Source organism: Leopardus geoffroyi, chromosome B2 (genome assembly GCF_018350155.1).
Source record: "Leopardus geoffroyi isolate Oge1 chromosome B2, O.geoffroyi_Oge1_pat1.0, whole genome shotgun sequence".
NCBI lineage: Eukaryota > Metazoa > Chordata > Mammalia > Carnivora > Felidae > Leopardus > Leopardus geoffroyi.
The window spans coordinates 47,073,012-47,217,190 of record NC_059332.1 but is presented as its reverse complement, the minus strand read 5'-3'; the positions used below and the strand labels follow the sequence as shown (position 1 = coordinate 47,217,190).

Genomic DNA, 144,179 nt, shown 5'->3' with positions numbered 1-144,179 from the left:
TTTTAAGTAAGGGCTGGATTTATTCATCTGAGGGTCTTAAAAGAGACTGCCCTAGTTTGAGCAGCTGAGAGAAGTTTGGTTTGTTAACTAAAACTAGACTAAAGGGAAGCCTCAATTTAATGAAGCCTGAGATGCCAGAAATTACTAATATAATGTAGAGGAAGGAATCCAAATGTTTAGGAAGGGAAGGCTCAGAAGACTTTTTCTTTACCAAAACATCAAGAACTACATTGATAAGGAGGACACCATCTTGCCTGAAGAGTTCTGTTGTGGTTGTCTTGGACCTGGGAAGAGGAAAAAAGGTAGGAGATGCTGCCAATAAAAAAAAGTCACCTGATTTAAAGAACCCTTCATTTCTACTGACTAGGTGGGCATAGTTATCCAGATAGGGCATAATCTGAGGAATCAAATGGCTTGAATTTTACCGACTTCTGCAGTATTGAGGACTGAAAAAGAGGGACCGTGCACACAATTCCTCTCTTGGTCTGTTTAAAAGTTTATTTATTTTTATTTATTCATTTAATTAATTAATTAACTAACTAACTAATTTATTTACTGAGGGAGATAGAATCTCAAGCAGATTCCACGCTGTCCGTGCAGGGCCCTACGTGGGGCTCAAACTCATGAGCCACAAGATCATGATCTGAGCCGAAATCAATAGTTGGATGCTTAACTGACTGAGCCACCTGGGCACCCTTCTTGGTCTGTTTAAAAAAAAAAAAAGCTAACTTGAATTATGGTCTCTCCTCAAACTAAAATGAGAGCCAGTTCACTCCCTCCACTGTTTAATGGGAGAGTGGCCAGGTACATTTGGGGAGGGCCCATTATATATACATATTTCAAATCTTCCTTTTGTATTCTCACAGACCTGTAGCCATTTACTAAAGCAGTATTGGACTTGATAAGGTGATATACTCAGACCTTTACAGATTTTTAAAAACATTTTTCTCCAAAGTAACAGATTCAGAATTCTATTGAGTACTACCAGTCAGAGCAGGGAAATTAAGGCAGTCAAGTAAATGGAGTTTTGACCCAAATCCATACCTCATGGTGGGCCTAGTGTCTGGGAAAACTTTCTGTGGCTATTTTATCAGTTTCTGATTTAATAATAGGAATGAGTATATTCAGCAACTTACAGAATCACCTCACTAACTAGTGAAGGCACTTACGGTAAAGAAGGTGATGTGGGAGGTCTAGAAATTTCCCACTATTACCAAAATATTAAAACAAAGTCACTAGCTGATCCCTGGGGGATTTAAGTTAGTGACACCATCATAGTCTTAAAAGATGGATACAAGGATGAGGATCTTTTTATACACCTATTTACATTGACAACTTGGACTTTACAGAAGACAAATTCTGTAGGAGAGCAGATCATCAAGGGACGAAAGCAATTGCAGATGCTAGCTAGTCCACATGTTATGTGCTTAGTGAGGCAAATCAATATAACCAGTGGTGGCTATGTGACTTGATCTGGTGGAAACATTTTTTTAAAAAAAAATCTAAGTGAATAAGCAGTTTGCTTTCACCTTATTGACATGGAAGTATGTCTTCATTTTGCCTTAAAGTTAGAACAACTTTCCAGCTCTCTGCTATATGATTAATTATATTGATGATATTGTATTGATCGTTCCCTGATGAGGAGGATATAGCAAGATGAATTGATGAAATGAAAATGTAAATGTTTGTTTATTTATTTTTGAGAGAGAGAGAGAGAGGTGTGGAGGGGAGGAAGAGAGAGAGAGAGAGAGAGAAGGAGGCACAGAATCCAAAGCAGGCTCCAGGCTCTGAGCTGTCAGTGTGGGCTCAAACCCACAAACCGTGAGATCATGACCTGGGCCAAAGTCAGATGCTTAACTGACTGAGCCACCCAGGTGCCTCAATGAAATAAATATGTAAAAGGAGATGTGAGTAAACTCTATGTAGGCTATGTTGGGTATGGTTAATTTTATAATTTGTTCTAAGATTTGGCAATGTTTCTTTATAAAGGACCAGATAGTAAAATATTTTAGGCTTTTTAGGACGAGACCAAATAAAGAGTATTAGATACGTACTTATAAAATAAGAGAGAAGATAGACTTCCATATTATCTCAATTGGTCAAATTAAAATATAATAATAATTAAGTAAATTTTTTTTGGAATTTATTTATTAATAAATTTTTTAAAATATTGTAGTATAGTTGACATACAATATTAATTTCAGGTATACAGCATAGAGATTTGACAGTTCTATACATTATGTAATATTATGGTACGTGTAATTACCATCTGTCACCATACAACGTTATTGACTATATTCCCTATGATGTACTTTTCATCTCCATGACTTATTTATTTTATAACTGGAAGTTTGTACCTCTTAGTCTCCTTCATCTGTTTTGCTCATCCTCACATGCCTCTCCCTCTGGTGACCAGTAGTTTGTTCTCTGTATTTATGGGTCTGTTTCAGGTTATGTTTTTTATTTGTTTTATTTTTCAGATTCCACATATAAGTGAAATCATATAGCATTTGTCTTTCTCTGACTTATTTCACTTAGCATAATACCTTCTAGGTCCATCCATGTGGTTGCAAATATCAAGATCTCATTCTTTCTTTATGACTGAACAATATTCCTTTTTCTATATATACAGTATCTTCTTTATCCATTCCAATTGATGGACACTTATGTTCCTTCCATATCCTGGCTATTGCAAATACTGGTGCAATAAACGTAGGGGTGCATATATGTTTTTGAATTAGTGTTTTCGTCTCCTTTGGATAAATACTCCGTAGTATTTATACTGTAGTAGTATTTTATACTGTAGTAGTATTTATACTGTATCATATAGTATTTCTATTTTTAATTTTTAAAGAAACTTCCATACTGTTTTCCACACTGGTCTCATCAATTTCCATTCCCATCAATAGTGCACAAGCCTTGTCTTTTCTCCACATCCTTGACAACATTTGTAATTTCTTCTCTTTTTTATTCTAGCCATTATGGCAGGTATAAGGTGACATCTATTGTGGTTTTGATTTGCTCAACTGTACTGTGATTTTATAAAATAAACTAACCATAACTTTGTATGGAGATGGATATCTTACTTTTTGTTTTAAATTTTGACAGCATGGGAAGTGTCTAAAACAACTTGACACTATATGTGATTCCAAAACATTAGCTGTCATTATAATAATTTTATCATAGCATAGGTTTTTCATATAAATATTGCTGGCCTTGTAATTTTAGGTTGAATTCATGAAGAGAAAGATCAGCCAAAAATTAGCAAAAGCGAATTTCCAAATCTATCAGTGTTCAATAATAATGGTTGAGGGTAGTTCCCATTTAGGAAAGAGATTAATCTTGGCCTGAATTTTTAAAAAAATTGCAATAAACTTTAGGCCATCAAATTACTGTATAATGGGTGCAGGTTAGGATATTCAGCTTGTATTTCTGATAAAAATTTATAGAACTGATGACCATTAGGTTCACGAAAGTGAGTAAAGTTTACTGTTGACTTATTGGTTCAGTAACATGACTAATCCAGATGTTTTCTGCAAAGTACTTGCTGATCAGTAATACAATGAATAGTTATAGATTTTAAACACTGCATTTTTACAGGCTTTGTACATTTGTCCAACTAAACACTTTTGTTTTTGGCTCCAAGCATATTTTTACTACCACCAATTGCAACACATCTTAGCAGATGCCATTTCACTTTGTCCTGAGTTAGTGTTTTCTCAACTTCTTTTAAAATATTCTCTTTGGCTGTTGTTCCACTCTGTTTATTCACAGAAGCTATTATTTTTCAGCCACTTCAAACTCAGCATTGACATCTTAAACAACTGAGTAGTATTGGCAACATGTCTCCTTTTTAAGAAATTGACTATTTGATTCTTCTCCTAACGTCTTTCACTCTTTGAACTACTGTTCTTACCGAAAGGCTAATAGTCACAAAGAAGTTTATTTTCTCTTGACACATTTCTTCTGCTGCAATCAATATTGTGTAAGTAATTAGCTTATTTCAACACATATTGTTCTTTTAGCACAGCTACAGTGCCATTGCATAATAAATACAATTCTTGATGATCTGAAGCACTGCACACTTGATCTGTGCTTTAAAAGTGTAAACCCAACTTTTGTTTTGTTTTTCCAGGAAGAATATGCAGTGGTGATTACAAAATAAAAGTTCCAACATGGTGATATATGACATATAAAAAGCTGCCAAGTTATAACTATATTATTGTGATTTGTGCACTGAACTGCAGTGAAAAGTAACACAAGTACCCCATATACTCTCTGTTGCATCCACTCAGCTCTGCTGTTATAGTACAAAGGGAGCCATAGATAATGCAAGTGAGCATGGCTGTGCTTCAATAAAAATTTGTTTGTGGACATTGAAGTTTGAATTTCATGTAATTTTTATCTTGTGACTTTTGTCAGGAATGCAAAATTATACCCTAAATACATGGACAAGGGTGCCTGGGTGGCTCAGTCCCTTAAGTATCTGACTTTGGCTCAGGTCATGATCTTGCAGTTTGTGAGTTTGAGCCCCGCCTCCGGTTCTGTGCTGACAGCTCAGAGCCTGGAGGCTGCTTCAGATTCTGTGTCTCCCCCTCTCTCTCTCTGCCCCTCCCCTGCTTGCACTCTGTCTCTCTGTCTCTGTCTCTGTCTCTGTCTTTCTCTCCCAAAAATAAATAAACATTAAAAAATTTAAAAAAAATACATGAAGGTATTCAATTTAAGTAATGAAAACCCAGAGCACAATCATCAGTTGGTTTAAAAGAATCATAGAGTGTGTACCTGTATATTAAAGGATGTTGAATCTAACTCAGTTAACTTATTAAAAAATAAATTGAGACTCTGAAATGTTAAGTTACTCATACAGGTCCTGCAGTTAATGACAGTAGTGGCTAGAAACATTGATTTCAAATTTCCTACGTAAACCATTTCCCTAGGTACAACATGAACTTTATAAATACATTTAATGAATACTCATTTTTATTTGCTTTAAAGTATTTTTTTACTTTTTAAGCTAAAATATAAGCATAAAAGTGTTCAAAATATAATGAATACATTATTAGTAATAATAATAATAATAATAAGGCAAACACCAACGTACTTATTAAGCTTAAAAAAGGCACATGATGATATCCATAAACCTGAATTTTTAAACATTAATGCCTTTAATGTTTCATAATTTTCTATGATACTTGCTGTAACTACTTTTTCTTTTTAAACATAGATTCCCTTTCTCAAGTTAAGGAAGTTCCCTTAGTTTCCTAAAAGTTTCTCTAGTACCTTTCTGCCTTCTGGCCTAGAGCTAGGGGTTTATTTATCCTTCTCTGTTGCCTCTTCTGGTCACTGTGCCTATGTGTGGGGCCAAGTATTATAGGGAAGGCAGAGAAAGGAGAAAAGCAAGGAGGCTTGCCTGCTCTATCATCTTAGGACCATCATCACTCCTTCTAAAGGAGAGAAAAGTTCTCATTCTTCACATTTTAGGCACCCATGCATGGGCCCTGGCTGTTGCCAATGGCACTCTTGTTTATCCCAATGCAAGGTTTATACCCAGCTTAGGGGCTGGGACATGAGTGAACAGAGAATGGGAGAGTTCCCCCTCCCCAACTTTCTCTGAGTATTAGGAGACTCTTTTCCCATTCTTCAAGACAGAACTTGAGGGTTTCTTGAACTATCTGTTTCTCCTGTGTGCCTGTCCTTTGGTGTGTTGGGCTGCCTTGCATCAAGGTTGGATGATACCTTAGGACAAAAAGGAGAAATTCATCATCAATTTTGTGGTATTTCAAATTCTGGTCTTCTTTTCCAGTCCACCTGCTAATTATTTATTCTTCAGACACCATGCATTCTGTCCAAGCACTCAGTGGGGAAGATGGGATACAGTGTGCCTACTCCTCCTTATCCAGAATTAGAACCTACAGGCTAAACTCATTTTTCCAGCTCTCCCCAGAATGAAGGTCTAGACAGGCAACTACATTTACCTTCTTCTTCCATGGGCCAATTTTTAGCCAGCAGACCTTGTAGAAGTTTTGCTCTTCCCTTCAGGGATCTTTCTTTCTTTTTTTTCACCTCTATTTTATTTTTTAAAATTTACATCCAAAGACAAAATCATATGACTTCACTTATGAGGACTTTAAGGGATCTTTCTTTTATGTGGAGGAATTCACTATGATCTTTTGCCCTGCTTTGTCTCTAGGCTTTGTTTCTTGCCTCTGTACTTAAACACAGGGAAAATGGTTGCTTCAATGCTCTTGTTGGGTTGAAACCTTCTTGGGAGCTTCCTGAGTGTAATCTAAAACTGATTCCCATATGTGGAGGGTAGGGAGAGACTAAAGAAATAAGCAGGCCATTCCAGATTGGTAGGTGGCAGGTTTAATAAACAAGGGAAATTATGAGGCTAATCTTGGATGGCAGCAAGATGAGTAGACCTCAGCACCTTCCTACCAGAATGTTAAAAGTTTATACAGAGGTCTTAACTGGACTCAGTCACATACACCAGCCAAATGATCTCAACACATTACTGTGTCAAGTCTATGTCCTTGGGACAGCCTAAGAGTGGGTAAGAGAAGCAGAATGCACATTCCCAAACAAGGGAGGGGATGAGGAGCCTCTGATTGTCCAAGATCCAGCTCACAGGTCAACAAGGAGTGACATCTTCTTGATGACTTCCCCTAACACTCCACTCCTCCTGACAAGCTCTTATAATTTCACACACACCCCTGTTCCACACTGTGCCCTGAGCAGTCAACAGGGGGTTTCACTGGCATGGAGGTAGCTCCTTTGGTGGCTTTTTGGTTGCCTTGGAGGCAGATGCCACAGTAACAATACATACAAGAGAAAACAGATTAAGACAATGGTTCCCAAAGTCAGTGACAATTTTTTTCAACCAAGAGCCCCATTATTCAAACCATTGATTTACTAAGCCCTCTAGGCTGGTGGTAAATTCATTCAAGGCATTAAACTGTGTCCTTATGTGATCTAATGAAAATAATCATTAGCAGGTTTATCAGGTATGAATATAAAACATTCTGTTTGGATAATCGCATAGGTGCCTTTTTGAGAGGCAATAATAATGTTCAAGGACATCCTATTTTGGAGGATTGCTTTTCTCATTAGAGACATTAGCGTTCAGTAAGGGCAGGCTGTGTTGGCTATTGTTTGAAGCCCGCTTTGTGAATTTAGTAAGGGTTTCTATGTGTGCTATGATGTTCTCTAGGCCAACGGAGGGAACAAATATGGTGGCCAAATGATCATACCAGTGGAAAACAGAACATGCCCACCTGGCCTTGGGGAGAGGGAGGTTGGCAGTTATGGGAACTTGACCTAGTTATGCATACGATACATATCATCTGGAAGAGGCAGCCCCAACTGGCATAAGGAGATGAACTGGTGGCGGGCTATGCCAGACAGAGACCCCCACCTTCTCCCCTCTTTCAGGGGTATGTGTTCTATTCCAGGCATAGTGTGTTTTTCAACAAGTCCAGCTTGCAAGAGGACAGTGGGATCCCAGGGGAGATTGAGTAGTTCCCCCTCACCTGGAGGGGGGGTGATGTAACTCACCCACTCCCATGGAACATCCCATTGCAAATTCCAGTAGATAATTCCCTTCTCAAGCCTGATGGCTTGTGTTCTCAGCAGCATAGCACATTGATTCATAGTGAGAGTTGGGGGCAAAGCACATTAGAGTATTGGGTGCCTTGGCAAGGTTTCCTGGTCTGGCATTTATGGCAACAAGCCCTACTGGATGGTCATTCAAATGTATTAAAACAATGCATAGTACTTTAATCCACTTGGCCAAGGTGGTTTTACCTGTTCACAAATTAATCTGCGGCTTTAATATTCTGTTTTTCCTTTCTATCAACGCTGCTGCTTGCAGGTTATAGATGACATGGAGCCTCCATTCAATGTCATGTTCTTTTGCCCAGTATTACAGACCATGGCCTTTGAAATGTGACCTCTATTTATTGTCTAGTCAGTGAGGGCACATGCCACTCAACTTCTCCAATTCCATAATGTCGGCAGCCTGGTTTGCACATTGGCAGAATAAATCTTGAGTTAGGCAAAAAATGGTGTCCATATAAAACAAGGCATATTTAGAACAGTCACTTAGAGTCAGTTTGATGTTCCCTAACTGGTTGGAAACGCCAGTGGATTGCTCTAGACTCCTTTTGCAGTTTCCTTGGGTATGGTTTTAAACACGTAAGACCTATTGTTGCATTAACCAAGTCATTATATTTCAAGGGCAATCCACATCCTTGGCAATTTGTCATCCCACCTGGGATAAACAGTGGCTGTTTTTTCTATGCACCCACTCTATTGTGTTTATTGAAGGGTCAATTGTTAGATTTATACCTAAGCGAGGGCATCAGCTTCCTGACTGAAGGGTGTCAGTGCTTTATGAGTTTGGATGTGGCAAATAGTGGAGACTGCTTCAGACTCTTGTGGGTAGACCCAAAAATCTTTGACCCCACATATCCTGACCCCACAAGGGCTTCATTCATGTTCATTCATGTTCATCTACCCTTTGGCTTCCCATAGGCTTAATCTCTTTAGAATGGCCTGTCAGTGCAAAAGTTTAACTGCTCATAAGTGATTATGAGCAATCTGAATTCGGCCCACTGGCTGCTGTGGTTTACTCCTTCCTGAGAGGCTCTACCTGGAGGAGTGCTGTCTATACTGCTGGAAGCTGTTTCTCCATGAGGGTATATGGAGTCTCTTTCTCCTTCCAGAGTTATCTCTTTTTGTTGTCTTTGCCACAGTGCCTGACCCATATCTTCCAGAGTCACAGGCACATCTAACTCAAATGGTAGCCTGCTTGGAAGATGCTCAGAATTTTAATCTGATTCACTAGTATTTTTGCCTTCCCAAGATGCCTCACTACTCTGATCCCCAATTCTACATATGCCCTTTCTTTACCAGGAGACATAATGGACAGAGGCACATGCCAAGTCCTCCCCAAACCCTATATCCCTACAAAGGCTTGCACTTCTTTTAGACTATTAGATGTTGAATAAGCTTCTCTGTTATCAATCACAGCTTTGGGGGCAATATGTGTCTTACTCAACCAAATGACTCCCCAAACCTTTCGGTGGTGCCTGTGCCTTGAATTTTCTGTGGGTTCAGCACCTATCCTCTTTCCATGCAGATGTTCCAGCAAAGCCTGCAGAATGTCCTGCAGCAGGGGCAAGTCACATGTTAACAGTATATTATCAGTGTTATGAACCCATTTTACTGATGTGGAGAAGAACAGAGACAGAGCTTGGGCTACCATCCCACAACGTAGTGGGGCTGTGCAGGTAACCTTGGGGAAGCACGTGGAAGGTCCATTGTTGACCCTTCCATGTGAAAGCAAATTGCTCTTTTGACTCAGTAGCCAGGGGTATAATGAAAAAAGCATTTGCTAAGTCCAGCACAGCATGGTACACTCCTAGGATTGTGGCTAAGGTATCTAAGATGGTGACAATATTGGGCACAGCTATATAAATGGAGGCAGTGTTTTCTTCAACTTTTGGTAGTCCATCATTATTTGCCATATGCCATCTGGCTTTTTTGCTGGTTATACTGAAAGCATTATGGCCAGGGAGTATAATACCCACTTGGTGAAGTTCTTGGATAATTTCCCTTATCTCCTTATATTCCCCAAGAAATTTATGTTTTTGACAGTTACCACTTTTTTTTAAGTTTATTTATTTATTTTGAGAGAAAGAGAGCATAGGGGTGGAGAAGAGAGAAAGAGTGAGAGAGAATCCTTAGCAGGCTCTGTGCTATCAGCACAGAGCCTGACATGGGGCTTGATCTCAAGAACCATGAGACCATGATCTGAGCCAAAATCAAGAGTCAGAGGCTTAAACAGCTGAGCAACCCAGGCACCTAAGACTTACCAATTTTCAAGGGGTGGCAGGCTTATCAATTCCCAGTTGGTGTTTCCACTCAGCACTATTTGATTACTCTAACCCAGAGGAGGAATTTTCTGATAGAGGCTTGCAGAGTTTGACTTTATAGAATATCAGTGTCCAATATGTTCTCTGGTGTTGGAGAGATAAAAACTTCATATTCTTGGAGGCAGAATGCCCAATTTGCAGTGTCAAAAAGACCTTCCTGTCTATAACTGCTTGCCCACCATTATAATCAATGGTGCTGGGGGTGGGGTGGGCAGAAAACTTCTGGGAGTTACCATTTTTAGAGTATGTTTAGCTCCAGCATCCACCAGAGCTGTCATCTCTTATTTATTTCTGAAGGATCAGTGAATAGTGATCTTGACATGATGTCTCTAGTTACCTTCAATGGCCCTCATCTGGAAGCAGTATTGGCTTGTATCCTATACCTGGGGTGTGGGAAGTACCCACCAGAAATAAGACTGTATCCCTGAAGGCCTCTGTTGAAGAAGATGGGCCATCAGGGATGGTAGGACCAAATGGGGCAGGTCTGAACTCTTGTTCAGGTTTTGTCTTTCCACACGTTGACCAACACAGGCTTAGGTTGTCAATCTATCTGTTTAGATGTGGTTCTCACAGCAATGAAGTCAAATTACCTTTACTTCCAGGTTACATTTACTGGACACTTTATAGCCTTTTGGGATACCATTTTTGCTCTCCAAGTTCCTCTCTCAGGTCTTTCCGACAGCCTGTCCCTGCCCCTGGGATTTGTCAGTTTCTCCCATATAATCAATGACTTGCCCAACACATAAATATCTTGTCTCACCATTGGGCTCAGCATGGATCTCAGCGTCCCATACTCAGAGTGAGGGCACACTGGAATATCTTGCTTTCATTTCTGCAGTGAATGTGGCCTGATCAGGAACTTTAAAGACAGGGGCATAGATTCTGTCTCAATTCCAATTCCCTAATAATTTGTCTTTACTTTTCTGTAGATTTTAAGGGTTCCACGTGTTGAGAAAGTTCTCTCTCATTGAAAGCTAGAATGTTTCAGTATATAAGAGAATGAGTACTTGAACTGATCCCCTATCCCTGAGCAACATGCAGGTACTACTCTGCCTCTTGCCCTTGCTCAGTCAGGGAAATGGCATCACCCCCTGTGTCCCATGGCCATATTAATCTGGATGCTTTTTCTGGCCTTCTGTTAGAGCTTGGCAGTTACATCAATAAGCTCAGTGGGAGTATATCCTCTCATCATTTACATTTTCTGAGCTAAGGTTGCTATTGTCGTGCTTTGTTTTTTGCTTTTCTTAGTATTTTATTATTATTATTATTATTTTACTTGAGTATAGTTGACACATAATGTTATATTAGTTTCAGGTGTACAACTCAGTGATTTGACAAGTTTATACATTATTTTATGTTTAACACAAGTGTAGGTAGCTATCATCTCGCCCCTTACATTGCTATTACAATATCATTGACTGTATTCCTCATGCTGTGCCTTTTATTTCTGTGACTTATTTATTCCATAACTGGAAGCCTGTATTTCCCTCATCCCTTCACCCATTTCTCCCAACCCCCCACCTCTCCCCTCTGACAGCCATCAGTTTGTTCTCTGTATTTATAGATCTGATTCTACTTTATGTTTGTGTGTTCATTTTTTTAGATTCCTGTTATGAGTGGAATCATAAAATACTTGTCTTTCTCAGTCTGAGTTATTTCACTTAGCATAATACCCTCTAGGTCTATCTATGTTGTCTCAAATGGCACCATATTACCCTTATCCTGTGTAATATTGCATTATATGTACAACATATATATATATATATATATATATATATATATATATATATTATATGTATATATATAGTATTATATATATAACATTTTCTTTATCTATTTGTCTATGATGGACACTTAGGTCACTTCCATGTCTTAGTGTAAATAATGCTGTAATAAACATAGTGGTGCATTTATCTTTTTGAATTAGTGTTTTTGTTTTCTTTGGGTAAATATTAGTAGTGGAATTATTGGATCATATAGTATTACTATTTTTATACTGCCTGTAATCTCTTGTAGGATTTTTATGGTATCAGGTCTCACAATTAGGTCTTTAATTGATTTTCAGTTTATTTTTGCATGTGATGGTAGAGAGTGATCCTATTTCATTCCTTCACAAGTAGCTGTCTGATTTTCTCAGCATCATTTATTGCAAAGACTGTCTTCCCTGTTGTATATTCTTTCCTCCTTTGCCAAAGATTATTGACCACATAATTGTGTGTTTATTTCTAGGGTCTCTATTCTATTATATTGATTTACATTTCTATTTTTGTGCCAGTATTGTGCTGTTTCAATTATGCAGCTTTGCAGCACATCTTGAAATGTAGGATTGTGATATCTCCAGCTTTGTTTTCCTTTCTCAAGATTGCTTTGGCTATTGAGGGTATATTGTGATTCCATATAAATTTTAGTATTATTTGTTCTAGTTTTGTGAAAACTGCTGTTGGTATTTTGATAGGGATTACATTGAATATGTAGATTACTTTGAATAGTACGGATACTTTAACAATATTAAGTCTTCCAATCCATAAGCCTATATATGTATGTATATTTATAGTCTATCTATTTATTTTGAGAGAGAGAGAGAGAGAGAGAGAGAGAGAGAGAGAGAGAGAAAGTGGGGGAAGGACAGAGAGAAGGAGAGACAAAATCCCAACCAGGCTCCAAGCCATCAGTGCAGAGCCCGATGTGGGACTTGAACCCATGAACCATGGGATCATGGCCGTGAGCCGAGATCAAGAGTCTGACACTTAACTGACTGAACCACCCAGGTGCCCCCATGAGCATGGAATATATTTCTATTAGTTTGTGTTATCTTAAATCTCTTTCATCAGTGTTTTATAGTTTTCAAAGTATAGATCTTTCTCCTCTTTGATCAAATTTATTCCTAGGTATTCTATTCTTTTTGGTGCAATTATACATGGTGTTGTTTTGTTTTTTAATTTCTCTTTCAGCTACTTTGTTATTAACGTATAAAAAATGCTACCAATTTCTGTGTATTAATTTTGTATCCTGCCACTTTACTGACTTTGTTTATTACTTCTAGTAGTTTTTCTTTTAAAGTTATTTATTTTGAGAGAGAGAGAGAGAGAGAGAGAGCAGGGGAGGGGCAGAGAGAGTGGGGGGAGAGAGAATCCTAATCAGGCTCTGCACTCTCAGCACAGAGTCCAATGTGGGGCTTGATTTAATGAACCATGAAATCATGATCTGAGCCAAGATCAAGAGTCAGATGCTTCACCAGCTGAGACATCCAGGTGCCCCTACTTCTAGTAGTTTTTGATGGAGTCTTTAAGATTTTCTATATATAGTATCATGGAATTTGCAAATAGTGATAGTTTTAACTTCTTTACCAATGTGGATGAATCTTATTTCTTTTTCTTGTCTGATTGTCTACAACTTCCAATGCTATATTGAATAAAGGTAGCAAGAGTAGACATCTTGTCTTATTCCTGATATTAAAGGGAAAGTTCAGTTTTTCACCAATGTGTATGATGTTAGTTGTGGATTTTTCATATATGACCTTTATTATGTTGAGTTATGTACCTTAACCCCACTTTGTTGAGGATTTTTATCATAAATGGATATTGCATCTTTCCAAATGTTTTTTAATGAATCTACTGAGATGATCATATAATTTTTATCCTTTTTGTTGTTGTTGATGTGGTGTATGATGTGGACTGATTTGTGAATATTAAACTATCCTTGCATCCTTGGAATAAATACCACGTGACCATTGTGAATGATCTTTTTAATATATTGTTCTATGTGGTTTGCTAATATTTTGTTGAGAATTTTTGCATTTATGTGCATCAGGGATATTGGCATGGAGTGTTTTGTTTTGTTTGGTGTCTTGGTCTTGTTTTGGTATCAGGGTAATGCTGACCTCACAGAATGTATTTGGAAGCTTTCCTTCCTCTTCTATGTTCTGGAATAGCTTGAGGAGAATAGGTACTAACTTTTTAAATATCTGGGAGAATTCCTCTGTGAATCCATTTGGTAAGTACTTTTTAAAAAATATTTAATCACAACTGTATCTATTTTTTAATGTTTATTTATTTATCGAGGGAGAGAGAGAGAGAGAGAGAGACAGAGAGAGAGAGAGAGGGCTTGTGTGTGATGGGCAGAGAGAGAAAGGAAGAGAGAGAATTCCAAGGAGGCTCCATGCTGTCATCAGGAAGCCTGACACGGGGCTTGAACTCATAAACTGTGAGATCATGACCTGAGCTGAAATCAACAGTTGGACATTTAACTGAGTGAACCACATAGGTGCCCCCATCTGGTAAGGACTTTTATTTTTTGATTACCAATTCAATTCCATTACTTGTATTGGTCTGTTCAGATTTTCTATTTCTTCCTTGGTTCAGTTTTGGAAGGTTTCATGTATCCAGGAATTTTTCTATTTCTTCTAGGTTGTCCAGTTTGTTGGCATATAATTTTTGATAACATTCTCATAAATCTTTGTATTTTTGTAGTTTCCGCTTTTACTTCTCTCTCATTTCTGACTTTACTTATTTGGGTCCTTTCTCTTTTTTCCTTGATGAGTCTGGTTAAGGGTTTGTCAATTTTTTAAAAATCTTTAAAAAAAAGATTTTTTTAATGAAAGAGAGAATGAATCAATGAAATGAAGAGCTTGTTTTTTAAAAAAATATTTTTATCTTTAAAATAAAGGTCTTCATTTTATTGATTCATTCTCCATCTCTGTCTTTAGTTTTTATGTCATTTATGTCTGCTCTGATCTTTATTATTGATTCATTCTCCATCTCTGTCTTTAGTTTTTATGTCATTTATGTCTGCTCTGATCTTTATTATTTCCTTTCTTCTACTCTTCTTGGGCTTTCTTTTGATTGTTCCTTTAGGTGTAAGGTTAGATTGTTTACTTGGGCTTTTACTTGTTCTTGAGGTAACCATATATTGCTGTATACTTCCCTTTTTGAACTGCTTTTGCTATGTCCCAAAGATTTTGGACAATTGTGTTTTAATTTTCACTTGTCTCCATGTATCTATTTATTTATTCTTTGATTGCTTTGTTGACCCTTTGGTTCTTTAGTACCATGTTGTTTAGTCTCCATGTTTTGTGTTTTTTCCATTTTTTTCCTTGTGATGTATTTCTAGTTTCATACCATTGTGATTGGAAAGATGCATGGTATGATTTCAATTTTCTTAAATTTACTGAAGCTTGTTTTATGGTCTACTATGTGATCTATTCTGGACAATGTTCCATGTGCACTTGAAACGAATGTGTATTCTGTTGTTTTTGAGTGGGATGTTCTGTATATATCTGTTATGTCCATCTGGTCTAATATGTCATTGAAATATAGCTTTACTTATTGATTTTCAGTATGGATGATCTATCTACTGTTGTAAGTGGGGGTATTAAAGTCCCTTACTATTATTACCATAAATTTCTCTCTTTATGTCTGCTAAATTTGCTCTATGTATTAAGGTGTTCCAGTGTTGGGTGCATAGATATTTCCAATTATTATATTCTCTTATTGGATTGATCCTTTTATTGTTATGTGATGTCCTTCTTTGTCTCTTGTTTCAATTTGTTTTAAAATCTATTTTGTCTGATATAAGTATGGCTACTTCAGTATTTTTTTTTGCCTCCATTTGCGTGGTGAATATTTTCCCATCCCTTCACTATCCATCTGTGTGTGTCTTATGTCTGAGGTGAGTCTCTTGTAGGCAACTTACAGATGGATCTTACTTTTCTGTCCTTTCTGTCACCCTATGTCATTTGATTGGAACATTTAGGCCATTTACATTTTTAATTTATTTTTGTTTCCTTTTTTTTTTAAAATTTAAACTTTAGTTAAAATACAGTGCAAATTGGTTTCAGGAGTGGAATTCAGTGATTCATCACTTACATACAATACCCAGTGCTCAACACAACTGCACTCCTTAGTATCCATCACCCATCTAATCCATCTCCCACCTACCTCCCTCCATCAACCCATAGTTTGTTCTCTATCCCTAAGAGTCTCTTGTGGTTTGTTTCCTTCTCTTCTATTTTTTCCTCCTTTCCATATGTTCATTTCCTTTTTTGTTAAATTCTACATATGAGTGAAATCATATGGTATTTGTCTTTCTCTGATTGACTTAGTTTGCCTAGCATAATGCGTTTTAGCTCCATCCATGTCATTGGAAATGGTAAGATTTTATTCTTTGCGATGGCTGAGTAATATATCATGTCTTTATCAATTCATCAGTTGATGGACATTTGGGCTCTCTCCATAGTTTGGCTATTGTTGATAATGCTGCTATAAACATTAGGATACCCTTTGAATCTGTATTTTTGTATCCTTTGAGTAAATATGTAATAATGCAATTGATGGATCATAGGATAGTTCTACTTTTAATTTTTTGAGGACCTCCAACATTGTTCTCCAGAGTGGCTGCACCAGTTTGCATTCCCACCAACAGTGGGAGAGGGTTCTTCTTTCTCCGCATCCTTGCCAACACCTGTTGTTTCTTGTGTTTTTAATTTTAGCCATTCTGAAATGTGTGAGGTGGTATCTCCTTGTGGTTTTGAAATGTATTTCCCTGATGATGAGTGATATTGAGCATCTTTTCATGTGTCTGTTAGCCATTGGGTTGTATTCTTTAGAAATGTGTCTATTCATGTTTTCTGCCCATTTCTTAACTGGGTTATTTGCTCTTTGGTATTGTTTGATGAGTTCTTTACATTTTGGATATAAGCCTTTATCAGATATGTTGTTTTTCAAATATCTTCTCCCATTCTATAAACTGCCTTTTACTTTTGTTGATTGTTTCCTTTGCTGTGCAGAAGCTTTTTATCTTGATAAAATCCAATAGTTCATTTTTGCTTTTGTTTCACTTGCCTTTGGTGATGTGTCTAATAAAAAAATGCTCCAGTTGAGGTTAAAGAGGTTACTGTGTTCTCCTCTAGGGTTTTGATGGGTTCCTGTCTCACATTTAGACCTTTCATCTATTTTGAATTTATTTTTGTGTATGGTGTAAGCAAGTGGTCCAGTTTCTTTCTTCTGCATGTTGCCATCCTGTTTTCCCAACACCATTTGTTGAAAAGACTTTCTTTTTTTCAGTTTGATATTCTTTCCTGCTTTGTTGAAGATGAGTTGATCACATAGTTGTGGGTCCATTTCTGGGTTTTCTATTCTGTTCCATTGATCTATGTATCTGTTTTCATGCCTGTACCATCCTATCTTTATGACTGCAGCTTTTTAATATAGCTTGATTTTAGAATTGTGATGCCTCCAGTTTTATTTTTCTTTTTCAGGATTGCTTTGGCTGTTTGGGGTTTTTGTGGTTCCATATAAATTTTAGAATTATTTAGTCTGGCTCTGTGAAAAATGCTGGTGTTATTTTGATAGGGATTGCATTAAATGCATAGATTGCTTTGAGTAGTATAGACATTTTAGCCCAATCTATGAGCATGGAATGCTTTTCCATTTCTTTGTGTCCTCTTCAATTTATTTCAAGTGTTCTATAGTTTTCAGAGTATAGATCCAACTCTTTAGGTCCCTTATTGTTTCTGGTGCAATTGCAAGTGGGATTTATGCCTTGATTTATTTTCCTGCTTCTTCATTATTGGTGTATAGAATGCAATGTATTTCTGCACATTGATTTTATATCCTGCAATTTTGCTGAATTCGTGTATTCATTCCAACAATTTTTAGTGGAGTCTTTTAGGTTTTCCATATGGAGTATCATGTCATCTGGAAATAGTGAAAGTTTGACTTCTTCTTTGTTAATCTGGATGCCTTTTATTTCTTTGTCACAGACCCTAGGTTTGCTGGGGTCACAAGTCTCCTGTGATAACCATACCTGCCAGTTATGGCATCCAGACCAGCCTGTTATGGTGCCCAGACTCTGCTCCAGTCTGTGCTTTTAAGGTGGAGTGGGAATATTAACTGTGTCATTTTCCAGTCCCTCTGACCTGGAGAGTATTCTTGCAGCTCTGGCAGAGTTCTGCCACTTGGCAGATTTCTAGTGTTGTCTTTTTTATATGCTAGTTGTTCTCTTAAACTGTGGCTTTTTTTCTATACCCAAGGACAGAATAATTTGTTCCTGGTCCCTTGGTAGTATCCCTCTCCATTGCCATTTGCAGCATAGGGGGTTGGGGTTCCTTTTATTACTGTGTCTTCAGCACTCCTGCTGTTGTCTTGCCATTCTCTCTATTTTTGGTTGTTCAGCAATTGTTCAGTCAGCCCTCAGTGCTTCTTCAGGAGGGATTTTATTATTAATAGTTGTAATTTGGTACATTCCAGGGAGTGGGTGAGTTCAGGGTATTCCTACGTCACCATCTTGGACCAGAACTCACTGTGCTGTGCTTTTGCTCTCCTTTGCATTAGGGATTGGATGTCAGAGTGTTTTGTCCATTTCATGGACAGTCACCACAACAGCCTCCTCTTTGCTCTCCTCAATTTTCCAAGGATTCTTTTAGTCATAGTGCACTATGCACAGTTTTGCAAAGAAGCACATAGCTGCAGCTAGCATTTCTGAGGTGCCCCCTTACTCATGGAGTGGTCCATAAACATAGAGAATATGGGCCATCCCTCTCCACACAGAGGTTACTGGCTAAATGGGCTTTCCCTAAAGATGACCCTAAGACCCTAAGACCCATTTCTTTTAGTCTCCTGGCTGCCTCACCGCTGTTTGCTTACAACATCCTGGGGAGCTTCCCGGGTGCAATCTGAAACCAGCCCTCATGAAGAAAGCTGGTACATACTGAAGAAAAATCAGGACACTCAGACTGGTAGGTGGTAGGTTTTATAAGCAAGGGAACTTACACACAAGCCTTGCCTTGGGTGGCCACAAGATAAGTAGATCTTGACACTGCCCACCAGTACCTTAACAGTTTTTACAGAGGCTGCAACTGGATTTAGTCATGTGTACCCATGGTGGTAACACCACAACATTGTTTCAAGTCTGTGTCCTCAGAGCAGCTTCTGGGTACTGGGAAGGCAAATAAAATACACATTCCAATGATAGGGGCAGGGGTGAGAAGCCACAGATTACCAGTGTCCAGCTCATGGGTCAACCAGTGTCATGTCCTCTTGATGACTAGCCTCTAACAGTTTATCATAGCTCTCTGGATTCAACTTTTACCTTGCTGTTTCTCACCTGAGGATATTCCTTATTTTAAGGTAAACTCAGCCATGCATTGAGAAAAGGTAGACTGTTTTTAATGTTTTATGTAGCTTTATACATGTTCTCCATTTGGAGATTTGTTTTTAGCACTGATATCATACTTGCTTGTTATAGAAGTTTTGATTAATTAAAAAAATAAAATTGGTGGTTTTTGATGTGACATAGATATGATTCTAGGGAACTGCTCTAGAATGTTAACCTCCAGTTATAGTACCTTAGTAAATTAAGGACTCACCAGCTCTATCTCTATATGTAATATTTCTGTCTTTTTCCTTCTCTCTCTGTCATATTTTTCTAGGAAATTTTGTAAACACTTAAGACAAAGCAAAGTCAAACTGACTTGACTTCAGGTATTCATTTTATTACATGGATATACTCCCCACTAGATTAGAATTCATTCCCAGTGCTTGGATAGTGCCTGATTCTAAGCACTTAAGGAATATACTTAATGTAATGTAAATATCAATGACTATGGTTAATATAAGCTTTCTGAAATTTGTCACATCCATCCCTAAATATATTTAAGAAGTAACAACTTTTATGAAAATAGCTTTCTTTTCCTATACCCTATATCCTCATATTCTCTTCTTGCATTGACTTTCAGAATCTTCTCTCTGCTCCTACAAGACAAAACCAATAAATAAATAAATAAATAAATAAATAAAGTATTAGAATAAAGTGTTTCTTCTCCTAGGGATATTTACATTTTACCATGCTTAAAGGCTCGAGTTATGTACCTATGATAAACAAATTTCAGGAATTGGAGAGGATTTGGAGAGAAAATTCACCTTAAAATTCAGTGTATGATTGTGGCATAATACAAAAAGAATGGCTTCCAGATTTTTATATCTTGGATTGATTTGTTGTAGGATTTTAGATGGAAAAGGTGGTTATTTTCTATTATGCCTGGAGGTTAGCAGTACATTTCAGTTCCCTAATAAAAGCCAGTGATGTTCAGTGAGATTTACAACAAGAGTATTTCAGGAATGGTGAAATACATAAAGACAGCATATTTTAGGACAACTCCATCATAGCAGTATGACTCCCTATGGCAAAATTTCTTTCAAAGGCTTATGAGCCTGATAAATTCTTTAGTAAGAGGATTCTACCGGACAGGGGATTAGGTATATCTAGAAGGCCCAAAGGGGAAAGTGCTGAATAAGATGTAATTTTAGGATTTTAAATTAGGTTTAACAAAGCCTATAGGGAAATTGAGTCCAGTATTCTGTGAACACAGCAAACTTGATGTTTGTGGCCTTAAAAATATCTGTGTAGAGATTAGTCTCTCCTCAGTGTAGAAGTCATTGCAACACTGGAGAGAGGAATTGAAGTTTATGGATGTGTTGCAGTCCAATAGGTAGTTTAGAGTTATTGCAGTAACACCTCTAGCTTATGTACTCCATGTGGAAGACTTGGAACCCCCTGATACATTTGGCTTCCTAAGTAACATGTCTGATCCTGATGAATGCCAACTCTTGCTATACTTGCAGAGTAAATAAAACCATCTGAGTTGTTGAAAGTGAATGTCAACAGCACCTCTGCTGTGTGAATCAGAGATATATGTCAGAGCAAAGAAAAAATATGCATATGGAACAAATGAGTGTCCTTACATCTAAAATAAGGATCAGGCCTAGGCTGGATGTGTCACATAGTCATCGACCCAATTTTGTTTGGTCTGGGGATGCAGCCAGCCTTGGGCTCCCATGAATCTTTGCTGTGCATTTTATTTATTTTTTTTTTTTTAATTTTTTTTTCAACGTTTATTTATTTTTGGGGGGACAGAGAGAGACAGAGCATGAACGGGGGAGGGGCAGAGAGAGAGGGAGACACAGAATCGGAAACAGGCTCCAGGCTCTGAGCCATCAGCCCAGAGCCCGACGCGGGGCTCGGACTCACGGACCGCGAGATCGTGACCTGGCTGAAGTCGGACGCTTAACCGACTGCGCCACCCAGGCGCCCATTTTGCTGTGCATTTTAGAATGAAAGTCCATGGGTTACCATGAAACAACACTTTCAGATTGTGAGTATAGTGGCTCATTGGTTTGTTTGGCTTCCCTTAAGCTGTAGTAATAAACATGCACTGAGCCAGTGAATGTTGGAAAATCCCCTCTAGGCTTCCTCATTAGTCAAACCAGAGATTTAAGTATTGAACAAAGCAGATGAGCTTCATATGACTCAATTGTCCATTACATGCATTTTTCCCCTGAATCAAGCAACCTTTACAAACTTCTCTCCCATAGGCCCCTACTAAAACAAGATACTTAGAGAATGGCTCACTTGTTATCTCTCCTAGTAGATGTAGGGAGTTCAGACTGATTTCTACCATTACTGTTTCTGCATTCCACCTTGCGTTTTAACTACAGGTGTTTCTAACGATGCTCGATTAATATGCTACTACAGTAGCATGACCAGAGCTTCATAAAATGCTGTCTGGTATCTCTTAGTGCCCAAGTCTCATGTTTAAAAATTAAAACACAGTTATCACCTGTGGGATGTCAGTTAAGTGTCTGACTTGATTGCAGTTCAGATCTTAATCTCAGAACTGTGAGTTCAAACCCCGCATTGGGCTCTGTGCTGGGTGTGAAGCCTGCTTAAAACACACACACACACACACACACACACACACACACAGAGTTATCACCTGACATCTGCTGTTAACAAATATTCATTTTCTGTCATTCCTACTCTCAAGCTAGAGGTTCACAAAGGAAGGGTTATGGACTCAAAGTTTACACTAACTTGACAAAGGCTATGCCTTCAAAATTTGACACCTAAAATGCTTCCCTCTCTCATACCTACTCTCTAGCTAGAGGTTCATAGGCAGGGCTTATGCACCCCCAAATTACCCTTAATTGCTCTTCTTCCTGTATTTAATCTAACAAGAAACACACCCAATGTTTTGTAGACAGGTGTGGCAGACAGACCTTAAGGTGACCCTGCATTACCACTGCTTTCTGGTATGCATGTCCTTTTATAATCTGTGGGCAGGAAGTGAGACTTGCTGCTAATCCATAAAATATGGCAAAAATGGAGGAATGCTATCCCTTGATTCAATTATGTTCTGTGACAAAGGTGCAGAACATGCATTGTGATTAAGATCCTAAATCAGTGACTTTGAAATAATCAGCAGGGAGATTATCAGGTAAAATCAAGTGAAAGCCCTTGAAAAAAGACTGGGACTTCTCTGAGTAACAAATCTCCTCTGGTCTTGAAGAAGCATGCAGCTAAGATGTGAAGTGCCAGGGCCACATGGAGGGGAACTGAAAGTCGCCCTCTGGGAGCTGAGGGCCTCAGTATTATAATCATAAGGAACTGAATTCTGCCAACAACTTCATGTGCTTGGAAGAGGACCCCTCACCTCAGTGAAAATAAGGCTCTGGCTGACACCTTGATTGCAGCTGATGAGACCTTCAGCAGAAGACACATAGTTAAGCCATCCCCCAGGTCCCGGCTCACAGAAACTATGAGATAATAAATGTATGTTTAAAGCTGCTTATTTTGTGGTACTGTGTTATATGTCCTGACAAACAAACAAAGAAAAAACCTAATATAGATGTAATATGTGAGGTTTAGGATTTTATTTGATTGTAGATCTATACCCAAATGAGAGGTGAGCACACACTTGATGCTCACACAAAACCTGTAAAGGAGGACTCCTTTCTTAACATTTGCACCTGTGATGGAGAATTAGTGGCCTGACTGGCTCAAATGATAAATCTGCCATTTACTAGCCAAATGAATTCAAGCAAGTTCTTTAACTTTTAAAAATTTGCGCCCGCATTATAAAATGAGGATAATAATAGTAACAATGATTTTGTAGTATGGTTTGGGGGTAAAGTAATGTATGCAAAGTGCCTAACCCATAGATGATGCACAACAAACTACTATCCACCAAACTGTTCTTTGCACTTGCAATGCTCTGCTCTCTTTTGTGTATATATTTAAATCTCACATCTACTTTTAGACTCAGCTCTCATTGTTTTTGGTTACATTTTGCGGGTCCATGGGCTGGAGTGGAAGCTTCTGGAAGATAGGAACATGTATTCTTCTTGTATTCCTAGCATAGAGTGCAAAGCTTGGCACCACTCAGATGCTTCTGTAACACTGTAGCTCAGATGGGTCTCCTCCCTTGAACTCAAATGTGTTTGTTTCTATGCCATTTATTTGGCAATTAAGGACTACCTTTCCTACTTTTCAAATGCTAATTCTACTTTTGATATTTGATTGTCACATGCAGGTCTCAGCCCACAAACAGATTGTAAACCCCTTTAGTGTGGCAATCAAACATATTATTTCTTTATATCCTATACTTTGCTTATAACCCTGAAAACACACAGAGCACATGTTAAAAGAATACAAAATTGAGGGACTTGGATGGGAATATTAAAAACAGAACATGGACCTTAATTAAATGTTTATGGGTTAAAATAATCGGAGCTTTTACTTAGGGTCCAAATACTTTGAAGTTCTGATATTTGCTATTATTAAGTAGAGTTATTATTGCCCCACTTTTTTTTTTTTTTTGTACACTGAAATATGGTTTTACTTTACTGTCATGAATAAGACCATTGATAGTATTATAAGGTGTGAAATCTGGCCTGGGGATTGTGATGAAAAATTAGTGTTGGAGAACTTGTTAAATTTGCTTTTTAATTAGAACTCATCTTATTTGCATTTTATTGCAGATTAATTTTGAACTATTTTAGGATTTAAATAAATGAGAACATTCTTGAAATCAAGAAACCAATGTAACCATAAGAAATAGCTATTTCTTAATATGAAATGAGAAACAAAACATTAATTTTATCTGTCACTCTGTTAGCTAAAAAAAATTGACAAAAGGCATTTTATATTAAAGCTAAGAAAAAGAACATATGTTAATTTAACTATTGATAAAGAAAGTTTGTAGCTTAGTTTTACTAGCTGAAGAGAAGGATCAGAAATCTGGAAATTGAAGGTAAGATTTATCTTCATGATTTATCTCCAATTATTGCCCAATCTATTTTTATGTTTTCTAACTATTATAACATTTAGAATTCTCTACATAGTATATTACTTATTCATAAGTTTTGTTAGAGAGCTATTAAGATTTAATTGTTTTCTCTTTGCTAATTTTATATGATAATTTCCTTTCATAGCTATGTTATTTGTCTAAATCTGTTTCTTTTGACTTATCAACTGTCCGCCTTGTTTTCATTTCCCTTCTTTACTACTGTCATAATCTATATGAACTACATTTCTTTCTTTTCCTCCACTTTATGCACTGCATTTCTATAAAAATTCTACAGCCTAAGTATAACATATCTGTTTTATCACAATCAGTAGATTGAAGGTATAAGACATCCCATTTCCCAGTTTTACATCATGCAGATTGTTCAGTTGCTTTTTTCAGCAGCAGTGCCATGACTAAAGGTGCCTTTAAATACACACACACACACACACACACACACACACACACACACACACACAGAAACATGCACCAAGCTAACAAAACTAACAAAAGTTAGCAGATAAAAACACACTATGGGATTGAATACAGTTAAGTAATTACATGATGTGAAAAATAATGTTCGTCCCTGTACTATCTCAGTGAAGTTCTTTATAACACATAGCTTTATATTTTGTTTCTTAGTTTTAACTCTGTAAACATTAATGTCCATAAAAGGGGATAAAAACTAAAGTATAATAGCAGAAATTATTTTATCCAGAATTATTAGGGAGTGAATGTATGCTTTTCTCCTCCTTGTTCTATAGTAATTTCATACATAATGATTATTCCATTCAACCCATTTCAATACGATAATGCCCTTTTTGGAGGCCATTTTAATTTTTCTTCCTCTGAAGAAGTCCATTTTCTCTGCTAAAATGGATATTAGGTAACATTTTTTTTCTTAAAGTTTTTTTTTTTTAACATTTATTTATTTTTGAGACACAGAGAGACAGAGCATGAACGGGGGAGGGTCAGAGAGAGAGGGAGACACAGAATCGGAAACAGGCTCCAGGCTCTGAGCGGTCAGCACAGAGCCCGACGCGGGGCTCAAACTCACGGACTGCGAGATCATGACCTGAGCTGAAGTCGGACGCTCAACCGACTGAGCCATCCAGGCGCCCTGGTAACATTTTTAGAGAAAACAAAGCCCATATCCATTCAGCATATTGGTACATTTTAAAATAAATCGTTTTCTTACAGTAGAGTACAGACTGACTCTCTTTACATTATAGGAAAGTCAGTTTCAACTTCTTCAATATGACCATATAAGTATCCTAAATCTACATTTGATTCTAAAAACCTACAAATGTATTTAAAATTTACTAAATGATTTGGATCTTATAACATTCTTGGATTGCTTATAGTTTTAGATCGATTTTGCAGACATAAACCTTGGGCGTAGACAGCATGACCATGCACAGAAATTGGCAAAAGGGGGACTCCAGAATAGGAGTTCATATTCACTCCATCATGTCTTGCTACATTTTTTTTTAACATTTATTTAATTTTTTTTTTTTGAGAGAGAGAGACAGAGTGCGAGTGGGGGAGGGGCAGAGAGAGAGGGAGACACAGAATCTGAAGTAGGCTCCAGGCTCAGAGCTGTCAGCACAGAGGGGTTCTAACTCACCAACTCAGACATCATGACCTGAGCCTAAATCAGATGCTTAACAGACTGAGCCACCCAGGCACCCCTATACATCTTAATAATGACTTGTGACTATTTGTGAGTTTTTAGTTTCTCAGTTTTCCTTATATTTTCCTTTTTTTTCTCTTTCACGATTCATGTAGGTAAGAAATTCTAAACTTCCGTGTTTAACTTCATAAGAAACTGCCAACTTTTTCAAAGTGGATGTTCCATTCTTTATTACTCCTACCAGCCATGTCTGAGAGTTCCAGTTACCCGTCATTTTTCCCAGAACTTGGTATTATGTATTATTCTTCTGTTTAATTTTAGGCATTCTAATATATGTATAGCAGTATCTCATTTTGATTTTAATTTCCATTTCGTTAAACATCTTTTTATGTGCTTATTGACATTCAATATATCTTCCTTTTTGAAGTGACTTTTTGCTATTGCTCATTTAAAAAAATGGATTTTTTTCTTGAGTTTTGAAAGTTCTTTATGTTTTCTGGATACAAGTACTTTGTCAGATAAATGATCTGCATGTATTTCTCTATGAATCTATAGTTTGTCTTTTCCTGCTCTTGACAGGATTTTTCATAGAACAAAAGGTTTTTATTTTTTTACTAACTTGGACTTAGCAATTTTTCTTTTGTGGATTGTGAATTTTTATATTTAAGAATACCTTGCTTAAACAAAGGTCATAAGAAATTTTTATATTTTTTTTTCTAAAAGTTCTATTTTTCTCTCTCAAAATTAAATAAACTTTGAAAAAAAAATTTTAAAAAATGGGTGCCTGGGTGGCTCAGTCAATTGAGTGTCTGACTTTGGCTCAGGGCATGGCCTCACCGTTCATGAGTTTGAGCCCCGCCTCAGGTTCTGTGCTGACAGCTTGGAGCCTGGAGCCTGCTTTGGATTCTGTGTCTCCCTCTTTTTCTGCCCCTCCCCCACTCAGGCTCTGTCTGTCTCTCTCTCAAAATTAAATAAACTTGGAAAAAAATTTTTAAGAATTAAAAAAATAAAAGTTCTGTATTTCTATATTTTATACTTAAGCCTATGATTAAAGTTAATTTTTGTACTAGTTTAATTTTGTACTAAATTTGTACTAGTTAACTAGTTAAAGTTAATTTTTTACTGGTAAGCATTTGCCTACCAGGTATAAGCTGAGGTCTTTCTCTTTTTTTCTTTTTATGCTTAAGGATGTCCATTGTTTCCATATCATTTGTTGAAAAGATTATCCTTTCTCTATTGAATTGCTTTTGTAACTCTGTCAGAAGTAAAATCATATGGTCTATTTCTGGACTGTCCATTTGGTTCCATTTGCCTATGTCTGCCTTTCCACAATACCACACTGTCTCAATCACTGCAGCTGTATAGTACGTATTGAAATCAGGTAGGATAAGTCTTCCAACTGCATTCTTCTCTAAAAGAATTGTTTTGGCTTTCTAGTTCCTTTGTTTGTCCATATTTTAGAATCAGCTTATAGATATTTTGTAGAATCCTATTAGGGTATTGATTGAGATTATATTGAACTATAGAGCAATTTGGCAATACTTAACATCATAAGAATATTGATATTTCCAATCAACGAATATTATATATATCTTTATTTATTTAGATCTACTTTGATTTCTTTCTTTAGTGTTTTATAATTTTTCAGCATAGAGAACCTTCAAATATATTGTTAGATTTTTACCTACTTACGTTTTGAGTGCTTTTATAAATAGCTTTTGGAGGATCTTCTTTTAAGATCACTTATAGTTCTTTACAACATGGGCCTCTCCATTGGGCCCTTCATGACATGAAATCTTGCTTCCTCCAGAGCAAATGATCCAGGCTATAGAAGAACTTAGATGGAAGCCATAATATCTTCTATAACCTAATATCAGAAGTGGCATATCACCACTTTTTCCATATGCTATTGATCATACAGAACAACAATGGGAGAATGTGGACAGGGCTTATACAAAGATATGGATATAAGGAGGCAGGCATTATTTGGGTCCATCTTGGAGGAGGTTATTGCGTAGGTGTTGGATTAAGATGATTAGTTTTTAAGTTTCCATTTATTAGTTATATATATGTTTTTTTGTATGTATGCCCTTAAAGAGTTCATTTTTACCTCTTTCCTTCCTTCTCAGCCATGAATTCTAGCTATGTACTTTCTAAAGCATTTGCCTACCAGTCTTTGCCAACCCTTCTTTGACTCTTTTGTCCTTGGCCTAATAACAGTTACATTATGGCAACAGTGGCAGCATCTGAGTAGGGAACAGGACAACCAACACTTAGAAACATAAGGCATTTGAAACCTAAAATGAGTTATGAGGGAAAACTGCATACATTTCCAAGTAGTAGTCATGAATCTTCAATAAGGCCTTTGTCCTATAGCTGAGTTTCAGCCTCAGATATTTGTAAGTTATCCAGGTGTATAAATTTTGTTCATTAACTCAAGTGTTACTCATTGAACGTGTTTTTCTGCGTTTAGATTTCTTTTGAAAATAGTCCTCATATTTACCAAAGGGCAGAACATCCTAGTTATAAGTGGCAATTAATAGTTAATGAAGTTAAAATAAGAAAAAAATTGTTTTTAAATTTTTCATTGTGTTTTATTATCTTTTGTGCATGATTGAGTGCATTTTCTGGCAAATTTTGATATAAATATCTGCTCAGCCTGTTATTTTTCCCAAGGAAGCAATTCTCAAAGCATGCCTCCTTCAGTGAGGCCCAAGAGATTTTATTTAATGGACAAATGGAGGAGCCATTGAGCTCTTAATTATAATCACTTAGTTTCTTGAAAATTTGAGATAATAAATTTTGAGGTGGTTTTTTATGGGTAATAATAGCAAGTGGGCAGAAATTACAGGATATTCTATGCCTTATTGATATTCTCTTGTTAATTGTATTTATCACTCTGAAGTCTTATTGTTACAACATATGTATGAACTAAATTCACTCAATTAATTTGTACATCTTTTAGGAACTGCATTTATTAAGCAAAACAATGCCAAGATTCTCTGGTACAATTAAATGGCTGTGCTTAGGAGATAACAACATTCCTTTAATTATAATTATTCCTGAAGCTTAAAAGTGTTGTATATATGGGACAACTGTTCTCCCTCTCTATACTGTCTTTATGTGGACAAAGATTAGTCTGGTTAAGAAGTAAAATAATGAAAATGCTACTTGGTTTTTGTTTATGATCATTTTATGCCAATTTTGATGCTGAAATAACAAAGGAAATTTAAATGTAAAATTAAGTTTGGTGCCATCAAGTGTAGTGAATATTGAAAAAAAGGAAATAATAAAATATGTAGAAAATAAACCCTGGGTTCTTGGCCTATTTCTCTTAAGAAATTTGTAATCTAGGGGTGCCTGGTGGTTCAGTTGGTTAAGCATCCAACTCTTGATTTCGGCTCAGATCATGATTTCACAGTTCATGGGTTCGAGTCCAGCGTTGGGCTCTGTGCTGATGGTGCAGAGCCTGCTTGGGATTCTCTCTCTCCCCTTCTCTCTCTGCCCCTTCCCTGCTTGCATGCTCTCTCTCTCTCTCTCTCTCTCTCTCTCTCTCCCTCTCTCTCTCTCTCTTTCTCTCTCTCTCTCTCAAAATAAATAAACTTAAACAAAATTTGTAATCCAGCATTGGCATTTTATCTATGCATATGTCTATTTTCTCTAGTAGATTTTGAACCCTCTGAGCAAGGACTGAGCTCTGTTTATATTTTATCTACCATACTGTATACAATATATTGACCATATTAAGTGACTTATAAAATAATGATGAATTTGTTATGATCCTGGGTCAAGATACACTGAGAAAAATTGCCTATAAGTAGTAAATAATTAAAATATATAGTATTAATATTAGAAGGGTGAAGAATTGAATCCAACTAAGGGTTGTAAAAATGTGTTTCAGATACAGGGCTCTTCCATTCAGCCTCAGGAGAAAAAAAAGATGTGGTCACAATTAGAACTATGTTTCTATCTATAGGAGGTAGCTGAGTGTGTTTGGAAAGTGGATGGCACCAGGTCAGTGTCTTGCTAGCTTCTTCTAAGCCCCAAATAGAGTTGTCCTAGTAATATTAAACATGTCTAGCCCTTTATATTGGGAAGAAGTCATCTAGGCCCTCCTGGTGTGCATGAAGGATTAGTAAAACCAAATATGTTTGGTAAGGTTTCACTAACTTTTTTCCAAAATGGCCGAGATACTCTCAACCCTCAAAGCTATACCATACAGGTTGATTGGCATTTCATAAGGTAAAACTAAGAATTCATGTTTACTAATCATGCATTTTAAAATCCAGATTTAGTATATGGTGCTGAGAATGACAAAGTAAGAGTAGGAACTCCACAAGAGGTATGAAATGCAACATAGTAAGATGAAAATCACACAGATTTTGGATTAAGGTTACTAGCATCAAGTCCTAGCATTTTAATTTACTGGTTGTATGAACTTAGGAGAGGTCATTTTTACCCCTTTGCTCCTTAATATCTTCATTTGCAAAATGGAGATTTTATTGGTTGCTATGAAGAACTAGGAATAGGGCTTTTGAGTATTTGAAATGTCAACAAATGTTAAATATAGGAGGAGAAAAGGACCTTTCTGGAGGAGGAAAGGATACGATCTGTGAAGAAGAATCCTCGATCCCTCTGGTGGTAGGAAGATGGAGAGAGAAAGACAGATATACAGAGAGACAGAGATGTCACAGAATTAAATTTTAAAATGTTTCATAGTAATTCAATGGGCTAAAGTGAAATTGTCTTTATTATCTAAGAAAGTTTAGGCTCATTTCTCCAAGGAGGAAGAGAAGTAATATGTTGTATAATAAACTGGTGAATTTGATTTTTATTATAAATTAAACATGTACAGGGGCACCTGGGTGGCTCAGTTGGTTACGCATCTGAATTCAGCTCAGGTCATAATCTCACAGTTCATGGGTTTGAGCCATGCTCTGTGCTGACAGCTTGGAGCCTGGATTCTGCTACGGATTTCGTGTCTCCCTCTCTCTCTGCCCCTCCCCTGCGCTCTCTCTCAAAAAGCAAATAAACATTAAAAAAATGTACCATTTCCACCTATCTGATTTAATTTTATTTTTTTTAAGTTTTAACATTATTCGCTCTATTACCAATTTCATTTTTCCTTCTTTTCTTCCCATCACTTAACTTGTCTCCAGTACTTTGGGCCTATGGACTGGTGTAGCTGGTTATGGATACGCAATCTCTGTCATAAGCAGTCTGGGAAGTTCCTACTAACTTTCAGCTCTCTGATTCTTTCCTTTGCTGTGTCCAATCTACTGATGAGTGAATCAAGGCATTCTTCATTTCTGTTAGTGTCTTTGATTTCTAGCATTCCCTTCTGTCCTTTCATAAAGTTTCTATCTCTCTGCTCTATTATTCAGCTGTTCTTGGGTGTTGTTTACTTTTTCCATGAGAGACCTAACATATGAGTCATAGTGATTATAAAGTCCCTATCCGATAATTCCCTAACATATCTCATATTTGAGTTTGATTCTAATGTTTGTTTTTTGTTTGTTTGTTTGCTTGTTTTTCAGACTGTGCTTTTTCTTGCCTTTCGGTATGCTTCCAACACCTCTCTTCCATTCCCTGCTGCCAGGGCATAGCCCCCCAGGAACTCCAACTGATAATCTGTAAGTGCCCATTTCCCTAGGAGGTTTTATCTTAGTACCATGAGATTGTGGAAAATTCCATTCTGCTTTTCAGAGTTTTTCCTGTTTGAACTCATTTCTTTAAACCCTTGTTTTGCATAGCTGAGTAATTCAGCAACTTTCTTGAGAAGGCTGCCACATGTTAAGATCTCTCAATTCTACAGTTATGTCATTCTGACTTCACAAGATCATCAACATTTTATTGGTTTTTATGTCCCTTAGAGGCAGTCCAGTTCCCAAGGGAAGTCTGAGTTTTCAGATGCTAGCCCATTTTCAGAACTGGAAATTGCTCACAGGGAAAAGGTGGTTGTCCATTTGATAGTTGCTCTGAGGTTCTTAGTTTTTGTAATGTTAGCTCCTCTGTTCCTCATCACTTTTGCAGATCCATGGTGCCTTGAAACTGATGACTTCTTTTTTTTTTTTTTTTTAATTTTTTTTTTTCAACGTTTATTTATTTTTGGGACAGAGAGAGACAGAGCATGAACGGGGGAGGGGCAGAGAGAGAGGGAGACACAGAATCGGAAACAGGCTCCAGGCTCTGAGCCATCAGCCCAGAGCCCGATGCGGGGCTCGAACTCACAGACCGCGAGATCGTGACCTGGCTGAAGTCGGACGCTTAACCGACTGCGCCACCCAGGCGCCCCAAAACTGATGACTTCTTTAAGTTCTATCTGGAATTTTTAGTTGTCCTTGGCAGGAGTGCTGGTTTGCTACAAACTACTCAATCTCACTTTGAAATGGAAATTCTCCAAATCATACTATTATTATTTTTTAAGTCTATTTAATTATTTTTTTGGGGGGAGAGAGTGCAGGAGGGGCAGAGAGAGAGGGAGAGAGAGAGAGAGAATCCAAAGCAGGCTTCATACTGTCAGTGCAGAGCCCCATGTAAGGCTCAAACTCTCGAACCTTGAGACCATGACCTGAGCCAAAATCAAGAATTGTGTGCTAAACCAGCTGAGCCACCCAGGTGCCTTTCCAAATCATATTATTTAAACTGACACCCTTATAAAAATTGTTCTCAATATTATCTATTCTGCAGCAATAACACTGTGGATGTGGAATAAAATTAATATATAGTGTAATAAATTTCTTTAGGTTGAATAAAACATAGATTTTGATCAAATTGAAACATTTATCTCTTTAAATAAAAATTATTTATGGATAGTGATGTCATAGAGTTTTCTAAATGATCGTTATCCATAATTTTCTAATTTTATAAATGCAAGTTTTGAGATGTACAGTAATGCATTTTGTTCATTCACTTATTTTTCTACTAATGATTGGGACTGATTATCTGCTGAAAGCAGCACCAGTTGCTGAGATTAGAAGTAAAATACCTGCCCTTGAGTGAAAACTTTAACTGTGGTAGGGATATAAACAATAAATAAGCAATTCTGGAATCATGTACTTATAAAATATAAGTAAGTATGGACTCTATATGAACATATTAGAAGTAGTAACTAATTAGGGAATTCTGAGATTCACAGAGTATTTTAACTGAGTCTTTAAAACTAAGAATTTATTTTGAAAAGGGCATGTGGATGGCATGTGAAGGGTAACAAATATGAAACAGCAAATATTTTACAGTTTAGAGTGTGAGATGGGTTGTTGGTGGTATGTCACAGTGATAAGAAAGTAGAAAGTCAAGGTTTATACTGTTAAGGGCCTTATACACCTTGTGTAGGAATTTGAACTTCATTGTGCTGGAAGGGGAGTGCTATTAAAGTGCTCATGCAGGTGAAGTTTGACTAGAGTCAGGGTGACCAAACTGAGGTTCAGTGACCTGTATATCATTTCACAGGGAGTAGAGTTAAAATCTTGATTGAAAACCAATGTTCTTGTCCTTATGATAGGCTGACTGTTCACAATGAGTGTAATAAAATATAATAACATCAATAATATTTATTATACATTTACTATGTGTTAGGTTCCAAGTGCTTTATTTTTTTTTCCTAGTTAATCATCACAAGGCTATGTAATAGAGAAGAGTTCTGCCCAGAATGACTTGCTGATTATAAGTCGAAAATGATGCCTTTGAGTGAGATATTGTGATTTATTCTTTGCCCTAACTCTTGTGGATCTGGGAACTGGAGTTTCTTTTTGGAAACTAGAAGAGTGAGTAAAAAAAAAAAAAAAAATGGTACCTGTATCACTTCAAGAACTGAGAGACCATTTTGTGAACTTTCAGATAAATCCATTATATTATCAAGACAGCTCAGCTAGAATAAAGTACATGGCAAGGGGGAGAATGGCATATGGCAAGGTAAAGACATTGAAGAGATAACATGAATACCTTGGATAAGTTACTACATAGACCAAAAGTGTGCCAATGCCAGTTCACACCATACTAGAGCCATCACAGAGAAACAGGGCTCAGGGTACAGGGATGTAGGTAGAGGATGTCACTCTATGTCACAAAGTGAAAGATTTTATTGTTCAACCAGGAGATTAGATTAATCATCTTGATATGCTGCCAGGAGTAGGGGGGCTTTTGCAGCAGCATAAAATGAAGAAAACCTTGCTTCTATTAATTTGTCTAGTGGGTGTCCAAAATCTCAAAGTAATTTTAATAAGATCCAGACATACAGTTTGGGTTGTATTCTCCAAGGTTGCAGGACAAATTAGAAAGACATAAAACAGTCGAGTTGGGTTAGATGAGAGGATTATAAATTATACTCAGAAAATAGGAAGCAGCGTGAGAGCATTAGTTAAATACTATGAATATGACTTCCTTTAGTTGAGTCTCTATTTCATTTATTATTTAAAAAAAGTTTCCTTTGAAATCTCAGGATAAAAATCACTTAGAAGTAAAAATCATTTTTTTTTTTAAACAGAGTCGATGATTAAGGTTGAGGGTATAGCAAAGCCTTTTGTTACAAATAGTCTGGTATGTAAGATGATATCCTCTGGAGTATATTTATCTTCCATGGTTTTAACAGAGTAATCATTTCAGCAAAGACTTGAACTCTAAAGCACTAGAATTTGTTTTGATCATATACTGCATTACTGTAAAATGCCCAGGCAGTAAAAGCAAACCCATTCTGTCTTCCTGGAATATTAAATTGACAGAATTTTGAGTTTTGGTAGAATGCTCATTCGTTTGATGTTACGTTCTCAGATGTGTGACCCTCGTGCACGCACATTATGGATAGTGCCCAGTAATATATAAAAAAGTCTTTCTCCTTAGAGGAAAAGATGATGTCTCTAAATGCTCCCAGTCTTTCTCCAGGTTTCTCCTGTTTTTCTGGGAGCAGAGGTCAGTGCATTGGACTAACCTAATTCTGGTCTTTCAACATTTTCCTACTGACGGGTTATGATCAGAGTCAACCTGCCTGTGTCTCCAAAAACGGCTGATTATCCTCACCTCCCAAAGGAACAGAAACTAATCATTCCAGGGTAGTAAGGATTGTATGCAATTGTTTTATTAGGATTCTATTGATAGGGCTACTATCTACCTAGTGAACAAGGCTTTGAGGTGCTGCCTTTTTAGAACACTGGATGGCTAAGATAAATTAGCCCAGAAAAATTGTCCCTAACACATAACTTTATGGACAGACTAAATACTTGTCCCATTAATAGTCAAAAGGAGATAAGACAATGGGGAGAGTAAGATTAGAGAAAGAATGAGGGAAGAAGCAGAGGGAGACAGAGGGGAAGTTTAAATCAGGTTGATTTATGGGAGGGATGGATTTCAATCCACAGATGATAAGGGTCCTGACAGCAGACTAGAGATAAATTATTTCTCAAAAAGAAATGACACTGAAGATTTCCTGAGAAAGAGAAATGAACAACCTAAAGAATAAAAAATTGAGGGAGTTGCCTAGAAGAAATAAAACCCCACAGAAAATAGCTTTGGTGTCCACAGTTGCTATGCAAACATACTCATCTTTCAGAGATAAAATGAGAGTACTGTAAACATCAGGAGACTATTTTACTATTTTATCTTTTAGTTAAACAGACTTCAAATAAAAGAGGTTAAGAAACACTATGCTATTGAAGTTTGTATGAAAAGTCAAAAGAATATCAATCACGGTATGCAGCTGAGTACTTGCGTATTCAGGAATGGATGGTAATTTCTGAATTATTTATGCTTCTCTGTTAGTAAAACCCCTGCCTTTCAACACACATTATCTTTGTATTTTTGAAGATTGGCTGCCAGCCTCAGTTTATTAGGGGGGTACATGATTGCATTTGCATTTGTCTAAGAATTAAGTTTGGAATTTACAGGTGATGGATCATTCAGGCCTCCAACAGAAAACAGATGGTACACTCAATTACCTAAAAATAATTTAATACAAAGCTTTGTACAAAGGTGTATTCCGAGTGATGGGAACCTACAATGGTTCATAAGGCAGCCAGACACTACCAGGAGCAGAGTCTGTTAGAATTCTAAGGCAGGAAGCAGTTAGAGCTACAACCCCAGTGCCAGAATTAAGCTGGAGGTGTGATGGGATTGGGGTCAGTAAATATTCCAACCCCACTTCTTCCTTTTCCCACTTTGATCTTTCAGAGACTCCCAGACATTAAACCCAACAGGAAGTCAGAGGCAAGAAAGCCATTGTAATGCAGTCTGTAGAGGTTTAAGCCTCTGAAATAGAGCATGTAGGAAGGTGATTCATTTGGTACATAAGAAGATTAATTAAGTTTGGGAAATAATTTACTTGATGCACCTACAGAAATCCAGATGGATGTTTTTAGTCGGAGCTGAAGAAAAAATAGTTAAACCTAGGGAAATAGATTTAGAAGTAATCAAATATTGGGGTGCTTGGGTGGCTCAGTCGATTAAGCACCCAACTTTGGCTCAGGTCATGATCTCACGGTCCGTGAGTTCTAGCCTCAGGTTGGGCTCTGTGTTGACAGCTTGGATTCTGAGTCTCCCTCTCTCTCTGCCCCTCCCCTGCTTGCACTCTGTCTCTCTCTGTCAAAAAAAAAAAAAAAAAAAAAAAAAAGAAAAGAAGTAATCAAATATTTGCCCTTACATTTAGTCTCATACTCAGGATTCTGTCTAAAACTTTCTTTCTTTCTTTTTTTCTTTCTATCTCTCTATAAATTGGATGAGTCTCTTCACTTCCATGGCTTACATTTGCATTATTATATGTTATTATGTGGTCATTTTATGTTTGCTTGATATAAATGTATATTCTATTATATTTGGGCGTGATGCTTATATGTTTAATAGCAACATATTCATATCAATTGCTTCAAGGTTTTCTAATTTTTGCAGTTCAATTCTTTGAGATTATTTCTGTTTTTTTTAAATGATGACTGTATCAATTGCTGATACGTATTTTAAAAATCCTCCAATGGATTGTAAATTGCTAATTTATTCTTATGAGGTTTTTTTTCCTATTTTTCCTTTATATGTTTAGAAGTTATGTTACAGGGGCATAGACCTTTAGATTATTATATCATCATGTTGAATTAAACCTTTTTTTCATTGTGGAAACTTCATAATGTTTAACTTTTTTTTTTTCCTTTTATTTTAAAGTTCCCTTTGTTTGGTCCTAATATATTTTCTTTCAATCAGATTTGTCTGATCTCATTTTCTATATTTTCAGTGTCAATTTTTTTCTTTCTTTATATTTTAGGTATGTTTTAGGTATGTTTCCTATAATCTATATATTATTGGGGTTTTTAGAAACTTGCTCTGGTTATCTTTTTCTATTAACTATAGAGTTTTAGCCCATTTATTTTCATCAGGTTACTGATGTATTTGGATTTCTTACAACTATTGTACTTCTATTTGACCCACCCATCTGCCCTCCTCCCTTTCTCCCTTTTCCCTCCCTTCCTCCTTCCCTTCCCTTCCCTTCCCTTCCCTTCCCTTTCCTTCCTTCTTTCCTTCCTTCCTTCCTTCCTTCCTTCCTTCCTTCCTTCCTTCCTTCCTTCCTTCATCTGTTCTATTTTTTTCCTTCTCTGTTTCCATTCTTTTAATAGTTTCTATGAATTTAACATACACACTCAACTTTACAAAGTATAAACATTAATCAGTGTATTTACCTTCATCCCCAACAATAAAAGTATAGGACAATTTAATTACAATTACCCCAGTGCCAATGCATATACCACTCTTATCTTTCAATTCTGCATCTTTAGCATCATGAGCTGGACACTGTAGCAGACAGACCCTGGAATGGTCCCTGATTTGGTATCTATGCCTTTGTATAATCCCCTCCCCTTGAGTGTGGGTGGGACCAGTGTCCCGCTTTTAGTCAATAGAATATGACAAAGATAATGAGATGTCACTTCTGTGACTACTTTATGACTCATAGAAACTGTGTGATAATAAATGTATGTTGTTTGAAGACCATGTTTGTAGTACTTTGTTACACAGTCATATAAAATGAATATAGATACTAATATTGTTTTAATTTTATTTATCAGTGTCTACTGATGAGCCCATCAAAGTTGTTCTTCATTTTACTTACAATGTTATTTTTATTTGTAGCATTTCACTTTGATTTCTTCTTAAAATTTTCATTTCTCTGCTTTTCATTATCTCTACATTACCTGTCTATTCTTGCATGCTGTCCATGTGTCTATTGGAGTCCTTAGCACATTAATCATAGTTATTTTATATTCGGGTTTGATAGTTCAGAGTCTCTGCCATATCTGAGTCAGGCTCTGATGCTTGATTTGTCTGTTCATACTGTATTTTTGCCTTTTATCATGCCTTAAAAAGGTTTTTTGTTGAAAACTGTATATGGTATATCAGGTATAGGGAATTGAGGTAAATAGGCCTTTAGTGTAAGGTTTTATGTTCATCTGGCTAGCAGTGAGGCTGTGCTTACTGTTTGCTCTAGCTGTAGATATCAGAGGCTAAAATTTCCTCTAGTGTCTTTCTTTTTATATCTCCCATTTTCTTTGGTTTTCTCTACAGGTTTAAAAAAAAATGGGTTTGAGCCTTGTACTTCTTTTCGCTGTAATTCTCTGTTTTATATATATATATATATATATATATATATATATTTATATATGAGCTTGAATGATACAATGATGGGAAGGTGTGTGGAGAAAGGAAGTGTTATATAATCCCATGATTAGGTCTCAGTTTTGTGGTGGGCCTGGGCTTCTGGACTGTGACCTTCACAAGAGCTTCTTAGATTATTTTTTTTCCCTCTCAGTTGAGACCAGAGGACTAGATCAACATGGGGTTAGGCATTTCTCTTCCTCCTGGTTGGCTAGTTAGGCTCTAATGAAATTCTAGTTCAGCTAGGCTCTGGTAAAATAGTCTCCCTTTGAGAGCAGGCCTTTGTTAAGGCATGAAGACAGATTGTTCTTTGATCGTTACCCTGAGAATGTGGTGGGGCCACTAGAGGTAAAACTCAGAAAAGTGTGGGGCCCCTAAGGTTGGGAGCTCAGGAGCTTTTAAGTTCATCCACACTCTCCCTCCAGCAATTAGTCAGTGATCCTTAAAGTGTTCCTACCGATTGCTGGCTCCAGTAGAAGTTTCTGTTCCCTTTACCTGATAAACTGGGATTCTCTTTCTGCCTGTGCTCTTCAGGTAGCAGTTTGCCCTGTGACCTTGATTCTCTGATGGATCTAAGAACGGTTGACTTTCAGTCTGTTCAGATTTTTGCTGGTTGTGAGGCAAGAGTGGCAACTTCCGATCTTTATACATATCGAACCAGAAATGAGAAGCTTCAGGTTTTTTGCTCAACATTCATTCTGGAATTTGAGAGTGCAGATTGTATCACTTTCCTCTAGTCTGCAGAATGTCATTGTCCTTTTAGCTTGCCAAAGCCTTTTTTTCTCTCCACAAAGTTTTACTTCATCCTAATTCTTAAAGAATACTTTTGCTGGATATAGAATTATAGATCAGATTTTAAAAATTTATCCGACTTGTAATTTTTTAAATATTTATTTATTTTTGAGAGAGAGAGAGAGAGAGAGCATGAGTAGGGGAGGGGCTGAGAGAGAGACTGAGTCTGAAGCAGGCTCCAGGCTGAGCTGTCAGCACAGAGTCTGTCTCAGGGGCTCGAACTCACCAAACATGAGATCATGATAGGAGCCAAAGTTGGATGCTTAGCTGACTGAGCCACCCAGGCACCCCTATCTGACTTGCAATTTAATAGCTTCAAAAATCTGTGCTTTAATTGCCAGCTACTATCTGGTCAGATTCTGCATCTCCACATTTCGCTATTGTTACCCTCTGATACTCCCATTTCACATGTATTGGAACATTTTATGTTATTTCCCTGTTTCATAGCTTCTCATATATGCCCCTTGCCTTTTTCTGTGCCTCATGTTTGATCATCTCGTCAGGTCTAACTTCCTATTCGTTAATACCTTTCCATTTTTTCTCCCAACTGGAATTTATCCATTGTGTTTTCAAGTTCAGTATTAATTTTTAGTAATTATATTTGTTTCTTTTTGAATATGTTTGGTAATTTTTATAGTTTGTATTTCTCACTTATATTTATAGTTCTCTCTTTTGTTTCTTTAAATATATTTGACACATTTATTTTATGTTTGAGTGGTAATGTGACTATCTGAAAATTTGCAGATCTAATTCTGTTGTCTGTTATTTTCAGAAGTTCTTTTTCATGATATCCTGCTTCCTTATGTTTTATGATTTTTTAAAAATTTTGGATCCTTAGAATTTTATCAGGATAATTTTTGAAGCTTTTTTGAAGATGAATTCCGTTAGAGGACATTGATTCTTTTTGGTATGTGCCTATAGGTACTTCAATTCAGCATCCCTTCAGATGAACAAAAATTATGGCTTTTGGTGGGGGGGGGTGTGGAGGGCTTGAGGGAGCAAAGCAGCACTATCATTCTGAGCTACTTTATGATAAATTCTGACTGAGGTTCATAGGACTACACAAGTAGTATAAATAACTTTTGGCCACAAATATGCATAGGCTCAAGGGAGAACCTATCTCTTACTACTCAATGCTGGCAAAATTTAAACATAATTTGGGACACCTGGGTGGCTCAGTAGGTTAAGCAGCTGGCTCTTGGTTCCGGCTCAGGTCATGATCTCAGGTTGTGAGTTTGAGCCCAATGTCGGGTTTCACACTGACAGTGAGAAGCCTCCTTGGAAAATCTCTCCATCTCTCCCTCTTTCTCTGCTCCTCCCCCACCTCAAAATAAATAAATAAACTTAAAAAAATAAAAAAAAAATAGCAACTTAATTTATGGATTTCCAATTGGGTCTCACCATATTGGACACACACAGGTTTTACATATGGTTTTCCGTGTCATATGTGACTATCAAAAGAGAAGCTTCAGCTTGCTTGTTTTCTAACCCTCTGGACTCCATATTCATTATTTGCACTTTTAGTTAGTTTCATGAGGAAGGTGTTCAAAGAATCTCAACTTCTGCTCAGAATACAGTTCTCTCAATTTTTTGTATTAAAAAATTTTTTTATGTTTATTTAGTTTTTGAGAGAGACAGACAGAGCCCAATGGCTGAGGGGCAGAGAGAGAGGGAGACACAGAATCGGAAGCAGGATCCAGACTCTGAGCTGTCAGCACAGAGCCCAACGCGATTCTCAAACCCACGGACTGCGAGATCATGACCTGAGCCGAAGTTGGATGCTCAACCGACTGAGCCACCCAGGTGCCCCTAGTTCTCTCAATTTTTTAACAGGCGTTTTGTAAAAGGAGTACTTTCTAAAGTCACAGAACTACTTTCTAAAATGAGAAAAATGTTTTAAAGTAGACTTCCATTTTTGTAAATTGTCAGTCTGATGGCACAGAAAAGAGAAATTTTCAATAAGAATATTAATGAACATTCTTTACAAAACATTTCTTTTTCCTGCTCTCTCTCTCTTTTCCTCATGGAAAAGAATCTAAAGAAACAAAGGCAGAAAGAACAGCAAAATCAGTTAGGAGACTACTGCATTTATCCAGGCAGAGGTGTTAGAGGCATGGGCCAGAGTAGGAATGGTTGGCTGGAAGAAATGTTGCAAACAGGATATATTTTTAAAATAGAGCCAACAAGATTTTCTGTGTATTAGATTCACTAGATGTGAAAAAGAGAAGATTCAGAGGTGACTCCAAGATTATATGTAAGAGAAAAAGAACATGTTTGTTATACAACAAAGCTGCAGGTAATCCTATGACCCTCCTACTAAACTGGCTCTAACCCCCCCTTTTTTTTTTTTTAAGATTTTATTTTTAAGTAATCTCTACTCCCCAGGTGGGGCTTAAACTCACAACTCCAAGATCAAGATTTGGCACACTCCTCTGAGTAAGCCAGCCAGATGCTCCAAAAGTGACTCTAAATCTTTTAACTTGAAGAGCAAATATATTCATATTTGTTCACAATCATAATAATTTTCAGAGATACAGGGAAATTTTCTTCAAAAGTTCTCTGAAGAGGCCCCTGGCTGACTCAGTTGGTTAAGCATCCAGCTTCGGCTCAGGTCATGATCTCCTGGTTCGTGAGTTCCAGCCCCATGTTGGGCTCTGTGCTGACAGCCTGGAGGCCTGGAGCCTGTTCAGATTCTGTGTCTCCCTTTCTGCCCCTCCCCTGCTTGCGCATACACCCTCTCTCTCTTTCAAAAATAAATAAACATTAAAAAAAAAAAAAAAAGAAATTTGTTAGGGTAAAGGGTCTGCTTTCTGCTTCAAGTTCCCTTTTCCTGAACCTGGGACTAAGTAGAAAGTTAAAAGAAAATATCCTGGTGCTGGTACATTTTCACATTATAAGTCCAGTAAAATTCTCACCCTCAGGTTTCTCTGTTCTGTGATCTGCTTCCTTTAGGTCTTGCCACTTGAAGTGCTATTTATCCTCTTACTGGTTTAAACCACATCATTGTAATGCTTTACAGTCTATTTCACAGTGAACCCATCTCCTTGTACAAAATGTTTTCTCTCCCACTTTTGACCAAGACAGACAGACTTTTAAATACAGCTACATTTATTAGAAAAAGTGAGTGCTGAGCACTCACTATATGCATTGAGCTTGATGGGGTTAAAAAGCAATATCTGACTTCAGAATGAGGGGAATGATTTCATATAAACATTGTAAGTATAGGAAAATGCAAAAATTGGCACAGAGAAATGAACTGTGGTTAATACTAATGGTTAAATTTTATAAAAAGCAGTTGCTATGCATTAGTCACTGTTCCAATTTAATCCTCAGGACCCTCTGAGATAAATTAATTATTATATTTATTTAACATTATAAAGGAACTCAGGAAGAGAAAGGTTAAATTCACAATTTTATAGATGAGAGTTTCTAGAGCCAGAATGTAATCCCAGGGATTCTGTTCCCATGTCTGTGTTTTCCACTGCATTTCTGCCTCTGAAAGATAGGAAAAAATGGGTACTATGATTTATCAAAAAGGAATGAGTCACAACAGACCTTGGAATATTTAGTCATACCTGTCTGTTGAAGTTGGGGTTTGAGGCCTCATTATGAGATGAATAATTCTAAATGATTGTTTTCCTAAAATCTGATGTCTTAGACACTTTCTGACAAGAAAATGGTTATAATGATATCTTAAGGTTTTAAATTCTGTAGTTCTATGATCTTTCCCTTTGAAGTAGGAAGCAATTTTCCCTTTGTCATTCACATGCCAGAGACATAATGGTTTTTTTTTTTTCTTCCTAGAATATCTCATGCATCTGCATAACCACAGGATTCTCTGACAGTATTAAATATTCCTTTCTGCAGCACATGAAATGCAGTAAAGTTTATTCTTCACATTTTTAGCCAAACAAAAATAAAGGATACCAAGGCATAGAGAGTTATACATTCTAGATGGTAATGGCTAATTAATGGCTCTCCCTGTTCTAATTCTACAATGCACAACAAAGACATCAATTGTATATTACACATGTTTTATCTTAATTGTTCCTCAGAGGGTTTTAATAAAAATTGGAGCCTATCTTAAAACAATCAGTTTGCTCTCTGAAAGCTCTTTGTTGAGAATAATAAATTAATAGCACCTGGTATGCCGGCTTTTCAGCAAACACAGGAAATGGTAGCCTTTAATGTTTTCCAATTTAATTTATTTTTGTACCGCAGAAATAAAAAGGCTTGGTTAATGATTGTGCTTATAAGTTTATAATATATTTGATTCCATCCAGTGTTAAAGGAAGAACACTTAATCTTTCATCAACATTGTTATGATAGCTTTGTTTCTATTTCCTGAAACTTTTCTGCCAAGATTTCATCATGTGTACACAATATTTTAATCTCCTATTTCATATGCAGTTGGAAGAGAAAACATTTGGATAGAAGTGAAAAGTAAGCCTAAACTGTCACCAAACTTACAAACTACCTCCATCTGTAATCATCTTTTCTTATTATTAGGTGGGAGGAAGAATCCTCTTCTTAACCATGGCTAACTCCCCTTTCTCTGCTCTGGATCCCAAACAGTAGCAGACCTTCAATAAATTAAGTTGGATGTATGTATGTATGAATGAATGCAATCTTTATTGCCCTTGAAAAAGGAGGCTTATTTGGGACTGTGTAATTTCAGCCAAGACCCCACATACCAAGAACCACACAACAGATGTCAAAAATTCTCACATTCAAAGCAAGGTGCAAAACTACTTAAACTTATTTACCAAGGAAGTGGCTTAAGACCAAGGTTGGAAGTTTCTTTGGGAGAATACAAAACAGTGTGGTTAAAGAGATCCGAGCATTAAGGCAGCCCTGGAGCCATTTTAAAGAAGCTTTGTACAGGAAGGCTGCCTTGGGGGGCAGTGAGGTCCTGATGCAGTGTCTGTGCAGAAATGAGCCACCAAGAATCCGGGGCTGAAGTAGGCACTATAAATGTTCACTTGGAGAATGAGCCAACTCTTTTGTTTATTTGCAGTGAGAGGGCACCAGCAATAGAATGGAAGATATTTCTGAAAGGGTCTCACAGACTGATAGGAGAAATTATACAGGAGTCTAAGCTCAGCCTTTTAGTTAACACCCCGTAACATGTCTAGCAATCATTTCCCATTATGAAATAATTTCTTTATATGTGGGAGATAGTTCACTACTATGGTTGCAGTTGATGCAATGTTTGAAAATTATCTATACTTTCCTGATGTAGTGATTCACTTTTTCAAGCACTTTTTTTTAATAAAGGCACATTTTTTTTTCCTGTAAGGATTCTGTAAGAATTGTATACTATCTTAATGTAAATGAAAGTTAGTAGTTCTGTAGATCTGGTCATAAATTGATATTTAATACGTATAATGTTTATAAATCTTTAACATTTGATATTAAAATGTATAAGCCTAAATGACATTTAAGTTTAGAGTAAGAATTTAAAAATTTGTTTTAAATGTTTATTTGCTTTTGAGAGAGAGACAGTGTGAGCAGGGGAGGGGCAGAGAGAGGGGGAGACACAGAATTCAAAGCAGGCTCCAGGGTCTGAGCTGTTAGCACAGAGCCCGACCCAGGGCTGGTACTCATGAACCATGAGATCATGACCTGAGCCTGAGCCGAAGTCTGGTGCTTAACGGACTGAGCCACCCAGGCGCCCCTAGAGTAGGAATTTTATCATTGGGCTTTTCTCATTGAAATACAGCAAGTACTATGTGGAATCATATAATTTGTTCAGTTGCCCCTCAATAGTCTGTGATTTAGGTCCCTTCAAAATTCATCTGTTAGAATTCCTACCAAAATTAGTAATCCAAGAATCATCTATATGAAGAGATAACTTAATGATATTATACTTACTTTCTAATCTAATTTAGCTTTCTTAGAGACAGAGAAAATAAGAATCAAGTAGTTATCTGTACAATTACTAGGTCAGCACTCATTTCTGTGTCACTATGATATCAAAATTGACAAAAACTGAGCATTTCAAGTGACTATTATACTCATAAAATGAAACATAGTGTTTCAAATTCTGCTTTTTAATAATTATATAAAAATGATGATATCAAAGATAAACAATATCAGGAAGGGAATGGTGAGATTTCTACTCTCCCTTCTTTGACATATTGTCAGTTTATAATCCATTATTATTATGCATAGAGTGCATTAAAAATACATTCACTGTTGAATATTCAGGCTTTTGTTTTTACAGATGACACTGGGTCTCAAAATAGCTCAGTAGTTGTTACTGTGCAAATAAGCCAAAAGATATTATTACTTTTAATCTGACAGAATTTGCAATACAGCATTAATCTCTTGCAGTTAAAAAAAACAAACAAACTTGAAGAACTGCAATGTATGCAAAAAAAAATAGATAAGGAGAAGAAATTATTGAAATTTTATTTCAAGGGCGTGACGTTTAAAGGACCTGTAAATTGCTCTACTTTATTTTACTTTATTTCACATCTGAGCCTATTTACATCTTGAGACTTGGTGACTTTGCTCATGCACTGCCACATTTAAATCTCACAATAATCCTGCAAGGTAGAAACTGTTATTAACCGTATGTACCAAGGAGGAAGTTGTAGCTCAAGAGAGGTTAAATAACGTGTACAACATTGCACAACCACAAATTGACTAAAATGGAACAAATTCAGGCTTGTCTTCTGCAGAATCCTTGTTTTACCCACTGGATTTAACGGAAAAACAATATACGAATACCACAGATTCGTACTGGACCACAGATTTTCAATCAATACATGTAGTTCTTTCCTTCTTGCCCCAGGCGCTGATCTTAAGCATTTTCTAAGTTCATAATCAATATCCAACAGAAAGTTTTTGATATATTTTTCAATATGATGGTGAATAGGACACATATATATGGACTGATACTTACATTCTCTGCTTTTCACTCTCTTCTCCATTCTGCTTTGGAAATAGGTCCCCCAAATTAACCTCATCATGCGCATGTAAATAGTAATAAAACAGGGTCGCCTGGGTGGCTCGGTTGGTTAAGCGGCCGCCTTCGGCTCAGGTCATGATATCACAGTCTGTGAGTTCAAGCCCTGCGTTGGGCTCTGTGCTGACAGCTCAGAGCCTGGAGCCTGCTTCGGATTCTGTGTCTCCCTCTCTCTCTGCCCCTCCCCTGCTCATGCTCTGTCTCTGTCTCAAAAATAAAATAAAAACATTAAAAAAAAATAAAAAAATAGTAATAAAACATAATTTATTTCTTAATTCCCAGGAAAGTCATCTCCAAGGAAGGCAATTTCTAATTCTGTTACAACAGTGGTTCTCAATCAAGGGTGATTTTGCACACACTTCTCCCTCAGAAGACATTTGGCAGTATCTGAAGAGATTTTTGGTTGTGAAAATTGGGGGTGTAGGTGTGCTATTGGTATCTGGTGGGCAGAGGACAGAAAGGTGCTAAATCTTCTATATGGCACAGGGCAATCTCCAATAACAGAGATATATCCTGCCCAAAATGTCAACAGTGCCTACATTGAGAGCCCTGTGTAGGGAAATGAATGGAGAACAAATAGAGAGTCTTAGTCTCTAAACTAGTCACACAATACATTTTCTGTTCATCAAAAACACCTTGGCCATAAATATAATATTGTGTCACTTTATTAGAACTTCCACTCATTAAAGAAAATGTTTTAGAATGGCTTATGTCAACGATGCGTGTGTGCACAAGTATAATTTTATTCAGTATCATTATTAAAATATAAGTAGAAACCCTGTTATGAATAATTAGGCCAGGTCTAGGCTTTCTAGAGTCAGGGCAGATGGGGAAGCAAATGTTGCCCTTTCCCATGGCAATCTTAATGCAAATCTTTATGGGGGCACATTTTACTTATGTATTCTTTTTATGTTCACATTATCCCTGTGAAAGTTTGACAGAGGTGATAAAACTGAGACACGGAAACACAATTACATTCAATCCAGCAGCTGTTGCTACACAAGGGCAGAAATAAACTTTGTGACTTCCATTGTGTTTTCCATCCCCTTACACTGAGATAGATACTGACTTTGTATGCACATTGTATCTTATAAATCAGAGTTGACAGCTCTATAATTTTGAACTTGAAGAAAAGAATGAAAAGCATCCATAAAGTAAGCACACTTTAGAACTTAGAAAAACCCAAACCAACAAATTATAATTTTGTATTTAATGTATGACTGTTGCAGCAACACCACCACCCCTCCTATCACCTGACAACACCCCAAACAACCTGGAAACAAAGTGAATACCCATTAAATAGTGAATAGAATAAAATAAAGAGATATGTGTGTTGATATATTTGGAGAGTTTTAAAATGAGTGGCATGCAGTATTCTCTGGTGTGAACTCAGACCCTCTCCTTCATTCTACGTTCCAGAATAAGCAGGGTGGCCATGGCCATCTGGCCTGCATATTCTTAGATAAAGCTTTATTTGAAGCATCACTAACATATTGAAGTATCAACAATAGATATTACAGTGAATAAGCCTATGATGAGACAAATGGACTTTCTTTCTCCACTTCATGTGATATTCCTTGAAATCCTCATTTATTGAATCTTAATCATGTCATGGTAGTAGTATTGAGAAGGTTTATATTGGAGGACTGGCCTGGAAAAGAGACCCAATAAATTAGCCTGATTTTTATCTAAACTAATGCCTGCTGCTAGTTTGGTCAAAAACTGTCTATGAACCCTTGTACAGTCTAGTCCAATTAGCCAGGTCCCTACAGGACAATTAAGTTGCATGAAAAACAAAACAAAACAAAAAACAAAACAAGAATAATTTCTGCATATCTGGCTTAAAATATTGCATGTAAGGCAATAGTATTTATTGAGAAGGATAGATTAGTTGTTGGTGATGGAGGATAGTTCTCTTTTTAAGCTGGAAATAGGAAGTTTTATAATGATTATAACATAGTGAAACATTTATGCTAGAGAGAATAATTTAGGGTTCATTGATGTGTAGTTAGAACTTAAAATCAGAGAAATAGATAAGCTTCCTTGGATGGGTAATATATAGAGAGAAGAGAAAGAGACCTGGGACAGCTTTGGACACATCCCAATATTAATATGTCAAGCAGAGGGAAGGGAAAGGTAGAAAAGGAGTCAAAATAGGTAGCATGAAAACCAGCAGAGATGGTCGTAAATCTGCCATAAAAAGAGTATTTTTCAGTCATGTTCATTCGCTAGCTATTTTGAAGAATTGAGAGGGAAGCTGAATGTGATATGAAAAGAATGACTTTTTTTTTTGTATTTTTTTGTTTGTTTTTCTTTAAGGTAGTAAGTATTATGCAGTGATGGAGAAGGATGCACTAGCGACATAGAAATTGGTATGGTAGAATGTAAGAAGGAAATTGATAGAAGCTCCCTGCCAGAGGAATAGGATTCTAATCAGAGAAGATGCGTGAGCCTTTCGGGGGGGAGCAGGCACTGCACTGGAAGCAGAACTGTTACAGATGAAAAGACAGATAGATGGGGCTCCTAGGTGTGTGATTACTAGCTGTGGTGCTTCTCTTTTTCTAATGAAAAGAGAGACAAAGCCATCCGCTGGGGCGGGGGAGGGGGAAATGTGTGGCCCTCTTGTCAACAGAAGAGTTTGAAATGGTCTTTTTGGACAGTGGAAAATCAAGCATCCCAGGAAAATGTGCAGGGTTGCTAGGCAATGTTGTGATCCTTAGTGATCCGTGGACATTGCTGAGTGGAAGAGCATTTCGTAGGTGGTGATGACATCATGGAATCAGGGACCCTACTCTGTGTTTCCTAAGAGAGATGAATAGATCCAAGTAAATATCTATGGCGGTGCTTCTTTCCTCACTTGCCCTTCTGCTCTGCATTTTAACTGAATCTGTGTTTCCACTTCGGTGTTTGCCTATTTTTGGATCTGAATCTACCATACATTTTCTACATTTAGGATTTATTGTAAGAAATCTGTTACATTATGGGATGTGAATAAAGATCAAGGACATATCTGATGGTATGGTTAGATAGATACAAAGACCCCTAGAAGAAATATACCAGGCCCATCATGAGATACTATTTCAGCTATCTATTGAAAGAAGAAATCTGTGAGATAACAAAACTGGGAGTTCATTGCAATAATCTAAACACCACAAACAAAGCAAAATAATTTTTAAAAAAGTCACCAACATTAAACAAATAAACTCTACATGTCATATTTTGACCCAATTATTTTACAGAATTGTCTATGAAAGATTTAAAAGAGAATCATAAAAAAAAGTTCTAGGAGCTTTTGATTTTGTCTCCTATTATATATAAATGCTTTTTTTTTTTCCTTAGAGAACAAATCTGTTTAAAGGAATCTCTAGCGGAGGGTCTTGGGAAAGTTGGGAATTCCTTTATTTGGAGATCTTGGATTTTTCCTATTGTCCGTAACAGAAGTAAATGTGCCAAATTCTCACTGCAGCTTTGTCTTCAAGATTTATAAAATTAAAAACTCTGCAAAAAGTATCCTATTCCTCCAACTCTAATCAAGCATATCTGAGACATCACTGCTTCAACTCGTCACAAAATAAGCTAATTTTATTGTTGCTGTTTTTTTCTCACTCTGTGACTTGTTACTATTTGTGTTTAGACTTTCTATATTGTTTGTGAAAAACTCAATCTCTGTAAAAACATGAAACTTGTCTGAGGAAGAGAATAACAATTCAGGAAAGAGGCATTACCACTAAACACTACATTAATATATAATATAATATAACATAACCATATATAACAATATATTATATAATATGTAAATATATTTATAATATATAATGTATATTAAATAATATGTAATTACTTAATATATATTATAATATGTAAAATATATCTAATAATTAGATAATATTATAATATGTAAAATATATCCGATAATTATATAAGTATAAATCTCCATTAAAATTTCTCTTCTAGCTCCCGGTGTTTCCAGAAATGAGGTCCCTCTCTGTGTCTTCTCAGTTGTTTCATTAAAAAATTTTTTTTAATCTTTATTCAGTTTTGAAAGACAGAGAGACAGCACAAGCAGGGTGAGGCAGAGAGATAGGGGGACACAGAATCTGAAGCAGACTCCAGGTTCTGAGCTGTCAGCACAGAGCCCAATGCAGGGCTCAAACTCACAAACCCTGAGAACTCACAAACCTGAGCGGAAGTTGGACACTTAACCAACTGAACCACCCAGGCGCTCCTAAATTGTTTCATTTTATAAGGATGATCTTAGGAATATAGGAGACCAGCAAACTTTTTTGTAAAATACACGTTTGCCCTGCTTTCTGCATGGGCTGCAACTCTATTGATAATCTATCTTTATATCTAAGTCTTCTCCACATATTTCTATGGACTCTGTTTTGCCCTAAAAATAGGACAGTACACAAATTCCTTTTTAGGGATAACAAAACAAATAAGTAAGGTGAATAGCTATATCATCTACCTTTCCTGGTTCATAGCACCTAAAATCATGGCCCAATTTTCACCCATATGCTGACAACCATCTAGGAAAAATGTGCTAGGCTTTTGGCTGAATAGTACCTTTAAGAATCTGGGGAATTTCATAAGTCACTTGTGATGGGAGTCAGAAACACATTGCTGCTTCCTTAGCAGCTAGGGCATAAATGTGTACAGCCTAGCGGATAGCCATTAAACATAGTCGTGTGAGACTTAGCTTCAGAAATAAGTGTGAAGGGGCACCTGGTGGCTCAGTGGGTTAGACATCTGACTTCAGCTCAGGTCATGATCTCGCGGTTTGTCAGTTCAAGCCCTGCGTTGGTTTCTGTGCTGACAGCTTAGAGCCTGGCTCCTGTTTCAGATTCTGTGTCTACCTATCTTTCTGCCCCTCCCCCACTTGTGCTCTCTCTCTCTCTCTCTCCAAAATAAATAAATATTAAAAAAATAGAAAAAAAGAAAAGAAATGAGTGTGAAGAGGCAGATGCCTTGGAATCCGTTCTTGTTGGACTGGCTTCAGAACCATTCGGAGGCAACCTAAATTATGTTAGTATATAGTGACCAACATCAATGGTGCAAGTCATTGTGTTTTGAAATTTAAAATAACTTCAGCACCGCTGGGGAGAAACAATACTCTCAAAGAGCAAGTAGCTTTTGTGTTTGTAAAATATAAAAACAGAAGGAATAATGTCGATGTAGCCAAAACCAAAGTCACTCCAAGGTTAGTTCATATAATTAAAAAAAAAAAAATACCAGGAGAGTAGTGTCTAAAGTCATTAGGGGGTGAAATGGTGTAAGAGACTAGTTGCATCAGGGCAAATATTAAAAAATACAAATGAGAATTTATGAACCATACTGTGAGTGTTGTGTCAAGGATAGGAGTCTCAGCAATTTGGCAGATATCAGATCCACGAGTAATTGTTATCACCATTATTATTATCATTCACATCCAATAGGAAGTAAATTGGAGTGTTAAGTATTTCAAGTCAAGCATGGGCTTTGGTACAAGACATATGTTTAAAAGAAATAGTGTGCAAAATACTTAGTACAGTGCTTGTCACAGATTAGACATTAATAAATGTGATTTTCCTATATGCTAGCAAATATGATTTTATGCTTTGAACATTCTATATGTTAAAAAGACTGAAACTGGTGGACCATGAAATAGCTGTGAGAACTAGAAGAACAACTTGAGAGATTTAAGATAGATTTAAGATTTAAGTACAGCATCTTGGCTAACAAAATTTTTGAAAGGAAAAGATAAGGGTTATTTTGTGATCTTGATTTTTTTTATATGAAACTTTCTCTAGATTTAAACATTGGAATTTCACATACTTGGAATTTGAGAGAAAAGAAATGAGCAAAGTGAATAAAAAGAGAGAGAGAGGCAAACCAAGAAACAGACCCTTAACCATAGAGAACAAACTGATGGTTACGAGAGGGGAGGTGCGTGGGAAGATGGGTGAAGTAGGTGATGGGGACTAAGGAGGGCACTTGTGATCATGAGCACCTGGTGATGTATGGAAGTGTTGAATCACTATATTGTACACCTGAAACTAATATTACACTGTCTGTTAACCAACTGGAATTCATATACAAACTTAAGGAAAAAATACACATGCAAATAAACATTGGAAAAAAAGAAAAAAAACATATTGGAGTTTCAGCTGCTTATAATGGCAGAATAGCTTGGTACTTTCTACTTTTCCTAGAGATAACAATTATAAAACCCAACTATTTCTGGGCACTGGAGAGCAATAAGAAGCTAACAGAAACTGTATAATTTATCCTTGAAAGAGTAATTGGAATGTGAAGGTTTTGTGACTTTGTGAACCTCTGCCTGAGAGAACACCCTGATTCACAAATAAACTTGAAATTCAGAAAATCACAAGTGTATAAGCTTGAGGTGTCAAAAGATAGAGTTAAGGGCTAGAGAACTAAGAAGTTTAAATAAAATATTCTGAAAGAGAGAGGATCAGAGGGAAGCTGAGTCCCCAAATCTGCCCAAATAATTAGCTAACTCTTAAATTACACACAATTCAAAATGAAAAAAAAATATATTATTATACATAGACACCAAGGGGCCCATGAAAAAGTAGCATCAAGAAGCTAAACAAACAAACAAACAAACAAACAAAAAACTAAGCAGAAATGTCAACTGTTGTCCACTATAAAGAAGAAAAGCTTTAGAGTTTTAGTTTATCTGGGTTAAATGTACCAAAATCAAAACCACTATTCAGAGACTATAGAGTAGTCTTCTTTATTCATCCAAAAGTTATAGACATGAAAAAAGAGAAAAAAATATGAACCATATCTAAGAATGAAGCAGTCAATAAAGGCCAACCCTGAGATAACTAAGATGTTACAGTTATTTAAATCGGGCATATAAATAAGTTCAAGGTTTATAGGAAAACTTCCTTAATGAACGAACAGATGGGTAGAAGTCAGCAAATAAGTAAAAATTATAATAGTGACCCAAATGAAAATTCTAGAACTACAAAGTACAATAGATTTAATGAAAAATTCACTGAATGGGTTTAATAATCAGCTGGAGCTAGCAAAAGAGAGAGTCAGTGAACTTGAATCCAACCTGAAATATTAGTAAAACCTGAAAAAAATGAACAGAGACAAAAAACCTGTAAGACATTAACAAGCAATCTAAAATAGATATTTTTAAACATTTATATTTGAATTCCAGTAAGTTAACATATAGTATAATATTCATTTCAGGTGTACAGTATAGTGATTCAATAATTCCATATGTTACCTAGTGCTCATCATGACAATTACACTCCTTAATCCCCTTACCTTTCACCCATCCCCTACCCACTTCCTCTCTGGTAACCATCAGTTTGTTCTTTATAGTTAAGAATCTGTTTCTTTGTTTGCCTCTTTTTCTCTCTATGCTCATTTGTTTTGTTTCTTAAATTCCACATATGAGTGAAATCATGTGATATTTGTCTTACTTACTTACTTCATTTAAGAAAGGGTCCAGTTTCATTCTTCTACATGTTGCTGTCCAGTTTTCCCAACACCATTTGTTGAAGAGACTGTTTTTCTTCCATTGGATATTCTTTCCAGCTTTGTTGAAGATTAGTTGATCATATAGTTGTGGGTTCATTTCTGGGTAATCTATTTTGTTCCATTGATCTATGTGTCTATTTTTGTGCCAGTATCATACTCTTTTGACCACTACAGCTTTGTAGTGTAGTTTGAAGTCTGGAATTGTGATGCCTCCAGCTTTGCTTTTCTTTTTCAGGATTACTTTGGATATTCAGGGTTTTTTGTGGCTCCATACAAATTTTAGGATTGTTTGTTATAGCTCTGTGAAAAATGCTGGCGGTATTTTGATAGGGATTGCATTAAATGCATAGGTTGCTTTGGGTAGTATAGACATTTTAACCATATTTATTCTTCTAATCCATGAGCATGGAATGTTTTTCTATTTATTTTTGTCCTCTTCAATTTCTTTCATAAGTGTTCTATTTTTTTTATTTTTTATTTTTTTTTCAACGTTTATTTATTTTTGGGACAGAGAGAGACAGAGCACGAACGGGGGAGGGGCAGAGAGAGAGGGAGACACAGAATCGGAAACAGGCTCCAGGCTCTGAGCCATCAGCCCAGAGCCCGACGCGGGGCTCGAACTCACGGACCGCGAGATCGTGACCTGGCTGAAGTCGTACGCTTAACCGACTGCGCCACCCAGGCACCCCTCATAAGTGTTCTATACTTTACAGCATACAGATATTTTCTTTCTTTGATTAGGGTTATTACTAGGCTTCTTATTGTTTTTGGTGTGGTTGCAGATGGGATAGATTCCTTGATTTCTTTTACTGCTCCTTAATTACTGGTATATAGAAAAGCAACCAATTTCTGTCATTGATTTTATATTCAGCAACTTTGCTGTGTTCATGTAATAATTGTAGCAATTTTTTTGGTGGAATCTTTTGTGTTTTCCACATAGAGTATCATGTCATATGCAAAAAGTGAAAGTTTGATTTCTTCCTTGCCGATTTTGGTGCCTTTTATTTCTTTTTGTTGTGTGATTGCTGAGGCTAGGACTTTCAGTAGTATGTTGAACAATAGTGATAAGAGTGGACATCTTTGTTGTTTTCCTGACCTTAGGGAGAAAGCTCTCAGTTTTCCCCCACTGATGTTTTTAGTGGGTCTTTCATATATGGCCTTTACGATGTTGAGGTATGTCCCTTCTATCTCTACTTTCTTGAGGGTTTTCATCAAGAGGATGATGTGTTTTGTCAAATGCTTTCTGCATTTATTGAGAGGATCATGTGGTTCTTATCCTTTCTTTTATTAATGTGGGGTATCACATTGATTGATTTGCGAATATTGAACTAGGCCTGCAACCCAGCAATAATTCCTACTTGATCATGGTGAATAATTCTTTTAATGTACTCTTGTTCAATTTGCTAGTATTTTGTTGAGAATTTTTGCATCCATGTTTATCAGGGATGTTGGCCTGTAATTCTCCTTTTCAATGGTTGTTTTTTTTGTTTTGTTTTTTTTTTTTTTTGGTCTGTTTTTGAAATTGAGGTAATTCTGGCCTCATAGAATGAGTTTGAAAGTTTTCCTTCCATTTCTATTTTTTGAGACAGTTTGGGAATAAGTATTAATTCTTCTTTAAATGTCTGGTAGAATTCCCATGGGGAGCCATCTGGTCCTGGACTTTTGTTTTTGGGAGATTTTTGATTATTGATTCAATTTCTTTGTTGATTATGGGTCTGGTTAAATTTTCTATTTCTTTCTGTTTCAGTTTTGGTAGTTTGTATGTTTCTAGGAATTTGTCCATTTCATACAGATTGTCCAGTTTGTCATATAATTTTTCATAATATTCTCTTATAATTGTATTACTATGGTGTTGGTTGTGATTTCTCCTCTTTCATTCATGATTTTATTTATTTGGGTCCTTTCTCATTTCTTTTTTAATAAGTCTGGGTAAGGGTTTATCAATTTTGGGTCTTAGTTTTGTTCATCTGTTCTACTGTTGGTTTTTTTTCTTGTTGTTGTTGTTGTTATTATTGTTTGTATATTATTTATTTCTACTCGTCTTTATAATTTCCCTTCTTCAGCTAGCTTTAGGATTTATTTGTTGTTTCCTTTCTAGCTCCTTTGGGTGTAAGGGTAGGTTTTGTATTTTAGACTCTTCTTGCTTCTTGATGTAGACCTGTATTGCAATATACTTTCCTCTTAAGACTGCCTTTAGTGTAGTTTTGGACTGTCATGTTTTCATTTTTATTTGCCTGCATGTATTTTTTAATTTCTTCTTTACTTTATTGATTAACCCATTCATTCCTTAGTAGGATTTTCTTTAACCTTCATGTATTTGTGGTCTTTCCAAATTTTTTCTTCTGATTTCCCTCAAGTATCATAGTGTTGTGGTCTGAAGTTATGCATGGTATGACCTCAGTCTTTTTTTACTTGTTGAGAACTGATTTGTGACCCAGTATGTGATCTATTCTGGAGAATCTTTCATGTGCATTTGAAAAGAATGTGTATTCTTCTGCCTTAGGGTGAAATGTTCAGAATATATCTGTTAAGTCCATTTGGTCTAGTGTTTCATCCAAAGCCATGGTTTCCTTGTTGATTTTCTGCTTAGATGAGCTGTCCATTGTAAGTGGAGTGTTAAATCCCCTACTATTTTTGTTTTCTTATCAATGAGTTTCTTTACATTTGTTAGTAATTCATTTATATATTTGGGTGCTGACAATATGGGGACATAAATGTCTATAATTGGTAGATCTTCTTGATGGATAGACCCCTTAATTATGTTAATATGCCCTTTTTCATCTCTTGTTACAGTCTTTGTTTTAAAATATAGGTTGTCTGATAGAAGTATAGCTACTGTAGCTCTTTTGACGTCCATTAGCATGATAGATAGTTCTCCATCCCTTCACTTTCAATCTGCAGGTACCTTTAGGTCTAAAATGAGTGTCTTGTAGGCAGCATGTAGATAGGTCTTTGTTTTTTTTAATTCATTCTGATACTTTATGTCTTTTGATTAGAGCATTTAGCCCATTTATATTTAGAGTGATTACTGATAGATATGAATTTAGTGCCTTTGTGTTACCTGTAAAGTTAGTATTCCTGGTGATGTTCTCTGTTCCTTCCTAGTCTTTTTTTTTGCTTTTTCTAGTGTTTTTTCTCACCAGCCCCCCCCCCCCCCGAGTCCCCTTTAATATTTCTTGCTGGGCTTGTTTAGTGGTCACAAACTCTTTTATTTTTTGTTCATCTGGGCAACTCTTTATCTCTCCTTCTATTCTGAGTGGCAGCCTTGTTGGATAAAGTATTCTTCGCTGCATCTTTTTCCTGTTTGGCATGCTGAATATATCATGCCACTCCCTTCTGGCCTGCCAAATATCTGTGAATAGATCTGCTGTGAACCTGATCTGTCTTCCCTTGTAGCTTATGGACTTTTTTTCTTTGCTGCTTTCAGGATTCTTTCCTTGTATGTATATCTTGTTATTTGACTATGAAGTATCTTGGTGATGTCTGGTGTTTTTTGAATTTGGAGTTCTCTGTGCTTCTTGGATTTTGATGTCTATTTCCTTCCCCAGGCTAGTGAAACTTTCTGCTATAATTTGCTCAAAAAATAAACCTTCTACCTCTTTTTGTCTTTCTTCATCTTCTGGGACTACTATGGTATGAATGTTATTACATTCTAAGGAATTGTTGAGTTCCCTAAATCTATATTCATGGTCCAATACCTTTGTTTCCCTCTTCTTTTTGCATAATTGTTTTCCATAATTTGTTATTCTATATCACTGAAATCCTTCTTCTGTTTCTTTTAATTTTTTTTTTTAATTTTTTTTCCCAACGTTTATTTATTTTTGGGACAGAGAGAGACAGAGCATGAACAGGGGAGGGGCAGAGAGAGAGGGAGACACAGAATCGGAAACAGGCTCCAGGCTCTGAGCCATCAGCCCAGAGCCTGACGCGGGGCTCGAACTCACGGACCGCGAGATCGTGACCTGGCTGAAGTCGGACGCTTAACCGACTGCGCCACCTAGGTGCCCCAACCTTCTTCTGTTTCATTCATCCTCGTTGTCCTGACATCCATTTGGATTTGCATGTCAGTTATAGCATTTTAAATTTTGGCCTGACTCGTTTTTAGCTCTTTTATCTCTGCAGTAAGGGATTCTCTAGTGTTGTTTATGCTTTTTTTTTTTTTTTCTAATGCAGCTGGTATCCTTATAATTGTTGTTTTAAATTATAGTTCAGACATCTTATTTATATCTGTATTGATTAAATTCCTGGCTTTCCTTTCTTCCTGTTCCTTCTTTTGGGGTGAATCCCTCCATCTTGTCATATTGTCAAGGTAAAAAAACCCACAAAACAAACAAAGGAAGCTATATCCTACTTCCCCTACAAATAAAGCATTGCAGCACTCTATGGTCAGTAGACTTGGTGCATGTGAGTGTTTTGTGCTAGTCTTCTGGGAATGAGGCCTGCTGTGCTGATTGTCAGATGGACTTGCCCTATTGGAGATGTACCTGCAGGGCACAGAAGAGTGGGGTTTGGTGTAAGCTGCTCTGGCCTCCACTTGGTGGCACTGTTTTGCTCACTGAAGTCCGTTGTGCTGACGGGTGGGGTGAAAATGCATCATTCTGCTCTGTCATCCCCAGAGCAGAGAGCTCCACTTGCCCCTCTTCAGGAAGCCCCCACAGAAGAGAAAACAACCACCTGTCTTATGTCCCCTGCTTCCACCAGATCCCTGCCTTCACCCTCCTATGTCTGAGCTGTGAGCCTGCCTGCAGTATAGCACCATTATGTTTTATCTCAAGCACTTGGCTGGGTTTCAAAACTCCCAATTTTAGAGATCATGTGGCATGGACCTAAGCTGATCCTGTAGGAGAAGGTCTTGCTGCACTCTGGCCAGTGCAGGCTTGTCCCAGAAATTGAATGCACAATTGTGCAGGGGTTCAGAATTAATAGTAGAGTGCAGCAGAGAGCTATCACCAGGGCTTACTGCCCTCAGTCAGTATCCCTGTTCCTATGTTAGTGAACAGAGCAGCTTAGTGGTGCCTGCCAGGTCTTTTGCTCCTGGACAGGCTGTGTCCCTTCTCCTAGATGCACTCCAAGCAGGGGAACTCTGCTCCTGTGGGAACCAAGGGATCTGTAGTCTACACTTCCCACTCCTGTGTTCCCATCCTCCACCCCCACTGGAGGACCAGTAGGCCTACCAGGTGTGACCCTGATGATGGCATGGACCTTTGAAACTTCAGATTTGGTGCTCTGCTGGCTATCAAAAGTTGCCATATTCAGCCCCTCTCTTTTTCCCAGTCAATGTTTTTGGGGAAGAGTTTTTCTTTTGAAATTCCCCACACACGCACTTTTACTTTTTCTCTTTTTTTCTCTCTTCTCCTCTCTCCATTATCTGGGCTCCCTCCCCATCGCAGCACCATCAACTCTTCTTCCCCTCATAACTCTCCGCTGCTCCTACCTTCCATGATGTGGTGGTGTAGCAGGATTCTTGCATAGAGAGTCATGACACCGAGGTTTGTCTTTCCAGGAAACAACTGTATTCCTGTTGGCACCATTCAGTTGGGTTTGTACCCAAAGAACTGAGCCCTGGATGCCACGTGGCATAGTTTTTTTTTTTTATATTGTATTTTTTACTTCTTAGTCTCCCATATATGGTAACACACAAACATGCAGTCTGATTAAGTGGTCTCATGTTACAAGGTCACAAGGGATGTTGTCAAGTACTTGAATAGCAAAGTTGCCTTAAGGTTTTTTTTTTTTTTTCTTTCCTTAGGGATGGGACCCTACCACAGTGGTTTTTTCATCTCTATTTGTTTTTTTCTTAAGTTTATTTATTTATTTTTTTGAGAGAGAGAGAGAGCATAAATGAGGGAGGAGCAGAGAGAGAGAGTGAAACACAGAATCTGAAGCAGGCTCCAGGCTCTAAGCTGTCAGCAGAGACGGATGCAGGGCTCAAACTCATGAATAGCAACATCATTACCTGAGCTAAAGTTGGATACTTAACAGCCTGAGCCACCCAGGTGCCCCTCACCTCTATTTGTGCATTTTTGCTCTTTCAGTCCTCAGATCTATTTCTTGGGTGTTCAGAATGATTTGATATTTATCTAGCTGTGTTTGAGGGATGAAGCAGCCCTAAGGTCTCCCTACTCCTCTGCCATCTTAACTCCCACCAAAAGGCATATGAATGTTTAAAGCAAAAGGCTTTAACATTGCATTATGGGGTCTGTAATATGTATACTTGCATATAAAAGGAAAACATAAAGGACGGAAAATAATAAGTAAGCTACATTATTTCAGATTTTCAATATTTACATATAACAATACAATGTTAACATTAACTGAATTATAATAGTTTATAAATGCATATTTTAATTCCCAGAACAAGCACTAATAAAATAAGATGAATTGCTAAAAACCAAAGATGAATCAAAACAGAATACAAGGGACCATTTGATTATTCTGAAAGAAGGGAAGAATGGAGGAACACAGATGAAAAGTTAGACAAAGGCAAATAGAAAGCAAAATGGAATTACTAAATTCAACCCTATAGGTAATTACATTAAATATAATTGGAATAAAACTTTAAGTATAAGGTAGGGATTAGTAGGCTGAATAGAAAATCAATATTCAAGTATATGTTCTGGAAAGAGACACACATAAATTTAAGGAAACAATATGCTACAATAAAAAGATGGAAAATTTTATACTAAAACATTACCATAATAATCACTACTATGTTACAATCAGACCAAATGGACAATCATTGTTAGAACTACATAAATCACTATTTACTATTTATTATTCATAAATCACTTAACAATAGTAGAGATTTCCTAACTCAATTATCTTGGCAACAGATAGATAAAATAGAAAAATAGAAATATTTATATATGAAATATATATATATATATAACTTTAATGTTTATATCATATATTTCATATGTATGCATTTCATAGATATATTTTTTTACATGCATTTATGTTATTCTACTCACATTGTACAATTGTTAAACAACCTACAAAAAGTACAAAAGCCTAGTCCATTTTCCAATACCAGGTGAGAGCTAAGTTGCAAAAAAGGAACAGTACCATAAGTTACAAGGAAAGTTTGGGTGTCCTGTACAAGTTATACTGTTCCTATCTATGCAGGCTCCTTAGATCAATGTGTCTTTTCTTTTGAGGACAGGAACAAGGAGACTTTGAACAGGTCTGACATTGGAATGCTTAAAACTCTTTTGGCATTTGCAACACAGTTGTTTGAAATTAACTCTTAAAACTCTTAAAGGCTTAAAACTCTTTTGGCATTTGCAACACAGTTGTTTGAAATTAACCTTATTAGTTCCAGAAACGCACCACACATAAGCACTCTCCCACCTGGTCTTACAATCTTTGCAGTGAAAATAGCCATATTTTGGTTCCAAAAACTGGAAGTTGGGTTTTCTGAGCAAATCTGTTCCACTGACTTCCCGTCTGCTTGCTCTTCTGTTCCTGAGGGCTTGAGGCATCTTCCTCCCCCCAGCTCATACTGGCAAAGCTACTCCCTTTTGCACTCTTCAGAACTTGGAGTTGGTGGTTTCTGGTGCTGCTGGCTGTCCTCTGCAGGACCCCAAAGTACCTTCCTCTCCTGGTCTTCCCCCTCCTTCTGCAGCTGGATAAAGCTCCTATAACCTATCCCTGGTGAATAGACTCCCCAGCCGGCAGGGGTACCTTGTGGCTTGTGCTGCCCCAGAGGGAGAACAGTGTGAGAACACAGCAATACAGACTTGTCCATCCACAGGCTCACCTGCACGCCCACCTCCCTGGTGTTAGCCTTGCAAAGCCTCAGGCTCAGGCTGGCATTCATCTGGGTGAGAATGGAATTAAGCTCCGATTTCTTTGAAGGTTCCATACAATAGTCAGAGACATTTACAGGCACAAGGAAACAAGGCCTGGCAAGGAAAGTGGGGGGACCAGTGTCTTGCCTCCAGTCAGGCTGAAATATATATATATATATGGAATATATATAGGCAATAAATATATATGAATGTTAATATATGTATTTATATATGCATGTATAAATATTCATAAATATATATACATATATATGCAATGCATATATGAAATATATGTAAGTTATATATTGTATATATATTGCATATATACATTGCATATATATATTTCATGTATACATTTCGCATATATATATCTTATATATGTATTATATATATAGTATATATATATAAGTAATGTATATGCATCTGTATGGTTTATTTATACATATATTTCATATATATAACGTGTATATACTTTGTAATATATACATTGCATATATATTGCTTATTTTTATATATTTAATATATATATTTGGTATATATGTATTATATATATTTCATATATATTATATATCATAATATATTATATATTATATATATCATAATATGTTACAATGATATAGCATATATATCACTGTATGTTTCGTATACATATTTTTGTATATATATTGTATGTATATAGTGTATATATATATATATACACACACAATATATATGTTACTTATTTATAAATATATATTGCATATGTATATTTCATATAAATAGCATATATATCCAATATGTATACACAACATATATATAGCATATATATTGCTTATTTATATACATATTTCATATAGATATTTTTCATATGACATATTTTTCATATATATATATTTTGTATGCATATAGCATATAAATATGAAATATGTATATAAATAATATATATTGCATATATATATTGCTTATTTATCTATATTTCACATAGATATAATATGCAATATATATATATAAGCAATATATATGCATATCTATATACATTACTTATTTATATATGAAATACACATATATTTCATATATATTGCATATGTATATATTGCATATATATATGCGATATATATATATGCCATATATGCATTGCTTATTTATATATATGGCATATATGTATTGAATATATATGTATTTCATGTATATATAGTTAATATATATAGTTCATATGTATATATTTTGTATACACTATATACACACATATATATGAAATATTTAATGAACTATATATATTAACTATATATGAAATATATATGAAATTTGTGTATGAAATATATGTATGAAAAATATATGTATTACATATATGTATAGAAGTAATATAATTGAAATATATGTATATGAAATATATGTATTTGTAATATATATATGAAATTTATATGAAATATATATATGAAATATGTAATGTAAACATTAAAGATATTTAGCAAATATGAGGAATCATTTTTCAATATAGACTGACATTGAATATTACCTAGTATTTTTATATAAAGTCTATTTTTTCTTATACAAACATAAGATTCTAGTTTTCATTAATTAAAATATTTTTTTCTTTATTTTCCAGCTTTCAGTATATATGTGTTTGAGGTGTATTTCATAAATATATATGGCTGAGTTAATTTTTAAAACCCAAGTTGAGAATTTCTAGAATGACATCAGCATATGGCTGATTCATCACTCATATCCCACACTCAACTATAACAATTTGTCATCCATCCATCTAGTGGAGAAACTCTTGCACATTGTTGGAAGAAAAAATTGTGAGTTTGGATGCATTAGAGAGGGTAAGAGGAACATTTGACTTTACTTGCATCACCTCTTCCACCACGTGGCACAGCCTAGTGCCAAGAGTTCTTGGCTCCTGATTTCTCCTATGGGGGAAAACAAGAGCATATGAATGGGTGCCTGTTTCCTTATCTGTGCATTGTGCTGCCAAAGAGCCCATTTGTTTCTTGCTTCATTCAGAATCCTGCATCATGAATTGCATGACTTGGGGGGTGGGTGGAAAGAGGCAGCAGAACAGCCAATGAGACTCTCAGAGGGCTTTAAAGGGATGCAGATTCTACTAGTAACACAACAGACTCCATCAAGAACCCTACCCATGAGCTTTCAGGGACACAGTTGATAATTGTATTAGATGTTAATGGACTAATCATGCTAATTTAGTTCAGAAATTGTTAGAATGGATAAAAATTGAAACAAAATCCAACTATTTGCTATCTAAAAGAAATGTTCTTTAAATATAATGATAGGTTGAAAGTAAATAGACAAAAATATATACAATGCAAAGTAAAAATATGAAGGTTTGCTCTCAGATAATATCAGGTGAAATAGATTTCAAAATTGCATGCATTATCAGAAATAACAAGGGACACTTCATAAATGATATAGGAGTTAATTCAATAGGAAGACACTGTAGCCAGAAAGATCTGTGCCCAATGACAAAGCTTCAGGATTTATTTACGTCTTCCTTTATTTCTGTATTATTCAATATGAGTTTTTATTTAAAAAAAAAAAAAAACAACAAAACAGCTAACTACAATGTCTAGATTCTGCAAAACCCTTCCTAGAACTCTCCCAACTTCTCTTGGTTAGGAGGTGGCAACACACTCCTCTGTCTGTGCCTTGGTTGATGGCTTGCCAGAGTTGCCATCTTCCCTTTACAAAATTGATATTTGTGCTTCAGCTGGGTGTTTTCACCTTCCTCACGTCTTCCGTTGCTGTAGTTCTTGTCACTATGCTCTGGCTGTCTTTTGGGACTGGCCATATGTTAGATTATATTTCCTGGTTCCCAAACTAGCCCATATCCTTATCCTTTTACATTGTCTTATGCTTAGAAAATCATAATTCTCACGCTTTTTTCAGTCATTTTATCTACACTCAATGTATATTCGTAGCCCATACCAGTTCCTTTTATTACGTGCCATGAAGGTAATCCCTTCTATTGACTAAAATATAAAATAACTGCATCCAGTAATAAAATATACATGTGTCACATACTGTATGACTAATCTGCAAATAATATAAATATGTAGCACTCATTGCCCTGAATAAGTTAATCAATAAATCAACAATATTTATTTTACTGCTATTATGTATGTATAATCATGGTATGAACTATCATATATTCAACACAGTACTGCCAGTATTGGACATTAGGCTCATAAGATTTACAATCCACTGGGGGAGAGAAAATGATTAATCATGGTAAAATTAGATAGCAATGAAGTAGATCACTACTGTCCAAAACTACACTAAGGCCTCAAAAAAAAAAAAAAAAAAAACAACAATTAATGTGAATGGAGTTGTTAAATTATTTCATAGAAATATTATAAATGAAATGTGGGAGTGAGGATCCTTACATATATGTATACCTGGAGTATAACACCTATAACTTGGCTATATTAGCTATAGATTGCTTTTTGTTTAGGAAAGTACTTCCTTTAGCCAAATTGCTCTTTGACTGCTTTTTTTCCTCAGCCAGGAGAAGCTGGAAGAATTATCAGATTGCCTTATTATAAAGGCAGCTGTGTTATGTTTGGGAAAACAATGAAATCAGTAGAGTTGAATTTGTAGCCTTTGTTCTTTCACTTTATACTTGCATAGCCTGGACCTTTCTGAGACTTAGCTTCTTTATCTTTTAAGGACACAATAATACGTTCTTTGTAAGCCATAAAGCACTTTTAAAGTATGAGCTGTGATCTTCATTAGCTATCTGACTCAAATATTTTCAATTACATGTAAAGCTAAAAATTGTGGACTGTGTTTCTAGGTCCTAAATTCTACAATAATCTTGAGATGTGAAGCCAAATATTAAATGAAGGAAGACATAATGAATTTTTAACTTAGTATTATTTCAAACCAATATAGAGTTTTCTCATTTCTTTTTGTGTTTAAAAACACATCTCTTTAAGAGAATATTAAAAAGTATAGTATAAAGAATGCTGAGTAAATTTATTTTGAACAATAATGAATGACATCTCAAGCTAATTGTGGTGTTTGGAATAATATAATTATTGCAGATTTTATATAGAACAAACTCAATACAAGAAAGAATGACATTTTCCTAATATGCAGCTATGTTGGATTGATAAAATTAATCCAATTAATTCATAATTATATTTGTGTTCTCCAGCATGTAAATAATACTAAATTGATGTTTCATAAAACTAGCCATTAAAGAACTTACAAGTTGATTTTCACATAAAAATTACAAAGATTGATGAGGGCAAGATGGAAAAACTAATGGCAAAAAGTGACATAAAACATGACTATTATTTTACAGTTAAACAATGTTATGCCATGAAATGGAAAAGGCCATTACCAGCTGGTTGTTAATACGCTAAGAATGCTTTTGTGCAATAATTAAAATGCAAAAGCTAGTCATTCCCATTTTATTGGGTAGGGGAAGCCATAATGTAGATTTTTATAGGAACATTCAGAGTTACTGCTGTTATCCATAACTCTTCTGTCTTTTAAAAATGTAGCCAACAAATGTACATTGTTTTCAGTTGTGCTGATTTATGACATAATCACAGCAATTATGGCAGGGCAAGTCCTATTTGAGAAGTCAGTCAAGCCCTTTTAGCCTGATGCTGTTGAATTACAGCTTTCAAATGTACCCTTGAGTCTTTAAAGTGTCTCTCATCAAACCTTGAATGAAACCAATTTTATAAACATAGCAGAAATTAGGGGTGCTACTACATTTTAAGCTGTCACTTTAGAAGTTTGTGCATCAATTCCAACACATCTATCATTGTTCAAGATTATTTTGTGACTTTAAGAATTATTGCAATGGACTATTTTACATATTCTCAAGGGCAGAAAATCTATTCTATGTGGAGGATCATAATATCTAAAAATAGATGTAATTGTTTTGGAGGCAAGACAGAAGAATGAATATATGAATATATATGTATATGTTTCTATATATTTGTCTATATATCCCTCTATCATTTATCTATTATGCATCTATCTATCTATCTATCTATCTATCTATCTATCTATCTATCATCTGTTTGTCTATCACCTATCTATCCTATCTGGGTAATAGTGAAAAAATCCCAACTTTTAAAATAAAATAACTAATATTCTCAGTGGCACATGATCTACTTTTGTGGCAAAATTATTTCCAGAAAAAGTATTTGTGAGGCATTTTTTAAAGAATTATTACTGAGGGGCGCCTGGGTGGCGCAGTCGGTTAAGCGTCGGACTTCAGCCAGGTTGCGATCTTGCGGTCCGTGAGTTCGAGCCCCGCGTCGGGCTCTGGGCTGATGGCTCGGAGCCTGGAGCCTGTTTCCGATTCTGTGTCTCCCTCTCTCTCTGCCCCTCCCCCGTTCATGCTGTGTCTCTCTCTGTCCCAAAAATAAATAAACGTTGAAAAAAAAATTTAAAAAAAAATAAAAAAAAAGAATTATTACTGAAATAGTTCCCAAAGAAGATACTTTTCTGAAATACGAAGCATAATTTGATATGTAATTTATGGCATGCTTATGATTAAAAGATGTCTCACTCCTTTGTAATTGCATTTTAACTAAAAAGAGCTTTACTTGATTGTAAAAATGATTTGCTTTTTGTATATTTTTAACCTTTTATTTTGAGATAATTTTGGACATACACAAAGAGAGAACTGAAAGAGAACTGAAAAGTTGCAGAAATAGAACTGAAAATTCTTGCACAAAAATTAATAGTTTCTTTAACTCAAGTACAAGGATCAAAATAAAAATTAACACTGATGCAATACTATTAACTAATCTATAGACGCTGTTTAATTGCCAGTTGTCCAAATTGTCCAATCCAGGATCCCATATTGCATTTAGTTATCATGTCAGTCTTTTTTTTTGTGTTTCATGATCCTGCATTTGAGGAGAAATGGCCAATTGTTTTGTAGAATGTCTCCCAATTTGGATTTGTCCGATGTTTCTTGATGATTAAATTCAGATTATGCATTCTTTGTAAGAGTGCCAGAAAAGTAATACCATGTCTTTCTCAGTATATCATAATAGGAGGAATGTAATGTTTATAGATGTTATTAAGGGTAATGCTAGACAACCTGGTTCAGGTGGTACCTAAAAAGTTTCTCCATTGTAATGCTATTATTTTCTCTCTTTGTAAATAATAATTATCTTGTGGGAAGATACTGTTAAATTATGCTAATATCCTGTTTCTTATTAAGCTTTTGCCTACCAAATTTAGCATTCATGGATGAATCTTGCTGTGGCAATTTTTACTGTGATGTTGCCAAATAGTGACTTTTATTTCCATCATCCCTTCTACATTTATTAATTGGAATTTCACTAGAAGGAAGAACAGCCCATTTTCCCCTTTATTTCTTCAATGGTATATTTATATTGGCATTGACTCCTGGATATTTTATTCTGTGATTCGCAGTTCATTATTATTATTTATTTTTGCTCAAATTATCCCAGATTTGGTCATGGGAATCCCTTCAAATTTATTCCTTTCTATATCTCCAATAATTTGTTTTAAGCATTCACATACTTTCAGGCAACATGAAGTATTCCATTCTAATCTAGTACTTTTCCTGAAATCAGCCATTTTCTCAGAGTCCTTTCATTTTTATTGAAGAATGGCGTTCAGAAAACAAAATATGGGCACTAGTTATGCTCATTGCTACTGTAGTGTTACTGTTCTAGGTCTTCTTAGTGGGTACACATGGACATCTATACCAATATCTATATTGATTTCTATGTATTTTTCTATGCGTTTGTTAAGAATTGTTAGTACATACTGATTCATCTGGTTAAGTCCAACACCCAAGGGTTCATTCTAGCCTTCCTCAATTCATATTTATAATTCCTTTCTCCTACAATAAGAAAACTGCATCTCATTATTCACATTCATTTGAAGGTGAATAATCCTAATTTCATAATGACGAAAATCCTAATTTTCTAATTACTAATTATACTCTTGTGAGTATAGAGTAGAATATTTGTATGTAGTTCATTTTGTCTTAGCCTGTTAGCTTACAGTCAAATACTGAAAATAATGTTTTACTGATTTAACAGATTAGTTCTTTTCTTCCCCACACAGTTTTGTGTGGTTTTGTTAGGCATTTGTAATACAGTAAGTGTGCTTTATTACTGCTTGTACCTCATTTTGTGCTTTCCCATATTCTGGATACTTTTAATTATCCAAATGTGTGTATATCATGTATATATCAAACTTTACCGTGGCACTAAAAGTCAGAATTATACCCAGAGGCAACCTCAGAGCCATTCTTTCTACCCCATTTTAGTTGCACTGATTTTTCTACCATATTACCACCTATATTCTGTAAGTTAGCTAATTATATTAATTTCTGACTTATCTTTATGCCTTTTATCTGTTTTCTTATCTTTTTTCCTTCTACAATCTTCTTTGTACTTGTCTATTTCTTTCTGGAGTCTCCAGGGCTATCAGTTTGCCTATTTCAGCTGGATACCAGCTGGAGCAATCAATCCACAGTCAAAAATAAAGGTTTAAGTTAACATTGCCCCAAGGTTGACATCATTTTTAGCAAAAATGAAGAAATTTGCATTTATATGAAAACATCATGAGAATAACCTGTTAAAATAAGAAAGCATATTATCTACAGCAGGACAAAGAATGAGCAGAAACAAATGATGAAAATTAAGACATATTGTGTGTTCACAGAGACTGCACTATGGTATTTAGCCTCTCTGCCCTTTTTCTAACTCTCTCTCTTTTTTTTTTTTTTTTTTTTTTTTTTTTTAATTTTTTTTTTTCAACGTTTATTTATTTTTGGGACAGAGAGAGACAGAGCATGAACGGGAGAGGGGCAGAGAGAGAGGGAGACACAGAATCGGAAACAGGCTCCAGGCTCTGAGCCATCAGCCCAGAGCCCGACGCGGGGCTCGAACTCCCGGACCGCGAGATCGTGACCTGGCTGAAGTCGGACGCTTAACCGACTGCGCCACCCAGGCGCCCCTAACTCTCTCTTTTTTAGAACATTCACCACTGCTTGAAATTGTCAACTAAACATTAATTTAGATCTGAAATCTTGAAAGACTTTTAAAACAAAATATTTCAAAGATACGATTAAAATTGCTTGTTATTAATTTTGCATAATTTAATTTTTAATAGACTATTTTTAGGGCAGTTTTGGATTTGCAACAAAATTGAGAGGCAGGCACAGAGATTTCCCATATATATCCACTGCCCTATGCATGCATCATCTCCCCTATTATCAAAATCACTCATCAAAATGGTGGTTATTTGTTTCTTTCTTTAAACTAAAGATGAACATATTGAAACATAATTGCCCAAAGCCCATAGGTTTACCTTAGGGTTCATTCTTGGTGTTGTACATTCGCTGACTTTGGACAACAGTATAATGATTTATACCCATCATTATAATACTATACAGAGTATTTTCACTGCCTTAACAATCCTCTGTGCCCTGCCTATTTATCCCTGCCCCCCCTTCCTACCACACCCCTGCAAATCACTGATCGTTTTTACTGTTTTCAGTTTTTCTCTTTCAAGAATTTTATATAATTGGGACCATACAAGATGTAGTCTTTTCAGATTGACTTCTTTCACCTAGTAATATGCAGTTAAGTTTCGTCCATGTCTTTTCAGGGCTTGATAGCTCATTTCTTAGCACGGAATAATATTCCATTATCTGGATACACCATAGTTTATCTATTTGCCTACTTATAAGGACATCTTTTTTTTCTCCAAGTTTTGGCAATTACAAATAAAGCTGCTGTATATAACCATGTAAGGGTTTTTGTGTAGATGGATTTTCAAATGTTTTGAGTAAATAACAAGAAGCACAATTGAAAGATAATATGATAAGATTATGTTTAGTTTTGTAAGAAACTGCCAAACTGTCTTCCAAAGCGTCTGCGACATTTTTTATTCCCACTAGCAAAGAATGAGAGTTTCTGTTCCTCCACATCCTCACCTGCATTTGGTGTTGCCAGTGTTCTGGATTTTGGCTATTCTAATAAGTGTGTAGTGGTATTTTATTATTGCTTTAATTTGAATTTCATTGATGATATATGATGTTGTGTATCTTTTTAAATGCTTTTTTCCATCTGCATATCTTCTTGGGTGAGATGTCTGTTAAGATCTTTGGCCCATTTGGTAATTGGGTTGCGTGTTTTCTTATTGTTGAGTTTGAGAGTTCTTTGTATATTTTGGATGACAGGACTTTATGAGGTGTGTCTTTTGGAACATTTTCTCCTACTCTATGGCTTGTCTTCTAGTTCTCCTGGTATTGTCTTTCACAGAGAAGTTTTTAATTTTAATAAAGTCCAGCTTATCAATTATTTCTTTCGTGGATCATATTTTTAGGTGTTTTACTTAAAAACTCCAAGGTCATCTAGGTTTTCTCGTATGTTATCTGCCAGGATTTTATAGTTTTGCATTTTAACTTTAGCTCTCCAGTTCATTTTGAGTTTCTTTATATGAAGAGTATAAGGTCTGTGCCTAGATTCATTTTTTTGCATGTGGATGTCCAGTTGTTCCAGTATCATTTTTTGAAAAGATGATCTTTGCTGCAGTGTATTGCCTTTGCTCCTTTGTCAAGATCAGTTGGTTATATTTATGGTGGTCTATTTCTGGGCTTTATATTCTTTACCATTGATCTATTTGTCTATTCTTTCACTAATACCACATTCTCTTGATTACTGTAGCTTTATATTAAGTCGTGAATACAGGTAGTGGCAGTCCTCTGTCCTTCTCCTTTAGTATTGCGTTGGCCATCTGAGTCTTTTGCTTATCCAATATAATCTTTAGAGTCAGTTTGTCTATATCCATCAGCTAATTGCTGGGACCTGGGATTTCACAGAATTTATAGATCAAGTTAGGAAAAACTGACATCTTGACAATATTGAGTCTTCCTTATCCATGCATGTAGAATATTTATCCATTTATTTAAAAAAATTTTTAATGTTTATTTTTGAGAGAGAGAGAGAGAGAGCATGAGAAGGGGAGGGGTAGAGAGAGAGACGGAGACACAGAATCTGAAGCAGACTCCAGGCTCTGCGCTGTCAGCACAGAACTCAACATGGAGCTCAAACTGATGAGCCATGAGATCGTGACCTGAGCTGAAGTCGGACACTCAACAAACTGAGCCACCCAGGCGCACCTCCATTTATTTTATTCTTTGATTTCATTCGTTGAGTTTTGTAGTTTTTCCTCTGATAGGACTTACACATATTTTGTTAGATTTATAACTAAGTATTTCATTTTTGAGGTGCTAATGTAAATGACATTGTGTTTTTAATTGCAGGTTCCACTTGTTTCTTATTGGTCTATAGGAAAGCAATATAGTTTTTTTTTTTTTTTTATTCTTTAATGTCCATGGGATCAGATGAGCCCTTCTTTCTTTCTTTTTTTTTTTTTAAATATTTATTTATTTATTTTTAAATTTACATCCAAATTAGTTAGCATATAGTGCAACAATGATTTCAGAGTAGATTCCTTAATGCCCCTCACCCATTTAGTCCATCCCCCCCTCTCACAAAAACCTCTGTTTGTTCTCCATATTTAAGAGTCTCTTATGTTTTGCCCCCGCTGTTTTTATATTATTTTTGCTTCCCTTCCCTTGTGTCCATCTGTTCTGTACCTTAAAGTCCTCATATGAGTGAAGTCATATGATATTTGTCTTTCTCTGACTGACTAACTTCGCTTAGCATAATACCCTCCAGTTCCACCCACGTAGTTGCAAATGGCAAGATTTCATTCTTTTTGATTGCCGAATAATACTCATTGTAAATATATACCACATCTTCTTTATCCATTCATCCATCGATGGACATTTGGGCTCTTTCCATACTTTGGCTATTGTTGATAGTGCTGCCATAAACATTGGGGTGCATGTGTCCCTTTGAAACAGCATACCTATATCCCTTGGATAAATACCTAGTAGCGCAATTGCTGGGTCATAGGGTACTTCTATTTTTAATTTTTTGAGGAACCTCCATACTGTTTTCCAGAGCGGCTGCACCAGCTTGCATTCCCACCAGCAATGCAAGATATATCTTCTTTCTCCACATCCTCGCCAACATCTGTTGTTGCCTGAGTTGTTAATGTTTGCCATTCTGATAGGTGTGAGGTGGTATCTCATTGTGGTTTTGATTTGTATTTCCCTGATGATGAGTGATGTTGAGCATTTTTTCATGTGTCAGTTGGCCATCTGGATATCTTCTTTGGAGAAGTGTCTATATATGTCTTTTGCCCATTTCTTCACTGGATTAGTTTTTTGTGTGTGTGTTGAGTTTGAGAAGTTCTTTATAGATTTTGGATACTAACCCTTTATCTGATATGTCGTTTGCAAATATCTTCTCCCATCCTGTCGGTTGACTTTTAGGTTTGCTGACTGTTTCCTTTGCTGTGCAGAAGCTTTTTATTTTGATGAGGACCCAGTAGTTCATTTTTGTTTTTGTTTCCCTTGCCTCTGGAGACATGTTGAGTAAGAAGTTTCTGCGGCCAAGATCAAAGAGGTTTTTACCTGCTTTCTCCTTGAGGATTTTGATGGCTTCCTGTCTTACATTTAGGTCTTTTATCCATTTTGAGTTTACTTTTGTGTGTGGTGTAAGAAAGTGGTCCAGGTTCAGTTTTCTGCATGTCGCTCTCCAGTTTTCCCAGCACCACTTGCTGAAGAGACTGTCTTTATTCCATTGGATATTTTTTCCTGCTTTGTCAAAGATTAATTGGGTCCATTTCTGGGTCCTCTATTCAGTTCCATTGATCTGAGTGTCTGTTTTTGTGCCAAGGAAAGCAATATACTTTTGTGCAATAACCTTGTATCCTGCAATTTTGCTGTAATGCTTCTTAGTTTCAGGAGTTCTTTTGTCAATTCTTTCAGATTTGCTATATAGAAAATTACGTCATCTGTGAACAAAGACAGTTTTATATATTCTTCCTCAATCTGTATATATATTATTTTCTTCCTTGAATTATTGCTTAAGAAAGGACTTCCAGTTTGATGTTGAAAAAGTCAGGTAAGAGGTACAGCCTTACCTTTTACCTGATCTTAGCAGGAAAGCTTTGAATTTCTCATCGTTAAGTGTAAGGTTAGCTGTAGATTTTCTCTGCATAGTCTTTATCAAGTTGAGAAAAGTACCCGTTAGTCCTAGTTTACTAAGAATTTCTTTGTGAATAAGTGTTGGATTTTGTCAAATGCGTTTTCTGCATCTATTGATACAATCGTGATTTTTTTTTTTTATCTTGCTGACATAATGGGATTTAGTTCTATTAGTTTTTGTCTTATGTAATTTGATGCTGTATTGTTAGATAAATACATATTAAGAATTGTTATGTCTTCTTCCAGAATTTGCTCCTTGATTATGTAAATATCTCCCTTATCCCTGATAATTTCTTTACTTTGAAGTCGTCTGTGTCTGAAATTCATATATCTACTCCTGCTTTATTTTGATTAGTGTTAGCATGGTATATTTTCTTCATCCATTTACTTTTAATGTATATGTGTCTTTATATTCAGAATGGTTTTCTCATAGACATATATGGCTGGTGGTGTTTTCTGATGCAATCTGACAATCTGTCTTTTAATTAGTGCATTTAGACCATTGACATTCAAAGAGATTATTGATATGGTTGGATTAATATCTACCATATTCGTTACTGTTTTCTGTTACCTTTGTTCTTTTTGTTGCTCTTGTTCTTTTTGCCTGTTTTTGTCTTCGGCTCTTTTCTTCCCCTTGTGACTTTAATTGAGCATTTTATACAATTTCATTTCTCTTTTTTAGCATATCATGTTATACTTTTTAAAAATCTTTTTTATTGATTGCTTTTCATAATTCAAATTTATTTCTCATTTCCATAGAAGAGATCAGACTGCTTAGAAGACTCCCTCTGGAACATGTTTATGAAAAGGAAAAAATAAATTCTATTATAATGGAAAACTCTTTTAGTATACCACTTCCATGAAGAATCATTTTTGTGGGTATGAGATGATTAAATATAGAAGAAAAAGGATTGATTTAAATTCAAGGAATAGGAAACTTAATAGGCATGGGCTAAAAAAATAGGTGGATTTTAAATAGGAAGACGAAGTTATCAGTAGTGAAATGTCAATGGGCTTCTGCTGGGTTAGAATTAATGATATAATGACTTTCTATGAATAAATAACTTCATCCATGAGGCAAATAAGCACTAAAACTTCAATTTTAGAGCCTATAACTGGTTTGAAATGAAAATATCTACTTCCCTATATCAATTTCTTCATAGTCTTTTTCTTTTACTTTAACTTCCAGAGTTAGTGGATCATTGATTACCTACTGAAGTAAAATAATTATCATTGTTAATGTGGACAAATTCAAGATTCATAGTAAAGACATAGCTCTATAAACTTAAAAAACCCAAGAAATATAACCTCCTATAGAAATCAAAATAATTATTTTTACAGCACATAGCATTAGTCCTTATCAGACACACTGAAATATATTCCACCAAAGTACAGATATGTGTGTACATATATAACATATCTATCTATCTATCTATCTATCTATCTATCTATCTATCTATCATCTATCTTGTATTTAAAGTGATTACATGTTGTATATATGTTGTATAGGTATTACATATTATTGTGTGATTTGTTTATTATTCTTAGGTTAAGGAGTGGAAAGCATCTGTGTTTCTTTCTCATTCTGCAGATTATATAAGTACTGAACAAGAAGTTGAATCAGATAGCTATATGTTCAGTGTTACTTTAGTCACTGCCTACAATCAGTTCCAATCACTCGTGTTAAAATCATATTTCTAAAGTATCATTGTCTGTTTTGCAAGGGTTTGATGGAAATATTTAGCTGAGTACCAAGTTATCAAAGGGCCAACATCTAATTTTGTTTCAATATTAAATATACCTTCTTGGGGGCATCTGGGTGGCTCAGTTGGTTAAGGGTTGGACGTAGCCTCAGGTCATGATTTTGCAGTTTGTGGGTTCAAGCCCCACACAGGGCTCTGTGCTGACAGCTCAGAGCCTGGAGCCTGCTCAGATTCTGTGTCTCTCTCTGCTCCTCCCCAACTTGTGCTTTGTCTTTCTTTCTCTCTCTCCCCCAAAATGTATGAACATTAAAATTTTTTGTTTAAAAAAAGTATACCTTCTTGCTGCTTGTTCTCTATTTAAATGTTGTTTGTTTTGTCTCTCTTGCCTTTTAAAAAACTTATAAAATATTTATTAGTGTTTCTTTTTCTTTTTATTGTTTTTTTTAGCTATGCCTCTGTGTTGTTTTTTTTTTTTTTTTTGTAGTGGTTAAACTATAGATAACAATATGCAGACTTAATTTATGACAGACTAACTTAATTACCATTATATCATTTCATTAACTACATAAGAATCTTAAAATCCTATAATTCCGATCATTGCCCCGAATACCTTTATTGTATTGGAATATAATTTACTTATAATATATATTAATATTTCTTGTAGTGTAGGTCTGCTGCTAATTTCTTGTAGTTCAGGTCTGAGCTTTCGTTTGTTTGAAAGTGACTATTTCACAGTTATTTGTGAAAGACACTTTTAGTGGACATAGAATTATAGGTTTCAGGGTTTTGTTTTGTTTCTCCCCCACTTTCCAGAGCTGTCAGTCAATTAGCTTCTTATGTCAATTATGTGTGATGAGAAATAGACATCTAATTTTTTTTCTCATAAATATAATATGCCTGGTTTTCCTGGTTACGTTTAAGGTTTTCCAATTTTATTTTATTTTCAGCAGCTTAACTATGATTATGACTCGCTCTCATTATCTTTGTATTCATCCTGTTTGATTCTTGAACACATGGTTGATGACTGTCATGAATTTTGTAAAAACTTGCAGCCATTATCTCCTGTGGCCATTTCTTCTTTCTCTCTGGATTCTGATTACTAGATATTGATAATTTCAAACAGGGGTCTGATTCAGTGATCCTTTATTCGTCTATGGGCATTCTACCATAAAGTCTATCCAATAAATTCTTAATTTCAAATATTATATATTTCTCAGTTCTACAATTTCCATTTGGTTCCTTGTTAGAGTTTATATTTATTTTTATAAATACTCCCACTCCTTCTGCATTTTGTCTTTTTCTAAATCTTTTAACATACAAAAGATTTTAAAGTCCTTATCTGCTGTTTTGGACACTTGGGTCATTTGTTTGTCTGCTTCCCTTGATGGTTTTAGTTCTGAAGATAGGGAACATATTTTGCTTCATATATTTTGTATTTTTTTAGGTTTTATGCCAAATATTGTAGATAAGGTATCATTAGAGATAGAAATGCATATTGCTTTTTTCCAGAAAGTACTCACTGTTTTAAATGTCAGATATCCCCGGATAAGGGGTGATCTCTTTGAGCAAATTGGGATTGAACTGTGTTGGACTTGGGTTACACCCTTACTTAGTTTGGTTCACCTCTAACATTAAAAGTCTTTAGGATGAGATTGGGACCCTTCTCCCAGCAATGCTTTGGATCCTTAGCATTGTAGGGAAAAAAAATTGTCTGTTTTTCAGTCCAGTTCTGTTTCCCATGATCTTGACCTCTCAAAAAAAAAAAAAAAAATCCTATGGGAGGCAGGGATTGTTGATTGAGGAGAATAAGCCTTGTGTTTAGGGCTTCTTCAACTTTAATTATTATGTCAATCCACACTGTTTTTAAGTTTTTATTTAAATTCCAGTTATTTAATACAGTGTAATATTAGTTTCAGGTACAAAATATAGTATTTCAACACTCACATACAACACCCGGTGCTCATCACAAGTGCCCTTTTTAATCCCCATCACCTATTTCTCCCTGGTAACCATCAGTTTGTTCTCTAGAGTTAAGAGTCTATTTTTGGTTTGCTTTTCTCTTTCTTTTTTTCCCCTGTGATCATTTGTTTCTTAAATTCCACATATAAGTGAAATCATATGATATTTGTCTCTCTCTGACTGGCTTATTTTACTTAGCATACTAGTCTCTAGCTCTATCACATTAAAAAAAAAATCAGCTCATTTTTCTGTGTTCCAGTAAAGTCTTCTAACCTTCTTAAATGCTAATATCCAGACAAGGAATTAACTCCAGAAACAAAAGTTCATCTCTTCTCTGCTTACCATTCTCATCAATGACTTTAATAAAAATCACGTTTTAAAAAGATTTCATGATGTTTCTGGTTTTTATGGTAAAAGCAATACTATTTGTCAACTTTCTGTATTCTAACTGGAATTGAAACACTTATTTCTCTAATCTGAAGTTTGAATCACTGCTTTTGTTGCATTACTTCTGTACTTGGGGAAGTGGTATGGTCAGCAGTGAAGTCTTATTAACAGTGAACCATGGGGGGCACCTGGGTGGCTCAGTCAGCTGAGCGTCCGACTTTGGCTCAGGTCATGATCTCACGGTCTGTGAGTTCGAGCCCTGCATCCGGCTCTGTGCTGTCAGTTCAGAGCCTGCAGCCTTCTTCACATTCTGTGTCTCCCTCTCTCTGCCCCTCCCCTGCTCATGCTCTGTCTCTCTCTCTGTCAAAAATAAATAAACATTAAAAAAATTAACAAAAAAAAAAAAAAACAACAACAGTGAACCATGGCAGAACAACGTACAGGAAAACATTTGGAAAAAAAAAAATACTGCTGTAGAGGCATTATATTAGGCAAGATAGTGGTTTTAATTTGTTAAATTGTCCTTAAGTCTAGCCACATTAAACATTAATAAAGCAGGTAGACCTTGTTTCATTGTTTGCATTATAAACTCTAGCTGTTTGGATTCTTGTCTGTGCTTCATAGCACTGTCAGGAAGGGCAAAACTATTACAAATAAATACCATTGCTGGTGTGGATGAATAATTAGGGCACAGTGAGAATGTGAGAACTTTACAAGCAACATTTATTTTAGAGTCTTGGTAAAATGATGGCAGATGAGATTAGACAATTATTTAATAAATACTCATTGACTGGTGACTACATCCAAGACACCATGGCAGGGATGATAACCAGGAAATACATTAAAATTTGTATACCAGTGTGTACTTGGAAGCCAGATACAAACTAGGAGCTCCTGCCGTTGGAGACATATATGGGACAGAATCTTAAAGGTGACCTTGTTTCTCTGTTTGCTCTTTGAAGTTTACCTCCTTCCCCTTTTTCTTTAAGGAATGCATAAGAAAATGGAAATGTCATCAAAAATAGATCAGACCATTTCTGTTCTATTTGTGAAGCACTTATTTCTAAAAAGATCATTTGTTATGGGTGTATTAAAGGGCAATTGAGAATATGTCATTAGAAATTCTTGACTCTCGTGTTGGATCCTGTATTCTCTAAATTAGGGGAAGATGCAAGGATGAGCTAACAAAGGTCAATAGAAAAAAAAAGTAAGTGACTTGAGGAAGTGTCTTGAAAAATAGAAAATATCCATGTGCATTTAGGAAACTTTAAAGTCAACGCTTTTTGAATGCTATAAGTGAAAAGCTAACTATTTTAGTACATTGTGACCCTACTCATCAGATATGCAGATTGATGTGACTTTTAAGAGTGAGCAATTAGTATCCTCAAATAGGACATTAGAGTAATTCTTTCACAAAAAAGCATAATACCTCTTGCTTTAAAGCTGCAATTATAACATACTACTTATTATTTCAAATGTCAGATATAAGTATATAAGTATTTCAACAGACATCTATTTTTTTTTTTACCAAGTATGTCCCAGATACTGTTTGAGATGCTAGAGATATAATAACAACAAGATGGGTGATCAAATATTTCCTCACCAAAATGAGACCCTTGAAAATGGCCCTAAATAATTATACGTGAATAATAAATGTAAACTGTGACTATGATCACCTAAAGGTACTTAAAAAAAAAAGGCACAGTCTCTCTAAAGCTTATTGGCATAAAAGAAGAAATAAAGTAGTGGATGTTTACAATACCATGTAATAACTGTTAAATTAAAGACTTGTGGGTGGGGTGTAAGAGCAGGAAGCTGATTGTGGTGTTTAGCCTGTAGGTTGACCCTCTCTCCCAATAATCCTGTATCTTGGTGTTTATGCCCCTGTGGAGTCCCATTTTCTCATTGAATTAGTACTGGCCCTGGGTCACAAAGCGTACTTCCTAAAAGGACTTGTAGCATTCTGCTTGGTCCCTTGAAATAGCTGTTCTTAGGGCTCTGAGCAGCCATGGAGAGAGTTAAACCACTCTAAGTGGCAGAATAGAAAGAGCATGTAGAGAGACCCCATGGAGAGGCCATGAGACCACATGATCAGAGAGATTCCCAGGAAGCACCAAGTTGCTCTAGCCCCCCGCCATTTGCAGTCAGCCTGGCCATATTACAGGCAGCGTAGACAAATCCTCCTCAACTGAGTTCCGCCAAATCAAAGATTTGTGAGATTAAAAAAACGATTTGCTTCTGATTTAAGCAGCTAAGTTTGGAATAATTTGTTATAAAGCATAGATAACTGGAACAGAATTTGGGATGCTGCCATAAAGTGGAATGCTGCTCTAACCCAAAACTAACATGCGTGGCATTGGTTTGGGGACCAGTGACAGAAAAATCTGGAAAAGCCACAAGGTGATGATTAGAGAAAGCTAGAAGGGAGTTGAGAAGGTTGGTGAAAAATTGAAGGACAGTGAGAAAACTATTATTTTAGGCTGGAGAAAATTTGCATTCTGGTGAAACAGTGAAACTCTTGCCTGCAGTACCATGGGAAATAGAAAATATTATCTAATGATCTCAGGCTCTTGCTGAAAGAGCTTTCCAGATAGGATGCTAAAAGTGCCAACTGTCTAGGAGAGAATATGAGATGAGCCAGATGGATTAAAAAAGAAATATTTAGTTTTCCAATAGAACCTAGAGGAAATAGAGAAGTCCCAGAACAGTTTTTTTTTTTTTTTTCAAACAGCAAATGCTCTCAAAAAGAAATGGCCTCAGGGCAGAGATCAAAATATGAAGTATACCTATAATATATTTTGCTAGGTCCTCAGAAATGTGTAAGTTTGCACCTCCAGGTATATAATAGAGCCACTAATTGTATTTAGGGCATGCCTTATTGTGCTTCTGAAGAATGTTAGGGGCATTTCCTCACAATGGCCACACTTACAGCCTAGATATAGAAGAACATGTCTTAGAAAGAAATGGGGATGTGATTTTTTCCTAATGGTATGAATGACAATTTGATACATAAGAGGCCTACGATGTTTTTGAAAGAATCCTATTACGTTGGGCTTTGGGTTTTTTAATTTCCAGTGATTAATAACTGGAATAGCAATCTGAACAGGAACACTTTCCTTCTACCTTCAATGCCAAGCACCTTGCCTCTCGTGAGCCCAGGAGCTAGAGGGAACGTCTGGCTTCTATTTTTTAGATGGGTTTCCTTTTCTCTGTTGAATAGCTCCTGTGTGCTGAAAAATTGATTGGAGACAGATACAAAGTCTAAAGGCACAGACCAGCAAGTTTAATCATAGGAAGTTCTTGTGATTTGGATCTATGTAGTGGGGGAGAAAGGGAAGGGAAGTTGTTTGATAATGACCTAGACATGAGTGTCCATTGCCCTGAGGCACAAATAGCTAGTGAGAAACTGAGCAAGTGGGATGAGTCTTTCCTGACAAGTCTGAGGAGTGTGGGACACTTAAAAGCAGACAGGCTGCAGGTAGAGTAATAGTGCACAAAATTAGACAGTGTATTGTCTTTCTCCACTGCAGGATTCTTTTTATTAATGATATCCCAGCTATCAGATATAAACCCAACTGGCACACAGAGAAAACAATCACCCATCAAAACTGATTCGTCTTTCAAAAAGAGAAATGATTGGAATATAAGAACAGTCAAATAAAATCTGTCCTAGGAAGGAGGAATGAAAGTAAAAAGAAAAATAAGATCACACAAGAAGAACCAAGTATAATGTAAAATAAGAGAGTTTTGGGTTCCAAAATCATGATTTTTAAAATATAACATTCAGTAAATCATAGGAGATAACCACTTGTGAGAAGTTCATGTGCAACAAAGAGCTCCTAACAGAACATTGAAAGAGAAAGGGAAAGAAATCATAAATAAAAAGATCAAGTACTTGAGAGATCACTTTAGGAGACTCAATATGAGTAAAATAAGTGATCCAGAATGAAAAGCCAAAAAAGGAAAAAGAATAAAGGAGGGACAATAATTAAACAATTAGAGGGAAAGAAACTTCCCTAACTGCAAAAAGATCTGAGTGTAAAATTAAAGTTTTACCAATTTCCATTCTGGACGATACAAAAATAATATGTGAATCTGAACATAGCCTGACACATGAATTGTACATCTGAGCATGAATTCCTATAATGAAGAGAAAATTCATACATTTCAAGATAAAAAAATTACAAACTTTTGTGTAGAGAAAAATATCTGATGGTACTGCACACCTTATTTGCACTACCAGAATCTAAAATACTGGAACAAACCAGCAGATTGCTGAAACAAAAGGATAGAAGTCCTTGACTTGGCAAAAATATCATTCACCCATTCTAGAATAAAGACAAACATTAAAGATGTGCAAGGAATCTGAGACTGTATTATTTGCATTTTCCGTATACAGAGGACACCTGTGACATGACTACATAAATAAATGAATAAATAGAAGTAGCGAAGTAGGGGGAGATAAAGAAAAAGTAAATAATCTTGGGAAATGAGCCTGGTGACATAAGTAATTTGCAGATAATAATAAACTTACCTGGGGTCTGTAATATGAATGCCAATTAAGAGCTGTTTAAATACATGAGAAAATTTCTAGTAAGTACTAAATTGTCTCAGAAAGACTTGGGAATGTGACGGATGTGGGTGGGAAGTAAAAGTGTTCCAGAAGTCTTAGCCGGGACTGGGGCAAAGGAAGAGAGAAAGTGGAATAAAATATTCTAAAAATATAATCTTATTGGGACAAAAACAAGACTGGGGAGAATCTGTACCTTTGTGGAGAAAACAGTGATTCTAAATATGGAAAATAGTAGGTATCTTGTTTACAAAATATTAAAGCCATCAGTTTCTGATTAGAAAGTTATATAAGTGAAATAGAAAGTAATAAAAATGGAAAGAGTACATCACATATGGGTATTATTACAACCAATGTGAAAAAGGGGTTTTTATATTGGGTTAAAAAGAAAAGCACTAATCTAAGCTGTTCAAACAACTTAGCGCGCGCACACACACACACGCACACACACACACTGAAAACAAAGTGCCTTTAGTTTTAAATGTTAAAACTAACAGGATGGATAAGGGGATACCCAGTCCAGATAAAGAACAAAAAAGCAGGAATGATGGTATAAGTAATCATAAATGATAGAATTTAAGTTTAAGGATATTAAATGAGATAAAAATTATTGTGCAAGGATAAGAGGTAAAACTGAAAAAAAATTAGTGGTGTTTATGTTAGGTCATTAGATGTGATTTCATTTAGCACATACATACTTACTGAAGTTAAACCTTTATTTTCTTCAGTTTTGCCTTTTATCACGTTTCTGAAAGCAGAAGATGGATGCCTCAGCTCAAACAAAGAGGGAGTAAATTCACTCTTCCTTTGCCTTGTTTTTCTATTCTTACCTTCGGTGGACTGGACAAAGCCTACACAACCTGGAGAGAGCCACCTGCTTTATTCCATTCACTGATGCAAATGCTTATCTCTCTGGAAACACCTTCACAGACACTATAGGGATAATGTTTTATCAGTATTCTGAGCATCACTTAGACCAGTCAAGTTGACACATAAGATCAATCATCACAATCATGTTTATTTGGTTCTAAGACTTATTGTAAAATGCATTACTATTTTAATTACAGCTTCCTGGATGAAGGGGAGAAAACCGCATTACATGCACACATTTTAAACGCATCAATGTGTGGAAAATATGTCTCAAAACTGGATAATACAGAAATCCCAAGGGTGCCATGATGGCTCAGTCGGTTAAGCTCCCGAATTTGGTTGGCTCAGGTCATGATCTTGGGGTTTGGGAGTTTGAGCCCCGCATTGGGCTCCTCAGCTGTCAGCATGGAGCCTGCTTCAGATCCTCTGTACCCTTCTCTCTCTGCCCCTCCCCTGCTTTTGCTCTCTCTCTAAAAAATAAAATAAACATTAAAAAAAATCCCATAAGCCTTCACATAAAATGAATTAATGCAATGACTTTGAGGATAGGCTGAAAGGTGGAGCCACAAAGATTTATTTGGTAATAGAATATTTAAATCTTGGTACTCAAGTCTTCAAATGTTGAGAATAAAGGTGAAAGGTTGTAAACAGTTGTTTCCAAAGTTTCTAACAGAAGCACCTGTGCAAATGGTACTATTACTAACCAAGTTGTAAGATACATGAAGAGAGGTGATGTGAAAGGAAGGAAGTTCAGTATGGGCCACTTTCAATTTGAGGTGCTTGAATAAGTTCTGAGTAGGTATATCCAACTGTATATATAAAAAAATTTATCTAGAGTGCAGGATAGAATTTTTGCTTTTGACAAAATTTGAAAGTACATATGCAATATTAATACTATGCTACAATTGATGGATAGTGAATTAGTGGCTTTTCTTTTATTCAAATTAGTATTATGCAGGAATATTTTATAAATATAGACTACAATTCATTGATTCTAAGATGATGATATTTGAGGGGAGTCTGGGTGGCTCAGTGGGTTAAGCGTCCGACTTCAGCTCAGGTCATGATCTCACGGTTCGTGAGTTTGAGTCCCATGTCAGGCTCTGTGCTGACAGCTCAGAGCCTGGACCCTGTTTCGGATTCTGTGTCTCCCTCTCTGTCTGCCCCTCTCCCATTCATTCTCTGTGTTTCTCTGTTTCTCAAAAATGAATAAATTTAAAAAAAATTAAGATGATGATGATATTCGAACATTTCTAAAATCAGGATATATCTAACAGTTACCATCAGCCAAATGCTGTTGTAGCAAGGTTATCAGTCAGTGCATGCACACATTTAGTCAATTTGTATTCGTGTTGTCATCACTGAAGTGAAAAAATTGGATTTTGTATACGAGTTATTGAGTTTGACATTTAAAATGTTTTTAAAAAATCATTCTATGATTTCTTATTAAATCACAAAGTTGTGTACCCTGAAAAACATGGAAATAGAGCAGGAGTATGTAAAGTTTTCACTATTTGACAAGGCTTTACACATTAATAGTACCTACCTATTAAGTACCTACTTAAGTTGAAAATATTTTATATTGTTGAAATATCGTCTATCATTTTTCCAATTAATACAGAAAAATCCAGACATCATTTTCATTAACATGTCAGATAAAACTTAAATTGGAAGTTTTAAGTTCAATCTTATCAAAAGAGCTCATCATTCTATATGTTGGAAAAAACCAGTCATTCTTGATTGCATTGTTACTATAAAGACTCTAACAAAAAACTTTATTTTTCTCTTTTTTTTTAAGTTTTAATGTTTAATTTTGAGAGAGAGAGAGAGAGAGAGCATGAGTGGGGAAGGGGCAGAGAGAGAGGGAGACACAGAATCTGAAGGAGGCTCCTCTCTAGGCTCTGAGCTGTAAGTACAGAGCCCAATGGGGGGCTCAAACCCATGAACTGTGAGATCCTGACCTGAGCCAAAGTGGGACGCTTAACCAACTTAGCCACCTGGGAACCCCTTTAGGAACTTTTAACATATAAGGCAGTAGAGTATGTTTGTTCAGGAAGTATATTATTTGTTTCAGTGCAGAGAGTAACCAGTACAATGTCTGAGCCTTATATTCAAGTCATATGCTTCATGTAGATAGTCTGGGGCATCAAAGCACAACAAAACATATCCAAGTCAAATTCCACATTGTAAATTCTGCATGTGGATAAACGAATAGAAAAAATAATCATGTACAAAATGTCAATAATGGTCTTTTTCTTCTCTAATTTTCATAAGAATTCTACAGTTATTTTGGTAAGGCTCTATGCTATGTCCTCTTCAGTCAATTGTAAAATAAATACCTTTGTTTTACCATTGACTATAGTGAAAAAGAAAGGCAACACACATTTTTTTAAACTGCTAATGAGGGAAAAAAAACATTTGACTCAGAATCACAGCTTTCAGAGCTGGAAGAAACCTTATAAGTCAAGGAGCCCAATTCTCACTGTTCACAGATGAGTAAATCAACATCCAGGTATTGTTTTGCCTGAAGGCCCAGAGCCATTTAGCGGCAAAGCTAAGATTCGAGTGATGCTTTCACGATCCTCATTCTAGACACTCCGTTAGAACTTTTGCAATGAGCATCCATCCACAAGAGTCAACACTATTGCTTCTGTGTGTCATGAAGGGCAAAGAAGATACTTTTCATCCCATAAATTGACATATAACCCTTGTTTCTGATTGTAATATATGTGTCTGGAATGCTTGGAAATTTTAGAGACCAAAAGTTCCACAAGGAAGCCTTATACCATGTTACATACATAAATGCATTCTTTATTAGATATTAATTAAAATACTAATGATAACTTTTATATCATTAATTTTAAAAGATGATAATGCCTGCAGTAGAAATTATTAATTAATTATTAATCAAAATCAAAAGTATAAATCAAGAATGTCATTAAGGATACAAAATAAAGATTATTTAGCACTCTCACTGGCAGTGATTACACAGTATGTCATATGTGTTTCTGTTTCTTGAAATGCTGAACTAATTCTTTGTGGCATCCATCCTTTGTGATTTTACTCTCTTGTAATTTCTTTGGCTAGGAATCAATATATAATATCAGAAGAATGTCTGCTAAGCTCCAAGGAAATTGAGACTTTGACAAGCAGAAAGAGAAAGGGCACTCTAGTAAAAACTCATTTCACTAACAAAACGAAACTGTCAATTTGTTTTAATACCAGAAAAATTTTCAGGGTCAGAAGCCAGCAAAGCAAAAGCATTTAATGACTGGGTGCATAAAGAAAAACTATTTATAAATAGTATGTGATGGCAAGGAAATTACTTCTTTTTGCAAAACAAAATGGTGATTTCATCATAAGTGTGTTTCTAATATGTTTACTTCACTGATAGATTTCAAGTATATGTCATGAAAATCCATACTATGAAAACCTATAGAATGAGGGCTACTCTCATTTCTTTTTAATTAGTTTACCTAAAAGCAATTCTTACCTAATCATGGGTTTTATAACTGTTGGTTATAAAATGTGGTATTCTGACTTTTATTTCTGAATTAGAAGTTCTCCAAACATTGACAATTTGGTTTCTGTACTAAATTATTAAATGTGTGAATAAGCTGAGGTTAAATTATTTTCTATATTCAGCTTACCGCAAAAAACCTCAAAAAAAGAATTCAGCTCAGCCTCTCCTGGCCATTGGAAGGTGTTCAAATGATGTCAAGTAAAGGTCTGAAACGGAGCCTCAAGGAAGTAACAAGGAGGCATTCTAAACAGGTCATTGCCAGCTACTTTCTCAAGTTACAAGATGTGCTACACGTTTGCCCCATATCTTTTTTTCCTTGGACAGTTACCATCAAAGTATGTCTTTATCAATCATCATTTTCTCTTTTCAACAAAATGCTTGTTTGAATGGACCAGGTAAGGAAGGCACATAGGCTTAATAAATGCAACCTAAAGAAAAACTTGAACCTACATTCTCTCACCCATCTCCCCACTCAGCCAGTCTCCCCCTACCCTGCCACACCTTTGTAACTATACGAGTACTTTGCAATTAAGTACCATTTGTAATTCTTTTGTATTCTTTTAAAAAAATTATCACCGAAGCATAGTTGACATACAATGTTATATTAGTTTCAGGTGTACAACAAAGTGATTGGACATTCATATTCATTACTTGGTGCCACCATGATAAGTGTAGTTACCATTTGTCATTCTACAAAGTTATTATGATATTATTAACTTTATTCCCTATCCTGCACTTCTCATCTCTGTGACATTTATTTTATAACTGAAAGTTTGTACCTCTTAATCCTCTTCAGCCATTTCATCCACTCCCCCGCCATTTTGCATTCTTAAAAATAATTAAGAGACAACCTTAGTAAAAAGTTACTATGGGCAAGGCACTTAATTTTGTGTCCTTTCTTCTCTCCACCTGTCCCTCAGTGTCACTTAATGTTTGACTAGTACTCCAGAAAGAGGATTCTAAAATAATTATATACAACAGTGAGAGAATGATGTCAGAATTGAAAGTCATAGTAACAAAGAATTATGGGACTGGGAAAGAGAAAGAGTAATGGATCAATAAGTCTGTAGATAGAAGTAGAGCTTGGGAGGGGAAGAAATGAGGGTTGAATTACAGGAAGATGGGACTAAGATGTGGTAATAAATGGGGAAGATAAATTTGACACACTTGGAAATCTTAGCAGTACATAAATTCCTTCCTGGAAAAGTTCTGAAAAATGTATCCAAGATAGAAATCCTCTCTGGCATTTTGACAGAGTCTAGTGAATGGGTCTCCTCTATGGTTAATTTGGCCTGAAGTAAGAGATGCATCTCTTTAGCGTCAAAGTGCTTTTAAGGAAATTGCGTGCTAAATCCTCCTTGGTGAGTCTTAACCACGGGTGCCACCCATTTCCATTAGGTTACTTTTGACACTATTGCTCTTATTAAACTCCATATCCAGAAGGGATTGCCTGCTTCTGCAGAGGTTACTTGTAATCATTGGGAGTAAGCCTGCTGGCTACGAAATCATTCTTACGTTATTGTTCTTGTTGCATGTATCCTAAGTGGATGGCTTTCACACTGTTTTGAGACTTGCAGAAAACAAAAGATACGCTTTACATCTTAACTCAGTGTACACACACATGCAGGTAACACACACATATTCATATATGTATATATTTAATTTTTAAAAATAACAATAGGGGTACCTGGGTGGCTCAGTGGGTTGAGGGTCCAACTTCGTCTCGGGTCATGATCTCATGGTCTGTGGGTTCGAGCTCTGTGCTGACAGCTCAGAACCTGAAGCTGCTTCAGATTCTGTTTCTCCCTCACTTTCTGCCTCTCCCCGGATCGTTCTCTCTCTCTCTCTCTCTCTCTCTCTCTCTCTCTCTCTCTCAGAATGTAAATAAACATTAAATTTTTTAAAATAAAAAATAAAATAACAATAAATACTTACTCTGCAACACACCTTGATATTTTCTTTTCTATTTCATTAAAAATATTCTAAATTGACTTCAATATCCACTAATGTATAGAAGGATGCTTGCAATTTGAAACACTGACCGAATTTATTTTTAAAATAAATTTGTGATTTTTCTTTGAAGTTCTTACTGTGTTTGATCCAGGAGTTTTGGGTGCAAGTACAAATAATTTTCCATGGGTACTGGAACAAAGAGTGAAATACACACACAGTGAAAGTCATTTCAGGCCAACAAGTAGTGAATCAAACATGTTATTTGACACATATTTGGGGGTTCTATTCTGAGCCAGGTACTGCTAGGAGCTCAGAATACCACAACAAATAAGAGGTGGAAGATTTCTGCTTTTAGAGACCTTAATCTTTTAGAGAAAAAGATAATTTAATAAGCAAGCAAACAGTGTCTGATGAGTCTAATAATAATTAGAGGAAGTCTATTCTCTTATATGCAGAGAGCATAAAGGCTTCATTTAGTTTAGAGAAGGGGAGAGTCCCTGCAGAAAGAAAGTCTTGAAAAATAAGTAAGACCTGTACAGTATGTTGGAGCCCTTAAGAAAAGAGGGATGAGTGGGGAGGACTAGGAAAACGTTTTAATAACAGAGGATGATGTATTATAATGCCTGGGGGTGAGATTCTGATTTCAAAGACTGATCGGAAGTGGTAAAAGTATATGGCTTAAAAACTCTCCATTGTTCATACAGAGTACAGAGAGATGGCCCCATCTAGGCCAGGAGTCCACAGATAGATGTGGCGAAAACAGCCTGAACTATAGGCAAAAAGCCAAGAGAATAAAATGTTACAGAGCCAAGATTGGAAAATGTCGGCAAGGAAGGTAAGGAATAAAAGGAGTAGATGAGATAAAAAGTTAAACATAATAAGGACTAAAAGGGAGCCAATGAAATTAAGTGTATGCAGGTCTTTTCTAAGATTAGAAAGTACAGATCAAGTGTGGTAGCAAGAGTGAAAGCCAGGGGATGAAAAGTTGAAAGGAGACGGAATGAAGGTAGGGGAATAGTAGTATTAGTCTGGATAACTTAGTCATTTTGTTGTGACAGAAATGTGAGATAGAAGCTATTCGTGGAAGATGTTAGGGAAAATCAAATTAAGATTTTTTAAGAAGATAATATGGAAAATTTCAATTATATACAAAAGTACATAAATATCGAACTCCCATATAATCATCACTCAGCTTAAACAATATCATTTTCTGATATTGCTTCAATTATACTTAAACCAATTGCTCCTTCATCTACATTATTTTTTTTAAGTTTATTTATCTATTTTGAGAGACAGAGTGGGTGTGAATGGGGGTGGGGCAGGCTCCACACTGTCACACAGAGGCTGAAATCAAGAGTTGAACTAACTGGGGCGCCTGGGTGGCTCAGTCGGTTAAGCGTCCGACTTCAGCCAGGTCACGATCTCGCGGTCCGTGAGTTCCAGCCCCGCGTCGGGCTCTGGGCTGATGGCTCAGAGCCTGGAGCCTGTTTCCGATTCTGTGTCTCCCTCTCTCTCTCTGCCCCTCCCCCGTTCATGCTCTGTCTCTCTCTGTCCCCAAAATAAATAAACGTTAAAAAAAAAAAAAAGAGTTGAACTAACTGAGCCACCCAGGTGCCCTTTGTCTGAATTATCTTTTTAATTTTTTTAAAAAGTTTATTTATTTATTTATTTTGAGAGAGAGAGAGAGAGAGAGAGCAAGCACAAGTGGGGGAGGGGCAGAGAGGAGAGACAGAGTCCCAAGCAGGCTCTATGCCATCATTGCAGATCCTGATGCGGGGCTCAAACTCACACACTGTGAGATCATGACCTGAACCTAGATCAGGAGTCAGACATTTAACCGACTGCACCACCAAGGCACCCCTCATCTGCAGTATTTTTAAGCAAATCCTAAACACTGTAAATTCATTAACATGTAATGTAGTCTATGTCCCTCAAAAGTTATCTGCTGTTTAAATTAATCACAATATGATTGTACTACCTAAAAATTGATAGTAATTACTTAGTATTGCTAAATATCCATTCAGTGTTCAAATTGCTTCAATTATTCTGTAATTCATTTTACCATTTATTTATTTAATTTTGGATTGAAATAGAGCCTTTACATTGTCATTGATTATTGTGAGATAATACAAACTATAAGCTTGTCCTGTCTCTGTTTCCTAGCACAGGGCTCCTAAAGCCCTTGTAATTTCCTAAGTGATAAGGAAATACTAGGATCACCTTTTGTTCTGTTGAGGTGACTGGGTGAGCTCCTGAATGGCTCCTGGATGAGGGTTTGTCACCAGAAAGACTAAACCATGATTAGAAGCTTGGAATTTTCAGCCTACCCTTCCATCCTCCAGAGAGGGGAAAGGGGCTCAAAATGAAGTTAATACTTGATCATGGTTATGTGAGGAAGCTTCCATAAAATGCCAATAATAGAGGATTCAGGAAGCTTCTAGTTAGTGAACAAGCAGAAGTATGGAGATTCCCAATGCTACACTGGTGGTATTTACGGAGTGTTGTTTAGAATCACAAAATAGTCTTTTATTTTACAACGAAGCTGCATTTTAACAAGCAGAGAAGCTCAGAAGGAAATGCAGAGGTATAAATAAAGGAGAGGTATACTCAATGGAACTGAGGAATATACAGATTAATTTTTCTTATTATTTTGGCTCTAAATGGAAATTTTTTATGTCAAATATATACAGCCGGATTTTCATAAATTTCTCCAAAAAACAACTTGAGAAAACTGTTCTTTTACTTTTGTCTGAACACAGACGATCTATTGCCATACACAAGTGCATGTGAACATAAGTGTTTATGGAGACTGCGTAACTATGAATTGTGTGCAAAGGGGCTCGTGTCACGCGTCTGCATGCACAATTTTCAGTACCCTATCCTAGTGCCTGGTAACACAGAGTACAATTTTATAGTTTTATTCAGTGGACTTAAAGTCAAGAAGCCATCCCAAGAATTATTTACAATTCAGTAACTGAACGATTATCTGATCACGATACATCGTAGAGCTATTCTTACATCATGAATGCTGATACTGTGCATCTGGGTGGTAACCTGGTAACTTTTATAAATCTGAGGTTTAAATCGGCATATACGAAAGTAACCAAAGCCTGAAGAATGTGGTGACAGAGGGGTTTCTACCACAGATGATTTGTAGTTTCATAATGGGACACAGGAGGACAAGGAACTGAGAGAAGCCATGGAAACTCTCTGCCCCTTCCCACATATCTTACCCTGTGAATCTCTTCATTTGGCTGTTTTCATCTGTATCCTCTGTCATATTCTTTAATAAACTGGTAAATTTAGGTGTTTCCCTGAGTTCTATGAGTCACTTTCGCAAATTAATGAAACCCAAGAAGGGAGCCCCTGAAACCTCCAATGTATAGCTAGTTGGTCAGAAGTACAGGATAACCTGGGCTTGCGACTGGTGTCTCAAGTGGTGGCTGCGGGGAGAGGCGTGGAGGCAGTCTTGTGGGACTATCCCTTAACCTGTGGAGTTTCACACCACCTCCAGACAGTGTCAGGATTGAGATAAATTGTAGGACATCCAGCTGGTGTCGTGGAGAATTGTTGGTGTGAAGGAACTTCCTATACACACAGTGGAGCTAAGTCCCGGAATCACCCTTTAATAATGTCTTTTGTCTGACGTATTTATTTACGTATTTATGTATTTATTTACTATTAAAGCATAATTGACAAGCAATGTTACATTAGTTTCAGGTGTACCACATAGTGACTTGACAAGTCATTACGCTATGCTCACTGCAAGTGTAGTTACCACGCAGTGTTATTATAGTCCAATTGACTATTTGCCTATGCTGTACCTTTTATCCCCAAGACTTATTTATTCCATAACTAGAAGACTGTTCCTCCCACTCTCCTCCACCAATTTTGTCCATTCATCCACCTGCCCTCCCTCTGGCAACCATTAGTGTGTTCTGTTTATAGGTTTATTATTATTTTTTTTTGGTTTCACATATAAGTGAAATCGTATGGTATTTGTCTTTCTCTTTCTGACTATTTCACTTGGTATAATACCCTCTAGGTCTATCTATGTTGTCACAGATTGCAAGATCTCATCCTTCTTATGGCTGAGTAATATTCCACTGTGTGTGTATGTGTGTGTGTGCCACATTTTCTTTGGCCATTTAGTCTATCCATGGGCACTTAGACTGCTTCCATATATTGGCTATTGTAAATAATGCCGCAATAAACATAGGGGTGTATATGTCATTTTGAATTAATGTTTTTGTTTTCTTGGAATAAATACCCAGTAGAGGAATTACTGGATCATATGGTATTTCTATTTTTAATTTTGGGGGGAAGCTCCATACTGTTTTCCATGGTGGTTGCACCAATTTGCATTCCCACCAACAGGGTTCTTTTTTCTCCACACCCTCACCAACACTTTTTATTTGTCTTTTTGTTCTAGCTATACTGACAGGAGTTAGGTGATATCTCATTGTGGTTTTGATTTGCATTTCCCAGATGATTAGTGATGTTGAGTATCTTTTCATGTGTCTGTTGGCCATCTGAATGTCTTCTTTGGTGTTGAGTTATATAAGTTCTTTATATATTTTTGATGTTGACCATTTATCAGATATATCATTTTCAAATATCTTCTCCCATTCAGTAGGTTGCCTTTTTGTTTTGTTGATGGTTTCCTTCATGCTGTAAAAGCTTTTTATTTTGGTGTAGTCCCAGTAGTTTAGTCTTGTTTTTGTTTCCCTTGACCCAGAAGACATATGTAGGAAAATGGTGCTTTATGCCCATTGTCAAAGAAACCACTGGCTATCTTTTCTTCTAGGGTGTGTGTGTGTGTGTGTGTGTGTGTGTGTGTGTACAGTGTAGGAAAGTTTTCCAGTTCCACTTTTTTGCATGTAGCTGTCCAGTTTTCTGAGGACACTTTGAAAAGACCGTTGCAGCCACTCTGGAAAACAGTATGGAAGTTCCTCAAAAAGTTAAAAATAAGAGTACCCCACTATTCAGCAATTGTACTACCAGGTATTTACCCAAGGATACAAAAATACTCATTTAAAAGGATACATGCACTCCAATGTTTATAGCAGTATTATCTACAGTGTCCAAATGATGGAAATAGCTGACTAATGAATAGATAAGGAAGATGTGGTTATATATACTATAGAATTTTATTCAGCCATCAAAAGGAATAAGATCTTGCCATTTGCAATGACATGGATGGAGCTACAGAGTATTATCCTAAGCAAAACAAGTCAGTCAGAGAAAAACAAATACCATATTATTTCATTCATATGGGGGAATTTAAGAAAAAATAACAAATGAGCAAAGGGCAAACAAAAAAAGAGAGAGAGACAGGCAAACCAAGAAACAGACTCTTAACTAAAGGGAAGAAACTGATGTTTACCAGGAGGGAGGTGAGCAAGGGGAGGGGTGAAATAGGTGATGGGGATGAAGGAGTACACTTGTGATGAGCACCAGGTGGTATATGGAAGTGTTGAATCACTTATTGCACACCTGGAATTAATATTACCCTTTATGTTAACTAACTGGGATTTAAATAAAAAATTAAGAAAATAAAAAGTAAAAATACCTACATCTTAAGAAAGAGACTGCCTTTTCCTATAGTATATTCTTGCCTCTTTTGTTGTACATTAAGTGATCATACAAATGTGGGTTTATACCTGGGCTTTCTATTTTGTTTCATTTATTTCTGTGTTAATTTGTGTGACAGTACCATACTGTTTTGATTACTATAGGTTTATAGTATATCTTGAATATGGGATTGTGATACCTGCAGTTTTGTTCTTCTTTCAAGGATGTCTTTGGCTATTCATGGTCTTTTGTGGTTCCATACAAATTCTAGTATTATTTGTTCCAGCTATGAGAAAAATGCTTGTGGCATTTTGATAGAGAGTGTATTGAATCTGTAGATTGCTTTGGGTAGTATGAACATTTTAATGATATCAGTGACTCTAGTCCATGAATATAGAATACCTTTCCATTTGTGTTGTCTTCAATTAATTTTATCAATGTTTTAGAGTTTTCAGAGTACATGTCTTTCACCTCCTTGTTAATTTTATTCCTAGTTATTCTATTCTTTTTGATGACTTATAAATGGAATTGGTTTCTTAATTTCTCTTTCTGTTACTTTGTTATTAGTGTATAGAAATGCAACTGATTTCTGGGTACTAATTTTGTATCCTGCAACCTTACTGAATTTATTTATCAGTTCTAATAGTTCTTGGGTGGAGTATTTAGGATTTTCTTTGTTTTTTAAAAATTTTTTAATGTTTATTTTTTTTTGAGGGGGAGACAGTGTGTGAGTGGGGGAGGGGCAGAGAGAGAGGGAGACACAGAATCCAAAGCAGGCTCCAGGCTCTGAGCTGTCAGCACAGAGCCTGATGCAGGACTCGAACTCACAAAACAAGAGATCATGACCTGAGCCGAAGTCTCACGCTTAACCAACTGAGCCACCTAGGCACCCCACTAGTTGCCCTTTTAAATCACAGGGATTTTTTTCTCTGCCTTAGGACAGATGAATCTGCTCATAGTCCCTTAGTACTATCCCTCCCCACTGCAGTTCACAGGATCAGATGTGAGGATTCTTTTCATTATCATGTCTTTGTCTTGCTCGTCATTCTCTATGTGGTCTCTTTTTAAAAATTTTTTATTGTTTTTTTTTTTTTTTAATTTTGGAGAGAGAGAGAGCAAGCACAAGCAGGGCAGAGGGGCAATGGGAGAGAGATTCCTAAGCAGGCTCCACCCTCAGCGCAGAGCCCGATGTGGGGCTTGATCCCACAACTCTGGGAAATCAAGAGTCAGACGCTTAACCCACTGAATCACCCAGGCACCCCTCTACGTGGTCTCTTTATCTTTTGTTATACAGAAGCTATTAAGTCAGCCCTCAGTTCTTCTTCAGGAGGAATTGCTGTATAAATAGGTGTGGACTTGGTGTGTCTGTGGAGGAGGTGAGGGCTTCTTCCATTGCCATCATGGACCAGAACCAGGCCAGGGTCTATACTTTGGCCAGCCCTGCAGACCCACCACCAATGGGCAGGAGACTTCCAATTGGAAATAGGATGTGTCCTCCTTTGGAGCACAGAGAGGAATCCTCCCATATCTCTTTTAAACTATAGGTTTCTTCTCCCGCACCCCTTCTTCTTATTGATTTTTTTGAGCAAATGGACCATTTGTCCTGCAGAATGTTTCATGGTTTGGATGTTGCTTGTTGCTGAACTGTGCTATGTAATATGTTTTCCATGCTCCACATTTTCTTTAAATTGGTACTTAGAACTGGAGTCTTGATCCTCTTGTAGTTCAATTATTTTTTGAAGACTGCTTCACATGTTGCAGTTTGCTCTTTCATCTGGAGGCACAAAATGTCCCGTTGTGTTTTTTGTTGTGAAATCAGCAGCCTTTGAGAACCTTTGCCTGGGTCTATTAATTTATTAAGAGTTGCAAAATGTGATATTACCTTGTCATTCATTAGCTGGAATAAGTCTGTAAATGAGACTTTTCCTCATTAACTATTTGGTTACTCTGAGGTATAATTTGTATGGACAGTGATTAGTTTCGTTTATTGACCAGTTTCAAAATTCTGAGTTAATTATCTGACATCCTTCAAAGAATACCTGGGCATTTTTAATTTTTTTCAAAAATGGTTATTATCAATGCAAGAATTTTAAATGGCTTCACAAGTTTCCACCCACCGTAGCTATTATTCTCACTGATGCTTAAACTATACCACGTTTGGACCCTGCAAACCTCTTAAAATTGGTGAGTCATTTTGACAAGTCCTCAGTAGTTTTTGATAATTTTCTTGTCTTCAGATATGTAAAATGTGACAGACTCATTTGCTACATTTTCTAACCCAGACTTGGATTAAAAAAAAAAAAAAAAAAGATTTAGGGCATTCAGTCTGTTGAGCGTCCTCCTTCCGCTCAGGTCATGATCTCGTGGTTCATGGGTTTAAGCTCCACATCCGGCTCTGCTATCAGCACAAGGCAGAACACTCTTCACGTCCTCTGCGCCTCCCCGCCTCCCCAACCCCACTGGTGCTTTCTCAAAAATAAACATTAAAAAAAATGATATATAGGTAAGGACTAATTAAAAAAAACAACAAACAGCCTAAAGAGGGGTAAGTTGAAGATGCCAAAGGACAAGGAGGGACGATGCATAGAAGGCATTTTCCAAGAAGGAGGGATGTGCGTGGAATCCCAGAGTTTGGGGTGAAGGCTTAGCTGTAGAGGGAGGAAAGGAGGAAGGCATGGAAATGGGTTTAAGTTTATATGCACAGAAATAGGAAGTTGAGGAGTTTCAGTCCACGAATTAGTATTTTCTCTCTGAAGTGGGTGGGAAAACCACCTGTTAAATATGAGGGAAAAGGAGGGTAGAATTTGTTGAGGAGAAAAGGAGGAAACTAGTCCATCTTAATCCTCATTTTCCTAAAATCCTAGAAGAATTGAAGGTCCTGCACTCCCTAATGATTTCAGTTGTCATTTTTGTTTCACGATTCTCTGCTTTTCTTTTCTTTTTTCTTATCTTTTTTAATTAATTAATTTATTTATTTGAGGTGTAGGAAAAAATCATGGTTTCCATTATTAATTTACACACACTTTAACATAGGCTTATAAGTTTAATAAATAGAACAAATGTTGTATCTATAAAACAACAAATACTCCTTGATGATTTCAGTTGTCATTTTTGTTTCATGATTCTCTTCTTTTCTTTTTTCTTCTTATCTTTTTTTCTTTTCTTTCTTTTTTTTAGGAAAAGGATTTAGGATTTAGGATTTTTAGGAAAAAAATAATGGTTTCCATTATTAATTTACACATACTTTGACATAGACTTATAATTTTAATAAATAGAACAAATGTTGTATCTATAAAACAATAAATACCTTGATAAAGTTTGAAAAATTTGGTCATCATCTGGCTGTCTTATCAACGTGATGATGTCTATATAAGCACTTGAAAACACTTTTGATGTTTGGATTTCTCAGATTTGTTCCAGATGTTTCATATTTGTGGGCATAACCATGCCATATACAGAATATACAATAGCAACAGGCCATTTGTTGTAATATGGTAAATAAAAAAAAAAAACACTATCTTGCTAGTGAGGTAATGTATGTAGAAGATTCTTGCTTCCACATTGTTTTGACTTTTCTATTTTAGGTTTGTGTATATTTTAATTACATTAAATATTTTTTACAAAACTCTTTTCTTTTCTTAATGTCTTCTATATTTGCCTAGAACCACATATGACATTATAGGCATGGTCACAACCCTTATTCTATGTCATGTTACTATTTTAATTTTTTAACATAAATGTATTCATATATATGTGTATTTAAATAAATATAATTTTACATGAATGCACACTTAGCAGCAGATCGTATCTGCTGTTATATAGTTATTATTAGTGGTATTTTTCTCTTTCTTTTTTACTTGGTTAAGTTCTCTATCTTCTCCCATGCTTCACCTAAATCACTCTTCAACCCTGTAACATATGTTTACACCAGCATTTCTTTTTACATATTTTCTTCACGTTTATGTAATTGTATATAAGCATATATATGTGCACACATAGAAAAGTCTACCTATGCAGAAATATGTTATTATTGTCCCAAATGGGATGATCATGTATTTTTTTTCTGCACATTTTTTTTTTCACTCAGAAAGTTATGAAAATGCTTTAAGTCAATTGGTAAAATTTAAATTTTTTATAGTGGGCTATATAGTATTCTAAAACATAAATATAACATAATTTAGCCAACCCTGTTCCTATTGATTGATATTAAACTTTTCCCCCAGTTTTTGGCATTATAAATAATATTGCAATTAATAATCTTTAGTTATATCCTTACATAGTAATGCTTTTATTTTTATTAGGTTCCTAGGAATGCCATTTCTAAGGTCAAGTGTGTATTTCAGATTTTAAAAGATGCGGCCAGATTGGTTTCTGAAAAGGATATAAAACTTGACATTTCCACCACTGGGAAAAGAATATCCTTTTGCTGGGCTTCTCACCATAGGACATATATCTCTCTCTTTTTAGAAAATGTTTGCAGTTCTAATACATAAGAAGTGATATTTTCTCATTAATCTAATTTGCATTTTACTTATGACTGGGGAGGTTGAAGATTCTTTTATGTTATTTTTCTCTTTCAATTTACTCCTATGAATTATGCCAACAATATCTTTGGCCATTTACTCATTTGCACTTTGTATCTCTCTTGTGTATTTGTAAGGACTATTTGTGTTGAGTATGTGTGTTGGGTGCATGTGTTTGTATATGTGTCTGTGTTTGCCCGCTATATCACAGTCATTTTCTGAATGTTCTGTTTATTAACTCTGTTTGTGGGGGTTTTTTTGTTAACTAAAATTATATTATTAAATAAGTTTTTTTATTCTGTTATGTATAATTTTCCAGTCTTGTATAAGAATGTCTCCCCTGGTCCTGATAGATGTATATTCTTCTTAACTTTTTTTACAAATTTTATCTTATTTAAATTTAAATTCAGTTATTTAATGTACCTGAAGTTTACTTTCTTTTTTTTTTTAATGTTTATTTTTGAGAGAGAAAGACAGAGTGTGAGCTGGTGAGGGGCAGAGAGAGAAGTAGACACAGAAGTCAAAGCAGGCTCCAGGCTCCAAGCTGTCAGCACAGAATGCAGGGCTCAAACCCACGGGCTGCAAGATCATGACCTGAGATGAAGTCGGATGCTCAACTGACTGAGCCACCCGGGTGCCCTTACTTTCTTTTTTAAATGTGTCAGATTCTGTGGGTTGGCTTATTCTCTAACACTGCCACGAATCCTGTTTCCTGGCATTTCTCTGTTATCAAGGATAGAAGCTAGTATTTGATATCTCAGGCTCCTTTACAGTTTGGGGGCCATATGACTTTGGCTGGACTATTGGCAAAAGTCCCTGGAGAAGGCATCCTTTCTGAGTAAAATCCAAAGCCTGTCAAAAATCAAACAAGAACCCCCCATGAAACCTGTTTTCCCTATGTCCTTTTACCCTTCTTTCTTGGCTATAATTTGGATATTATGCCTTCAGTGAAATAGGTTAAAATGAGAGTAATAATGGTGTCTACTTTATGTGGAACTTATGAGGGGCAAATAAGAGTGCATGTATAAGCATATAGCACAATGTCTACATAGCGTTAACATTGAATAAATGTTGGCCATCATCATCAGACCCAGACATACTTGTCTCAGTGACGCAGAAACAGGTCCAATAGAAGTTACCAAGAAGTTTTCTTATTAACAGTGAAACTGCAGATTTTACCTTCCTTCTTGTGAAAGCAGTATAAAATTCCCTATATTCCCTGATTCTTGCTTGTCCATGAAAAAAAGTAAGAGGAAAAACAGAGAGCACTTTTGTTCTAATGTCTTCTCCTTCAGCTAACAGTAGCTCTCAGTAGGGTGAATAGCAGTATAAAGGACTAATCTAAGGTATAGGAAATGATTCATAAGCTGTACCTTTTCTTCTTTTCTATCCCAGGCTGTTGAAAGCTTATAAAGTGGATTAAATAATACATAGTGTATGTAGAAGCAAAAAAAAAATTATAAAAATTGTTATTATTCAATGGCATGATCACTAATTAGTCACAGCTCTCTTCTAGAAAGCCTGTACAAAGTGCTATGTTCTTTGAAGCTTTCTTGGAGGCATTGTGTGCGTGACTTATGCTTAAGAAAACATAAAGCATGAGGCAGAGACTTAGCATATCTTGCTCAACAACACAGAATTATTAAGATTCAAATAACCGTTCCATTAATCAGCACTGCCACTAATGAGTAGTTAATACTTTAATAATCGTTATGTCTGTTTGATATTCCTTGTGGAGGATGTTGTCTAGGATGTTTCTTTAATCATTTACCTTTCCTTGACATAAATACCTTAATGATGCATAGAATGTCTTTAAAATTTCAGAGGCTTAGGAAAGGAATTTATAACTGAACACACTTAAAGAGCAGCACATATTTTTATTATTCTCCCCACTATTCCACAAAATGATTACTCTTTCCAGTTTGTAGAAGTCTGCTTTGGATTGATACATTCCTAGATTTTAATTTATCCTAAGAATAAATTTATTCTAGGAATGAGATTCCTTATGTCCATTGTTGTAGGAAAAAGGACTGTAAATTATATTGTGGAAATTGGAACAGGGTCAGGAATGCAGAAAAAAGGTTGCAAATAATTTGACACATTTTAAAACTTTCTATTATGCTTATACTGATAACATAAAATACAAAGTAAAGTAATTTGGCTATTTTTTTTTTTTTTTTGCCTTAGAAGTCAGTATTAGAGAAGTTCTTTTTTTCCCTGCCTTTTTTTTAAGGATAACAATTTTAAGTAGTTTACAAAAGAGGTGGATTAATTAATATTCCAATTATAATCAATAAATGAATAGCTATTTATGCAAACTAATTTTTACTTATAGATTGATAAAATGTAATATTTACTTAAGGTAAATTTAAGGACCTCAAAACAACTATCTTTTCTAAAAATTGTTTTTTAACATTTATTTATTTTTTGAGAGACAGAGATAGAGCATGAGCGGGAGAGGGACAGAGAGAGAGGAAGTCACAGATTCTTAAGCAGGCTTCAGACTCTGAGTTGTCAACACAGAGCCCGATGCGGGGCTTGAACTCACGAACCGGGAGATCATGACTTGAGCTGAAGTCGGATGATCAACTGACTGAGCCACCCAGGCACCCTAAAACAACTATCCTTTTTAGTCTCGAAGAGATTCATTAAGAAAAATGACATTTTTTCATAAAAAATAATCAGTGAAGTCCGCAGTACTTTTTGAAATTATCTAATCAGCTATTGCAAATGATCCTGAGTTCAGAAATGCTAGATTAATAGCATTGTTACAGGTAATTAACTTGAAAGTTCTACACATTCTGTTAAGTCGCATTTAATAGTTACCTAACTCTGTAATGGTTAAACAACAAATAACAAGTAAACATAATGTGTAAGGTTCTATTATTCTATGACAAAACAGAATAGATAGAACAGAAATAAACAAGTTACTGTTTGAGGCAATTGCAATAAGGGTATCCAAGGTGAGTTACTCATTGTTACAAATGGGCCAAGAATCAAGGCTGAATTTGCTAAATGTCCTTTAAATGGCCAACTCCTCCATGAAATATATTCTTTTTTTTTCTTCCAGTTTTATTGAGAAATAATTGACATACAATACTGTATAAGTTTAAGGTATATAGCACGATGGTTTGATTTACATATATTGTGAAATGATTACCACAATAGGTTCGGCTAACACTTATTTTCTCATACAGATACAATAAAAAGAAAAGAAAGAAAAAAAATGGAAAAAAGTTTTCTCCTTTTGATAAGAACCCTTAGGATTTACACTCTCTCTTTTTTTTTTAAGTTTATTTTGAGAGAGAGAGAGGAAGAGAGAGAGAGACAGAATCCCAAACAGGCTCTGTGGTGTCAGCACAGAGCCCAACTCAGGGCTCAAACCCACAAACCATGAGATCATGACCTGAGCTGAAATCAAGAGTCAGATGCTTAACTGATTGAACCATCCAGGTGCCCCAAGGTTTATTCTCTTAGGAACTTTCCTGTATATCATACAGCAGTGTTAGCTGTAGTCATCATGTGGTACAGTACATCTAAAGTGTTTGTAGATCTCATGACTGGGAGTTTGTATCTTTGAACCACCTGCCTCCAATTGCCCCTCCCCACACCCTCCACCTCTGGTAACCACAAGTCTGATCTCTTTTTCTATGAGTTTGTTTGTTTGGTTCTTCTTTTTTTTCTTTTTTTCTTTTTGGATTCTACATATAAATGAAATCACACAGTATTTGTCTTTGTCTGACTCATTTCACTTAGCATAATGCCTTTAAGTTGATCCATGTTGTCACAAACAGTAATATTTCCTAATTTTTTGTGACTGAATTGTATTCCATTGTATATGTATACCACACTTCTTTATCCATTCATCCATCTATGGACACTTGGGTTGTTTACATGTCTTGGCTATTGTAAATAATTGTGCTATGCATATGGGGCCACAGATATCTTCCTGAATTGGTGTTGTCGTTTTCTTTGGATATATTCCCAAAAACGGAACTGTTGGATCATATGGTAGATCTTTTTTAAATTTTTTGAGGATCCTCTATACTGTTTCCCATGGTGGCTGTACCAATTTACAGTTCTACCAACAATGTATGAGGTTTCCTTTTTTCTACATTCACACATACCACTATTTGTTATCTCCTGTCTTTTTGATGATGGCCATTTTACAGACGCGAGGTTATATCTCACTGTGGTTTTAATTTGCAGTTCCCTCATGACAAATGATGTTGAACATCTTTTCATGTACTTCTTTGCCTTTCATATATCTTCTTTGGAGAAATATCTTCAGGTCTTTTGCCCATTTTTTAAATTGGATTATTTGTTTCTTTGTTATTGAGTCATGTGAGTTGTTTATATTGTTTTGATGTTAATCCATTACCAGATATATGGTTTGCAAATATTTTTTTTCCTATTCAATAGGTTGTCTTTATGCTTTGTTGATTGTTTCTTTTGTGTGAAGATTTTTAGTTCAATATGGTCGCATTTGTTTATTTATTTAATTTTTTTTTAGTGTTTATTTTTGAGAGAGAGAGAGAGAGAGAGTGCGAGCTGGGGAGGGGCAGAGAGAGAGGGAGACACAGAATCTCAGTAGGCTCCAGGCTCTCAGCTGTCAACACAGAGCCTGACACAGGGTTTGAACCCACGAACTGTGAGATCATGACCTGAGCCAAAATCAGACGCTTAACCGACTGAGCCACCCAGGCACCCCTGGTCTCATTGATTTTTATTTTGTTGCTTGTACTTTAGGGGTCATATCTAAAAAGCAATTACCATGCTTTATTCTTATGTTTTCTTCTAGTTATGGTTTCTTGTCTTATATTTTAATCCACTTGGAGTTAATTTTATAATCCATTTGGAGTACATTTTAATCCATTTGGAATTAATTTTTTTGAGTAGAGTAAGATATGGGTCCGTTTCATTCTTCTACATGTGATCCAATTATGCCAGCACCATTTATTGAAGTGACCTTCCTCCATTAAATATTTGTGTCTCCCTTGTCAGATATTGGTTAACTGTATATGCTTGGATTTATTTCTGGGCTCTCAATCCTGTTCATTGATATATTTATCTGTTTTTATGCCAGTACCATACTGTTTTTCTGACTATGGCCTTATGGTATACCTTGGAATAAAGAAGTGTGATGCCTCGTACTTTGTTCTTCTTTCTCAGGATTTGTTTGATTTTTCAGGGTCTTTTGTGGATCCATGTAAATTTTAGAAGTGTTTTACATCTGTAAAAAATATAACTGGAATCCTTATAGGAATTTTATTAAATCTGTAGATTGCTGTTATATTATTATTTTAAAAACAGCAATTCTTCTAATCCGGGAACATAGGATACCTTCTTTGATTTACTTGTGTCTTCTTTGATTTCTTTCATCAATGTCTCAGATTTATTTCTAAGTATTTTATTGTTTTTTTTATACTCTTGTAAATGGGATCAATTTCATTATTTCTTCTAGAAAATTTCTTGTTAGTGTATAGAAATGCTACTGATTTTGTATGTTAATTTTTTATCCTGCAACTTTGCTGACTTTATTGATTAGATATACAGTTTTTTGGTTGAGTCTTCAGGATTTTCTATATATAAAATTATGTCATTTGCAAATAGAGACAATTTTACTTCTTCCTTTACAATTCTGATATCTTTTATTTATTTTTCTTGCCTGATTGGTTTGGCTGGGACTTCTAGTACTATATTGAACACACATAGTGAGAATGGAGATCCCTATCTTGTTCCTGATGTTATATGAAAAGCTTTCAACCTTTCACCATTGAGTATGATGTTAATTGTGGGTTTTCCATATATGGCACCTATTATGTTGAGGTATATTTATTCTATGCCTAATTTCTTAATTTTTTTTAAACTGTGAACAGATGTTGAATTTAGCCAAATGTTTTTTTTTTCTGCATTTATTGTGATGATTAAATGATTTTCTTCTCTCATTCTATTAATGTAATATATTACATTGATTGATTTGCAAATGTTGAACCATTCTTGCATCCCAGGGATAAATTCCACCTGATCATGATGAATAATCTTTTTAATGTGCTGTTGAATTCAATTTGTTAGTATTTTGTTCAGAATTTTTACATCTATATTCATCAGGATATTGGTCTATAGTTTTTTGATTGTTTTTTGTTTTTATTTTTGTTTTTGGTAGTGTCCATTTCTGGTTTGGGGATCAGGATAATATTGACTTCCTAAAATGAGTTTGGTAGTATTCCTTCCTCTTCATTTTTTGGTAAGACTTTGAGAAAGATTGGTGTTAATTCTTCATTACATTTTTGGTAAAATTCACCTGTGAAGCCATCTGGCCCTGAGCTTTCCTTCTTTGGGAGATTTTTAAAAAATATTTTTATTTATTTCTGAGAGAGAAAGACAGAACATGAGTAGGGGAGGGGCAGAGAGAGAGGGAGACACAGAATCCGAAGCAGGCTCCAGGCTCTGAGCTGTCAGCACAGAGCTGGACGCAGGGTTCAAACTAACAGACTGCAAGATCATGACCTGAGCTGAAGTCGGATGCCTAACTGACTGAGTCACCCAGGCGCCCCTGGGAGATTTTTTATTACTGATTCAATCTTTTTACTAGTAAGTGGTCTATTGAGATTTTCTATTTCTTCCTGATTCAGTTTTAGTAAATTGTTTATTTTTAAGATTAAAAAGAAATTTTTTTCCAGGTTGTTCAGTTTCTTGGCATAAAATTGTTCATAGGTCTCTTAACAATCCTTTGAATTTTTGTGTTACTAGTTCTAATATCAACTTTTTCATTTATAATTTTGTTAATTTGGGTTCTTTCTCTTGTTTCCTTGAGTTTTCTAATGAAGATTTGTCACTTATTTTTTCAAAGAACCAAATCATAGTTTGGTTCATCTTTTCTATTGTTTTTCTGTATTTCCTTTCTCCTGCTAACTTTGGGCTCAGTTTGTTCTCTCTGTGTCTTTTTTTTTCCTCCTAGTTCCTTAAGGTGTAGACTTAGGTTGTTTATTTGAGATCTTGATTTTTATGTAGGTGTTTATCACTATGAACTCCCATCTTAGAACTGATTTTGCTGCATCCTACAAGTTCTGGTATGTTGTGTTTCCATTTTCATTAAAAACTTTCCAGAAATTTACCCCCAATTTTAATTTCTTCTTTGATCCATTAATTGTTTAGAAGAGCGTTGTTTCATTTCCATGTGTTTCGTTTCATGAATTTTCCAACTTTCCTCTTGTTTTAATAGTTTCATGTCATTGTGGTTAGAAAAGATATTTGATATGATTTAAATCTTCTTGAATTTGCTAAGGCTTGTTTTGTGGCCTAAGGCATAGTTTATCCTAAAAAAAAATTGTTCCATATATGCTTGAGAAGAATATGTATTCTGCTGTTGTGGGATAGGATGTTCTATATATGTCTGTTAGGTCCCTTTGGTCTAAAGTGTTGTTCAAAACCACTGTTTCATTATTGATTCTCTGTCTGCATGATCTATCTGTTATTGAGAATGAGAAAAGACCTCAACTGTTATTTTATTACTGTTTATTTCTCCTTTTAGCGCTATTAATTTTTGATTTATATATTTAGGTGCCTCAATGTTGAGGACATAAATATTTACAATTGTTATATCTTCTTTATGTATTGACCCAGTTATTATTATATGGTGACCTTTGTATCATTTTACCGTTTTTTATTTAAAGTCTATTTTGTCCAATGTAAGTATAGCTACTCCTGCTTCTTTTGGTTACCATTTGCTTAAAATATCTTTTTTCATTCCTTAGCTCTCAGCCTATGTGTATCTTTAAGGAGTAACTAAATCTCTTGTAGGCAGCATATTATTGGATCTTGGCGTTTTGTTTTGTTTTTTTTTCTTTAATCCATTCAGCTATTCTCTTTCAACTGAATAATTTTAATACTTTTATTTTTAAAGTACTTACTGATAGGTTAAGGACTTATTATTGCTATATTGTTAATTGTTTTCTGGCTGTTTTGTAGATCCATTGTTCATTGTTTCTTACCGTGCTGTCTTTTTTTGTGTGTTGATGTTTTTTCGCATTAGCATGCTTTGACTTCTTTATCATCTTCTTTTGTGTAATAACTACAGGATTTTCCCCTTGTGTTAACCATGAGGCTTACACAAAATGTCTTAAATTTATAATATCTTATTTAAACTGATAACAACTTAAGTTCAATAGAATTCATAAAATTTACACTTGTATTTCTTCTCACTCATATTCTATGTTATTACTATTAAAATTTACATGACTTAAAAAAGATTGTGGGGGCACCTGGGTGGCTCACTTAGTTAAGCATCTGCCTTTGGCTCAGGTCATGATCTCATGATTCATGAGTTTGAGGCCCACATTGGGTTCTCAGCTCTCCTCACAGAGTTGCTTCAGATCCTCCCCTGTTGCCCTCTGTCTTTGCCCCTCCCCTGCTTGCACACACTTTCTCTCTCTCTCTAAAATAAATAAATTAAAAAACTTAAAAAAATATTGTGTACCTAATAACATATTATTATACTTTTGGTGTCATATTTACCTGATTTTCATGATCCTTACATTTGTACCTGCATATTTGAATAATTGGACTCCTGTTCCAGACTTTACAGATTTCCTTTGGCAGAGATAGCTTTTCACCAGTCATCTATTAGTTTCTGGGTGTGTCTACTGGTAATGTCCTTGGGTAGGTGGGGGCTGCCATTATGGTCAGATTTTGGGTGAGGCAACTGTTCAAGTTCTGAGGGTAGGGGATGAGAGAGTGTGGCACTGGCTGAAATAGTTGGATGGGACTGCTAGCTTGGTTCCCTACTCAAGGAGGCTGAAGGATGGGCTTCACAGTTGCCTGGATTCTCTGGTCAGGTTTACTAGGTGGTTGGTATTAGGTACTATATTCAGTAGTAGATGGGGCTGTGACTTAGTATCCCTGCCCTGGCAGGGCAGCTGGATGGGACCCAGAACCTATACCTTTGTTGTTTGAGGACCCAAATCAGAATGGTAAATTCTGAATGGTCAGGTGAGGCCACTAGTTTTGCTCCATAGAAGGAGGAAGCCATGGGCTGTGCTCTCTGTTCATGTGCTACTTTACTTAGGGTTGTTGAAAGGACTATGCAGCTTCTCACATGCTCTGGTTAGGTTTCCTGCTTGAGCAGGCTGAAGGCTGTATTCAACAATGAGTGGGACTATGAATTAAATTCCCTACTTTGGTTCGGCAGAAGCAGCTTTAGAGCTGGTAAAGCTCTTTGTTGTCGTAACTCAAGCTGACTTGCCCTCCAAGTTCCCTGACCAAACAGAGCCACTGGCTTTGCTCTGGAAATGGTTAGCTCTATCCCCTCTTAGCTCACGTATCAGCAGCTCAGCTTCCGGGTGTTTTTGCCAGCTCTTCTAGTCAGATGGGGCCAGAACACACTCTCCACAGTGGTTGAGGCTGTTATCTTAGCTCTTTTGCCTGTGCAGGGGGAGGAAAGTCACTTCTGGCTACTCTCATATTCCCAAGCAGTCTCTCCACTTGGGAGGAGTTGGAAGCTACCCTCAGCCTTGGCTATACGTCATCCCTGGCCTGTGCATAGCATGGGGACACTCTGTACCTGATTCTGGCTTTGCTCTGCAGGTGATCAGTCTTTCTTGCCCACCTCTTGGCTCAAGTGCCCCTGGGCCTCACAGCTTCCAAGATTTGTCTCTAACCCTTCTGGTCAGATGTCGCCAGAAGATACTCTACAAAACAGGTGGGGCTGTGATTCAGTTCCTTGCTCAGGCATGAAAACCCAGGCTCTATTACCAGAAAAACTCCTTATTTGAGGATCTGCATCAGGCAGATCTGTACCCACCTGTGTTCCTTGGTCAATGTGTGCTCCTAACTTTGTTTTGCAGGTGAGCAAAGCTGATGGTTGGTATTACTACCTGAGTATTGCTGGTATGAAGTCAGTCTTCAAGCCCTTTCCCCTTCTCCATCATAGTCAAATTCCCTGTGGCTGAGCCCCACAGATTCCCCTGAAATTTCAAAGGTATGGGACCAGAGTATGGGTTCTTGCAAAGCAATACAAAATGCTGGTGGTGGTGGGGATTCTGGTTGTCCACTCAGGGTTTTCTTTTCCCACGGGTGCTGGTGGGGATTCTGGTTGTCCACTCAGGGTTTTCTTTTCCCACTGGAGGAACCAAAGGCTCGGGGGAGACCTCTCCACGTGGTACTCTGCTGGCTGGGGAGAGGGGCAATTAGGTCAATTTGTAGCCACTTCTCTTACCCTTCTAATGGTGTTTTCCTCTCTGTGGTACAGGGATACTTCAGCCTCACCCCTGTATTCTAGGATTCTCTCGGGGTGGTTTGTTCTTGAGTAGCTGTTAGTTGTTCTTGTGAGGGAGAGTTAGGTCAGAAACAACCTATGCCACTATCTTGGTGACATCACTCTTGGTCTCAGTATAAACTAATTTTTCCTATTTTGTTCTTTCACAGCACTGCCTATACCTCTATTTATCACTTGATTAATTTGGCTTTTGTTGTTAATTATTTACATGTCTAGTCTGCACTAGCCTATAAATATCTTGGGGGTAGAGGCAATGTCTTATTTGACTTTGCATGCTATAACCCGCCAATAAGAAACACTATGTGTTGTATTTGGCATATTAAAAGAAACTAATAAAATCAAGTAAGTAAGCAAATAGATAACATTTTAACTGTGAGGTTTTACTCTAGTTCATCAAATAAAAAAAATAAAAGAGGAAATCATCTCAAGAAAGCATTTTTACCCTATCTTCTAATTAAGAGAAAATAATTAATTAATTTTATCAGTATTTTTCATCAATATTCCTCTTTAATTTCTTGGTTAACCCATTAATTCTTTAAAAAAAGTTTAACAATTATTTAATGTTGAGAGATAGAGATAGACAGAGCACGAGCAGGGGAGGGGCAGAAAGAGAGGGAGACACAGAATCCGAAGCAGGCTCCAGGCTTTGAGCTGTCAGCACAGAGCCCCATCTGGAGCTTGAATCCATGATCCATGAGATCATGAGCTAAGCTGGAGTCAGATGCTTAACAGACTGAGCCACCCAGGTGCCCTCCCATTCATTCTTTACTAGCATGTTCTTTACTCTCCAAGTATTCATTGTCTTTCCAAATTTTTCTCTTGTGGTTGATTTTGAGTTTCATGGTGTTGTGGTCTGAAAATATGTATGGTATGATCTTCAGCTTTTTGTACTTGTTGAAGGCTGATTTGTGCCCCAGTATATGATCTATTCTGGAGAATGTTCCATGTGCACTTGGGAAGAATGTGTATTCTGCTACTTTAGAATGAAATGTTCTAAATATATCCGTTAGGTCCATCCAATCCAGTGTGTCATTCAGAGTCATTGTTTCCTTGTTGATCTTCTGTTTAGATGATCTGTTCATTGTTGTAAGTGGGGTGTTGAAATCGTCTACTATTATGTTATTATCAATGAGTTTTTTTATGTTTGTGATTAACTGATTCATATATTTGGGTGTTTCATGTTGGGGACATAAATATTTCCAATTGTTAGATCTTCTTGGTGGATAGATCTCTTAATTATAATATTATGCCCTTCTTCATCTCTTGTTCTAGTCTTTATTTTAAAATCTAGTTTGTCTAATATGAGTATAGCAACTCCAGCTTTCTTTTGCCATCCATTAGCATGATAAATGATTCTCCATCGATTTACTTTCAATCTGCATGTGTCTTTAGGTCTAAAATGGGTCTCTGGTAAGCAGCATATAGATGGGTATGTTTTCTTTTGCATTCTGATACCCTGTGTCTTTTGATTGGAGTGTTTAGTACATTGACATTTAGAGTGAATACTAAAAGATATGAATTTAGCACCATTGTGTTGCGCTGTTGAGCTGGTGTTTCTGGTGATGTTCTCTGGTCCTTTCTAGTTTTTGTTGCTTTTGGTCTTTTTTGTTTCGTTTTGTCTTTTCTCCACTCAAAGGGTCTCCCTTAGAATTTCTTGTAGGGCTGGTTTAGTGGTCATGAACTCCTTTAGTTTTTGTCTAGGAAATTCTTCACCTCTCCTATTTTCAATGACAGCCTTGCTGGATAAAGAATTTTTGGCTGTATATTTTTCTGATTCAGCACGTTGAATATATGCTGCCACTGCTTTCTGGCCTGCCAAGTTTCTATAGATACATCTGCTGAGAACCTCTTCTGTGTTCCTTATAGGTTAAGGGCTTTTTTCCTTTGCTATTTTCATAATTCTTGCCTGTGTATTTTGTGAATTGACTATGATATGCCTTGCTGATGGCCACTTTTTGTTAGATCTGATGGGAGTTATCTATGATTCTTGGATTTTGATGTCTGTGTCCTTCCCCAGAAAGTTTTCTCTTATAATTTGCTCATATAGACCCTCTGCCCTTTTTCTCTCTCTTCATCTCCTGGGACTTTTATGATTTGGATGTTACTCCTTTTTAATAAGTCACTGAGTTCTCTAAGTCTTGTATCATGTTCTTTTGCATTTGTTTCCCTCTTTTTTTCTGCTTCATTGTTCCCCATAATTTTGTCTTCTACATTGCTGATTCACTGCCTTGCTGTCATGGCATCCATTCGAGATTGCATCTCAGTTATAACATTTTTAATCTCATCCTGACTAGATTTTACTTTTTTTTTTTATTCTGCACAAAGAGATTCTATGCTTTTTTCAATTCTGGCAAGTATTCTTATTATCATGGTTCTAAAGTTTAGTTCAGACATCTTGCTTATATCTGTGTTGATTAAGCCCTGGCTGTCATTTCTTCCTATTCTTTATTTTGGGGTGAATTCCTATGTTTTGTCATGTTGGAGAAGGAAAAAAATAATAAAATTAAAAATTAAAATTAAAAATTTTTTAAAAAAAGCAAAAATCAAATAAAGGAAGCTGGATCCTAGTTGTGTTTTGGTCTGCTTGTTGAAAGAAACTTGATGGAATGGAGAAAAAAGGGAAAGAAAATAAAGAAAAAGTTTAAAAAATTAAAAAATATATATAATAAAATAGAATAGAATAAAATAAAGAAAATGAAGTCGAATAAAAACATTTTAAAAGTAAAGTAAAAAATAATGAAAAAATAAAATATTAAAAAAAGAAATTAAAAATAAAATTTTCTCTTTCTTTATGTAAGAAAAAGAAAAGAAAGACAAACAAAAAGAATAGATGAACCAGCAAACAGAATGAAAGCTGGATGACGTTATAACCACTTTCACCTAGAACTCAAACTAGGAACCACTCTATAGTCTGTCTACTAAGCAGGTGGAGGGACTCGTGTTGGTCTTCTAGGGGATGTGCTTGGAGGGTGCAGTTGGGTGGGGCTTGATGTAACGGCTCCATTGTCCACTTTGTGGCACTGCTTAGTTTACAGGGGTGGATCGATGTGGTACACCTGAGCGTGTGGGGAAGAGGTGGTAATGACTTCACCCAGTTCCCTTATCTCTGGCACAGGTATTTTGTGCTCTGACCAACTCGCGATCAAGCACCCCTCCTTTGTCTCAGGCCTCCATCCACTCCCTGCCTCTACCCTGTCGGTGTCCAAGCCATCAGCCTGCCCGGCAGCACCTCCCTCCAGAGTTTTACCTCAGACGGGACTGTGTTTCAAAACCCCAAGCTTCGGAGACCCGTATGGCTCAGACCCATGCTGACTCTCTGGAGGAGAGTCTCGCTGAACTTGCCCTGGAAAACGTTCATGTGACCATGCAGTGGCAGAGCTTCAGAGACCATGGCAAATCACAACACACAGCCAAGGCCAGGTTTCACCACATTCTGGCATCTTGGTCCCAATATCAGCAACCGAGGCTGGTCTCTGGGATCTGCTGGGACTTTTGCCTGTTGGGAGGCTATATGGGCTCTACCAAATGGTCTCCAAGCAGGGGAACCACTGCCAAACAAGGGAACCACTTCTTCCATGTGGCACACGGACCCCTCAGACCCTGCTGCCTGCTTCTGGGGATTCACTCTGCTTCCTCACCAGCACCAGGCACTTGAGCTCCAAAACTTCAGACTCTGCAATCCACTGTTTGTATTAATCCTGCTGGTGCCGAAGGATACCTTTCTTCCTGGCAGTGGTTTTGAGAAACAGATTTCTTGTTCATTTCCCTGCGAGTGTTTTCATTCTTTCTCCCTCTGTCTTTCCAGCTACTTTCGGGGGAATGTTTTTCCTGCACTCTCCCAATGCACTGCACTCTCCCCCTTTCTTTGTCCTCTCCACAAAAACAGGTTCCTACCCACCACAGCTTCTCTCTCCCCCAGTTCACCCCTCCACACTGTGTCCCTGCTGAGTTCTGTGGCTCAAGTTATGCAGATCGTTGTATTCATCCTCATAGCAATCTCCTAGGTGTGAAAAATGTTTTGGTGCTGATCTAGCTGCGTTTCAGGGATGAGACAAGCTGAGGGTCTCCATGCTGCTCCGCCATCTTAACTCCTCTTTTCCCCCAATATTCATCATTTTCAGTTGTATCTCATGTGAACTGGAAAGGCTGGGTCCTTTTCCCAAGTGTCAGTAGTTGACGGATATGCAATTAAGCAATAAAGAGGAATTATCAAAAAATAAGTGAGATACACAAAAGTTCAAACTACCTAATTTGAATTCTTGTGCAATGAAGCTTATTGAGAAACAATATTTTCAGGACTTTCTATAAGTAAGATACTGGTGGTAGACACAGAGTATAATAAGGTGTCAAGGATTTCACCCCTTTTCTCAAGAAGCAGACATATACAGGAAAGGGAGATTTGTATATATAAATAGGCCAATGATATGGTATAGTAAAGGTTGTAATCGCAAACCTCAAGCTGTTGATGAATTGAAGAAAGACTGAAGTACACTCATTAATCATATACATTTGTTAAAATCTTTAAAAAGTTTGATGAATTCCTACAGGAATATAGAGAAAGCAGGGGTGAAACATGCCTGAGCAAAGCGAGTTTCAGTGAAAAGAAGAAATTTGAGTTAAGGTTTAAAGGGTGATAGGATTTTATCAAGTCAGAAGGGTAGAATTTCAGGCAGAAGAAATTGTATCAACAATGATGCTGCAACATGGATATATCAAGAACAGTAAATAGAGATCTGGTGCAACTGGCAATGAGCTAGAGCTGTAGATGACTTCAGAGAAGATGTGTACAATGATATGGAAAGGATTATAAAAATATAATTCTGATGCACAGGGATGGATATACTGGTGTTGAAGGACACAGGAAGCAGGGACAAGTGTTAGATGCCATTGTCCAGGTGAGAAATTATGGGGAGTAGAATAGACTAGGAGCAGGGAAAATAGAAGAAAGATGAAATGAGAAACTCTAAGAGGATAAAAATATTTTCAGTGTTAGCGGCAAATAATTAGCTAAGTTAAGACAGCTATAGGAAGCATAGGAGAGGGAACCATTTTTAGAGAGTGGTGATAAAAATTTTCGGTTCGGTGGAAGTTGACTTTGAAATGACTGAAAAATTTGAGGAAGTGACTGAAAACATTTATCTACATGGACCTGGGCCTTTGTAGAGGTTTCAGGATTGGAGACAGATTTGCAGGCTCCTGTTGGAGATGGGCATTGAATTGCTGATGGTGAATAAGGCCACAAAGGGTGAGAGGGGGAGTCTGAAGAGAAAGGAAGGAAAGACCTTATTTATGGCCTATAGACATTATGCCAGGCTCTTCATCTACATTATTTAAACAGGGTTGAGTTTAGAATCCTAGAAAAAATTAGTATTTACTGGGTGAAATGAATGCAAACAAAGGAGAAACACACAGGGGAGAAGAGTCTTTCTAAAGCCACAGTAAGACAAATTTTCAAAAGGAAAAGTATCAGCTGCAAGAGTAGAATGAAGACCATGTATTTATCATTTAGGGGGGTCATAAACACTTTTCGTTTTTACGTGAAAACATAAACTATCTCCTTTTACATCACTGTTGTTTTCTCTAGTCAGTCTGGAACCATGAAATAATCCTTAGTCTTAAACAGCCCACGCAGAATTGGAAAAGAACATTTAGTTGATTGCTGCATCCTGTGTCAGCTGATTACCTCCTCCTCTATGCAGATCAGCTGCCGGGGACTCCAATTGCTCGCAGTAGCATCTGTTGCCCCTGATTCTGCCCCAAGCAATAGCAGAGGAGGAGTGAAAACATGCTGTGGAGAAGGTAAAGGGATGTGGAGACTGTAGGGGAGGCACAATTTTACCCCGCCCTTCTTAGGGTGTTTCAGCTGGGCCCAGGAATTCACAGACATAAGACAGATTAACAGGAGAAAAGCTTACAAATGTATGTAAATTTTACCTGACACAGGTGCCCTCACAAGGAAATGAGGACCGATAGGAGTAGGGACACCTTTGTTATACTACGTTTAACAAAGAGAGACAATTGTGAAAAGGTGACTAAATGGGGAGGCCAAAGGAAGATACGAATTGTTTTAACAAAATCTGTACAGAATTCTCTCAGCTTTGACTCACCATCAAAGAATGTTCCTATCCTCTCGGTACGGAGAGGGTGTCTTTCACATGGGACTTTTTAATCTCCTGCTTTTAGGAAGAAGAAGGAACTTAGAACAGCCTTTTTGTATCTGCTGAGTTTTAAATGCCTTTAGCTCAAAATAATCCTTATTCCAAAGTGGCATATTTTGGGGTGGCATATTCTCCCATCCTTCAAGCCCATTTCTTATCTAAAGTCGAATCCCTGCCTGTTAGATAAATACAAATAAAACGGCGGACCTGAAAATCAGAGGGGTTTTCCTCATGCTCTTCTGTGAGATTCATTACAGTTTGTGTGCAGTTAAAAATGAGAGTTGGTGGTCAAGGTATACTTAGTTATTTTATTTAGAGGAATATATTTTAGAGGCGCCTCAGTGGCTCCGTCGGTTAAGCATCTGACTTCAGCCCAGGCCATGATCTCACAGTTCAGGCTCTGTGCTGACAGCCCAGAACCTGGAGCGTGCTTCAGATTCTGTGTCTCTCCTCTCTGTCCTTTCCCCCTCTCACTCTCTCTGTCTCTCCCTCAAAAATAAATAAATAGTAAAAAAGTTTTAAATAATATATTTGAGATACTTTAAAAGGTAATTGTTGGGCTGCCATGTTATAGGTCCTTTCTGTTGAGATGAGGGGGTAGGAGGTGAAGGAGCACGTACAGAATCTCCTCCTTGCTCCGAGGAGTGGAGTCTAGGGTAGAGGGTTGCAAATCCCATCACATTCCTTTCCCAAGAAACAAACCAGAGATAAACAAAAACAAACACATAAACAAAAAAACTAACAAACTCGTGAAGGTTTATGAGCCTGAGTTCAACCAGGAAGTTGGGTTTATTATCTTTTGTAAAAAGTCTTTGCTCTCCTTTAGAACCACATGTTTTATTTCAGCCTTTCCTGAGTCGATTCTATGCACTATGCCTAATTATGCTTGCCTTAACAACCATCCTTCTGACTCCCAGGGGCCAGCCTCTTCTAATGTTTCTTGGAAAAAGCAAAAGTCATGGGCCTTGTTAAAGAAATTGTATTTTTCTTTCCTGCTAAGAGTATTTATAAATAGGTGCATTGCTCTGCTCTGAATTATCTTGGTCTCCCAATAGGGTGAAAGTAGACATTAATTATGTTTTCCTTTTTTCGCCATCAAGTTATTTGCTCTTATTGCTCATAACAATATTTCAGCACACTTTAATTTAGAATGCTAGGGTTCTTAATCCCCCAAAGTAACAATTTTCTGCAGGAAGATAAAAAGAGTAAAGTGATCAGTCTCCCTATCTTGAAATACAAGAAAAATATAACTGTCATTGCCTAGATAAGAGAGCCTGAGGCAATGATAAAAGTAATAATGCAGCAAGGTCAAAGGCAAAACCCAGCCCAGTGCAGCATAGGTGAGGAAAAATGAGTGAGGCAATGAAAGAGGGGAAGCCACAGGAATGCATGGCCACACCGGCTACCAATTCATGGCCCCCTGCACAGAGACATAGCAGCTTCTTAGCAAGAGCATTGCTGGACACAGGGCTTCTCTGGAGGATGACAAGGAGAAATCTTATCAGTGACAAAGACTATGACTTTGGGTGTCTGTTGGACGGAGGAAGGAGAAAGAACTTAGTTGCCTTACTTTTTTGCTTCCCGTAAGTCGAAGTTTAACCATAGTGGCAGGGAACTCCCGTATATTCTGTGATGCATCATTTGGCTATTTTTGTAGAAACTCAGACTATCAAGTCCTTTCTTGTGATGGGGAGTTGCATCAGATTTGGAACTGGTTGGCCCCAGGAGGACTGAGAGGATCACAACATACTCTATCCAACATGGCAGCATCAGTGGTGAGCCAGTGTCAGGGAGGCTGCCATCACTGAGGGGGTCTGAGGAAATATGTAAGATTTGTGTTTCTTAAAATAGCCTGGATCTTTAAAAATAACAACTAAGTGGGGCCGCTGGATGGCTCAATACTGAGTGACTGATACTTGATTTTCGCTCAGGTCATGATCCCAGGGTTGTGGGACTGATATGAAGCCTGCTTGAGATTCTCTCTCTCTCTCTCTCTCTCTCTCTCCCTCCCTCCCTCCCTCCCTCCCTCTGCCTCTCTCTGCTCACATGCTTTTTCTAAAACATACATACATACAAGTAAGCAATAGAGAAATGAGTGAGAGATTTATCAGGGATTCTGTCAAATGTGGGTGAATGCAAAAAACATGATGATCTTAAGTTGACTTTAAAAAACAGGCATCTTCTCTTATAATCAGACTCTCAAGATTTAGTTTTACACTCTTCAAGGTTTTGTGCAACGTGACACTTTGCGGTGTTATTTAGATTCTTTTTTTTCCTACATTGGCATTCGTGTCACAGACTCTGCAATGAACAGGGTGAAGAATTTTGTGCTTCAAGTGATGTACTGACCACACACTGGGTGAAAAATGATAGCAACACAAGGAGATCCAGTAGAGCTTTCATAACTCAGTTGCAGAGTTTTGGGGAAGTAGTCCATATGATTAATGCTTTTGTATATTTTCATATTCAAACTAACAATCAGCTTAATTTAGACCCTTGAGATTCTATGATATATTCATTGAAGCCAGATTTAAAATTGCTATCATGCTGCAGGAAAGAAAATGTCCTTTAAGTGCAAGGCGCTCTCATAATTCAAGGACTTACTCTTTCAGCTATTCTGTATGAACTAAGTTCAGCTGTGGAAGGAAGGAAGCGAGAACTCCTGCTCACAAAGTAAGATTCCCCCTCCCCACCCCGCCCTTTTACCGTTAAAAATGTTGCAGCAAAATTAACAGATTTGTAAGGAACTTTAATTTACAAACAGTATGAAAGCAGAAAATTATTTTTCCTCTTAACTTTATACCACCGGGATATTCTGGGGCAGGGAAGTAGACTCCTCTACTAATCCCCTGCTAATTAGAAAGAGCAGATTCAGTTCTCCTTCTTGCCCTAATTCGTCCACTGAAGAGACATAGCAAAATGGCACCAAGGACACTCCAAATAAATCATCTCCTCAATGGACACAAATTAATAGTAAATTTACTTATGGGTTGGTTTGCCTAACAAAGTTAATTTTGGTCTCACCTTTGATTAGAAAAAAAAAAGAAAACAACTTGTTACTACTTGTTGTGTGCTTTCTAAATTCCGGTTCTAAGTATTCTTTTCCAAGTATTTTAAAATAATTTTAATGACTTCCCAACAAGTCTAAGAGGTAAGTACTATTACCACCCATATCATGTGGAGAAGAAAACAGAATCACAGTAACCTGCCCAGGGTCACAGGTAGCAAATAACATGGCAAAGCTGGGATTTGAGCACTTGGGGCTAGCCAGTTTCCTCTTGGCTAAAAATGATCGCTTTCGCACTTCTAGAACTTTAAATAATATGTGCACATGCGTGTGTATATGTGATATGAATATGAATGTATCTGACTTCTTGTTTGTCTTGTTGCTCAATAGCAAATATGGGACCTATTTTCTAAATGGGTCTAATTTTTTTCTGCTTTATCAGAGATTAAGTGTAAATCAGGAAAGGCATCTGAGATACCCTGAAATTATCCTTTCCTAACTCTCATAAGCTTTATATCAAATGCGTTAAGGAATCTACCTCCTTGTCCTTCGTAAATGTGCTCAGGTTTATGAAACATGAAAAGTGACAGATTGTTTATTAAGTCATTTAATCACTAACACATCGCCTCTCTCAAATAGTGAGATATTACTACAGCTGTTAGGAAAGTTAATAAGCTCGTAACTAAGTGATTGAGAAGAGCTGTAACACATCTGTAACTGTCTCATAATGCAAGGTAAATAATCTAGAATTTATCTTCTAGCTGCCAGGAGACAGAAAGCTTCTCTTCCAGTTCCTCCAGATTTATTTCATGTAAATTTTGCTGTCCTCTGCCAGAAAATATAAATTTAGGGGGTGAGGCGGTTGAAGGCTTCAGAAGACTTTACTCTTGGATTCTGCCCCCAGAACAACTCCAAGCATGTTAAAAGTTAGCACTTCCAATTTAAGAGGAAGATGTGCACAAATTCACAATAATTTCATCTTTGTCTCTTTCCATCAGACATTCAGAGTCTTTTCCAATGCACATCTACGTTTTAGACGAGTGTGAGGGCATCTCGCATCCAACTTTTGATCGTTGGACTTAAACGGTTATAGTCTCACATTACTTACTTTATTTGGCTCAGGTCTAAACTCCTTTTTAAAATTTTCATACTTTTTTTTCTGGATCCTTTTTCTTACCTCCAACCTCCCGCTGAGGGTTCAGTCTCTCTTGTCTCTGCAATTTGTGCAGTGAACACTTCTAGGAGTTGCCTAGACTCTGCATAGCTGTGCGATAAGCTTACTCACTCCCAATTACCAGCAAGGGAGGCCCTGCTCAAAGTTAATTATCGTATTAGATTAACAATACTGCAGGACTGCAGTTCAACTGGGCAATATCAGAATGAAGCTGATTGTTTTCTCTTTTACATTTTTGTCACAAGGGTAACTATTGATCTCACTACCACTTAGGGGATTGCAAATGTATAATAGTCCTAGCATGGCCATTCATGGCAATGATACCTTTCCCAGAAATCGCATTTGTAAATTCTGGTTCAGAATAAGGAGTTCGACTGCATTATATGACTATAATACAGAAAAAATAAGTCACTCTACCAACTTTTATTGAGCAGTTGCTTCATGCCAGGTGCTGTGCTGGTTCTGAACTGCTAGTACTTGGAGAATTACAAATTATTGATTTTGTGTGAGATTGTTAGTCCTTTTTTATTTATTTATTTATTTATTTATTTATTTTTATTAAAAAGAAATTTTTTTTTGAGGTTTATTTATTTTTGAGACAGAGACAGACAGAGCATGAACGGGGGAGGGTCAGAGAGAGGGAGACACAGAATCTGAAACAGGCTCCAGGCTCTGGGCTGTCAGCACAGAGCTGGACGCGGGGCTCGAACTCACGGACTGTGAGATCATGACCTGAGCCGAAGTCGGCCGCTTAACCGACTGAGCCACCCAGGCGCCCCGAGATTGTTAGTCCTTAAAGGAGTTCCCCAGAATCTTAGAATTGATCCCTTAGCAAGTAGGAGTGCTGGCCTTGGCTTAGCCATATTTCTGAAATCTTAACCATCCAAAGGGCTTTTGAATTTTTATGTTTGCTTTGATATTTAATGTAGTTAACTTAAAGTATATATTAAGTTATTCCTCTAAATATTTAATACTCTTATATAGTTAAAAAAAACTAATGTCTTATAAAGATAAATCTCTTAAGAATTTAAACGTTGCAAACTTAACTAGTCAAATTCTTCTAACTTAACTAGTTAGAATTAAGTTAATTGCAAACTTCACTAGTCTAAATTGAGTAGCATTGAGTCCCACATGCCTACTTCTCTTAAGTGCCTTTAGCAACATAAACTCAGATAAAACAAACAAAAATCATGACAATAGTCACAAAATTTGTTTTCCTACATATGCTTAATTTTACAAAACACTAATACTAAATTCAATTGATTCCTCATACTGTGTAAATTTATTTTGTGCCAACTTCGAGTAACAGAATCATTTATATTTGTGATTTCAAAAGAAATCGATTCAAAAGAAAAAAGAACATTGCTTTGCATTAGTCAAGGTTGCAGTATCCGGACTGGGTCACTGAGTGCTGTATTGGCCTCCTAGTCATCGTAACAGTTCACTGGTTATGTCCATGGGATTATTTGATCTGTGCTTTGTAACTTGGAACTATTGCCACCTTCTTCATTCCTGCTTATCCATCTAACTACTCTTAGTCCCAATGTATTTCATCTGAGTTTTCTATGGCTGCATATGTCTTACTGGAATTTTATTAGTGATTTGAGAAATTGTGTAGATAACATGAGAAGGTACAAGTAGTTTTTGTTTTCTTAGAGGAACTTCTCACTTAAAACAAATATATATATATGTGTGTGTGTGTGTGTGTGTGTGTGTGTGTGTATTTAATAATTGTAATTTTACATGGAATTGTAAGAAATAATAGGCACTTTACCCAGCTTCCTGCAATGGTAATATCTTGCAAAGTTATACTCGAACATCACAACCAGGATGTTACATTGATACAGTTAAGATACAGAACATTTCCATCATAAGGATCTCTCAGGTTGCCCTTTTATAAACATATCTACTTCCCTCTTGCTCCCACCCCGTTCTTTAACCCTGTCAACAACTAATCTGTTCTCTATTTCTATAATTTTATCATATCAAAAATGTTAATGGGTGAAGATGCTCAAAAGGTATAAGCTTCCAGTTAGAAGATAAATAAATCTTGGGGATGTAATGTCCTACATGGTGGCTATAGTTAACGATACTGTAGTGCACACTTTAAAGTGGCTAAGAGAGTACATCTTACGTGTTCCCACCACAAAAAACAAATGGTAATTCTATGAGGTGATGGAGATGTTAATTAATCCTATTATGTTAATCATTTCTCAATATCAAATGAACCTATTGTACACTTTAAACTTACACAATGTAATATGATAATTGTATCTTAATAAAGTTGGAAACAAGACATTTTTGCAAAAGAATAGTGTTCATATTTATAACATTTATTCATAATAACAAATCACTCTTCAATATATATTTGAATAAAAAGAGAATTTTCATTACAATTTAGTGAGATAAAATGCATAACAAAAAACCCATCGGAAAAGACAATCGTCTGTAATATTTCCTCCTTTATTTAAAGTGTTACTGTATTTAAAATCATAGGGACTGAATACTCAAGGTCAAATGAATGTCTGCAAAGAAGTGGCTTTTCAAACAATGCTGAATTGTCTTATATTTATTATGATTAAGACAAAGAGTATGATGGTTGCCATCAAGCAAACAGAACTCACCATTCCACATTTTCTGATAGTTAAGCAAAAGATCTATTACCTGCCTGAATGTCCTGAATGATGAATGGAATGGAATGATCACTGAACTGACATCAGAACAGCTAGGTCTGTCAATAACAATAACAAGCCATAAGTATGACCTTGGACAAATCACTTTACTAATGTATTCATTGGTGGGAAAACTGGATCAGATGACCTCTAAATACCTGCCAATTCAAGCAGAGTTTGTGGTTAATTTTTTTTACATTATTATCGCTATTTTTTAAAAAATGTTAATTTATCACTCATCCAAATACAGAAAAGTAAATTGTTAAATTAATTTAGTTTAGGGACACCTGGGTGTCTCAGTGGGTTAAACATCCAACTTGGGTTTAGGTCATGATCTCCTGGCTCTGGGGTTCAAGCCCCATGTTGGGCTCTGTGTTGACAGCTCAGAGCCTGGAGCCTGCTTTGGATTCTGAACCTCCCTCTCTCTCTGCCCCTCCCTTGCTTGCACTCTGTCAAAAATAAACAAACATTAAAAATATTTTTTTAATTTAATTTAGTTTAAAAAAAATCAATGTGAGAAGATATGAAGAAAGAATGCTGTCTGTAGACAGCAGAACAATTATTTAAAGTGGATATCTAGATGTGAGGACCTCCAGGGTCTTATTTGATACAGTCCAGTGAAAAACGAGCAATCATAGGATTTACCCAGTATGTAGTTCACCCTTGAACAACACATATTTGAACATGGGTCCACTTATATGCAGACTTTTTTTCCAATAAATATACTGGAAAACTTTTTGGAGATTTGTGAGAACTTGAAAAAACAACCTTGCAGAGGAGCTGCATAGCCTAGAAATAGTGAAAAAATTAAGAAAACAATTAGGTATTCTTACAAGAATACACCATTACATATAAAATATGTGTTAACTGACTGTTTATATTATTGGTAAGACTTCTGGTCAACAGTAGGCTACCTGTAGTTGAGTCAGAGGAGTCAAAAAGTTATGGCACCACTAACTCCCGTGTTTTTCAAGGGCCAACCATACTGATGAGGTTCGGGGCAGATGGCCCTAAAATGTGCCACTTTGACATGTGGATTACTTTGAGCTGAAGTCAACCAACGCCCAAAAGACTCAGGAAAAACTTTTACCTCCCTCCTTCAAGGCCTAAACGATTTAAGTAGAGGGCTTGGTCCAGGAAGAAACTATCACTAGAGATAATTACAAAGTTTATAGGCTAGGTGTTGTAAACTAGGGCTCCACAAGGCCAAGAGATCTAATTCTTTTGTATGTCCCACTGTCTTTCCATGGTATGGTAAACATTTGTTTACCAAACATTTGCTTTTCCCATCATCCTATGAATTTCCTTCCCCCTCTTTGAAGTCTCAGACCTCTACCTCAGGATGATGGCATATAAGCCTCAATTGCTTGACTGTCTATGGGACCCAGAGTGTTATGGAGCCCTCATATGTCTGTAATTAAATTTGTTTTTCTCTTAAAAAGATTTTTTAATGTTTATTTTTGAAAGAAAGAGAGAGAGAGAGTGCAAGCAGGGAGGGGCAGAGAGAGAGGGAGACACAGAATCTGAAGCAGGCTACAGGCTCCAAGCTGTCAGCACAGAGCCGGATGCAGGGCACAAACTCATAAAGTGTGAGATCGTGACCTGATCCAAAGTCAGATGCTTAACAACTGAGCGGCCCAGGCGCCCCTGTTTTTCTCTTTTAATTTGTTTTAGGTCAATTTAAACTACAGACTTTTTTTAAGGTCAATTTAAACTATAGCCAAAGAATCCAGAAATGTAGAGTAAAAATTTTTCCTCTGCTACAATAAATACTAATAGATAGTCATACATTTCTTCTGGAATGTGAGTTTTCCTGGTGACCAGGACAAGTTGATCTTTACATCTTCCCTGTTTGGTACACTGTCAGGTTCATAATAAGCACTCAGTTAATTTATCCTGACAAATGAAATAGTACAAGAGGTAGTTGAGCTGTTCGTGGAATTACACATTGTGAGTACTAAAAAAGACCTCATCCATCATGCAGCTATTTATTTATGTTATCTAAAATTCTCAACGTTGGCTGCTAAATAGCAAAAGCTGAAGAGATTTTTAAAACATATGATGCCTACAATCCATACCCACATTTTCTGATATTACTGATTTGGAGTGGGTCCCAGCATAGTATTTTGTAAAAGCTTTCCAGGTGATTCAGCTAGGGCGGAAAAATGAGATCTTGCCTATTTTCGTCACTTTTCCAAGAGCCAGTCACAGAGATTTGAGGTAATCAGTATGTGCATGCCCATGTCAGCACAGCGGGAACCTGTTCTCCTGACAAGTGAAGCAGAGTCTTCACATAACCGTGGGTGGTTTCCAGAGGAGCTGCTTTTGCCCACAAAAGGTAATTGACCTACACGAAAACAGAATAAACCATTAAAAGTTGATTCGAACACTTTTTTTTAATTGTAGAAAAGGAGTATGAATTCCTTTTAAGCATTTGAATTATTTATACCTGTCACTCATTCCATTGTGCGTTATTTTTTATCCAAAGCAAGATTTCCTGACGGTAATTAACATAGTAGGTAATATAGACAGAAAATTTTCGGTTTGACTCCGACCTCCACAATTACTGTTTGTACTTGGCCATGTTGCTCAAGTCCTTTAAAGTTAAATTTCCTCACCCTTAAAAGGGAAATAATAACATTTCTTCCACAGAGTTATTCTAAGGGTTTAATGAGATCATATATTTTAGAGAAACCTAGATACAATCCTTAATAAAGAGAAAGCATTCTCTAAGCGGTACTTTTATTGTCTTTTTATGCTGTTCCTTGAACCAAAAAATGAGAAGTTATTTGAAGAGATTTTTGTTAAAATTCAGATGTTGATGTCAATACATAGTTTTTTGTTTTTGTTTTTGTTTTTCCAATATTCAGCCTACCTCTGTTACTTCCCTGTTTGTTTAATCATTGCAGGAAAGTAAATCCCTGAAATTTCCCTTGATGAGGAAATAAAAATCAGTTTCTTTGTATCTACTGAGAAAGCTCTGAATTTAGTAAGGGTAAATGTTGAGTCAACATTGAAGCTTTTTTTTTTTTTTTCTACCCAAAGAAATCCAACCTACACAGATCTCAGCAAACTTACCCCAGACCTAAGAGAGGGTCTGGTGCTCCCAGCAATGGCTATTTTCACACTCACCACCACTGGGTTGCTGCTTCTGTCCCACTGAATGTCATGGGGAAGGAAACAATGGCATCAAGCTAGCATGTCACCCGTGGAGCCAGGTCTGCAACAGTGTACTGTTGCCACCTCCATCACCAAATAGTCCTATGAACACCACACCTTCGCACTGCCTGTAGCCACCCAGGCAAAGGAGAACAACTCCTTGTGGAGGCAATGCTCTAGGTCCCAGAGGAATGGGTGAGCGGAGTGAGAGGTGAGGTTCCTCTACTTACCTCAAAGCAGGATATTATGCAAAAAGGCCCTTGCCTTCCTCTAGCCTCATTAAACAAACAAAAATTGGAAAAAAATTTTGAAAGAATTTAAGAGGTGAGTTAGTGATAAACCACTTTTCCTACAGAAATTAAAAAAAAAAAGAGGAGAACAATATGAAAGGGGAGGAATTACATGAAAGTGTATATATAAATTCCCAACCAACTTTAAGGATAAATAAAGATAAAAAATGAGGCTTAATTCTTCCTGCTAAGAATAAAGGAAGAGATGTTCCTTCTCTCTTTTCTTAGAATATTTTCTTTTGTAAATTTGTAATTGTAAAATTTTTCTCTGTCTCTTTGAGTTATATGTACATCTTTTTTTTTGAAAAAAAAAATTTTTAGTGTTTCTTTATTTTTGAGACAGAGAGAGACAGAGTGCAAATGGGGTAGGAGCAGAGAAAGAGGGAGACACAGAATCTGAAGCAGGTTCCAGGCTCTGAGCTGCCAGCACTGAGCCCAACATGGAGCTTGATCCCATGAACCATGAGATCATGACCTGAGCCAAAGTTGGATGCTTACCCAACTGAGCCACCCAGGCACCCCATTGTACATCTTTGTTTTTAAAATGTTGCAAGTTTTACAACTCAGGAATGTGTTGTTCAGGGAGCTGAGTGTCATCTCTTTAAAATATAGGCATCTAGGGAGAGCACTCTCTCCCTTGTCTGTGAAAGGGTGGGATTCTAACTTTTCAGGCATCTTGCTCTTCCCTTTGCACTCAATATTCCTGTCTCACTGACCCAGAGCCAATGGTATTTTTAATAACGTAGCTTTGGACACGGTGTCTTAGTACTTACATTATAGACTCACCTCAGCTTATACTTGTGGTCAACTAAATTTTTTAAGCAATTTTTTTTCCACAAGAATTTTGCCAAACCAGACATTATCCATTCTGAATTAAGAAAACTGATTTCCTTTTTGCAGCCATGTGAAAACTTATTTAACTCCCTGCAATTGGGCTTATTATTCCAGTATATTGAGTGTTTTGAGGTTTTATTTTATTCCCTAATGGGTTGGTCATTCCTCCCGCCTCTGTGCCACTCGGTGTTTATGTAGTGAGCATAACTTATACTCATTATATATATGTGTGTATATATACACACATTACAAAATACAAAATGTATAAATTACATACATATATATGTAATTTTTTGTGTGTGTCTGAAAGAGAGAGAGAGACAGAGAGTGAATGTGAGCAACAGAGGGGGATAAGGAGAGGGAAAAAGAGAATCTTAAGCAGGCTCCATTCCCAGTGTGGAACCTCACTCGGGGCTCGATCTCACAACCATGAGATCATGACCTGAGCCAAAATCAAGATTTGGACACTTAACCGACTGAGCTACACAGGTGCCTCTATACTCACTATACTTGGATAAGGATATTGAACAAGATCAGAAACAACATTTTTTAGCCTGTGACATGAAGTCTTCTGCTAGGTAGGGACACTTTTCTTAAATATATATATCTTGGGGAACAGTGGTACCACCAGCTGTAAACCTAATTCACTATATTATTTTTCAGCTGGTACTCAATTTCTACTCTTCAAAAGTTAAGAAACCTGTCCTTTTCTAACATTTTTTTTAAGAGAAGACCCTACTGCCTATTTTTTTCCTGTACCAATAGGAAGTAGATAAGCTAGAACTAATTTATTCTTGGTGAAATCTTATTATTAATGATTATTATCTTTTGCGTTTTTAGCTGTCTGTTTTAAAATGCATTCTAGAATATTTCATGAAAAGAAGTCACGCTTATCTGTCTAACTACATTTATCCCCCCCCCCCCATGAAAACTGGAATATTTAATACCTTAAACTTCTACTTACACTATTTGTTATTCTTTGGAGACTCTGAATGTCTGCCAATGGTTGTTTGGTATCTGCAAGTTATTTTAGTATCTTGAGGGACTGGATGTTTAGCTTCACGTCTCAGGATTTTTGTCTGTTTTATTCTCTATCCACCACCTCCCACCCCCTGGCTGGCGTCTAGGACAGAGCTTGGCACCAAGTAGGTGCTCAGATGATATGGGAATTTAAACAGTGAAAAGATGGTGGACTTTGGCATCATGTAGATCCAGGTTCAGACTTGAATTCTTGTCAGTTACCAACACAGTGGATTTTTTTTTAAAGTGGTTTAAACCTTTGTTTCTGTTTATACAGGCACCTATTACGCTATTAAGATGTTGTTCCTGCTCTCTGGCATTGTATGTTATTGGGGATTGTAGTAGATAGGGGGAAGCATTGCTCAGATCCCTCTTCAGGGAAGACCTCCCTGCCCAGCGATTAGGAACATGAGAGCCTCAGCTGTTAACATCTGGTCTGCTTTAGCTTCCAGGCCATGGTTACACTCTTCTTGGGGCAGCCTCTGGCTAATGATGAGCGAGAAGGTGGTGAGAGGGCCATTACTCTCAATGCAGGACTTCTCTAACAAGCTATCTTTGCTTCAGAGCTCTGGCTGGGCTGAAGGGGGACTTTATCTAGTGTGCATTACAGTCTGATGGCTCTTCCAGCCAGGAAATTTCTTTCTTCCTTTCTGCCCTTGAGTAACTCATACTCTTTAAGCTCTCAGATCAAGCACCACAGCTTTAGGACAATCTTCCTGATTAGGCCTGATTTCCCTATTAAAAACTCCCATAGCACTTTATCTTAGATGAACCTAATTTTTTCAACTATTTGATTCATATGTGTTTCCTACATTAGCCTGAAAGTGCCATTGTGTTTATTTTTGCTTGCTATTGTATTGCTTTGGCCTGGAACAATGGGTGATAGTTATTAAAATAATCAATAAACATTTGGGGAATTGAGGAAGTAGTATGTAGATATTATAAGGAGTTTGACCTTCATACACCAACTAGTCATTGAAGTTTTGGTGTTTAGAATGAAATATTTCAACATATTTAGGACTATAGCTTTGACGGTAATGCAAAAGATTGTACAGAGGGTTGAGGTGATGAAGATAAAGAATTTAGAGAGAACATTAATAAGAATGAAGGAAAGGGAATAGAAACATAAGAAATTGGAGAGGAAGATACATTGGAGCTTAGTGAGTGTTGAATGTGAGAGGCTAACAAAGTGTTTTATTACTAGAAAAATGATAAATTAGTCAAGTTACTGTGAGTGAAGATTTCTCCTTGATGAGCTTTAACCACCTACTGGGTTTTTATTTACCCTGGTACCCTCTGTTGTGCTGAAAATAGCCAGAGAACCAGGGCAATTTAACACTTGTCCTTTTGCTCAAGGCTACATCTAGTAACTTAATTATTTCTTCCGTGCAGGGTAGAAATAGTTCAATTTATTTGCTTAGTGATTTTAATGAAAAACAGGTCATCTTAAGGAGATCTTATTCTACTCTTGTAAAAGTTAAGAACAGAGCAGGCAGTAAGTTATCTGTTATACTCTACACTGATTTACTTGTATTTTCAACATGGAACTTATTTCTTTGAAGAAATACACAATGCTTAACCTCTTGAAAAAGAGTGATCATTATAAGGTATTCCTGGGACTAATTACTGCTTTATGCACTAAAAGGTCAGCTCACACTTGCTGCCCATGGGCTTGCCTTTTTCCCCCACTCTAAACTTGATAAATTCTCCTTTCCATAAGAGCATAGAGAGAGGAAAATGTACTGTGACCTTGTTAAGAGAAAAAGCCATGTTTTATTTTTCTTTGTAGCCATAAGTACCTGAAAAGTATTAGTAAGTGTTCAAAGAAGGCAGGAAGGAAATAAGATCCAGCATAAAAAAAATTATATAAGGAAATGTAAAAAAGATATCATGAATGGAAAAGAAGAAGAAAATAAACTGGAGATGAAATGCTCTGGATGAAATGTTTGTTTAAAGAGAAATTGTAAAAGAGAAAAGGGAAGAATGGAATGACAGGAGGGAAGGAAGAAAGTGGAGTCGAGAAAGATGAGTGAAGAAGAGGCAGGAAGCCTGGGTCATTTTTAAGTATTTGTTTGAGTGACCCTGACATTGAAATCTACCGGGCTTCTATATGACCAATAGTCATCTCTAGGGGCACCAAGTGCAATTAGCAGCTAATATAGGAATTGATATCTACTTATACTACTTAAAAATATAAACATTGCTAAGCTATGGGTACTGACTAGCTCTCTACCCCTTATCTGCAGAGGATACACTCCAAGACCCCCAGTGAATGTCTGAAAACATGGGTATTACTGATGCCAGAAGGCTAGGTCTGATGACCCAGATGGGGTCCCACAGGACCAGTCAAGAAGGTCCTTGGCTTCATGCAGAGTAGAAATCAAAATGAGACAGCAGAAAGTGAGAGCAGGGTTTACTGAAGATACAGTGAAAGCAGGTACAGATGGAGCATCTGGGAGACGCAGAAAGAAAATGGAGGATGAATCTTTTCTTCGCTTGGGGTTTGGGGTTTTTATTGACAATTGTGGTCAAACTAAAGGACATAACTAACAAAATTTTAGGCAAGATTTACCTAGACATGTGCCATATACATTAGCAAAAAGCAGAAACTCCACTAAGGCTCTTAAAAAATATTATTTAAATTCTACTCACCATATAGTGTAACATCGGTTCAGGTGTAGAATTTAGTGATCCATCACTTACATAAAATACCCAGTGCTCATCGTAAAAAGTACCCTTTTTAACACCTATCACCAATTTAGCCCAACCCATCCACCTCCCTTGTAGCAACCCTCAGTTTGTTCTCTATAGGTAAGAGAACTCCCTCTCTTTTTTTCACCAAGGCTCTTAAATAGGGACTTCCCTATTTTTTGCCGCCCTCTCTTTTTTCTACTAAGGCTCTCAAATAGGGACTTTAATAAGATACTTCCCTCAGTTATAAATTAAAGGATACAAAGAAACGGAGTTAAAAATAATGACAGAAAAAGTGTTTGCTAAAACTGAGACAGAGAAAGAACGACACTGAAAAATGGGAATATCCATTTTGTTAATTTTGAATAGAAGGTGGCTTGGGCACTGAGTAAGCACCTTTTTTATCCCCTGCCTTTTCAAACATTTGTGTAATTTACCAAATATGAAATCAGGAAGACACTGAAAAAGTGATGCAGATTTACCACTGCTTTGCTAGAGAAACCAATGAAACAGCATTATTATATATCATCATGGTTTCTTATCATAGAGGGCCAAATAAAAATGAGAAATGTATATTTTCCAATTAAATATCATCTTCTCTGATGGCTATTTTATATTTCACAGGCAGAATTGCGATAGATAAAAAAATGGAAATTCTTATAAATTAGTTGTTTATCAACTGGCTAAAGTATTTTTGGAGAGCAGTGACAACTGGTTTTGTTCTGGTTGCGTCTATAAAATAGCTCAGGAAAGAGAACTGAAGAAACACAATAGGACCCAATTGTTTTGTTGTTGTGTTTATAGCTTTTTATTATTTTAAAATTCTGTTTTCTAGGTCTTCAAAGTTTAATTTACATACAATAAAACTCACCTGTCTTAGTTGTCCAGTTCAGTGAGTTTGAGGAATGTAAACAGCCATGAAACCATACTATCAAGACACCCAACATTTCCATCAACCTAAAAGTTTCCATTCTGGGGTCAAGACTTTTGAGAGAAGATTATGATTTTATATTTGCTAGGTAAGCAAACATTTGAAGAAGTGGTTTCACGAAAGTGCTTTTCAGAGCCCAAGGTACTTTTTATACAAAATTCCTAAATATTTTAGCCAAACCGAGTGCAAGGTGGATCTGAGTCTGTAGTGTCAGCGGCACTTTAGAGACACATATAGACTAAATGAATGTCAACAGTGTCACCACTCTGTTGGTATAAAATAAGATCCAGTCCCTGTAAAAGCAAATACTAAACGTTACAGTAAATTGTACACAGTATGAGGTAGTATCATCCTTCCATTCCAAAGGATCAAACGTGTCAAAACAAAATTGCCCTGGACATAGTTCAGCAGTTAAGGAAGACTTTACTCAATTTGAGCTCAATGCTACAGAAACAAATAGCAAGGTTGGAGAGTTTCAGAGCTGGAGGACGGGGTGCCACAGGACATCTGCATTTGCTGATTGGCCTTACTGAAAGGGAAAGTAAACTTTCTCTTCATGACAGAGGTAGGTTTTTTTTTTTAAAGATTTTATTTATTTTTTTTAAGTAATCTCTACACCCAACATGGGGCTCGAATCACAACCCCAAGATCAAGAGTTGCATGCTTCACCAACTGAGACAGCCAGGTGCCTCTGACAGAAAGTAGTTTTAAAACTTGGAGCAAGGCATCCAAAGAGGTTAGGTCCTTACCCGCCCAAACACCACACTGGAGTAAAAGGGGGCTATTTTTCTTGATTGGCAATATTTCAAAGGGATGGTTCTCAGGTCCTTGAGAAAGACAGTCCTGGGACATAAAATAACTAAGAGGCTTTTGAAACATCTCAAGGGGGCAGAGAAAGAATATAAAATTATGAGTTTTCTGAAGTAAATGTTCTAAAAAAAGAGAGAGAGAGACCTAGAATCTGGGAGAAGTCTGAGGTTTAATCAGGTTAGGAAGAATGTTAAGTCCCTCTTGGTCAAACCTGACCTTGGAGTTCTTTAAGAGTTCACCTCCCTTTCTGTTCTTGATTTGCCTTCAGCTGAAGCACATTCTAACAATCAAGAGTGCCTCTCACGTCTCTATACCTAAGAGAACCAGCAATGGGAAAAGGGAATTATTTTCTTCCTTAGTCCAATGTTTACCTTATTTTCTGCCTCATAATTAAACTTTTCTAAGAATGACTGACAGCAAAAATACTTTTACTTTCTCTGAGAAATCCAAAGCTGGTCATCCATCCCTGTGAGTTCCCAATGACCCAGACAGAATAACCACTGTGATGCCGTTTACAAATCTAGGCTCCTCAGCCTTAGATGACAGCATTGCAATCAGAATCTTCAGAGTCAAGCCAAGGAAATGCCTTTTTACATACTTCTTTCAGTATCTGTAGTCCCCACCTCCAGTGAGTAATTATTTTGGATAAGAATCATAGAACCTATCAAGAACAAGAAAAAATTGTAGGCAATTGGAAATTATCAAAACAAATCTGTAATACATTGATTCTGTCAAAGCTCTTCAATTCATAGTATTAAGTTCATTTTGGAGCATCTATATTTGGGTTTCTCTACCGTATATGAAGGTTTCCCCAAAATAATGAGGAAGTACTTGTGTTACTAAAAGGGCCCTCTCAGAACAGAAGTGTCTTTCCCAAAGGCAAATTTTAGTTTTCTCCCTTGGTAGGCAAGAACTGCTTGATGTCCCCTAAATGTTAGTTCTTTTCCAGCCTAATAAAAACTTTGCTATCCTATCTATACCAAGTGCCCTGCTGCAATTAGGTTATGATAATTGACCAGCATCTGCCCTCTTTCCATATCCCTTCAGGTAATTCAGTGTGATGATTGCCTACAGCTGTTAAGATTGAATTTGGAATGTATTCTGTATCTAGGAGCATTCTAGTAATTCCCATTAGCATTTAAAATTAATGTTTTCAGGCTGTTTGGAAAATAGACAACTCTAAATAATGAAGGATTTATATTTCCCCTGATATATAGAAAGAGTTATATTCTCTGGATGGGGCTATATATCTCCTGTCCAGGTTAATTATTGTTTGTGTGCATTGACCAAGAGAAAAAATATACCAGGGAGCTGTGTTTTTCACCCTCCCTAACTTCAGAAACAAATTTAGAAAATGAATAGAAGAAAAGAAGCTATAATCTTTGAACTTCTAAAGCAAGTAGTAGCCTAATAGGATACATGCCTCAATTTGTCAAAATTCTAAGGGAGAAAATGTTCATTTCAATTACAGGAAGCTAATATCAGATGTAGTCTATGACTGGACATTCAACTTGGTAACTCAGAACAAATGAAAGAGATTATTTTAATTTTAAACAAAAGCTTATTGGAAATCTGAAGTTGATAACAATAATCCCCAAAGCCAAGTAACCATGAAATAGGCTATTTCATACAGGATATAGTTGAGTAAACTAGAGAGCCGTGTCATCTGCAGGAACATCTATGGTTTAAATGGTGCTATTTTCTAAGTGTAATGAGTAGGGAAATTCCTTCCATCTGCAGAGTACTGTCAGAGCTCAGTACTGAATCAGGTAACAACTTTTTTAAAGAGGTAACAGTGGGACTGGAGAAGGTATTGAAGAGGGGAACCAAAAGCGCATAGGCCATGTGGGAGTAAAAAACTAAGTGTTCTTGGCCATCAAATTGGAAGACTAATGTGGTTCAGTGCCATGAGTGAAACAAGAAAGTGGTGCGAAATAATGATAAAGAGGTGGGCTGCAGAGGCCAGAACCTTCTGAGACCCAGGTGTAGACACAGACCCAGTCCTGATTAAAGGTCAGTGTGAGAGCCTCACCAGGTGAGCACTATTACGGTAATCTCCCTTTATCCCCAGCTTCCGTTTCTCTTTCCATGGTTTCCCAGGGTCAACAGCTCTCTAGAAGTACAGGATCCTCCTTCTATTGCATGGTCAGAGGGCCAATAGCAGCCCTACACTCCATCACAGCGCCCACCTCATTCACCTCATCACGTGGGCATTTTATCTTCCCACAGCATCACAAGAAAGGTGAGTATAGTCCAATAAGATTTTGACAGGAGGAGAGAGAGAGAGAGAGAAAGAAAGACCCCATTCACATAACTTTTAGTACGGCCTAGATTTTGACAGGAGGAGAGGGAGAGAGAGAGAAAGACCCCGTTCACATAACTTTTAGTACGGCCTATCGTTATAATTATTCTATTTTATTATTGTTGTTAATCTCTTACTGTGCCTAATGTACGAATTAAATTTTATCCTAAGTATGTAAGTATAGGAAAAAACATAATATATATAGTGTTCAGTAGTCTCCATGTTTTTAAGCACCCACTGGGGAGGGTCTAGGAAGGTATCCCGCACAGATAAATTTGGGGGTGGGGGAAACTGTTGTATGAGGGAGCAACTTGGGAAGGTTATACTCTACAGTCAGCTGGCAAGACGTCAAGAATAGCTGAATATATGTGTGTTAGTAGCATTTTTGTGAGAAACATTTGAAACTTTCAGAAAACGGGTAGAAAAAACAGCTCGTGGTAGATTCTTAAGTTCGGGGTAACCTCTAGAAGAAAAAAAAATCACGTGTAACTGTTAAGCTATTAGAACGGATTTGAATCCATGAAATGGAAGTTAGGAAAGCGCAGAAGGAGGAAGGGGAGAAAAAAAGAACTAAATGATAGTAAATAAGATTAAGTTACATAGAAGAGCTAAATCTTTATGTGATGTTAGTAAACACGGTTGAATACGGACATCTAGAAATTCTCCTCTCCATAGAAGCACAAAAACATCTTGCAAAAATTATCATAGATTCGACTTTATCAGGATTTCAGAAGTCTGCCAAAGGCTTACTGCAGTCCAGGGAGCATTTATTGAAGAATAATGATTGAATCAGGATAGAAAGAGGGAGCACGGTGGTGGTTTCAGTAGCTTAGTTCCATCCTTAGTTCCAGTGTTTTCAGTAGCCTCAAAAACAAATAGCCAACATCTGTGGTGACAACTAGCAGCCTGGAAGCCACTGGAAGGAGCAGAACCAAAGCAAGGCAGCTTGCTCAATGCCTCATTCTCAGAGTTATCATTATTTGACCTCCCCGTTGGGTCCCTGGAACACCCCATTCGCAATGCTGTGTTTGGACTCAGAACTCACTCGTGTGAAATGCCTTTTCCTCCAGAGGTAGGAAAAATGGATGATGGGGAAGAGGGGGTAAGCGTTTATCAGAAAAGAGAAAGTTATGTGGTTTTACCCCACCCTGCTGGGACCACAGTTGCCGTGAGCCAGGAGCTCTCCTCTTGCTGCGGGGCCCTGGTTGCTGCCCTGGTTGGGGCCCTGTCACTGATGCCTCTGCTGCCAAAGCTGCTTGGGCGCCGGGGCACCAGAGCGTGGGGGAAAGAAGAACAAATGAGAGAGTCCTCCTCGCTCTCTGAGGGTCAGGGGATCCCTTTCCTGCTCCTTAAGCCAGAACTGCAGTGCTGCTCTTGAGGCTCTCCTTCGATCCTGATGCCCATGTTAGGTTTTAGCCTGTGTGGAGTAGAAGCCTCAGGATTCTGGAGGAAAGATAAATAAAAATGACAAGCATGCCACTGGTCCCAGGGTTCTGTACTTAGAAATCTGCTCTTCTTCACCGACCCACCTGCCAGAATTTACACTGTTCAGTCTTCACATAGCTGTTCCCGAGTTTCTCTCCAGGTTTCAGAGCCGCATTCAGCCGGAGAGGCAGGAGCAACGTGTGTTTACTCCTCACTCAGAACCAGGCCCCGATCTATTTTTTCCCTTCTTTCTCTTTCTGGGCAATTTCAATTATGCAATCTGGTCATCTTTGGCATAATTTTTAAAATAATTTTATAAGGTTTGCTTATTTATTTTGAGAGAGAAAGAGAGAGAGCGCATGAGCAGGGGAGGGGCAGAGAGAGGGAAAGAGAAGATCCCAAGGAGGCTCTGTGCTGTCAGCTAAGAGCCCAGCGTGGGGCTTGAACTCCGGAATCATGGGAGCTTGACCTGAGCAGAAACCAAGAGTCAGGCGCTTAACCAACTGAGCCACCCAGGCGCCCCTGGCATAATTTATGTGTTCATTCTGATACAAGACAGACAAATGGAAAGGAGGAAAGGGAAGAGGACCGGAGGGAGGGTAAAGTTAAGAATAGGAAGGAAGGAGGGCTCTCCTACAGCTTTTCTAAAACATTTGGTCTCGAGAAACATGATCCTGTTTATATGACAGGTGAAGGGAAGTTCTCGTACAATAATGGACACTTAAGGGCAGAGAAGAATTGGGTCATAAGCTTAAAACTGTGTTTTGTCTTTTTTTCTCGTCAGGTTGTTACTTAAAGAACTGTGTGTTTTATTTGGAGATGTCCAATGATAGATCTGACATCTCAAGTGTCAAGTCCACTACAGAGATAAAACAGTTAGAGGCTGCCTATCACACACTGCTAAATGATATCAGTGTTTTCTGATACTTAAGTTGTCTGGAAGTAAAGGATGTTTCCTGGCCTTTCCAGAGGAGTATTTGTCCTCACTCCATTTTACACAAGTCAGGGATTATTTAGCAAATTTATGGATTAGTTATCCAAAGGTTTGCGGGCGTCTGAATTCTATTCATATTAATGTTTGTCGGAAATGAAAAGGTATATTTTTCTCAGAAATTGGGCTTGTTGTTTATAATTCTTGTATGTTTGGAAGATCAGTATTTAGAAAGGGACCAGGATTCTGTTTTTCCTCTTTTATACGTTCATTTGGTTTGATGTAGCTAGAATCATACTGTGAATATAATCTAAAGACCTAGAGGAGTGCTAGATGATGTACTCATTTAAGTGTTATTTCCATTTTGACTGCAGACAAAAGGGGTAAATGTGTTGAAACAAATATATCGAAGTACACTGAAGAAAAGGATCATTCCATACTCACTGTAAGTGTAGGGATACCCACAGTCAAGCTTTCAGTGTTGTTCCCCTAATCATTTATTTTTTGAGGGAATTCTGGAAAGAAATTTTTCCGAGCCAGCATGGGAACTGTAAGCTCTGTTGATGCTATCTGCCTTATGGTTTAGGCCAAAGTTTGGCCTAGAGGAGGACCAATATTGAGTATTGTGTGTGAATGAGATTACTTGGCCAACCAAGCTCTCTCTTAATCATTTGGAGTCCTCAGGAGAGGATTCTTCAGAAATAACTAAAAGAGCCACATTATTAGTATTTTTATAAGATTGGAGTCATCTATCCAACATGGCTCTCTCAGCTACTTTTATAAATAGAGGTTGATGATATTTGCTCTTCCTTAAAAGAGTAAATAAATTAAGATGCAGAAGGGAGGACTGGCAGGACTTGTTTTGAATCACAGAGAGAAAAGGATTGTGAGAATAATGTAGGTGTGCCAACTTGTTGGTCAGGTTTCCACAAAGCTAACATCTGGATCAGAACAAGTAAAATGGTAGATGCCATGGGCCAACCAGGAGGCTGGTGATCACCTGGGGACAGCCTGTGGAGGCTTCCTGAACATTCCAGAGGAATGCCAGCTCTGTAAAAGTTCTCAAAGCTGGCTCCTGAAACAGCAGAATCTCATTTTATCGTTGTTACTATGACACTTCCGTATCAGCAAACTGGTTCCAGATGAAAACCATGAGTTACTTATGTATTTCTTTTTCTTTTACCTGAAAGAATAGGATTTAGAACCTATAAAAATGGTATCACTCGAGCACAAGTAAAATTTTTGTTGACTGTAACGCTACCACTACTTCTTATGCCCCTTTACAATTGGAGACTTGCGTCAGCAAGAGGAAATAATTATGATGACAACAATAATAATAAAGTCAAAAGCCAGAGAAGCATTGAAAATGAGAGGTGACAACATAGCTTCATGTGCTACACGCCATTATAAGGAGATAGAGCTTTGATTCCTATTTTTGTTCTCACTGATCTGATGATCTTAGCAATACCTTTAAAAATGTTGGCATCATCTTATTGGCTCTAAAGCTATTCATGATCAGCCATGAATAAGACTGGGCTTTTTTTTTTTTTTTTCTGGAAAAGAATATTTTTTAAATGCTCTCGGAGGTGTTTTAAATGTAAATATTTAGATATTATTTGAATACATTTAGATATAAATATTACTTTTTCCTCTCTGAAATTTTACTAATATTCACTTCATGAACCTTTATAACTTTGTTATTAAGAAAAGCAATGTTAAATTGATTTTCAGGATAGCTGCCTTCTTAACCCAAATTTCATGGAAGGGGATTCTAGCCATTATGTAAGTCAGTGATTTTCAGTGTGGGAAGATGGGTGTCAGAATCATACAGATGGTCCTATTTCTGGACAAAGACAATGGACAAACAGGGCATCCCTGTTCAAGTAAATTGGTTGATCACACACCAAAAAAGTTTTCAGGAAACTAATAATTAAAATATTTCAGATAACTGTTTCTCTGATATTGGTGCTGATTCTGCCTGGAATGTGGGCACATCCCCAGATGCAAGGGTAGACCGCATCTAAGACCACATTGTACCCACGAAGCAAGACTGTTTAACAATGGATGTTTCTTTACTAAGGCTTATACAATATGTATGGCTTTAAGTATTCTGAGATATTTGGATAGAAACACTGTCAGCTTAAAAGCAAAAAGCCCCACTGAACTGCTCAGAGTTGTGATTCCCAAATAAGCACAGTATTGGAAGAGATAAGCAATGGGAATGACTTTGTGCAAATGAATCCATCAACGTGTTGGATTAAATGCTCCAATGCCAAGAAGGTGAGCTCTGTGAGAGCACAGCCCATAGCCACTTGTGTGGCTCCTTCAGTCAACCATTAACTCACTGAATGATTGAGGACACATTAAAGCCCAATAGTACACTAAGCATAGATATTGTGCTGAGAAGGTTAATGTGATACCTCTGCGTAGTACGGTGTTGACAACCAGGAAAATTTTCCTACTTTTTACTAAACAATTCTTTCTTTATGTTCCTTCATTCTACAAACATTCATTTATTTATTGATGATGTTTCTTCATTCTACATTCATTCTACAACATTCATTTATTGATGGATGATGTTTCATTAGCAGTAACTGTGGATCTGTTGATGCAAAATGAACAAATCTTTTAGGAATGCCTTTAAAAAAAAAAAAAAGGAAGAGAGTTTTATTTGAGCCCAGGTGAGGACAGCTGCCCCGGATACACAATCTTCACAAAGAAGGAGTGTCCTGGAGAGGGAAGGCTTAATACAGGGTTATATGTTTTCAGTTACATCAAGAGTTACAAATCATCATGAGGAAGGGTATTCCAGAAAATTATAAGCTTTATCTTGTGCTTTTAGTGTGTGCAAGGTTGCAGGCTTTGGAGGTATGGGAATGGAACTTAAGGAGGTTTTTACTCCTCAACTTTACTTTGAAATATTTTTTTTAAGTTATTTGCTAATGAAGCAGATGTACAATGTGTGCTCGGGGCAGAAATAGAGGCCATGCTTTGAAGTTTGGTGAAGTCATTCTGACCTTGGTAAAAGTTTAAGCATAGCTTCTCTAGGAGCCAGGAGCACGGCCCATAAAAGTTGAAAATTTCTGGGGCATCGGGATAGCTCAGTTGGTTAAGTGTCTGACTCTTGATTTCGGATGCTTGATTTCGGTTCAGGTCACGATCTTCACAGTTTGTGAGTTTGAGCCCCACATTGGGCTCTGTGCTGACAGCTTTGGATTCTCTCTCTCTCTCTCTCTCTCTCTCTCTCTCTCTCTCTCTCCTTCTCCCATGCATGCTCTCTCTCTTAAAATAAATAAATAACCATTTTTGAAAAGTTGAAAATTTCCCTTATCATATCTTACCTTTACCTTTCGAAGTCATATTTAAACGTAGTTCTGCATTGGTTGTTTTGGATTTTTTTGTGTTTTAGTGTTTACTTAGTTTTGAGCTAAAGAGAGTGAGAGAGCACAAGTGGGGAAAGGGCAGAGAGAGAGGGAGTCACAGAATCCAAAGCAGGTTCCAGGCTCCAAGCTGTCAGCACAGAGCCCGATAGGTGCCTCCAACTCATGGACCGTGAGATCATGACTTGAGCCAAAGTTGGATGCTTCACCGACTGAGCCACCCAGGCACCCCTGTTTGGCTCTTTATAAATAGACTTCCTGATCTTTATTCATTACCAAGAACACTTTTATAATGTGTGGTCAAGGGCTTAGCATCATTTTCAATCACTGCCTTTCTTCAGAGCTTCTTATATTATATCCTGACTCATTTACCATTTTGTTTTTGTTTTAAACAACAGCATATCTTTTTTGCCCAATCTTCCTTTAAAGCTACTTTGTAACAAGAATCCTTAATTGAGTTTGCAGGCATTGTCTATAAAATCTAACCCACCGGCATTAGGATTTTGTCTCTATGATAAGCTATCTTCCGTTGGTAGATTGCATTTGCATTTTTATGTCCTTTTTTACATTCTTTTATTGTCAGAATTAGTGATGGATCTATCTTCCTGTATATTTATTTTATCTTCCATAACATCAAGAACAGCTGTTATTTACTTTAAAAAAAATGAATAATTTGAGTAATTTCATCTTTTTTTTTTTTTTTTTTTTTTTTTTTTTCCTGACCTTCATTAGTGACATTTGCTTTCATACTGCCTTGTGTCTGTTTGGTGGTGGTGTATTGTCTAAATAGGTGTACATTAAATCTCATTTATTTTGCTGGGAAAACATAGCCTTAACGTCCTTAGCTTGTAGTCAGATTATATTCTGTTTTTCTCTTTTGGCATTGTCTTCACAGTTCCTCATGTACTTTGAACTGCTGTTTCTACTTACCATTGAAATGGTTGGTGAATCACTGAGGAGAGGAGTGAATCATATTGGTCAATTTTCTAGAGCCTCATTGCTTTTTATAGATAAATCTTACAATCTGAGCAACTCTAAATCCTAATTAATTTACATTGTTAGGGGTAGAACTCCTGCCATCATGGAAAACCTTGGAATATCACCACTAATAATGGGATAGAATTTTCTTTTCTTTTTTTTTTTTTTTTATGTCAGAGAAGAAAGACAACTTTAAGCCAATTCTGGTAAACCCCCTGAATTTAAATGGAATGAAATTAAATGAATATGTGAAACATATCATTTTCTGGGTAAAAGGACTCCTACTTTTCCGTAGATGCTTAAAGATATCCTTGATCGCCACAAACTAAAGAACTATTCCAGTTCAATCTACTAATGTTTTGGGTAAGAAAACTACCCATTAATTGTAGTTACTGAGTTAGGTGCTTCTGGGCCTGTTTTATTAAGTTTTAGTTTCTCTAATGTTTGTTTATTTTTGTGAGAGAGAGAGAGAGAGAGCGAGAAAGAGAGCGAGCAAGCAGGGGAGGGGCAGAGAGAGACAGAGAGGGAGACACAGAATCCAAAGCAGGCTCCAGGCTCTGAGCTGTCAGCACAGAGCCTGATGGGAGGCTTGAACTCACCAGCCTTGAGATCATGACCATGACCTGAGCTGAAGTCAGACACTTAATCAACTGAGCCATCCAGGTGCCCCATGTTTTAGTTTCTTTGAAAGAGTTACTCTAAGAAGGAAAAAGTTTCTTTTTACATCTCTTGTGGTTCTCTTAAATATATGGTCTACAAATACATGACTGCTTGTGTTTAGGGCATCTAACCTCTCCAGCCAGGGCCAGCTCCTGGGAACCTCTGGGGCTTGTGGGGTTGATAAGATTACTTTACTGGCTTTCGAGGATAAAATAAGCCTGATAGGAAGAGATTCTTGGGTCTCACGCACATCCCCCACTGGTAACCATCACTAGGGAAGGACTAGATATCAAATTCTACTCTTTTCCCAGGGCTTGCTGGGTTTTTTTTTTACTGTTTATGTTTATTGTTTTTGATTGTTGTAGGCTATCTCTGTCCCTACAATCTGCCTAAGGTATAAACTTACAGTCTTTTCTAAGCCTTCCCCTGGGTATCTGTTGTCACTCTTACTTCCCCAGTATATGCAGGTTGTTGTTGTTGTTGTTGTTGTTGTTGTTCTTTGTTTTTTAATCTCCTCGTCTTTGAAGTCTGGTTCCCAAAAGGGAAAAATAAAAGGAGTAAAAAAGGGGGTGCTGGCCCTTTAAATCACTTCTATGTCTCTCAGCCAGATAGTAAGGGATTTGTAATAAGTGGGTCAGGTGCAACAACTTTGCTATAAGAAGTAGCAATAAACACCAGAGCACAGATCCTGGAGATTTGGAGGATAGGGTCATTTTGCCCACCTTGGCTCCCACAAACTTCATAGAGTTTGCTCCATGATCAACTGCACAATTGCCTGCTAGGGACTAGAGTGGGCGATAGTAGCTGCTACTATGGGAGAAGCTGAAATTGACCAAAACTAATTAGCAATTTACTGTCCAAGCCTTCCCCTGAAAGTTGTGAAATGGTTACATCAGACATATTCTGCCAGTGCAATTGTTGTCTATGTGGGAAAGCAGATTCTGGGTGCTTACTGCTATGGTCTCTTCTACGAATTCCAACATTGTAACATTTTAAGATCATCTGGGGTCTCTGTAAAGAATGGTTTGGAAACACCTGGGGTGTTGATGCCAGAACGAGGCAGGTATCTATGAGAAAACTCTTGCAAAAGTCTAAGTGGAAGTTACTGAAAGTTTGGACTTAGCAGTAACAGGAATGTTAAATGAATATGAGGCATTAAATAGACCACATAAAACATTTTTAAAAATATTTATTTTTGAGAGAAAGAGAGCATGCATGCGTAAGGGGGAGAGGGGCAGACAGAGAGACACAGAATGTGAGGCAGTCTCCAGGCTCTGAGCTGTCATCGCAGAGGCCAACACGGGGCTTGGACCCACGGACTATGAGATCATGACCTGAGCTGAAGTCAGACACTCAACCGACTGGGCCACCCCGGGCACCTCAACCACAGAAAACATTTAATTAAGCAAGGTTTGGAAGGAAAGAGATAAAAGAGATTAAAGATAATACCAAAGAAATGAAAGGAACATGTTTATTCACTGGACAGAAATGAAGCCTTTTGGAGTAGGAAAGACAAGTTTTATTTAGAAATAAAGGCACTTAGTTGGAGATGAGAATTAGGATCCTGGCCAAAGTTATCGATGTCTATTGGGTAAGTCATTCTAACTAGAGGGATAATTGATGGCAGGGAGGAGCAGGGCCCTTGCACCCTCTGGTGGCAACAATTATGCCATTAAGTTCGTATTTTAAATATAGTCTCAGAAACTTACCAGAACCCCAGGAACTGACTCAAAAAAAAAAAAAAGGCTATTGTTCAAATACTAGTTTTTCCTAAGTTTTTCTCTACTTTGACCTATGTACTAAAATCAGTACAATTTATAGAGTACCTTTTAATTTCTAAGAATATATTATAATGGACAATACAACACAAAGTTCCGTCATCCTAAATGTTTATGCATTGATAGGGAAGCCTCATCATTCTCAGTCTCAGAATGGACATTTAGGGGTTAGCAGTGTAGATATCATGTACTAATCTTGATATTGAAACAGAAGGGATAGGAAAGTTGCTAACAATACACAGGGCGGGTGTTTAGAAAAGGTAGATGCAAATTGATCATCTGCATATGAATTTGGAAAATACTCAAGATTTTGAAAATTTTGAATTCAAGAAGGTAATTCAAATAATTATCTTGGGGTGTTGGTATAAGTAATTTACCAAAGCCTCAATAAAAAAAGTAAAAATGAAAGTTAAAATGTTCCTAAACTGAAACTCTCTAGTGTTTGCTAGCATTATTTCCCTCCCACGTTTTCCCTGACAACTACTTAAATGCTTCCTTTCCCCCACTGACCTGTGGAAATAGCTTTCTCAGCGAAGATGCCATTTTACACAAATAATATGGTCTTGCTTCGGAGATTCCATAGATTAAAACAGCTGCTCATCTTCTATTACTCTGTGAAGTGAAGCTGAGCCCTGGAACTATTAGAATATCCCTCTGGTTTCTCAGTAGGCCAGTGTGATCAGTGGTGGGTGACTGGCCTCAGCATTTGGCTGCCCAGCAGGATTCCCTGAACTTGGAGGCATTTTCACAAATCTCACTTAGCCCGCAGAAAGCCTTTCCTTGCTCATCCAGGTGAGGCAGTGATGAAAAGACCTCGAAGGGAGGCAGGAAAGCACTGAAATGAGAAGAAAGGAAATTTATATCTGCTCTTATCCATCTATGTGACACTGCACATACCTTTTAACCCACGTGGGTTAACCAATGTAGATCTCATTGGTTGCTTTACAACTCTAAAATTCGAAGCTGGTTTGGACAGAGAAATAGTCCAGCATTCCTATAAATTTATTTTCTCTGTGGACATGACAGGGAGAAATATGAATTTTATTTTTAAACATTTTATTGTACAATAACATATAGATAAAATGACTCAGAACTAATTTATAGCTTAATTATTTTAAAATAAGATCTCTCATAACCACCACCCACGTCAAGAAATTTACTTTTACCAGCCTCCCCGATTCCTCTTCATGCCC

General features: G+C 36.7%; 1 pseudogene; it reads right to left on the bottom strand.

Annotated features, from left to right (window-relative positions):
• Positions 1 to 60,689: 60,689 nt before the first annotated feature.
• Positions 60,690 to 116,547, bottom strand: LOC123609895 (annotated as a pseudogene).
• Between the last annotated feature and the right edge of the window lie 27,632 nt (positions 116,548 to 144,179).